The sequence below is a fragment of the Hyperolius riggenbachi genome, chromosome 6, assembly GCF_040937935.1.
Source record: "Hyperolius riggenbachi isolate aHypRig1 chromosome 6, aHypRig1.pri, whole genome shotgun sequence".
NCBI lineage: Eukaryota > Metazoa > Chordata > Amphibia > Anura > Hyperoliidae > Hyperolius > Hyperolius riggenbachi.
In genome coordinates, this window is record NC_090651.1 from 50,532,033 (window position 1) to 50,676,211 (window position 144,179).

General features: G+C 46.8%; 2 protein-coding genes across 16 annotated transcripts in view; one reads left to right on the forward strand and one right to left on the reverse strand.

Annotated features, from left to right (window-relative positions):
- The first annotated feature begins 47,297 nt into the window (after window positions 1-47,297).
- LRRC40 (leucine rich repeat containing 40) lies at window positions 47,298-97,118 on the forward strand. Of its 2 annotated transcripts, XM_068239234.1 has the most exons (15): window positions 47,299-47,549; window positions 51,642-51,823; window positions 52,829-52,902; window positions 55,404-55,533; window positions 57,138-57,261; window positions 65,656-65,798; window positions 67,413-67,585; window positions 71,207-71,297; window positions 72,297-72,348; window positions 75,876-75,984; window positions 76,555-76,662; window positions 82,602-82,712; window positions 85,490-85,567; window positions 86,847-87,032; window positions 95,117-97,118. In XM_068239234.1, exons 1-15 carry the CDS (start codon window positions 47,399-47,401, stop codon window positions 95,220-95,222), a joined length of 1,818 nt encoding a protein of 605 aa, XP_068095335.1. In that variant the 5' UTR covers window positions 47,299-47,398; the 3' UTR covers window positions 95,223-97,118. The 2 variants fall into 2 exon arrangements, with proteins under 2 accessions (XP_068095336.1, XP_068095335.1); XM_068239235.1 differs by lacking the exon at window positions 86,847-87,032 and having other exon boundaries at window positions 47,298-47,549.
- A 33,431-nt stretch (window positions 97,119-130,549) lies between these two features.
- LRRC7 (leucine rich repeat containing 7) overlaps window positions 130,550-144,179 on the reverse strand; it is a 503,433-nt gene continuing 489,803 nt past the window's right edge. For 6 of the 14 annotated variants that reach the window (XM_068239242.1, XM_068239241.1, XM_068239236.1 and 3 more), the window contains one exon: window positions 130,791-132,433. In XM_068239242.1, the coding sequence (XP_068095343.1) occupies window positions 132,326-132,433 (108 nt within the window). In that variant the 3' untranslated portion in view covers window positions 130,791-132,325. The other 8 variants (XM_068239240.1, XM_068239250.1, XM_068239245.1 and 5 more) reach the window with 5 other exon arrangements.

Here is a 144,179-nt window from a genome sequence, read left to right on the forward strand (position 1 = left end):
TATTTTTTTCTAAATGCATTTTTCACAGGAATATTAAGAAAAAGATGGGGAAAAAATCATTATTTCTCAGTTTTCAGCCATTATAGCTTTAAAATAATACATGCTACCATAATTAAAACCAGAGGCGGGACAAGGTCCTCCAGCACCCAAGGCTGAGACACCAAAGTGCGCCCCTCCATCCCTGCCACCCCAGCCGTCACACACTGATTGCTATTAGACTAAGGTGCCACAGGGTCCACAACCTCTCCAACACCTTAATATCTAGTTATCTGGCTTGCAGTCACTGCTATGTATCCCCTTTTCTTATTTCTTTCTGCTTCAAACACAATTAGGAATGACAGCTGAATGAATTGTGCGCCCCCTCCTACACTGCGCCCTGAGGCTAGAGCCTCTCCAGCCTATGCCTCGGCCCGGCCCTGATTAAAACCTATGTATTTTGTTTGCCCATTTGTCCTGGTTTTTACACCATTTAATTTATGTCCCTATCACAATGTATGGTGACAATATTTTATTTGGAAATAAAGGTGCATTTTTTTCAGTTTTGCGTCCATCACTATTTACAAGCTTATAATTTAAAAACAAATTCGTAATATACCCTCTTCACATGCATATTAAAAAAGTTCAGACCTTTAGGTAGCTATTTATGTGTTGTTTTTTTTAATTGTAATTTTTTTTATTTGGGTACTTTTTGGTGTGGGAGGTAAACAGTTAATTTTAAATGTAATAATGTGTGTTTATTTCATAAAAAAAAAAAGTATGTAGATGTAGATTTACTATTTGGCCACAAGATGGCCACGGTCAAAACTGGAAGCATAAGGAGGATGGGAAACTTTTTTTTTATCAGAAAGACGGATACTTCTGATAAGAAGCCGTCGGTCTTTCTACCGGGGACTTAGATCACTGAATAGGAACTATGTTTCCTTTCATTGATCTCCGGGCTAACAGGGGGCAAGACCTGCACGCAGCAGCAGCCACCTGGAAGTGACAATCACGTCCAGGCGGCATAAATGTTTAAAAGGGTTCTTTAATATTTTCTTTAAAAATAAGTTTCAATTAACTGGGGCTTCTACCTGCCCCCTGCAGTTGTCCTGTCCTCAAGGATCCTCCGGTCCCCCGCCGCGGCTCACTTTAATGAGATAAACGCTGTCGCGCACATCGTCGTGTCACAGGGAGCATCCTGCACAGTACGATAAAATGTATTGCGCATGCGCAGGACACTTCCAATGGCAGGAGCGAGAAAGTGCGCTACCAAGTCCATGCAGGCGCAGTGGCATTAGTCTAGTAGTGGCATGTGCCTGCGCAGTACACTCCAGATGACGCCAGCGCTCTCCTGCAGGCGCAGTAGATGCTGGCCAGGGAGGTTGGCATCTGCACCAGAGGGGGTCACCGGCTGGGACCGGACCTGCGGTGAGGGCACAGAACGGCTGCTAGTGGCTGCAGGAAGCCCCGGGTAAGTAGATTGAAAAAAAACACCTTGGGCAGAGATAGATTAAGATGTGGGGCTGTAGGGAAGGTAGATTTGGGGGCCCCTGTGGTTCTTTTGGTAACGTGAAGTGGAGAGAGGTCAGAGAAGGTGGCAGGTGGTCTCTTTGATGCCCACTGGGCTCCAAGTATCTGCCTCGGTTGCCTGGTGGATGATCCCGCTCTGGTAAAGGGCCAAGGAGCCCCGGGCTGGGCCGGCTGCTAAGTCTTTGCTATACACTGGAGCATTTTATTAACTATTTCAGCAGTTCTTTTGATCGCCAGCATTTTGAAAAGTGCTAGTGCAATATAAAGTATATGGCAGTGTTCTCATTGTAGCAATCGCTGGCAATTCACTGAAATCAACAAATGCATTTTTTTCTGATTTTGGAGCCATTGCATTTCAATGTTAGGCCCGTTAACACTCAAAATTGGAAAATGTGATCTTTTGCTACTGAGATGTTTATTTTGCAATTTTCATTCAAGTGAATGAGAATTGTGATGCCATTTCCAGGACAATGCTACATGCAGAACGTTTGCGATCGTCAGAAATCGCAAATGCGCTGCAATTGTTGCAGTGTGAGTAATTCCAAAGGATAGTGCTCTGACTCTGACATTGACCTGGGTTCAAATCCTGGTTCTTCCTATTCAGTAAGCCAGCACCTATTCAGTAAGGAGTTCTTGGGCGAGTCTCCCTAACAGTTCTACTGTGTTAAAGAGGAGCTGTAGTAAAAATAACATTCTGTTGAATGGGAATCACAATTTCCAAAACATTGATGAAATTGCGTGACACACAATTGCACTAACTGGGCAATTGCGTTTTCTGATCCAAGTGTGAACCAGCCTTGAAAAATTGCTTTGCAAAATGCTAGTGATTTTGCTAGTGTTTAGTGATTCCCATGTATTTCAGTAGCAGTGGGGTATTGTACCGTGTTAGCCATCAGTAAAAGCAAGAAGTTTTAAATCAGGATGATACCATTTATTGGCTAACTAAAAAGAATAAGAATAAGCAAGCTTTCGGCCTTGCGGCCTTCGTCGGGCTTAAATTCTGTTTTCTTGCAGACTGATGGTACAGACAGCTTTATACATGCAACATCAAAAGGGAAATCATAGATTTTTTTCAAGCATAAATACATGTCATTAAAGAGAACCCGAGGTGTGTTTAAAGAATGTTATCTGCATACAGAGGCTGGATCTGCCTATACAGCCCAGCCTCTGTTGCTATCCCAAACCCCACTAAGGTCCCCCTGCACTCTGCAATCCCTCATAAATCACAGCCGTGCTGTGAGGCTGTGTTTACATCTGTAGTGTCAGTCTCAGCTGCTCCCCCGCCTCCTGCATAGCTCCGGTCCCTGCCCCTGTCCCTTCCCTCCAATCAGCAGGGAGGGAAAGTATGCAGGCGGGGACTGGAGTTCTGCAGGAGGCGGGGAGAGCAGCAGACTGACACTATAGAGATAAACACAGCCAGCTCTGACAAGCTGTTTGTCAGCAGCGTGGCTGTGATTTATGAGGGATTGCAGAGTGCAGGGGGACCTTAGGGGGGTTTGGGATAGCAACAGAGGCTGGGCTGTATAGGCAGATCCAGCCTCTGTATACAGATAATATTCTTCAAACCCACCTCGGGTTCTCTTTAAGATGCCAAACAGAACATCTAAATGGGGTGGGAGGTTGTTAGTTGAGATAAGAATCCTTGTTTACATGATGCTCACAGACCTGGGAGTTGGACTGATGCTGGGTACACACGGTGCGTTCCCGCACTCGATGCCCCACTCGATTCCCGGCCGCTCGATTATTACCGAGCATTTCCAATCGCGTTTCGATAATTGTTAGGTCAATTCTCATGTAAAGTATGCTAAATCGACCAAACGATCCATCGAAACGCGAATCGGACACGTCGGAAATGATCGAGCGGACGGGAATCAAGCGGGTAATCGAGTGCGGGAACGCACCGTGTGTACCCAGCATTACACAGAGGTATCGTAAATTCTGAGCTCACAAGTTTAGCTATATAGGCTGGGAAAGAGTTTAAATATCATCAGCCTCATACCAATATAAAAAGTTTTTGTTTCCAATATTAATCGATCATTTGACGTTTTGAAGCCACCCTTCAGGGCAATGACACGAAGATCATACATGCTCTGTCCGTTGGAACGAAAGTGTGTAGCAACTGGGAGTTCAGATTTGGTATCGTTAATAGTGTGCCTGTGTCCATTCATACGTTTGTGCAGTTTGTCCAGTTTCTCCCACGTACATAACATTGGGGCATTTAGCACACATGATCAGATATACCAGATTGGTGGAACCACAAAAAAAATGTGCCTTGTACTCTGTACTCCTGTTGTGAACCTGGTATCGTTAACCTGTTAGTGGAGTAAATGTGTCTGCAGGTCCCACACCTTTTTTGTCGGCAGATTGTATGCCTTTGGGCAGGGTCCTCCTCCTTTTGTGTCCTACCTGATCATGCACCTCCATTACTGTGCACCCATGCTAGGCATTTGAGTGAACCTATCTTGCCTAATCTCCATGCTCCCCTCCAGTGACTGACTAAGCATTACCTTGTACTCATACTGTGCTGCATGATCTGGTCTTTCTTGTATTCCTGTATTGTCATATTGCTGTATGTCACCCCTAGATATTGTCTGTAACCTAAACTAATGTCCAGCGCTGCGTAATATGTTGGCGCTTTATAAATACAATTAATAATAATAATGTTCCGTTTCGTTGTGGCCTATTCAAAGCACTCCTGACAATCATCTGTTTTAGATTGTGTGGTTGCCGATATGACAAGAGGGGAGGTTTAGGGAATATCTTTCTCAGTCTGTGATCCTTGTGTAAAATGGGATGAAGTTCCTTAGCAATCCTCCTTAAAGGGGAACTGAAGAGAGAGGTATATGGAGTCTGTCATGTTTATTTCCTTTTAGACAATACCAGTTGCCTGGCAGCCCTGCTGATCCTCTGCCTCTAATACTATTAGCCATAGCCCCTAAACAAGCATGCAGCAAATCAGGTGTTTCAGTGGTTCAGACTTATAAGTCTGATCTGACAAGACTAGCTGCATGCTTGTTTCTGGTTTTAATCAGATACTACTGCAGAGAAATAGACCAACAGGGCTGCCAGGCAACTGGTATTGATTAAAAGGAAATAAACATGACAGACTCTCTCTTCAGTTACCCTTTAAGATTTCCAGGTGTGGGTTGTAGGTGACAACCAAAGGGACACGGTCCTCTTTCTGGTTTTGCTTATATTTCAGGAGTTCAGTCCTGGGGGTGATGTTGGCTTTCCTGATTTGGGCCTCAGCCATAGGAGGACTATAACCTTGTTTAATGAAAGTGTTCTTAACCACTTGCCGACCGCGCACTCATAACGCGCGTCGGCAAAGTGGCAGCTGCAGGACCAGCGACGCAGTATTGCGTCGCCAGCTGCAGGCTGATTAATCAGGAAGCAGCCGCTCGTGCGAGCGGCTGCTTCCTGTCAATTCACGGCGGGGGGCTCCGTGAATAGCCTGCGGGCCGCCGATGGCGGCTCGCAGGCTAAATGTAAACACAAGCGGAAATAATCCGCTTTGTTTACATTTGTACGGCGCTGCTGCGCAGCAGCGCCGTAAGGCAGATCGGCGATCCCCGGCCAATCAGCGGCCGGGAATCGCCGCCATGTGACAGGGGACGTCCCGTCACTGGCTGCACAGGACGGATAGCGTCCTGTGCAGCCCGGAACACCAGGGGGGCCAGGTAGGAGAGGGAGGGGGAGGATTTCGCCGCGGAGGGGGGCTTTGAGGTGCCCCCCCCGCAACACCCGCAGGCAGGAGCGATCAGACCCCCCCAGCACATCATCCCCCTAGTGGGGAAAAAAGGGGGGCGATCTGGTCGCTCTGCCTGCACGCTGATCTGTGCTGGGGGCTGGAGAGCCCACCCAGCACAGATCAGCAACAACAGCGCTGGTCGTTAAGGGGGGGTAAAGGGTGGGTCCTCAAGTGGTTAAAGAGACTCTGAAGCGAGAATAAATCTCGCTTCAGAGCTCATAGTTAGCAGGGGCATGTGTGCCCCTGCTAAACCGCCGCTATCGCGCTGCTAAACGGGGGTCCCTTCACCCCCAAACCCCCCCACTGCAACACTTGGTCGCAGACTTGGTCGCTCCTAGAGGCAGGGCTAACGGCTGCAGCCCTGCCTCCAGTCGCGTCTATCAGCGGCGCATCGCCGCCTCTCCCCCGCCCCTCTCAGTGTAGGAAGACTGAGAGGGGCGGGGGAGAGGCGGAGATACGCGCTGACAGACGCGCGTGGGGCAGGGCTGCGGCGGTTAGCCCTGCCCCAACCAGGAAGCGCTCCCCCGCTGCACCGAGGGGATTTGGGGGTGAAGGGACCCCCGTTTAGCGGCGCGATAGCGGCGGTTTAGCAGGGGCACACATGCCCCTGCTATCTATGAGGTCTGAAGCGAGATTTATTCTCGCTTCAGACTCTCTTTAAGGCGATTCAGGTGCTTGTCTCTGTCCATCCTGTCAGAACAAATCCGGTTGTACCTTATAGCTTGGCTGTAAATTATACAGCTAAACGGGGGTCCCTTCACCCCCAAACCCCCCACTGCAACACTTGGTCGCAGACTTGGTCGCTCCTAGAGGCAGGGCTAACGGCTGCAGCCCTGCCTCCAGTTGCGTCTATCAGCGGCACATCGCCGCCTCTCCCCCGCCCCTCTCAGTGTAGGAAGACTGAGAGGGGCGGGGGAGAGGCGGAGATACGCGCTGACAGACGCGCGTGGGGCAGGTCTGCGGCGGTTAGCCCTGCCCCAACCAGGAAGCGCTCCCCCGCTGCACCGAGGGGATTTGGGGGTGAAGGGACCCCCGTTTAGCGGCGCGATAGCGGCGGTTTAGCAGGGGCACACATGCCCCTGCTATCTATGAGGTCTGAAGCGAGATTTATTCTCGCTTCAGACTCTCTTTAAGGCGATTCAGGTGCTTGTCTCTGTCCATCCTGTCAGAACAAATCCGGTTGTACCTTATAGCTTGGCTGTAAATTATACAGCTAAACGGGGGTCCCTTCACCCCCAAACCCCCCACTGCAACACTTGGTCGCAGACTTGGTCGCTCCTAGAGGCAGGGCTAACGGCTGCAGCCCTGCCTCCAGTTGCGTCTATCAGCGGCGCATCGCCGCCTCTCCCCCGCCCCTCTCAGTGTAGGAAGACTGAGAGGGGCGGGGGAGAGGCGGAGATACGCGCTGACAGACGCGCGTGGGGCAGGTCTGCGGCGGTTAGCCCTGCCCCAACCAGGAAGCGCTCCCCCGCTGCACCGAGGGGATTTGGGGGTGAAGGGACCCCCGTTTAGCGGCGCGATAGCGGCGGTTTAGCAGGGGCACACATGCCCCTGCTATCTATGAGGTCTGAAGCGAGATTTATTCTCGCTTCAGACTCTCTTTAAGGCGATTCAGGTGCTTGTCTCTGTCCATCCTGTCAGAACAAATCCGGTTGTACCTTATAGCTTGGCTGTAAATTATAGAGTTCTTAATGTGCTTAGGAGGAAAACTGTCATATCTTAGGTATGTGGGACGGTCTGTAGGTTTGCGATACACAGAAGTTTGTAGGTTGTTAGCCAATAAATGGTATCATCCTGATTTAAAACTTCTTGCCATGTATTTCAATGAAACCATTAACACTGGAGTGTTGCTTTTTCAGAGCCATCGCAATACAATTCCCATTCTCCGAATGAACGTGCATTTGCCTAATAATCGCACCATAAAAGTGTAATCGTTAGACAATTGTGTTCTACAATTGTAAGTGTTAACCAGTCCTTAGGGCTGATCCATTCCACAATGGCTGCATTCTGCGCTGCATCTTCCTTTTTAAAAACGTGTTCTCATTGACTTGAATGAGAATCACTGCAAAATCCCTGAGATTGTGAAAAATTGCCACAATCAATTTTTTCCACTATTTTTTCAAAATTGCGCCAACTTTACAGCAATTCTCATTCAAGTGAATGAGAATGCATTTTTTTCTTCAAAACACAATTGCAGCACAAAATGCTGCCTGTGTGGCTCAGCCGTTGTTGTTAGCAGATGGTCCTACATGTCCCGACATTCCCCCTGGATACATGCTCTGGGGGATGGGAACAACTTCCCTATAGTACAATCTCTAAATGTACCCAGCCCACTAAAAATTTTGCACCATATCCAGTACTGAGCAATAATTTTGCACCACATACTGCACTGAGCAATAATTTGTGACATTGCACTAAGAAAGAGCTTGTAGTGTCCACAGCAGGGCTGGTTCTAGACTTTTCACTGCCAGATTTCCCGATTTGGAATGATCGCACATCTCCCAGGAATTTACTCATTTCAATATTCATTTAATGTTCTCACATGACATGCTGCAGCTCAACACAATAGCACACTGGCTGGCTGTGAGTCTGTGACAAACTGCTCACCCTCAGTCACTCCATTCCTTCTCACTCACTGTCATGGCCCATACTCACAGGCTACAATTGTCGCCGCAACACGCAGCGCGCGTGTTGCGGCGACAGGTCGCCTGTGAGTATGAGGCGCAACACGGGCGCGCACCCCGAACCGTCGCTCGTCGCTGCTGTCGCCAGGCGATTGGTGCGGTCAATTGCCCGGCAACTTCGCCGCAACTGTCGCTAGTCCGCGTGAGTATGTGGACTAGCGACAGCAACATAATAGAAAATCCACGGCGCTTCCGGCGAGGGGGAGGAACGTCGGCGACAGCTTCCGTTGCGTCAGTAATCCCTCTTCCGCGTGTGTACGCGGAGGGACCTGGCGACGAGCTGTCGCCGATCCTGTCGCGCACACGCTCTCGTGTGCTGGCGACAGGACAAAAAGTAGCCCGTGAGTATGGGCCATAAGGCTCCTCACACAGCACAACAAGCTGCTTTTCCCCAATGATGACCTTCTCACCTCACTCTCCTCTCACTTCTCCTCCTACTCTGACTGCATGCTGTTAGTGTAAACATACAGTACAAACATGCTGCTCCTGTAATTTCTGCGCCTGTCACTACGTATATGCCAGCTGTCCGTCTTTTAAAGGAACCAGAATTAAATCCCAGTTTCTTTATTATTTGCTCCTCTTTCAGGTCTAGGAACTGAATTTAAATGGCCACTGTTGTAAAATATTGTAAAGTTTAAAATACAAGTGAACATATACCGGTACTTATAGGAAGTACATTTCCCCCAGAGTAAAATCCTATATAATAATTTGCCTGTGTCTCTGCGTCCCATGTCCCTGTGTCAGTGCTTTTGTGCTACTTTGCATGTGCCGCACTGACAGCCATTGGTACAGGACGAGGACAGGTGGGTGTTTGCGCTCGGTGGGAATGTGTGCGCTGTGAGGCGGCCGTGCGCGCATGCAAGCTGACATGCGGCGGTGACTAATCTAGAGCCCGTTTTTAATGGGCTTAGGTCGACTAGTACACTATAAATTACTTTTTTCCTATGTTCCTATCGCTTACAGTAGGTCGTAAAAATCTGACAGAACTGATGTTCTGTTTCATCTCTTTATAGGGGGATTTTCAAGGTTTGTTGTTTTTTTTTTTTTTTAAGAGCCGGTACTGAACTACAGTTGCTCAGTCCAGCTACCACAATAGTATGCAAATGAGTAGACAGGTTGGAGGACATCTTTTTACTGATCCTTTTCAGGCTTTTTTTTTAAAGAAAAGAGGATGACTATTTCAAAACCTGCCAGATCTATAAGATTTTTACTGCCTACTGTAAGTGACAGCAACATATAAAAAAGTATGTCTAGTACATTATACTCTGGAAGAAATGTACGTCTTATAACTATGTGTACACATGTATATAATATTTTTATTTTTTTCATGATAGTGAGTGATCCTTTAAGTGGATCCGAGATAAACTTTTACTCATTGCATAATTGTGTTCCTTTCATATAGTTTATTGGGCATTCCTCAAGCCAAATACTTTTTTTGCTTTGTTTTAATACTCTAATTCCCTATAAACTAAACAAGCTTCGCCCACAGCTCCTTTTGTGCCTTGGCACTGTAGCAAGGGCTTATGGGAGCTCAGTCTCGGCAGGAGGAGGTTACTAGCCATTGATTTCAGAGGCAGAGGGGACTGATAGCATCTCCAGCCCTCAGCCTGTGACAATGTGACAAACAGAACATGGCTGCCCTCATTGTATCACAGGAATAAATAATCATAAACTTTTGAAGCTGTTTGCAGCTAGATATGCTGTGTAAACTATCTGAACCTTAGATAAGACATATAGACAAGTTACTTGTTATAGTTAGTTTTTCATCTCGGATCCGCTTTAAAAGACCTCTGACCATACTGCATTTAAGCATTGGCAAATAGAAAATACAACAATACTTTTTAGCTAAATCTCATCCACTGTTGAAACCTTTTGTTAAAGGAATACCGAGCACCTAAAAAAAAAACACAATTTGCACTTACTTGGGGCTTCCACCAGCACACCGTGGGCCGCGAGGTCCCCCGGCGCCCCCTGGCTCCTCTTTAGGTCCCTTTAGGCGTCTCCGTTATTCGGCGACTTCAGCCTTAACCTCCTTGCCGGTTATCCCGAACTCAGTTCGGGGTAACCTGCACAGGAGGATTGCTCAGGCCCCGCTGGGCCGATTTGCATAATTTTTTTTTTGTTACAAGCAGCTAGCACTTTGCTAGCTGCTTGTAACTTCCGATCGCCGCCGCTCGCCGCCGATCCGCCACAATCCGCCGCGCCGAGCCGCTCCCCCCCGCCCCAGACCCCTGCGCTGCCTGGCCAATCAGTGCCAGGCAGCGTTGAGGGGCGGATCGGGATTCCCCATGACGTCCCGACGTCCATGACGTCGGTGACGTCATCCCGCCCCGTCGCCATGGCGACCGGGGAAGCACTGCAGGAAATCCCGTTCTCAACGGGATTTCCTGCATACTCTGATCGCCGAAGGCGATTGGAGTGGGTGGGGGGATGCCGCCGCTCAGCGGCTATCATGTAGCGAGCCCTCGGCTCGCTACATGATTTAAAAAAAAACAAAAAACCTCCTGCGCTGCCTCCTTGCCGGAGGAATTGAACCGGCAAGGAGGTTAAAGGAGTACTGTAGGGGATAGGGAGAAAAAAAGTTGAACTTACCCAGGGCTTCTTATGGTCCCCCACAGACATCCTGTGCCCACGCAGCCACTCACCAAAGCCCCGGGCCCCGCCTTCCGGTTCACTTCTGGAATTTCCAACTTTAAAGTTTGAAAACCACTGCGCCTGCACGGCTGTGTCCTCGCTCCCGCTGACGTCAACAGGAGCGTACTGCGCAGGCGCAGACCAACTAGGTCTGCGCAATACACTCCTGGTGATGTCAGCGAGGGCACGGCCACGCAGGCGCAGTGGTTTTTCGACTTTAAAGTCGGAAATTCCAGAAGTGAACCGGAGGCGGGGACTGGAGCATCGGTGAGGTACTGAGCTGGCACAGGATGTCTGCGGGGGACCATTAGAAGCCCCAGGTAAGTTCAACTCTTCTTCCCCATACCCCCCTACAGTACTCCTTTAAGTTGCCAGTACGAGTCCCCGCAGCGCACACTATGCGGCATCACTCCAGGCGCTACCCGTCATTGTGCCGGCCAGCGTGAGAGTTATGTGCATGCATGATTCAGAGTTAGAGGACTCTTACGCCTGTATCGTGCGCGGCGGGACACGTACTGGCAAATTCAAGTGGAAGTCGCCGATTAACGGAGCCGCCTGCGGAACCAAGAGAGGAACCAGGAGGACGCCGGGGGACCTCGCGGACTATGGTGTGCTTGAGGAAGCCCCAGATAAGTGCAAATTGTGTGTTTTTTTAAGGCGCTCAGTGTCCCTTTAAGTGGACTGCAGCATCAAATTCAGGCTACCACTATTTTGAAAAACGCAAACACATGCAATTTTTTCTGTGATTTTGTTTGTGATTATGTACACATACTTTTTCTTTAATACACATTTAAGCCCCTTCTTTTGGCCGGCCTCCGCCCAAGCAGCCATCGGGGAAACATACTGGGCATGCACAGTTTCTGATGTTTCCAAGCCATGCATGCCCAGGATGCTCTTGGCCGTGGTTACTGTGCACAGGTTTTCAGACGTGCGATACCTGAAGTGGGCAGTGCATTCACCCCACTGTGACTGATACCAGTGTTAGCTATGTTCATGGGGGGCAGTATGTAGCGGAGTCTGGACACAAGTAGGGGCCACAAAGTATCTGAGGACATAAAAAATATGTAAGTATCCATAACTTTTACTTTTTATTTTGCCTCGGGTACACTTTAAGTCATTTGCCTGGCGGATAAATCTGTGTACAAAACCTGCCCTACCTACATCTCCGAGCTTGTCAGGGGCGTAACAATAGACCCTGCAAGGGATGCCTCCGCAGGGGGGCCCAGAAGCCACAGGGGGCCCGTGGGGGAAAAGTTTGAGAGACTGACAGCTAAGGGCATGGAGATAAAAAACGTATTCTGCTCTCGCACCATAGTTATATTGACTGCATGTGACCACCACACAGATAAGGACTCATACACACTTTGGAATTTGTACACTGTCCCTGCTCCCTAGAGTTTGTAAAAAAACATCTGTCTCTCACTGCTGCAAAGCTCCGATGACCACATATAAAAACTTACAAACAAAAGAGTCACATTTTGAAAATAAGTTGTAGACTTTCCCCTTTTCACTCCTAGGGCCTGATTCACAAAGCGGTGCTAACAGTTAGCACGCTGGTGAAAAGCCCTTTATCACGCCTAAACCCAGTTTAGGCATGATAAGTTTAGGTGTGATAAGTTTAGGCATGATAAGTTTAGGTGTGATAAGTTTAGAAGTGATAAGTTTAAGCACCAACTGGGTTAGCACCGCAGTGCACAGCTGATCAAAAGTTTTGTGCTAGCAAAGTCTGGTGCACTTCGCATAGAGTTTAATGGTGCTGCTTTGCGTGCGGGACTTTGTGCGCGATCTAAACTTATCATGCCTAAACTTATCATGCCTAAACTTATCACGCCTAAACTGGCTTTTCATCAGTGTGGTGCAATGGTTATCACGCCTAAAGTCTCTAACTGGGTTAGCACCGCTTTGTGAATCGAGCCCCTAGATTCTAATCACACAAGTTAATGACCTTATGCCCTCAGATTACTTTTACAACACAATGGAGTGGAGATTGATGTCTTTACTGTTGCTGCTTCATTGAGAGCTTGTTAATGAATTTCAAGATCTTGTAATGACAGTATCAATCAGTGACATTCTGAATGTTTTGCCAACGTTATGCTGCGTTTACACCATACAATTTTAGATTCTTCTGTTAGATTTTCTGTTAGAATGCATCATTAGATTATTTTCTGTAGAGAATGGTCATTATCTCTGGTGCATTGTCTTCTGCTTATCTCCTGCTGAGTAGAACAATGCCTTAAGGTGCCCATACACTCGTCAGATTGGCAGCAGATAGATAAGAAATGCATCTGATGATCTATCTGATGCGTTTTTAGAACATTTTTTACCAGGATAGAATTCCAATAGATTTCAGTTTGAAATCTATTGAAATTCGATCTGATGGCATTTTTTTGATCGATCGATCAATCGATTGCAAATCTGTTGGCCAATCGACCGATCGACGGCCGATTTCGATGGATTTCCATCGAACTGGCAGGGTGGAAAATTTTGGTCGATCTGATGAGATTGCTTATCAGTTTGCATTGGCCTTAATGGAAATCTGATGGCAAAAAAATGCCATCAGATCGAATTTCAATAGATTTCAAACTGAAATCTATTGGAATTCTATCCTGGTAAAAAATGTTCTAAAAACGCATCAGATAGATCATCAGATGCATTTCTTATCTATCTGCTGCCAATCTGACGAGTGTATGGGCACCTTTACAGTGAATACTATATCTTATGTTCAGCATGTCATTGTTGTTCCTCCATATAGCATGCGCTCTCATTTGGTAAAATAATACAGCTGTGTGTGTATGTATGTACTGGGAGCAGAGCTGCGACAAGGGACTTGTCAGCTGCAAGGGGCTGGAGGAAGCCCCGGGCAAGTAGATCTGGGGGTAGCATAGATTGCCTGACATTTCCTTTAAGTCTAAATGTTTTTATCTGCATGGGGAAAACACATTGGTCCTCAGTTTTCCTGTGCAGAAGGTGAGGGGGGTGGGGGGCCCCATCCAAAGTTTTGCGGGGGGGGCCATTCAAAGTTTCGCAGGGGGACCCAGTGATGTCTAGTTACGCCCCTGGAGCTTGTTCACAGATTTACACCAGTTCGTCCCCTCCGTTTCTCCAACGACCTTCGCCTAACTGCTCCATGCATTTCCCACTCCCATGTGAACAGTGGCAGCTCCAGGAATTTTTTTTAGGGGGTGCTATGCAGGTGCTGGACCAATTTCCGGGGGAGCTGACGACGCGGCAAAAAATGGGTGTGGCTACAACCTGCGGCGCCGAAAAATGGGCGTGGTCATGACCGGATGAGGGCGGGGCTAACTGTAATTTAAAGGTGAGGGTGAGAGTGATATGGTGGCTGCCATATTTATTTCCTTTTAACCACTTGCCGACCAGGGGATTTTTCAATGATCGGTGCTGCGTGGGCTCTACAGCCCGCAGCACCGATCAGGAGTGCAGCAGGGCGATCAGACTACCCCCCTTTTTCCCCCACTAGGGGGATGTCCTGCTGGGGGGGTCTGATCACCGCCGGCTGCATTTGCTTAGCGGGGGGCTCTTCAAAGCCCCCCTCCACAGCGTTCTCCGCCGTCTCGCCTCCCTCTCCCTCCCCCTGTGAGCTGCGCAGAACGGATTTCCGTCCTGCGCATTGAAGGATAGGCTTCAGCCTATCATATGCCGGCGATCCCCGGCCAATCAGAGGCCGGGGATCGCCGATCTGCCTTACTGCGCAGCAGCGCCGTATGATGTAAACAGCGGGGATTTCTTCCCCGCCTGTTTACATTTTGCCGGTGAGCCGCGATCGGCGGCTCTCCGGCTGTTCACGGAGACACCCTCTGTGAACTGACATGGAAAGGCCGCTCGATCGAGCGGCCGTTTCCATGGTAACCCGCAGAAGACCAGTTTACGCCAATCGGCGTTAGCTGGTCGTCAAGAGGTTAAACAATTCTAGTTGCCTGGGAGCCCTGCTGATCTTTTGGCTGCAGTAGTGAACTGAATTACACCAGAAACCAGCATGCAGCTAATCTTGTCAGTTCTGACAATATTGTCAGAAACCCCTGACCTGCTGCATGCTTGTTCAGGGTCTATGGTTGAAAGAATTAGTGGCAGAGGACCAACACGGCAGCCAGGCAGCTGGTAAGGAGATAAATATGGCAGCCTCAATATTATTCTCACCTCGGGTTCCCTTTAAAAGTGCAACGCAAAGACAGCGGTGGTCGACAGGAGATCGTTCTGATCTTTGTTCTTGGAGTATAGCTGGAGCAGCGGTTGCTACCAGCTATCTCATCTGCCTGTCTAGCTTGGATCGCACTCGCCTTGCGCTAGTGCTGTGGATCCTTCTGATCTGTCTTGCCTGGATCGCACTCGCCTTGCGCTAGTGCTGTGGATCCTTCTGTTCTGTCTTCCTGGATCGCACTAGCCTCTTGCGCTAGTGCTGTGGATCCTATTTCTCACTTATTCCTGTTTTCGTGTATCTGTCTTGTCTGCTACGAACGCTTGCTGGAGGCTCGGTGAGGTAACCGTTAAGCAAGCGCTCGCGTCCTCTGTTTCATGTTTGTCTGTCGGTGGTTAGTTAGGCATGCTTGTCTCTGTTGTGCTTAACACGCGGAGACCACGCATAAACGCGTGCACTGTTGCGAATGAGTGTGGTGTTTGCGTTTAGTTCGCATTTGTTATTTTCCTTATCTCCTCATTGTATTATTTGCTGTGCCTTTGCTACTCTCGTGCTCTCCTTGCTGTAGCCTTGTGTCAGCTCTGGCAATCGCCTCTCTCGCGATTGCGTTCCTACTTCATATCTGCTGTTGTGTATGCACTGTCGCGGGTTGGCGACTAGATTGGTGCACACACATACCCTCTGTCGCTTTGCTCTCTCTCTTTCAGGGCTATCTTGCCCTGCGTTTCTTCCCTTCGTACAATTCCTGTCTGGCGTCTGTGGCAGGGCAGGGGATCTGTTCCTCTGCACTCCACAGCTCCACCTGCCGACAGGAATTTCCCTCTACAGGTGCATTGCACCTTTTGCTGGGTTCCCTCAAATTATACGCTTGTGGAGGATTTCCGCAGTGTCAGCGCATGCCCTGTGCACTGATCACGGAGAGAATTCCGCAATCGTTACAGTATGACCAGCCAAACCGAAATTCCCAGTGTAGAGGGAATTTCCGATTTGTACGATTTGGTCGAATATGGGTCCTGTGTCTTTAAGAGGTTTAAGATACTGGACTCTGAAACCAGAGATTAGTTCATATCAGAATGTTTCAGATTCTTGGCAAATCCTGAATTTCAGGCCCCCAATATTTCCACTTGGAGTGGTCAGATTTCTTACAATCTTTTCCAAGGGGATCTGTTTGTGTGGGCCAGGGGCGTTTCTAGGGTCCCTGGAGATCAGTGGCACCTGTGGGCACCAGGAGGGGAGGTGGGCAAAAAATGGGCGTGGCCATGCGGTGAGTGGGCGTGGCCATGGGTGGGGCCAAATGTACATGAACTTAGCAGCGGTGTAAGCTACGGATAACGGGCCTGCCCATCGAAATATTGGACGGAGCCCCCTGTCCTTTATTTCGATCATTTACAATCAGTATAGGCATAGATCAAAGATGTATACGCACATACAATTTTGATTGGTCAATCACTGACCCCCAATTTCCCACCCCCGTGCAGTAAGTGGGCCAACAGACAATGAATTTTATGAACAGAGCTAAAATTGGCTAATCAAAATTGTATGTGTGTACCAGGCTTTACAGCTAATACTGTACATACTGAAAGTAGCAGGGATCAGCATACAATACAGCTGGTTTACAATCAATAAAGGCACAGAGTAACACCTTACACTGTACACACTGGAGGTAAATCAGCACACAGTGCAAGCACTAGAGAACAGCGTATACTGTACATACTGTAGGCAGCAGAATTCAGCACACTGCAGCTAGCGTGCCAAAAATATGACGATCACGTTGTGTGGCGTGCTTATCGCGCCGCACCAAAAAATGGGTGGGCCATGGACCAGAATATAGGTGTGGTAACGGGTGGAGACAAATTTACATGAACCTAGCAATGGTGGGACATCAGATTAGGACAGTGGTGGCGAACCTTTTGGAGGCCGAGTGCCCAAACTGCAACCCAAAAGTCACTTACCGGTATCTATCGCAAAGTGGCAACAGCAATTTAAACTAAATACTGTACAAACGTTTTAACTCATACATGAACATTATGGAAAATCCAAGTTGAAAATAAACTGTGAAGATAAACAATTTCATCCATCCTACTCCTGAAAAATGTATTCAATTTTTTAGAACCTCCCAGTTTTATTTTCTGTTTTAAAACGCTAAAAAAGTAGGTTTAATGCTATTGTCTCATATGATAAGGATTCAGCTTTTCCCATAGTCTCGCAGTTAGCAATCATGTGACCCCCAACAAGACATATTCAGCAATCATGAGGCCCCCAACAAATCAGGAGGCCCCCAACAAGACAAATTCAGCAATCATGAGGCCTCCAACAAATCAGGAGGCCCCCAACAAGACAAATTCAGCAATCATGAGGCCTCCAACAAATCATGAGGCCCCCAACAAGACAAATTCAGCAATCATGAGGCCCCCAACAAGACAAATTCAGCAATCATGAGGCCCCCAACAAATCATGAGGCCCCCAACAAGACAAATTCAGCAATCATGAGGCCCCCAACAAATCATAAGGCTCCCAACAAGACACATTCAGCAGTCATGAGGCACATAAATAGACAGCATTTCACATAAATAGGCAGAATGCCCCCTTAATATGGTAGCCCCCCCAAGTTAGGTAGTGAGTGACAGGGACCCCCAGGTTAGCTAGTGAGTGACAGGCGCCTCCAGTTAGGTAGTGAGTGACAGGGACCCCGATAGTGAGTGACAGGGAGCACCTTTAGGTAGTGAGTGAGTGCCAGGGAGCCCCTTTAGGCAGTGAGTGAGTGCCAGGAAGCCCCTTTAGGCAGTGAGTGAGTGCCAGGAAGCCCCTTTAGGCAGTGAGTGAGTGCCAGGGAGCCCCTTTAGGCAGTGAGTGAGTGACAGGAAGCCCCTTTAGGCAGTGAGTGAGTGACAGGAAGCCCCTTTAGGCAGTGAGTGAGTGACAGGGAGCCCCTTTAGGCAGTGAGTGAGTGACAGGGAGCCCCTTTAGGCAGTGAGTGAGTGACAGGGAGCCCCTTTAGGCAGTGAGTGAGTGACAGGGAGCCCCTTTAGGGAGTGAGTGAGTGACAGGGAGCCCCTTTAGGGAGTGAGTGAGTGACAGGGAGGCCCTTTAGGGAGTGAGTGAGTGACAGGGAGGCCCTTTAGTGAGTGAGTGCGTGCCAGGGAGCCCCTTTAGTGAGTGAGTGCGTGCCAGGGAGCCCCTTTAGTGAGTGAGTGCGTGCCAGGGAGCCCCTTTAGTGAGTGCGTGCCAGGGAGCCCCTTTAGGGAGTGGGTGCGTGCCAGGGGAGCCCCTTTAGGGAGTGAGTGAGTGCCAGGGGAGCCCCTTTAGGGAGTGAGTGAGTGCCAGGGGAGCCCCTTTAGGGAGTGAGTGAGTGCCAGGGAGCCCCTTTAGGGAGTGAGTGAGTGACAGGGAGCCCCTTTAGGGAGTGAGTGAGTGACAGGGAGCCCCTTTAGGGAGTGAGTGAGTGACAGGGAGCCCCTTTAGGGAGTGAGTGAGTGACAGGTAGCCCCTTTAGGGAGTGAGTGAGTGACAGGTAGCCCCTTTAGGGAGTGAGTGAGTGACAGGGAGCCCCTTTAGGGAGTGAGTGAGTGCCAGGGAGCCCCTTTAGGGAGTGAGTGAGTGCCAGGGAGCCCCTTTAGGGAGTGAGTGAGTGCCAGGGAGCCCCTTTAGGGAGTGAGTGAGTGCCAGGGAGCCCCTTTAGGGAGTGAGTGAGTGCCAGGAAGCCCCTTTAGGGAGTGAGTGAGTGCCAGGGAGCCCCTTTAGGGAGTGAGTGCGTGCCAGGGAGCCCCTTTAGTGAGTGAGTGAGTGAGTGACAGGGAGGCCCCCTCTCTAGCCGCCGCCGCTCCCCCCCCTACCTCTCAGCAGACCTCAGGATCAGCGGCGACCCGACCAGATGTACGAGCGGGCGCTGGACGCACCCGCTCGATATGCGGAAGTGATGTCACTTCCGCATATCAGTGCGGGCGCTGGGTCCTAGCGCCCGCACGATTGGTCGCCGGCTCGCCGCCTGATCCTGAGGTCTGAGACGCGGCGGCGGCGGCTGGAGGGAGCCGCTGACAGAGGGGGCAGCGGCGGCCGGGAGATCCGTGGCACCCCAGGAAAGATTGGGGGCACGTGCCCCCCTAAAACAGGGCTAGCGACGCCCCTGGTGTGGGCTGATGAGTATGCCAGACACAAGAATCTGAGACATAATCCTCGCAGGTTTCTCTCTCATGTGTTTTCTCGTAAGCTTAGAATTCCCCTGCCAGGCTGTTTCTATGAGTTTTTTCCTGCTGTGCAAAATGCTGATCAGATTAGGTTATGCAACATGTCTCTGTCATTACCATATGTTAATGAGTTGCACACATACCAATCAATTTATTCTAATAAAGTTTTTCCTGATGTTGTCGCTATTTCTACTGCAAATGCGTCTTTGTCTCACCCTGTTCACACCTGTAAGGGCCCGTTGCCTGGTGACAGTTGTTCCAGTGTTTCTGTCCTGAACGCCTTACAGTCTGCCCCGCAGATCGCGGAGGTTTGCGCTATGGAAGCGTCAGTTTCACAACCTAAAGCGATTTTTGATTCGCAAGTTTTGCGTTCTGACTCCTCGGATTTGACATTGTTAGCCGAATCTAAGAGTGAGACAGCGCTTCGGTTTTGCGAATCTGATGCTGAAGCTTCTTTGCTTTTCCCAGAGAAGCTTTCTCTGAATCTGCCCTGTACCATGAATGAAAACATGATCTCCACTCGCACTGACATTTGTGAGTCCCTTTCTTGTTCTGAGGAAAATGCTGATTCTGCACCCTGTACTCTGGATGAGTTAATATGGCCTTGTTTAGAGTCTCCTGCAGTGTCCCTAGAGGCTCGTCTAGGTATTGCTACTATACTCACTGTTTTTCTGCAGTTTTGGAGTTGCAAGCTAGTTTGACTGCTACGCAGAATTCTGGGTGCAGTGAGATTAAAGTTAGGGAGTCAGTGTGTGTTCCAGTAAATATTCCTGTACATTCCGCTCATGATGATGAAATTCAGTCTCAGTTTATGGTGGAACCTTCCCTGGGACATCTGCCCTGTCCTCAAAATAAAGTTCCAGTTTTGCCCTGTAACATGGATAGTTCAGAATCCTTCTCAGAAAACTTGGAATATGATGTTCCTGAGGTCTTGTCTGATGTCCTGGAGACCTCCGAGTTCCTCCCAAAGGGTGCAGAACTTGTAGGAGATGTCTCCGGCCCCCCAAGTCCTTCTGAGGTGTTGCCCACTTCAGTAGGCATTGCTGCTGTGCTGACTACCTTTGCAGCTCTGGTGGAGCTTCACTCATATGTAGTCAATGATGATATTATTGTCACAGAGATTTCTAGGTTTGAGTCCAAGCCTTCTTTTGAAAGTCCAGTGCTTGTGACCACTGCTCGTGATGATTCTCTGCCCGGTTCTGGTTTTGGTCTTGTCGTGACGGACTCTGAGGTTGGCAGTTCCTCGACGTGTCCTAAGGTTCCCCTTGGGCTACTGTACCCCGATGTGTTCTGTGACCCAGAAAGCCCAAGTGTGTCTCGGTTGCTAGCCTGCTCAGATGCTTCCTTGGTGGAAACCTGTTCTGATGTTGCCTGCCTGCATGCCCAGAGGTGGTCCCTGAAGGCCCTGATCTTGATGCTTGTCCTGGTAATTCTGAATCCAGAATTGTCATTGGTTCCATAGTAGTGTTGGGCGAACATCTAGATGTTCGGGTTCGGGCCGAACAGGCCGAACATGGCCGCGATGTTCGGGTGTTCGACCCGAACTCCGAACATAATGGAAGTCAATGGGGACCCGAACTTTTGTGGTTTGTAAAGCCTCCTTGCATGCTACATACCCCAAATTTACAGGGTATGTGCACCTTGGGAGTGGGTACAAGAGGAAAAAAAAATTAGCAAAAAGAGCTTATAGTTTTTGAGAAAATCGATTTTAAAGTTTCAAAGGGAAAACTGTCTTTTAAATGCGGGAAATGTCTGTTTTCTTTGCACAGGTAACATGTTTTTTGTCGGCATGCAGTCATAAATGTAATACATATAAGAGGTTCCAGGAAAAGGGACCGGTAACGCTAACCCAGCAGCAGCACACGTGATGGAACAGGAGGAGGGTGGCGCAGGAGGAGAAGAAGGCCACGCTTTGTGAGACACAACAACCCCGGCCTTGCATGAGGGCAAGAAGCGTGCGGATAGCAGGCTTTGTACCGCCATGCAGTCATAAATGTAATAAAGATAAGTGGTTCAATAAACAGGGACCACGCGGCAACGCTAACCCAGCAGCAGCAGACGTGATGGAACAGGAGCAGGCGCAGGAGGAGAAGGCCACGCTTTGTGAGACACAACAACCCAGGCCTTGCATGAGGGCAAGAAGCGTGCGGATAGCATGCTTTGTACCGCCATGCAGTCATAAATGTAATAAAGATAAGTGGTTCAATAAACAGGGACCACGCGGCAACGCTAACCCAGCAGCAGCAGACGTGATGGAACAGGAGGAGGCGCAGGAGGAGAAGGCCACGCTTTGTGAGACACAACAACCCCGGCCTTGCATGAGGGCAAGAAGCGTGCGGATAGCATGCTTTGTACCGCCATGCAGTCATAAATGTAATAAAGATAAGTGGTTCAATAAACAGGGACCACGCGGCAACGCTAACCCAGCAGCAGCAGACGTGATGGAACAGGAGCAGGCGCAGGAGGAGAAGGCCACGCTTTGTGAGACACAACAACCCAGGCCTTGCATGAGGGCAAGAAGCGTGCGGATAGCATGCTTTGTACCGCCATGCAGTCATAAATGTAATAAAGATAAGTGGTTCAATAAACAGGGACCACGCGGCAACGCTAACCCAGCAGCAGCAGACGTGATGGAACAGGAGGAGGCGCAGGAGGAGAAGGCCACGCTTTGTGAGACACAACAACCCAGGCCTTGCATGAGGGCAAGAAGCGTGCGGATAGCATGCTTTGTACCGCCATGCAGTCATAAATGTAATAAAGATAAGTGGTTCAATAAACAGGGACCACGCGGCAACGCTAACCCAGCAGCAGCAGACGTGATGGAACAGGAGCAGGCGCAGGAGGAGAAGGCCACGCTTTGTGAGACACAACAACCCAGGCCTTGCATGAGGGCAAGAAGCGTGCGGATAGCATGCTTTGTACCGCCATGCAGTCATAAATGTAATAAAGATAAGTGGTTCAATAAACAGGGACCACGCGGCAACGCTAACCCAGCAGCAGCAGACGTGATGGAACAGGAGCAGGCGCAGGAGGAGAAGGCCACGCTTTGTGAGACACAACAACCCAGGCCTTGCATGTGGACAAAAAGCGTGCGGATATAGCAGCAATGCTTTTTGCCGCCATGCAGTCATAAATGTAATACAGATGAGAGGTTCAATAAACAGGGCCCGGAAACGCAACACCATCCCAGATGTTCATTGGTCATGTTACTTGGTTGGGGTCCTGGAGTGTTGCGTAGTCATTTCCAATCCAGGATTGATTCATTTTAATTTGAGTCAGACGGTCTGCATTTTCTGTAGAGAGGCGGATACGCCGATCTGTGACGATGCCTCCGGCAGCACTGAAACAGCGTTCCGACATAACGCTGGCTGCCGGGCAAGCCAGCACCTCTATTGCGTACATTGCCAGTTCGTGCCAGGTGTCTAGCTTCGATACCCAATAGTTGAAGGGTGCAGATGGATGGTTCGACACAGCTACGCCATCTGACATGTAGTCCTTGACCATCTTCTCCAGGCGATCGGTGTTGGAGGTGGATCTGCACGCTTGCTGTTCAGTGGGCTGCGGCTGCATGGGTGTCAGAAAATTTTCCCACTCCAAGGACACTGCCGATACCATTCCCTTTTGGGTACTAGCTGCGGCTTGCGTTGTTTGCTGCCCTCCTGGTCGTCCTGGGTTTGCGGAAGTCAGTCTGTCTGCGTACAACTGGCTAGAGGAGGGGGAGGATGTCAATCTCCTCTCTAAAGTCTCCACAAGGGCCTGCTGGTATTCTTCCATTTTGACCTGTCTGACTCTTTCTTCAAGCAGTTTTGGAACATTGTGTTTGTACCGTGGATCCAGAAGGGTATAAACCCAGTAATTGGTGTTGTCCAGAATGCGCACAATGCGTGGGTCACGTTCAATGCAGTCTAGCATGAATTGAGCCATGTGTGCCAGAGTCCTACCAGAATCCTCATCATCCTCTTGTGAGCGTTGTGATAGTTGTTGTGATGCATCATAGTCGTCACCTTCCTCCTGGTCTGCTTCTGCTGACCATTCGCGTTGAATTGTGGAAGTCCAACGTGCACCGCTCTGGCCCTCGTCAGTGGTGGCATGAAATTCCTGCTCCAACTCCAGCTGTTCCTCCTCCTCTTCTTCGTCATAGCTGCTGGGGCCAGCGTTCCCTGAGGCGGATGGCCTGATGTTGGTACCATCACGCTGATCGTTTTCTCCTTCAGATTCCCCCAGTTGCATCATGACAGCTGTTTCCTTGATTTTTAACATCGACCTCTTCAGTAAACACAGCAGTGGTATGGTAATGCTGACTGAAGAGTTGTCACTGCTCACAAGCAACGTGGATTGCTCAAAATTTTGGAGGACTTGGCAGAGGTCCAACATGTTGGCCCAATCGGATCCACAGAAGCTTGGCAGCTGGCCGGATGCGCCTCGGTACTGCGCCGTCATGTACTGGACCACTGCACTCTTCTGCTCGCAAAAGCGGGCTAGCATGTGCAGCGTAGAATTCCAGCGCGTAGGGACATCACACAGCAAGCGATGGTGGGGGAGATTGAAGCGCTCCTGCATCTTGGCGAGTGCCCCCGAAGCAGTACTGGAATTTCTACAATGTTTGGACACTCGACGCACCTTCAACAGCAGATCGGGCACGCCTGGGTATGTCCTCAGGAACCGCTGAACTACTAGGTTCATCACGTGCGCCAGGCAAGGGATGTGTGTCAGCTTAGCCAACCTTAAAGCGCGAATGAGATTACTCCCATTATCACACACAACCATGCCCGGTTTCAGGTCCAGCGGTGCCAGCCACAAATCCGTCTGTTCCTTTATTCCCCTCCAAATTTCCTCCCCTGTGTGCTGCTTATCCCCAAGGCAGATTAGCTTCAGCAACGCTTGCTGACGCATGCCAACAGCTGTGCTGCACTGCTTCCACGATCCTACTGCTGCTGGGTTAGCGTTTCCGGATGAGGTACAGCTTTGAGATGCGTTGGAGGAGAAGGAGTCAGAGAGGTAGGTGCTGCTGTTATCCAGTGGGAGGGACGGCGGTGCAGCTGTTTGTGGCGTGGGCAACACCCGTGCCGTAGCAGGTGAGGAATCGCTGCCAGGCTCCACAAGGTTCACCCAGTGCGCGGTAAGGGAGATGTATCGACCCTGGCCGAACGCACTCGTCCAGGTGTCAGTGGTGAGGTGAACCTTGCAGGCAACGGCATTCTTCAAGCTTCGGGTTATTTTGCTGACCACGTGCTCATGCAACTCAGGCACTGCAGAGCGTGCAAAGTGGTAGCGGCTGGGAACCACGTAACGTGGGATGGCCACTGACATCATGCCCTTGAAGCTGTTTGTCTCCACCAATCGATATGGCAGCATTTCGCAGGCCAGAAGCTTGGCTATGCTGGCTGTTACTGCCACGGCCCGGGGGTCATTTGCTGGCAATTTCCTCTTGCGCTCAAACATCTCCGACACAGACAACTGAACCGTAGCGCTGCACACGGAAGGGCTGTTGGTTGTTGTGTTTGATGAACACTGGGAGACCTCAAGAGCACTACTCCGGAAAGTGACAGTGTCAGCGTCGTCTGATGTTTGTGAATGTTGTGAACCACGCAATGGCTGGGCTACTGCTGCTGCTGAGGCGGGTCTGGTGGTGAGTCTGGTGAACCCAAGGGAGGCAGTGTTGTTTCTGGTACCCTGTCCTGACGCGTTTGCCCAAAGAGTGGGATGTTTGGATAGCATGTGACGGCTCATGCTGGTGGTGGAGAGGTTGTTAATATTTTTCCCCCTGCTCAGGCGGGTCTTGCACACCTTGCAAATCGCCATGGTAACATCCTCAGTGCAGTCTTCAAAGAAAGCCCAGACTTTGGAGCACCTGCCTCCTTGCTGGCGATTTCTGTTTGCTCCTCTTTTGCCTCTCACTTGAACTTCCACGCTTGTGGTGCCTGAAATTGCGCGCCGCCTACCTTGTGGCACAAGGCGAACTCGTGCAGCAGTGTGTTCTTCAACAGACTCATCTGTGCTGCTGCTACGACGGCGATGTTCTCGTTCACAAACAAAATCTGGGTCTCTGTCCACATTGTCCATACCCTCCTCTTCCATCTCCTCAAACTCGTCATATGTCATTGTGGGCCACCGCCGTGGAGTAGAGCTCCCCACAACAACCTCTGCGCAGCACACTCCAACGTCGTCTTCCAGATCTTGTCGGCCGACCTCCTGCAATTGCAACCCCTCCTGCCCAAATTGCTCTGGGATTTGGGTTTCCGAGTCCTCTTCGGACTCGCCTTGTATTTCAGTGCGCGGTGCATTTCCCACAGTTAACGGTTGTGAATCCAGGCACAACATTTCTGGCTGTTCCTCCATTGACCTTTGAAAGGTGGAAGTTTGTTGGGCTGGGAATAGCTCCTGCGAATACCCCATTGTGTCCTGAGGTAATTCATCGGACTGGTTATCTGGCAGTTGTGTGCGTGGTGTCGCTGCCGGTTGTGTCAGCTTTGTGCCCACTGGCTCCTTGTAACTGGCTGAGGACTCGGACCTCGTGCGTGATGTGCTGGTGCTGCTTAACCCACTGCTGGACGCTTGAGAGGTCATCCAAGTAATTATCTGGTCCTGTTCTTTTGGATTTGTGAGGGTTGTTGTCCTGGACAACATGGGCGGTATTGAGTGGGTTTTCTTGGGTGCTCCCCTGTGGCCTGTACGTGAACCGTCAGGGGAAACACCTCTTCCCTTGCCCCTCCCTCTTTCACCGGATTTCTTCCTCATTTCACTTATCCTTACAGTACACGCTGACTGGCAGCAGTACAGTGGCAGTACAGAAATGCTATACAGTACCACTATTCCCAGCAGCGACACAGAGCACAATGCTATACAGTGACGGGTGAGCGGTGTACCACTATTCCCAGCAGCGACACAGAGCACAATGCTATACAGTGACGGGTGAGCGGTGTACCACTATTCCCAGCAGCGACACAGAGCACAATGCTATACAGTGGCGAACGAGCGGTGTACCACTATTCCCAGCAGACACAGAACAGTACACAGAATGCTATATAGTGTGGCTGAACGAGCGGTGTACCACTATTCCCAGCAGACACAGAACAGTACACAGAATGCTATATAGTGTGGCTGAACGAGCGGTGTACTACTGTTCCCAGCAGACACAGAACAGTACACAGAATGCTATATAGTGTGGCTGAACGAGCGGTGTACTACTGTTCCCAGCAGACACAGAACAGTACACAGAATGCTATATAGTGTGGCTGAACGAGCGGTGTACTACTGTTCCCAGCAGACACAGAACAGTACACAGAATGCTATATAGTGTGGCTGAACGAGCGGTGTACCACTGTTCCCAGCAGACACAGAACAGTACACAGAATGCTATATAGTGTGGCTGAACGAGCGGTGTACCACTGTTCCCAGCAGACACAGAACAGTACACAGAATGCTATATAGTGTGGCTGAACGAGCGGTGTACCACTATTCCCAGCAGACACAGAACAGTACACGGAATGCTATATAGTGTGGCTGAACGAGCGGTGTACTACTGTTCCCAGCAGACACAGAACAGTACACAGAATGCTATATAGTGTGGCTGAACGAGCGGTGTACTACTGTTCCCAGCAGACACAGAACAGTACACAGAATGCTATATAGTGTGGCTGAACGAGCGGTGTACCACTATTCCCAGCAGACACAGAACAGTACACAGAATGCTATATAGTGTGGCTGAACGAGCGGTGTACTACTGTTCCCAGCAGACACAGAACAGTACACAGAATGCTATATAGTGTGGCTGAACGAGCGGTGTACTACTGTTCCCAGCAGACACAGAACAGTACACAGAATGCTATATAGTGTGGCTGAACGAGCGGTGTACTACTGTTCCCAGCAGACACAGAACAGTACACAGAATGCTATATAGTGTGGCTGAACGAGCGGTGTACTACTGTTCCCAGCAGACACAGAACAGTACACAGAATGCTATATAGTGTGGCTGAACGAGCGGTGTACCACTATTCCCAGCAGACACAGAACAGTACACAGAATGCTATATAGTGTGGCTGAACGAGCGGTGTACTACTGTTCCCAGCAGACACAGAACAGTACACAGAATGCTATATAGTGTGGCTGAACGAGCGGTGTACTACTGTTCCCAGCAGACACAGAACAGTACACAGAATGCTATATAGTGTGGCTGAACGAGCGGTGTACTACTGTTCCCAGCAGACACAGAACAGTACACAGAATGCTATATAGTGTGGCTGAACGAGCGGTGTACCACTGTTCCCAGCAGACACAGAACAGTACACAGAATGCTATATAGTGTGGCTGAACGAGCGGTGTACCACTGTTCCCAGCAGACACAGAACAGTACACAGAATGCTATATAGTGTGGCTGAACGAGCGGTGTACTACTGTTCCCAGCAGTGACACACAATGACTGGGGGGGACCCTGGCTAGCGTGGCTGGAGCGCGAACTACCCTGCCTGCCTACCCAAAGCTAAACCCACAGACAAATGGCGGAGATATGACGTGGTTCGGGTATTTATTTACCCGAACCACGTGACAGTTCGGCCAATCAGAGCGCGTTCGGGTCCGAACCACGTGACCCGTTCGGCCAATCACAGCGCTAGCCGAACGTTCGGGGAACGTTCGGCCATGCGCTCTTAGTTCGGCCATATGGCCGAACGGTTTGGCCGAGCACCGTCAGGTGTTCGGCCGAACTCGAACATCACCCGAACAGGGTGATGTTCTGCAGAACCCGAACAGTGGCGAACACTGTTCGCCCAACACTATTCCATAGGGGTTCTTGATAGTTCTCCATGTGAGCCTGGTGATCGTTCTGCCCTCCTGGGATCTCTGTGGAGCTTCAAAGTGTTCTGGGAGATCCTGGGAGAAATATTTCCTGGTACCTTGGATGAGATCAGCAATGGGTGCTTTGTGGAAAGGGACACTTCGAATGGGTATTGTGGCAGGTTTGGTATTTTTGGACGGTCCTTGGAAGGTGGTGGGCATGGCTCGGTGGGTGTCGATGGCTTCTTCTCTGGCATTCACAGTCCTGATGGGTGTTACACTGAGACTTGTGGTACTGATGGGCATGTTTCGGTGGCTTCTCCTTCCGATGAGGTCGGTTTCGGGTGGGCTGACTCTGGAATTGGGCCTTGTCGGGCTGTCCTGACCTTCATGAGTCTTCAGTTAGAGTCTTTTGCAAATATCAGGTTAGAGGCTCGTCTGGAATCCGACCCTAGGGGGGGGGGGGGGGGGGGGTTACTGTGAGGATCCGCTCGGCTGCCTGCAGGCAGCTTTTTGACCACTGTTCAGGTCTGCATTCTGCAGGTCTCTGGAAGAGAGACCTTTTGTTAGTTTTGCAGCTTGCTGCTGAGGAATTTGCATACGTTTGTCATGCAGATTGCCTAGCCACATCCTTTGTAGGCTTGCTCTATATATACCATGTGATATCACAGATCTGGGCTGGTCATAAGGGTTAGTCCTGTGAAACACTCCTGGAGTGTCAGCCTTGCTCATTGTTTGAAGATTAGCCTAGAGTAATTCCTGGGACTGCACTAGGCAGGTTCCCTAGTGCAGTTAGGATTGCATATCTGTTTTGTTTGTCTGTTGCGATTGTCCTGTCCCAGCGGTGGTCGACAGGAGATCGTTCTGATCTTTGTTCTTGGAGTATAGCTGGAGCAGCGGTTGCTACCAGCTATCTCATCTGCCTGTCTAGCTTGGATCGCACTCGCCTTGCGCTAGTGCTGTGGATTCTTCTGATCTGTCTTGCCTGGATCGCACTCGCCTTGCACTAGTGCTGTGGATCCTTCTGTTCTGTCTTCCTGGATCACACTAGCCTCTTGCGCTAGTGCTGTGGATCCTATCTCTCACTTATTCCTGTTTTCGTGTATCTGTCTTGTCTGCTACGAACGCTTGCTGGAGGCTCGGTGAGGTAACCGTTAAGCAAGCGCTCGCGTCCTCTTTTTCATGTTTGTCTGTCGGTGGTTAGTTAGGCGTGCTTGTCTCTGTTGTGCTTAACACGCGGAGACCGCGCATAAACGCGTGCACTGTTGCGAATGTGGTGGCTGGATAGTGTACGGGTTAAGGGCTCTGCCTTTGACATGGGAGACCAGGGTTCGAATCCTGGCTAGGTCAAGTACCTATTCAGTAAGGAGTTCAAGGCAAGACTCCCTAACACTGCAGGGTGGCCTCCTGAGCGCGTCCCAGTGGCTGCAGCTCTTGAGCGCTTTGAGTCCGAAAGGAGAAAAGCGCTATACAAATGTTCGGATTATTATTATTATTATTATATTGCGAATGAGTGCGGTGTTCGCGTTTAGTTAGCGTTTGTTATTTTCCTTATCTCCTCATTGTATTACTGTGAGTGCTAGGGCAGGCCTGACCGTGCTTTGCAGACCACGTGGTCAGATGGACCCTTGACCCAACGCTGTATGCCAGAGATGACACCACTTGCCTTTCAACATCACGGTACAGTTTGGGCATCACTTTTTCTGAGAAACAATTGCGGCCTGCTATCTTCCACTGCGGTGTGTGACTTTGTTTTTGTGTGCTGCTTTTCCTCAGGTGGTCATCCCATTGCAGTTTGTGCTTTGTCATCATGTGCCTTCTTAGGAAGTTGTCCCTACGCAGGTCTTGGTCTTTCCACGGCTCCATTTTTGGTGGCAGAGAGTACAGATGGTATTGCTCTCATTTGAGGCAGACACACAAAAATTTTTCCACACCGCTGAGCCCTGGGGTGATGGCACTTTGGTGGTGGCAGCTGACTGAGTGTTAAAGGGAACCAGAGACGTTGGGGGTGAGCTTTTATACATACCTGGGGCTTCCTCCAGCCCCATACGCACGGATCGCTCCCACGCAGCCGTCCTCTGTTGCCTGGATCCGCTGGTACCGGGTCCCATCATTGCCGCGAGTCGGCCAGTCGGCCGGCAGACGCGGCCAATTGTCCGCATCACACGGGGCTCCCTCCTTATACGTACGCATGAGGCTGCCTACTGCACAGCCTCATGCGTACGGGTATGGAGGAAGCCCCTGTGATGCGGACAATTGGCCACGTCCGCCGGAAGTGACGGGACCCGGTACCGCCGATACAGGAAGCGGAGGATGGCGGCATGGGAGCGATCCAGGCTTATGGGGCTGGAAGAAGCCCCAGGTACAGTATGTATAAAAGCTTGTTCTATTTTTTATTAACATTCCTCTCTGGATCCCTTTAAGTGAGGTGCCAGAATCAGAGCAGGAGGAGGAAGATATGTCACGGTTCCGTGCGGAAGCTGAAGAAGATGAGGTGCTCTGTGTTAAATAGTCAACTACATCCTAACAATCTTGGGTGTTGATAGCAAGCGCCTTCTGAACACTGTACTTTGGTCCAGGGCCGCACGAAATCACGACAGCATGGCCTCGAACAGACCTGCCCGATGGCCTGCCTCTGCCTCTGCCTGTTTTTTCCCATATTGGGGGGGATAAAGTGAAAGGTATGCACTGACTTGACTAATACAATATACAGTCACACAGCTGCAGTGAAACGGTATGCAGTGACTGGTATCAATACAATGTGCAGCTGTCACACACAGGTACTGTGAACAGGTGCAGTGACTGGTATATAATATACCACTGCTTGCGGTCACGTAGGTAGGTGCAATGAACAGGTACGCAGTGATTGGTATTACAAATGTGCAGCTGTCACACACACGGGTACCGTGAACAGGTGCAGTGACTGGTATATAATATAACACTGCTTGCGGTCACGTAGGTAGGTGCACTGAACAGGTATGCAGTGATTGGTATTACAAATGTGCAGCTGTCACACACACAGGTACCATGAACAGGTGCAGTGACTGGTATATAACACTGCATGCGGTCACATAGGTAGGTGCACTGAACAGGTATGCAGGGATTGGTATTACAAATGTGCAGCTGTCACACACACAGGTACCGTGAACAGGTAGTCACTGAATGCGCTGGGCCTAGCAGTGGCACAGTAGGAATTACCAAGGGGCCAAGGGCCAGCTGCGACTGACTGACAGGGCTGTTTATGCAACAAGTGTCTGGGGGACACACACACCCCCCCCAAAAAAATAGATCACAAGAACAACATTAGCTCTCAAAAGAGCAGTTAAGGATGAGGAGCGCTTTTCAGCAATAAGTATCAGCAAGAAGCAAGCTAACAAGCCTAACAAGAGCCTAACTAAGCTTTCTCTAATGTCTCTGCAGCAAGCTCTCCCTTCTCTAATTACTGCCTGCCTTTTATAAGGGGGGGGGGGCCTCCAAGAGGGAGTGTAGCCTGATTGACTGCCATGTGTCTGCTGACTGTGATGTAGAGGGTCAAAGTTGACCCTAATGATGTAGTATAGGGGGCGGGTTGAACTCGCATATAGTTCGCGTACGATCGCGAACCACCGAAGTTTGCATGTTTGTTTTCGCATGCGAACCGTTCGGGCCAACTCTACTCCTCTGTAAGTGCTTCAGTGCCAGTGATCAGGGCCGGTTCTCTCATGAAGCAAGGTGAAACATTTGCATCAGGCACAGAGATTACAGAGGCAGCATGTTTGTCCTGTGTGTTTACACTTACAGCACGCAGTCAGAGTAGGAGGAGAAGCGAGAGGAGAGTGAGGTGAAGAGGTCATCATTGGGGAAAAGCAGCTTGTTGTGCTGTGTGAGGAGTCTGACAGTGAGTGAGGAGAGGGGAGGCAGGAGAGCAGCTGTGTTTCATTTGACTTGCACAGCAGAAGGGATGAGGTGGTGCTGCTGTCCTGAGGACTTCCTGAGGAAGAATGGAGTGGCTGAGGTTGAGCAGTGTGTTTGTCACAGACTCACAGCTAGCCAGTGTGCTATTGTGTTGAGTTGCAGCATGTCATGTGAGAACATGAAGCAGAGTAAATTGTCAGGTGCTGTGCGATCATTCCAAATCAGAGGGGGGTTGGGGGGAGGGTTGGCATCCTCACAAGTTTACCTAAGGCAGCAAAAAGTCTAGAAACGTCCCTCCCTATAATACTATACGTTTGCCTGTACTGCACAGTGTGTCCTCTGTGGATAATAAATCTCATTTTATAGATACACGTTTGATTCCTCAGTCAACTTGCTGGTTGATCTCCTGTGTATGATGTCTGGTGTACTTTAAACATGTCACTCTGCACATGCACCTGTGTGACTGTTTTACAAATTTTTTTCCTAGGCAGCAAAGCCTACCACAAGCTCACCAAGAGCTATTGCTGGTGGGCAATTGCTGGTGGGCACAAGAACACTTTGAGCTTGGTATTGGGGGGGGGTCTACTGGTAATTGCTATCTGATTGTCCCAGTGATGGACCAATAAGATAAGCAGTTCCACCTAATAGAATGAATACAGGGCTCTTATTCAATTCACAGTTTGTCCTAGTTTTCTCCTGGGTGAAAACACCTTACGCAGCACTTTTCAGAGTACCTCAACAATAAAACACTTCAAGCCACAAGAAAGCAAAGAAATACTCAGCACAATTTTGACAGTACTTTTCACCTACTTTTTGGAATTTTTCAACTGCAGAGTGCTGAAAAGTTTTTTTAAACAGAAGATGGGAAATCATGTTCTAGGAGAAAACTTAAGAGAAAAAGTGAATTGAATAAGGGCCCATATGCAATTAACATTTTCTCCTGAGTTTTCTCTTAGGTGAAATTTTAAAACGTTTCAATAAAATATCTTTTAAACCACCAGCAAGCAAAAAAAATAAATAAATAAAAATACTCAAAATTATTTTGATAGTACTTTTTCACCTACATTTCCATTGGAAAGTGCTAAAAAGTTATTGCAAATTGAAAATTAAGAATTATCTCTAAGGAGAAAACTTAGGAGAAAAAAGCTAATTGCATATGGCATGTGTGTTGTGTCTGACTCCTTAACAATTTGTCAGTACTGTACTGTAAAATGCATGTTGTAGTATTTATTATTATGATTAATATTTATATAGTGCCGACATCTTCCGCAGCGCTGTACAGAGTATATTGTCTTGTCACTAACTGTCCCTCAGAGAGGCTCACAATCAGAGCAGGGACACGGTCCTCCAGCACCCAAGGCTGAGACACCAAAGTGCGCCCCTCCATCCCTCCCACCCCAGCTGTCACACCCTGATTGCTATTAGACTAAGAGGTGCCACAGGGCCCACAACCTCTCCAACACCTTAATATCTAGTTATCTGGCTTGCAGTCACTGCTATGTATCCCCTTTTCTTATTTCTCTCTGCTTCATACACAATTAGGAATGACAGCTGAATGAATTGTGCGCCCCCTCCTACACTGCGCCCTGAGGCTGGAGCCTCTCCAGCCTATGCCTCGGCCCGGCCCTGCTCACAATCTAATCCCTACCATAGTCCTATGACTATGTATGTATTGTGTAGTGTATGTTTCGTAGTCTAGCGCCAATTTCGGGGGAAGTCAATTAAAATATCTGTATGTTTTTGGGATGTTGGAGGAAACCAGAGTACCCGGAGGAAACCCACGCAAACACGGGGAGAACATACAAACTCCTTGCAGATGTTGACCTGGCTGGGATTGGGACTGGGGACCCAGTGTTCCAAACCACAATGCCACCGTGTTGCCCAATACACCCACTACGCCAGTATTTCTTCTGTAAGTTAAAGAGGGATCGTCAGCCACAAAATAAAATTCCATTTACCCACTGCTCTGTGTCTATTATGCAGCCTGGAACCTCACCCTGCATTGCAAGCACTCCAATCTATTCAGAAATCTTTCTGCTGTAATAAATCTTATTTCAGTCAGCCTCCCCATTGTCGACGAGAAGGAAGATTGTCATCACCCTACCACATTCCTGGTCCTCACTGATTGGCTGAGGGCAGTTCAGTGTGAAGCTGAAATCTGATGTATGCTGGCTGTGCTCACATGTTTACAAAGCAAGCTAGCTATGACAGTGCAGATTGTAGGAGGGGGAAAAAAATAAGGGAGGAAATGACATCAGGATTGGCTTCAGTCAAAGGGAATTAAGATGGCAAATGCCAGGATCAGAATTCTCTTTATTTACTATATAAAATTCACTGAAATCAAAATGTGGACAGTACAATACATGTTATGTAAGTAGAACAAGTAGTTATCTACTTATACATGTGTTTTTTTTCCTGGGATAGTATGGCTGTCCCTGCGGCTTTAATTGAAGACTTTGTGGTTTCTCTCCATGCCTTAATCCTGATCCACCAACACTAGAAGTCTCCTTCCATCCTGCTTACAGGGCAGCTCCCTCCAAGGAAGCTTGTTAGCCTGATTGATCCTCCATGATTGATTTTCTTTGTCTTGATTGAAGACATCTCCTCAATTGCTGGAAGAGACTCGGCGTCTAGCTTATGTACTCTCTGAGCTCTGCAGCCCAACCAATGTCATTCTGCTGGCCGCACCTGCTGTATGTTTAAACACTCATGAGGATAATGAGGTGAGATTATATGCCTCAGGAAAATTAAAATTTGCTCCACCGGATAGATGAGTGTTGCTGGGGGTTATCACACCATCTCACACTTAAGATTCATTTCATGTTTAAAAGCTGAAAGGTAAAGTCCAATAATTAGCTATAATTTATGCACTGATTGCAGCAGCCTACTGATGTTTAGTGTATCATCCCACTAGTCTTCTTTGGTCACACTCAGATATGAAAGGTGAAGCTCAGGAGGATATATGTTTGTTCTCCCCAGGCTCTTTTAGCCAGGTGCTCCACCCGGCTAGATTTGGTGACCACCCAGCTGTCTTTGGCTCACCTCCTCACCTCCTCCTATTCTGTAAGCAGAGTTGCCCCGCATTTTCATCTCAACCCACCCGGCTACTTTTTCATGCCACCCGGCTACTATTTCATGCCACCCTGGCCACTTCGAGTTCTGGCTGGCCAATACGGGAAATGGCCACCTGATGCGGCCAATACACAAAATAATTTTTCGGTCTTTGGTCGGCCATAGCGCAATGTGACTATATGTGGTCAGCCTTACCGCTTTCCACTGACTCCGTTCTGCACAGTGCACAGCTTGATTAGGCAGAGCCAGGGTAGTAGAAGGCATCGGTAAAAGGCAGCAGGGAACATAAGGCAACAGTATGCAGCAGTGGGGAGCATAAGGCAACGGTAAGTAGCAGTGGGGACCAGAAGGCAGCGGTAAGCAGCAGTGGGGACTAGAAGGCAGCGGGAAGTGGCAGTGGGAAGCAGAAGGCATCGGTAAGAGGCAGCAGGGTGCAGAAGGCAACAGTAAGTAGCAGTGGGGAGCAGAAGGCAACGGTAAGCAGCAGTGGGGACCAGAAGGCAGCGGTAAGTGGCAGCGGGGGAGCAGAAGGCATCAGTAAGAGGAAGCGGGGTGCAGAAGGCAACAGTAAGTAGCAGTGGGGAGCAGAAGGCATCAGTAAAAGGCGGGGGAGTAGAAGGCATCAGTAAGAGGCAGCGAGGGAGCAGAGGGCATCGGGGGGCAGAAGACATTGCTAAGAGGCAGCGGGGAGCAGAAGACATTGGTAAGAGGCAGTGGGGAGCAGAAGACATTGGTTAGTGGCAGTGGGGCGCAGAAGGCATTGGTAAGAGGCAGCGGGGGAGCAGAAGGCATTGGTAAGAGGCAGTGGGGGAACAGAAGGCAGCGGTAAGAGGCAGCGGGGCAGTAGAAGACATTGGTTAGTAGCAGGGGGGTGCTGAAGGCAGCGGTAAGAGGCAGCGAGGAAGTAGAAGACATTGGTTAGTAGCAGCGGAGGTGCTGAAGGCAGCGGTAAGAGGCAGCGGGTAGCAGAAGGCATCAGTAAGAGGCAGCTGGACGCAGAAGGCAGCGGTAAGAGGCAGCGGGGTGCAGAAGGCATCGGTAAGAGGCAGCAGGGCGCAGAAGGCATCAGCAAGAGGCAGCGGGGAGAAGAAGGCAGCGGTAAGAGGCAACGGGGTGCAAAAGGCAGCGGTAAGAGGCAGCAGGGCGTAGAAGGCAACGGCAAGAGGCAGTATGGAAACAGAAGGCATTGGTAAAGGGCAGCAGGGTGCAGAAGGCATCAGCAAGAGGCAGCGGGGAGCAGAAGGCAGCGGAAAGAGGCAGCAGGGCGCAGAAGGCATCAGTAAGAGGCAGCAGGGGAGCAAAAGTCATCAGTAAAAGGCGGGGGAAGCAGAAGGCATCAGTAAGAGGCAGCAAGGGAGCGGAAGGTATCGGTAAGAGGCAGCGGGGAGCAGAAGACATTTGTAAGAGGCAGTGGGGAGCAGAAGACATTGGTTAGTGGCAGTGGGGCGCAGAAGGCATTGGTAAGAGGCAGTGGGGGAGCAGAAGGCATCGGTAAGAGGCAGCGGGGTAGTAGAAGACATTGGTTAGTGGCAGTGGGGTGCAGAAGGCAGCGGTAAGAGGCAGCAGAGGAGCAGAAGGCATCGTTGAGAGGCAGCAGGGTGCAGAAGGCATCAGTAAGAGGCAGCGGGGAGCAAAAGGCATTGGTAAGAGGCAGCAGAGGAGCAGAAGTCATCATTAAGAGGCAGCAGGGTGCAGAAGGCATCAGTAAGAGGCAGCAGGGAGCAGAAGACATTGGTTAGTGGCAGTGGGGAGCAGAAGGCATTGGTAAGAGGCAGTGGGGGAGCAGAAGGCATCGGTAAGAGGCAGCGGGGGAGTAGAAGGCATTGGTAAGAGGCAGCAGGGTGCAGAAGGCATCGGTAAGAGGCAGCATGGGAGCATAAGGCAGCGGTAAGAGGCTGTGGGGTGCAGAAGGCATAAGCAAGAGGCAGCGGGGCGCAGAAGGCATTGGTAAGAGGCAGCAGGGCGCAGAAGGCATCAGCAAGATGCAGCGGGGAGCAGAAGGCAGCGGTAAGAGGCAATGGGGTGCAAAAGGCAGCGATAAGAGGCAGCAGGGCATAGAAGGCAACGGCAAGAGGCAGTGGGGAAACAGAAGGCATTGGTAAAGGGCAGCAGGGTGCAGAAGGCATCGGCAAGAGGCAGCGGGGAGCAGAAGGCAGCGGAAAGAGGCAGCAGGGCACAGAAGGCATCAGTAAGAGGCAGCGGGGGAGCAAAAGTCATCAGTAAAAGGCGGGGGGAGCAGAAGGCATCAGTAAGAGGCAGCGAGGGAGCGGAAGGCATTGGTAAGAGGCAGCGGGGAGCAGAAGACATTTGTAAGAGGCAGTGGGGAGCAGAAGACATTGGTTAGTGGTAGTGGGGCGCAGAAGGCATTGGTAAGAGGCAGTGGGGGAGCAGAAGGCATCGGTAAGAGGCAGCGGGGTAGTAGAAGACATTGGTTAGTGGCAGCGGGGTGCAGAAGGCAGCGGTAAGAGGCAGCAGAGGAGCAGAAGGCATCGTTGAGAGGCAGCAGGGTGCAGAAGGCATCAGTAAGAGGCAGCGGGGGAGCAGAAGGCATTGGTAAGAGGCAGCAGAGGAGCAGAAGTCATCATTAAGAGGCAGCAGGGTGCAGAAGGCATCAGTAAGAGGCAGCGGGGAGCAGAAGACATTGGTAAGAGGCAGTGGGGAGCAGAAGACATTGGTTAGTGGCAGTGGGGAGCAGAAGGCATTGGTAAGAGGCAGTGGGGGAGCAGAAGGCATCGGTAAGAGGCAGTGGGGGAGTAGAAGGCATCAGTAAGAGGCAGCAGGGTGCAGAAGGCATCGGTAAGAGGCAGTATGGGAGCATAAGGCAGCGGTAAGAGGCAGTGGGGTGCAGAAGGCATAAGCAAGAGGCAGCGGGGAGCAGAAGGCATTGGTAAGAGGCAGCAGGGCGCAGAAGGCATCGGCAAGAGGCAGCGGGGAGCAGAAGGCAGTGGAAAGAGGCAGCAGGGCGCAGAAGAAGGGTGGTTTCCTTACAAGAAGGGTGGTTTCCCTCTACTCTGAAAGAAGCAATCGTCAGGCCACTACTCAAGAAACCATCCTTAGACCCAGATGCTCTAAACAGCTACAGACCTGTCTCAAACCTCCCCTTTCTGAGAAAAGTTAATGAAAAGGCTTTCTACCTCCAACTTGAAGCCAGGCTCTCCAGAAACAACATCCTTGACCCTCTTCAATCTGGCTTCAGGAAAAATCACAGCTGTGAAACAGCCCTCACCCAGATTTGCAATGATCTGCTCATTGCAAGAGACAAGGGTCAATGTTCCATCCTGATTTTGCTCGACCTCTCAGCGGCTTTTGACACAGTCGATCATGAAATCTTGCTCAACAGTTGGAGAAATCATACAAAAACATGGCCTGACATATTGCTATGCTTATGACACCCAGCTATATTTGTCATTCAAACCTGGCGTCACAGACCCTACTCCACAAATAAACTCATGCTTAGCCGAGCTTCAGGACAGGATGAATAATAATTGGCTAAAACTTAATGCTGACAAAACTGAGGTTCTTGTTATCAAGGGCCAGGGCTCAACAGCAAAGCAGCCCCAGTCTCAACCAACACCGCTAAGGATAGGGAGCTCAGACCTGAACAACTCAGACTGTGTGCGCAGCCTGGGAGTACTGATTGATGGGAAATTAAGCTTCAGGAATCAAATCTCAGCTGTTGTGAAACATTCCTTCTTTCATCTAAGGAATATTGCAAAGATTAAACACCTAAATCCTTCAGAGGATCTTCCAACCCTAGTTCATGCCTTCGTCACATCAAGGTTAGACTACTGCAACGCCCTCTACACAGGCCTGCATAAGAAAGACTTACGCCGCCTGCAATTAGTACAGAATGCCGCCGCAAGGCTGTTAACGGGCCAACCCCACCATTGCCACTTAACACCAAACCTGAGCTCACTCCACTGGCTACCAATAAAATGGAGAATTCTGTTTAAGATTGGCTTACTGACATTCAAATCTTTGCACAATCTGGGCCCTGGATACCTGAAGGACTTGTTGCAACTGCATCACACCCCCCACAATCTTAGATCAAAAGGACGTAACACCTTGGTCACCCCCAGAGTCCACCTCAAAACCTTTGGAGACAGAGCCTTTTGTCATGCTGCCCCTACACTTTGGAACTCCCTGCCACACCCAATCAGCACAGCTCCATCCCTGGAAGCATTTAAGTCTAAACTGAAAACCTACCTCTTCAGTCTGGCATTCATGAACACCTGACTATCTCCTCTGTAACACAACCCAGCCTGCAACCCTGTATTAATCTGAGACACAACTGCGCTTTGAGTCTTATGGGAGAAAAGCGCTTTACAAATGTTATTGTATTGTATTGTATAGAAGGCATCAGTAAGAGGCAGCAGTGGAGCAGAAGTCATCGGTAAGAGGCAGCGGGGGAGCAGAAGGCATTGGTAAGAGGCAGCGGGGGAGCAGAAGGCAGCGGCAAGAAGAAGCGGGGCGCAGAAGGCAGTGGTAAGTGGCAGCAGGGCGCAGAAGGCATCAGCAAGAGGCAGCGGGGAGCAGAAGGCAGCGGTAAGAGGCAGCAGGGCGCAGAAGGCATAAGAGGCAGCGGGGGAGCAGAAGGCATTGGTAAGAGGCAGCGAGGGAGCAGAAGGCATTGGTAAGAGGCAGTGGAGGAGCAGGAGGCAACGGTAAGAGGCAGCGGGGGAGCAAAAGGCAGCGGTAAGAGGCAGCAGGGAGCAGAAGGCAGCAGTAAGAGGCAGCAGGGCGCAGAAGGCATCAGTAAGAGGCAGCAGGGGAGCAGAAGGCATTGGTAAGAGGCAGCAGGGGAGCAGAAGGCATTGGTAAGAGGCAGCAGGGCGCAGAAGGCATTGGTAAGAGGCAGCGGGGGAGCAGAAGACATTGGTAAAAGGCAGCGGGGGAGCAGAAGGCATTGGTAAAAGGCAGCGGGGAACAGAAGGCATTGGTAAGAGGCAGTGGGGAGCAGAAGGCAGCGGTAAGAGGCAGCAGGGCGCAGAAGGCAGTGGTAAGAGGCAGCGGGGGAGCAGAAAGCATTGGTAAGAGGCAGTGGGGGAGCAGAAGGCAGCGGTAAGAGGCAGCGGGGGAGCAGAAGGCAGCGGTAAGAGGCAGCAGGGAGCAGAAGGCAGCGGTAAGAGGCAGCAGGGCGCAGAAGGCATCAGTAAGAGGCAGCAGGGGAGCAGAAGGCAGTGGTAAGAGGCAGCAGGGTGCAGAAGGCATAAGAGGCAGCGGGGGAGCAGAAGGCATTGGTAAGAGGCAGCAGTGGAGCAGAAGTCATCAGTAAGAGGCAGCGGGGGAGCAGAAGGCATTGGTAAGAGGCAGCGGGGGAGCAGAAGGCAGCGGTAAGAAGCAGTGGGGCGCAGAAGGCAGTGGTAAGTGGCAGCAGGGCGCAGAAGGCATCAGCAAGAGGCAGCGGGGAGCAGAAGGCAGCGGTAAGAGGCAGCAGGGCGCAGAAGGCATAAGAGGCAGCGGGGGAGCAGAAGGCAGCGGTAAGAGGCAGCGGGGGAGCAGAAGGCAGTGGTAAGAGGCAGCAGGGAGCAGAAGGCAGCGGTAAGAGGCAGCAGGGCGCAGAAGGCATCAGTAAGAGGCAGCAGGGGAGCAGAAGGCATTGGTAAGAGGCAGCAGGGGAGCAGAAGGCATTGGTAAGAGGCAGCAGGGCGCGGAAGGCATTGGTAAGAGGCAGCGGGGGAGCAGAAGACATTGGTAAAAGGCAGCGGGGGAGCAGACGGCATTGGTAAAAGGCAGCGGGGAACAGAAGGCATTGGTAAGAGGCAGCGGGGAGCAGAAGGCAGCGGTAAGAGGCAGCAGGGCGCAGAAGGCAGTGGTAGGAGGCAGCGGGGGAGCAGAAAGCATTGGTAAGAGGCAGTGGGGGAGCAGAAGGCAGCGGTAAGAGGCAGCGGGGGAGTAGAAGGCAGCGGTAAGAGGCAGCAGGGCACAGAAGGCAGCGGTAAGCGGCAGTGGAGAAGTCACTTCAGGACTAGGCCAACCACATGCAATCATGTTGTGTTGTGGCCAACCAAAGTATGAAAAACTTCCATTATTTCGTGTATTGGCCTCATCAGCCAGCCCCATTGGCTTTTCAGAACCCGAAGTGGCTGGATTTTGGGTTCTGGCCGTAGCATATACAAAGTTCGATCAAAAACACAGTATATACATAAACAGGGATGAGCAGGCACAGTTTCATGGGAAGCAAAGTTGCACCTGCTCATATCGGGGGATGGGGGGGGGGGCGGGGGTAATGGTTGCATAGCAGAGAGGGTTAATTTACCTGTATGACTGCCTCTTGTCACTGCGATCCATCCTCCCAACACTTCCTACTTCACAGCAGGGACTTCTACTATGAAGGAGGAAGTGCCGGGAGGGTGGAGGAAGTCATACAGGTAAATTAACCTCTTCCTGGTGTGCATGACTAGAGGTGTGTGTATCTTATAGGTGCCTCTCTTTCTTATCCCAAAAAGTAGTGAGGTATGCCTGTATACCTACGGGGGCTGCTCCATAGCCCCTCATTTGCATGAGGGCCTTCATCGCAATATCACCATGGCTACACCTCCCAACTTTTTGAGATAAGAGGTACACTTCAAGACACACCCTGCCACACACCGACTAACGATCTCGCCACACCTCTGTCACTCATATCACAGATAATTCATAAACAAAGGACCTAGATTTATAAATCAAACCACACTGGTCATTTCTATTGCCATTAGTTTTCCTTCATAAAAACATTTCAAAGCAAGGAATATATCAATTTAAAAACATGGGAATAAACTTTAGAGTCAATTAAACACATTTGCAAGTAGAAAAATATATATATTTAAATAAATCTGTTCACCCCGAAAGAAGAACAAATGAGGATGAAAGAGGGACAAAGGGATTTGAGTCCTAAGGAGGGACTGTCCCACTGAAAAAGAGACAATTGGGAACTCTGACCATGGTTACTTCATGACTTCGGCACAGGAAACAGCAAGATAGAGACCCTCATATAGTTGTGCTATGAAGCAGCATAGGTAAGTAAATGCAGGCCGCCCCCTCAAAAAGGCCCCCACCATTTACAAACCTCTCTTAGGTTAGGTTTATTTTATATACTAGTTGCTTAACATAGGAGGAGCCAGGTACGGAGCAGTGCTTTTCAGCGCTGCTAGATTTGGGGGCAGCCGGCGCCACCATAGACTATAATAGGAATTACATGTATAGCAGCGCTCAGTGAGTAACGTCGGCGCCGTTAGAAGACGGAGACAAAGTTGTTTTTAAAACACAATAATTCGGCCTGGAAGCCAAATTATATCATTCTCCACTGTCCATGGCGGCCTGGAGGAGGGGGAGTAGCATTTAACACGGCCCGGATTTGTTCAGAAACGGGATCAGCCATATATACCGGCTGTACCCTGTGCCCAAGTCTACTGGCGCCGATTTCAAATGTATGCGCCAGGTGTACAGTTTCTTTTAAAGTCCCTCAGATCTTTCATCTTGGCCACATTTCCTGCTTTCAAGCCCTACATTTTAACCACTTTGTCCTCCTTGACGTATAAAAAAGTCAAGGAGGACAGGCGAGCTCCCGCGTGCTCCCGCGGCCGATCGCGCGCGTGCACGCGCACTCCCGGCCGCGGATTCGGTAGCCACGGAATCAATGTATCGGGCTATGGAGCCCGATCACTGATTCCTCTCCCCCGCTGAAAAAGCAACAGCTTCTCTCGGAAGCTTCGCTTTTTCTGAAGCTATGGCCTCGATTCATAAAGCATTCCCGCATTCGGAAATGCTGAAAACGACTCACTTTACCGACCACACAGCAAAATCTGTATTCATAAAGGCTTTTTCCGCATGAAAAGCCGACATTCGCGAGTAGAGTGATGAATCACCGCCTTGCGCGGTGATTATCATAGCAAAAGTAACAAGTAGTCAATTCATAAAGATTAGAGGTAGCGGTATGCGGACGGGTATTACCGCTACCTCTGAGGTGGCGAGAAGCGTGTGGAATACATTGCAGTGAATGGGACAGACCTCCCAAGCAGCTGCAGAGAGAATACCGCACGGAGGGACTCCGCCTGCCTCTCCTGTTTCCGCATGTCTCCCGACAGCCTTACGCCTGCCTACAGCGGAATATCTCCGCACGCCTGTCACAACTAGCAAAATTTTTATGAATTACCACCCTGAAGGCGGAAATACCGACAGCGGTGTTTCCCCGCTCGACGTTACCTTACCGACAGCACTTTTATGAATCGAGGCCAATGTCCCTCTAAGGCCCGGTTCACATTAGCGGTGGCCGTCCGGAATCGCCGTGCCGGAGCCGGACCGCTTGCAGAACGGACGGAACGGACGCACGGCAATAGCAATGAAAGCCTATGCGTCCGTTCACATGCGTCCGTTCTGCCGGACCGGAGCCGGACCGGATCCGGACCGGATCCGGACTCCGGCGTCCGTTCCAACATGCGCTATTTTTTGGTCCGGCTCCTCCGGCAGCCGTATCCGGGGCGGAGCCGGACTGCACCATCCAGCCAATACAAAGTAATGAGAACCGGAGAGCGCACAACACACTGGCTACAAAAACCGGACGTTCTACCCCACTTCCTATGCATTTTGGATGGGGACCACATGGAGTTCACAGAGTGGGGCAGCAGCGATTTCATGCTGGAGCTCTAGGCAGCAACATGTCTGATATAAGTCTGATAACGAGGAGGCGAACAACAGAGAATTCCCAGGTATACGAAAAATGCCTGGATCCATGGTCCCAACTGCAGTCTCTGTATCCACGGATGGTCTCCACACGTCCACCTGTCTCCAACAATGACCCCAGACCCTTCTGCTGACCTCCCAGACCCCAGGTATTTACAGGTTGTTATCTCCTTAAGAAACCGGATCCGGACTGCAACCGTGTTCACACCGCACGGAAACCGGATGCAAACGGACCGGATCCGGACCGGATCCGGATAGGAACCGTACGGATCAGGTCCGGTCCGGATACGGTGCGGTCCGGACATCCGGTGCGGTTTTGACAAAACCGCAAGTGTGAACGGGGCCTAAGCGTACATTGTACGCTTACAGTGACGTCATGTAAACAAACTCAAGATTGCCATCTTGTGGCCAAAAAGTAAAACTACAAGTAAAAGTAAAAAAACATTACAATACACAAATATTTCCCCAAATAAAACACTTTTATATCCCACCCTCCCCAAAATGCCAACAAAACAAAAAAACATTACTATAAAAAAAAAACAACACATAAATATTTACCTAAGGGTCTAAACTTTTTAAATATCTATATAAAGATGAAATATTTCTTTCTATTTTTTTTTTTAAAAGCTTGTAAATAGTGATGAATGCAAAACGGAAAAAATGCTCTTTTATTTCCAAATAAAATATTGTCGCGATACATTGTGATAGGGACATAATTTAAATGGTGAAATAACCGTGACAAATGGGCAATTACAATACGTGGGTTTTAATTATGGAAGCATGTATTATTTTAAAACTATAATGGCCGAAAACTGACAAATAATGAATTTTTTCATTTTTTTTCTTATTCTTCCTGTTAAAATGCATTTACAGTAAGGTAGCTCTTAGCAAAATGTACCCCCCAAAGAAAGCCTAATTGGTGGCGGAAAAAACAAAATATAGATCAGTTCATTGTGATAAGTAGTGATAAAGTTATAGGCTAATGAATGGGAGGTGAACATTGCTCGGATGCATAAAGTGAAAACGACTGAGAGCTTAAAGTGAACCTTAAGTGTCCCAAAAAAATTGAGTTTTACTCACCTGGGGCTTACCTCAGCCCCCTGCAGCTGATCGGTGCCCACGACGAGTTGCTCTGATGCACCGGGTACCGCTGCCGGCCACTTCCGGTTTCGCCGTCAGGACCCGTCAGGCTGGAGAACGCGGCTGATACTACGCGTTCCCAGCCAAAATAGCACCCCTATGCGGCCATATGTCCGCATACGGGTGCCTATGCGGACATATGGCCGCATAGGGGTGCTATTTTGGCTGGGAACGCGTAGTATCAGCCGCGTTCCCCAGCCTGACGGGTCCTGACGGCGAAACCGGAAGTGGCCGCCAGCGGGACCAGGAGCATCAGAGCGACTCGTCGTGGGCACCGATCAGCTGCAGGGGGTTGAGGTAAGCCCCAGGTGAGTAAAACTCAATTTTTTTGGGACACTTAAGGTTCACTTTAACCAGTTCGGCCTATCTGGACGAGTTTCCTCGTCCAGATAGGCACTGGTGCTGCCGCCGGCTCGTGCGCGCGATCGGGCGCGCCCCGCGCGCGCTCCCGCTACCCGCCGCTAGCCCCCCGATCAGTGAATGGGAATATAATTCCCATTCACCGATCTAACTTCCCCGCAGAAATACCGACGCTTTCTCTCCAGAGAGCGCGGTATTTCTGCCCCCAGGAAACAACTCCTCAGCATTTTAGTTCCTAGATGCGAGCTGGTTCGCATCTAGGACTTTTTTCACTGTGGCCATCTTGTGGCCAAATAGTAAACTGCACCCACATACATTTTTGATAAAAAAAAACAACATTATTTTACATTTAAAATTAGCAGTTTCCCTCCCACACCAAAAATTACCCACATACACTTTTTTTATTAAAAAAAAAAAAAAAAACAATTAAAAAAAAACAAAAAAACAACATAAATAGTTACCCAAGGGTCTGAACTTTTTAAATATGCATGTCAAGAGAATATGTTATTATATTATTTAAAGTTATAAGCTTATAAATAGTGATGGACGCAAATTGAAAAAATGCACCTTTATTTCTAAATGAAATATCGGCACCATAAATTGTGATAGGGACATCATTTAAATGGTGTAATAACCGGGACAGATGGGCAAATAAAATACATGCGTTTTAATTACGGTAGCGTATATTAATTTCAAACTATAATGGCCAAAAACTGAGAAATAATGAATTTTTTCCGTTTTTTTCTTATTCTTCCTGTTAAAATGCATTTACAGTAAAGTGGCTCTTAGCAAAATGTATCACCCACAGAAAGCCTAATTGGTGGCGGAAAAAACAAGCTATAGATCAATTCATTGTGATAAGTAGCAATAAAGTTATAGGCGAATGAATGGGAGGTGAACGTTGCTCGGATGCATGAGATTTTCGGCACTGCGGTGCTGAACCGGTTAAAGGGATACTGTAAGGGGGGGGGGGGGTCGGGGGAAAATGAGCTGAACTTACCCGGGGCTTCTAATGGTCCCCCGCAGACATCCTGTGTTGGCGCAGCCACTCACCGATGCTCTGGCCCCGCCTCCAGTTCACTTCTGGAATTTCTGACTTTAAAGTCAGAAAACCACTGCGCCTGCACGCCCGTGCCCTCGCTCCCGCTGATGTCACCAGGAGTGTACTGCGCAGACACAGACCATACTGGGCCTGCGCTGTGTGCTCTTGATGACATCAGCGGGATCGAGGACACGGCAACGCAGGCGCAGTGGTTTTCAGACTTTAAAGTCTTAAATTCCAGAAGTGAACCGGAGGCGGGGCCGGAGCATCGGTGAGTGGCTGCGCCAACACAGGATGTCTGCGGGGGACCGTTAGAAGCCCCGGGTAAGTTCAACTCATTTTCCCCTGACCCCCCTACAGTATCCCTTTAAGTGGTTAAAGGACAACTGAAGCCAGAGTGATACGAAGGCTGCTATATTTATTTCCTTTTAAGCAATACTAGTTGCCCGGCTGTTCTGCTGATCCTCTGTCTCTTAGCCATATGCTAGGTGCACACCATACAATTTTCTGTTCAGTTGATTTTCTGATCAATTTCCTTATCTTTTCGTATCGATTTCCATTCACTTCTATGATAAATCGACCAGAAAATCGATCAGAAATAAGAGCGAACATGACGGAAATGATCGATCGAACCATCTATCTAACAGAAAATTGTATGGTGTGTACCTAGCAACAGACTCTGAACAAGCATGCAGCAGATCAGATGTTTCTGACATTATTGTCAGATCTTATTAGATTAGCTACATGCAGAGCCGAGACAAGGTCCTCCAGCACCCAAGGCTGAGACACCAAAGTGCGCCCCTCCATCCCTCCCATCCCAGCCATCACACACTAATTGCTATTAGACTAAAAAGCGCCCCATGGCCCCCAATCCTCCCAACACCTTAATCTCTAGTTATCTGGCTTGCAGTCACTGTCATGTATCCCCTTTTCTTATTTCTTTCTGCTTCAAACACAATTAGGAATGACAGCTGAATGAATTCAGAGCCCCCTCCTACACTGCGCCCTGAGGCTGGAGCCTCTCCAGCCTATGCCTCGGCCCGGCCCTGGCTACATGCTTGTTTTTGGTGTGTGATTGAGATTCTTCTGCAGCCACAGAGATCAGCAGGGTGCCAGGCAACAAAGGGAAATAAATATGGCAGCCACCATATATCCCTCTGGCTTCAGTTGTTATGGGCCTGTAGAATGAGATAATCAACGTCATTTAAACTTGCCAGATCGCTGTATGAATTTCTACACACTTCGTAGTCACTGCTGTTATAGAACGCTCCTTGCTCTCTGGCGGCATCTAGCGACGACTAGCAGGCAGTGGCCTACCTGTGTTTTCTGGCGGCATCTAGTGGCAGCAGCATGATATAACAGGCTAAAGCTCTTGGGTGACATCTAAAGGCAGCGACTGGCTGGAGATGCAATGCTTGGATTCTCTGGCGGCATCTAGTGGCAGCGGAGGGCAGTGACAGGTCTGGGCGGTTCTGCTGCACTCATTTTGAATTGAGCGCCGCCGGGCTGCACGTCGCTGCCTCTCTATCCCTCTACTCAGATATGTCTCGCTTCGCACGGGGTGGCAGAGCCCAGGATCCCCGGGCTGGCTTCCGAGAGCAGACAGACAAGGAGCCATCCGTCCCCCAGGGACTGATCAAGGCGGCCCGGAAAAGCGGTCAGCTGAACCTGTCAGCAAGAGGCCTGACCGAGGGTGAGAGCAGAAGGGGGTCCAGTCAGTGCTGGGGTGTCTGTGAGGGGAGGGGGGCCAATCAGTGCTGGGGTGTCTGTGAGGGGAGGGGGGCCAATCAGTGCTGGGGTGTGAGGGGAGGAAGCCAGTCAGTGCTGGGGTGTCTGAGGGGAAGGGGTCCAGTCAGTGCTGGAGCATTTGTGAGGGGAAGGGGGCCAGTCAGTGCTGGAGCTTCTGTGAGGGGAAGGGGACCAGTCAGTGCTGGAGCGTCTGTGAGGGGAAGGGGGCCGGTCAGTGCTGGAGCTTCTGTGAGGGGAAGGGGGCCAGTCAGTGCTGGAGCGTCTGTGAGGGGAAGGGGGCCGGTCAGTGCTGGAGCTTCTGTGAGGGGAAGGGGGCCAGTCAGTGCTGGAGCGTCTGTGAGGGGAGGGGGCCAGTCAGTGCTGGAGCGTCTATGAGGGGAAGGGGGTCCAGTCAGTGCTGGAGCGTCTGTGAGGGGAAGGGGGTCCAGTCAGTGCTGGAGCGTCTGTGAGGGGAAGGGGTCCAGTCAGTGCTGGAGCGTCTGTGAGGGGAAGGGGGCCAGTCAGTGCTGGAGCGTCTGTGAGGGGAAGGGGGCCAGTCAGTGCTGGAGCGTCTGTGAGGGGAAGGGGGCCAGTCAGTGCTGGAGCGTCTGTGAGGGGAAGGGGGCCAGTCAGTGCTGGAGCGTCTGTGAGGGGAAGGGGGCCAGTCAGTGCTGGAGCATCTGCCATTCAGTGCTGGAGCGTCTGTGAGGGGAAGGGGACCAGTCAGTGCTGGAGCGTCTGTGAGGGGAAGGGGGCCGGTCAGTGCTGGAGCGTCTGTGAGGGGAAGGGGGCCAGTCAGTGCTGGAGCGTCTGTGAGGGGAAGGGGGCCAGTCAGTGCTGGAGCTTCTGTGAGGGGAAGGGGGCCAGTCAGTGCTGGAGCATCTGCCATTCAGTGCTGGAGCGTCTGTGAGGGGAAGGGGACCAGTCAGTGCTGGAGCGTCTGTGAGGGGAAGGGGGCCGGTCAGTGCTGGAGCGTCTGTGAGGGGAAGGGGGCCAGTCAGTGCTGGAGCGTCTGTGAGGGGAAGGGGACCAGTCAGTGCTGGAGCTTCTGTGAGGGGAAGGGGGCCGGTCAGTGCTGGAGCGTCTGTGAGGGGAAGGGGACCAGTCAGTGCTGGAGCGTCTGTGAGGGGAAGGGGGCCAGTCAGTGCTGGAGCGTCTGTGAGGGGAAGGGGGCCAGTCAGTGCTGGAGCATCTGCCATTCAGTGCTGGAGCGTCTGTGAGGGGAAGGGGACCAGTCAGTGCTGGAGCGTCTGTGAGGGGAAGGGGGCCGGTCAGTGCTGGAGCTTCTGTGAGGGGAAGGGGGCCAGTCAGTGCTGGAGCGTCTATGAGGGGAAGGGGGTCCAGTCAGTGCTGGAGCGTCTATGAGGGGAAGGGGGTCCAGTCAGTGCTGGAGCGTCTGTGAGGGGAAGGGGTCCAGTCAGTGCTGGAGCGTCTGTGAGGGGAAGGGGGCCAGTCAGTGCTGGAGCGTCTGTGAGGGGAAGGGGGTCCAGTCAGTGCTGGAGCGTCTATGAGGGGAAGGGGGTCCAGTCAGTGCTGGAGCGTCTGTGAGGGGAAGGGGTCCAGTCAGTGCTGGAGCGTCTGTGAGGGGAAGGGGTCCAGTCAGTGCTGGAGCGTCTGTGAGGGGAAGGGGGCCAGTCAGTGCTGGAGCGTCTGTGAGGGGAAGGGGGCCAGTCAGTGCTGGAGCATCTGCCATTCAGTGCTGGAGCGTCTGTGAGGGGAAGGGGGCCAGTCAGTGCTGGAGTGTCTGTGAGGGGAAGGGAGTCCAGTCAGTGCTGGAGCGTCTATGAGGGGAAGGGAGCCAGTCAGTGCTGGAGCGTCTGTGAGGGGAAGGGAGTCCAGTCAGTGCTGGAGCGTCTATGAGGGGAAGGGAGCCAGTCAGTGCTGGAGCGTCTGTGAGGGGAAGGGGGCCAGTCAGTGCTGGAGCGTCTGTGAGGGGAAGGGGGCCAGTCAGTGCTGGAGCATCTGCCATTCAGTGCTGAAGCGTCTGTGAGGGGAAGGGGGCCAGTCAGTGCTGGAGCGTCTGTGAGGGGAAGGGAGCCAGTCAGTGCTGGAGAGTCTGTGAGGGGAAGGGAGCCAGTCAGTGCTGGAGCGTCTGTGAGGGGAAGGGGGTCCAGTCAGTGCTGGATAGCGCACTGGGGGCCCTCAGCCACTGCATTAGCTTCTCACTGGGATTATAGTGATAAAAACTTAGTGTACCTGTAGCAAAAAAAACAACCCCCCCCCTACAGAAGTTAGATTACTTTAAAGGAAGCCTCTGGATAATCCAGAGGCTTCCCCATCAAGTTCACCATTCCAGCGTTGGGACTCTCTGAACCTATTTTACAAGCAGGTCACATGGCTGCGCTAATGTCCGTGTAAAAATGTGTCCACACTGCGCAGGCTCAATGAAGCCTTTTTCCATATTTTTTCTCTGTGCACAAGCGTCTCTGTGCAACTGTGCAGTTGTGGGCCATCACTGTGCGGTGCAACTGCACTCATAGACGGATGGGACCGCGGCCACGAAGAAGAGGGTCCTGGCTTGCAGCTGTTTCCTCCGTAATTAAAATGCACGCTTTAGGAGAATGGATGCTTGTGCTGGACTCCTAGGCAACCGTACAATCAAATCGTAAAGAGGGATTTTCACACAGACTTGCTGGAACACAAGTTGCTTTTATTGTCCCATCACACACACAAAGTACATCTGACCGTTCTACCGACGATCATTTCGGGGCCATGAAGGTCCCCTTTGTCAAGGCAAATGCAGACAAATACCCCATGCTTTGACAAAGGGGACCTTCACGGCCCGAAACGATCGTCAGCAGAACGGTCAGATGTACTTACTGTGTGATGGGACAATAAATGCAACTTGTGTTCCAGGAAGTCTGTGTGCGGATCCCTCTTTACTATTGGGTCCCCTCGGTAAGATCACCGACCCCAGCTGGGTCGTGGGTGTGCCATGTGCCTCTGCTTCTGTGGCTGGGAGCATTCTGTGCTTGCGCAGTTCAAGTCTTTGTGAATGCGCACAACGCTCCCAGCCTTGGCAGTGTGATCGGGAGAGGCGCGCATGTGGAGAAGCCCGCGACTGAGCTGGAACCAGCGATCTTATGAAAGGGACAGCTGCACCCTGGAGGGCATCAGATAGACTTATAGTGGCTGGAAGAAGCCCCCGGTAAAACTTTTTTTTTTTTTATAGCTCCATCATTTAGGCCTCATTTACACTTGCCTTGCAGTGCGTTGCATTACCCTGTTTTACCAACAATGCAAGGCAATGGGGCCTAACACACTTGACGCGTTGCATTGCGCCGGAAGTGCCTGATCAGTCAACAGCGCATTACTGTCGGACTTCCACAGCGGTGGAAGTAATGTAAGTCAATGGGCAACTCAGGGATTTTAAATATGTTGGTCCTTTGCGCATGCGCAGAATAAAGGAAATACGACAGGGAAACCCAGGGATCCCAGTAAAGTATTTCTTGCCCAACAGGGAGTACAACATGGGGGGGGGGGGGCATATGACCCTGTCGCCGCACTCTGCTGCAGGGTCATATAAATGACTGTTTTTTGCGTTGAAATGGGGGTGGAGCATTGCACCGCATAAGCAATGGTCAAGTGTAAAACCAGCCTGAAAATAGGAGATTCTGTTCTATGTTATGTTCTATTTATCCTTACTACTACTACTCATAAAATTATATATTTCAGTTTAGGTTTGCTGTATGTTTGCCTGTATGAATAGGTGCACAGTTAGAAGTCAAGCAGAATGTGAACATTTCAGTTCTAAGAAGGTTATACTTTTACCATTCTGTACGTTGGAGGGTATATCAGATTTTAATAATTCTGAATGAATACCATGACAATACTAATATTTGCCACTTTGAAATTGACCAATCAGGGACACCAGGTGCTGCGTTCAATTGTTCCATTTCCAAGTGGCCAAAAAAATTGCATAACATTGGCATCAAATCCGAATAATTAGCATCACTAACTACAACCTATAAGTTGTTTTAGCTGGGCTGTAAAATTGCACATACCCCACATTTCATGTGACTTGGACACACTACTGACTCTCACTCCTTTCATTCAGTCCCAGCCAGTGTCTGGAGGATTAATGTGGACACGCCAGAGGAGGCGCATGGCAATGTCCAGTTTGATGGAACAGACCGATGGTGGGAACAGACGGACCTGACCAAGCTGATTCTGGCCTCCAATAAGCTGACGGCGCTGTCCGAGGACATTAGACTCCTGCCTGCCCTGGTGGTGCTGGATGTAAGTGCGCAGTGCAGATACTGTTTACAAGGGGACGCTGTATACTCACCACATTTGTTCTGTCTGTGTACAATAGAGTTCCTTGTATTTTGCACACTGTGGAACAGTACACAGTCCTTCCGAAAGCCTTGCTGTGTAATTACTACAGCTGTTCTGCATGCAAGTCTGATTTTCAGGGACACACAGGAATGAATTGTATGTTCAGCAGTAATGCATGATGGGAGATCTTTCTAAGGCATGATACTCCCTGCCTGGAATCTGTTGCATAACATGTCCAATTGTAATTTTGATTGTTACCCTCCCCCCATGGCTGGGCATATGTACAGGATGTTGTAAGGTCAAAGTGCCAGGTAGATAAAGGGCATAAAGAATAAATTTAACTTCCCACGGGGGCAAAGTTGAACAAAATCCACTCGTGTCAGCCTAGATAAAACTCATAGCTGAGATTTTCGGCATCAGCGTATTCTATCCAACAATTCCACATCCTCTGGAATTGGTCCATGCGATCATTAGAGATAGCCAGCATCCTTTCATAGATCATTAGCCTATGGACTCTGTGAATAACGAGATCCAAGGACAATGCAGGTTGCCGCCACTGAGAAGCTAGATAGGACTTGGCAGCCATGGCAATAAGCTGGGTAAATCGATGGGCTGGAAACTTAATCCCTGCTTTTTTTATGCCCTAGAAGCAAAATGGCTTTCTGAAGGGAGGCTGCAATACCTGATTAATACATTTGCTGACCTTATTCCAGAAGGACATGGCCCGTGGTCATTCCCACCTAATATGATATAAGGTGCCCTCCTGCTGATATTCCATGAAACAATACTTAGAGTTGGAGGAGGACACTTTGTGTAACCTAGAGGGAGTCATAGAAGTATCATACAGCAGTCCAATTATTTAATTATTTTGATACAGTATAAATGATGGGTTTTTTTGGCAGCAAGCTTTCTGCCAATGCTTGAATGAAATCTACACTTTTTCATACGGATTTATATTTATTGCAGGTCCACGACAATCTGCTGTCAGAAGTTCCCAGGGCGATTGGAGAGCTGGTAAACCTTCAGAAGCTGAATGTCAGGTACCTCCTGCCCCATAAACTTACTTCTACACTCAGAGCTAGTTCACACCTGCAGCAGATCCCAATAACCCGAGGTGGGCATTTTTTGTAAAAACAAAAACATGCTACCTGATCCGGAGGGCTTGCTGGATCAGGTAGCCTCAATTAGCGCTGCTCCTGAGGCCAGAAATCCTTTGGTTTTGCTTTCAGTAACCCCTGGGGTCACGATGCTGCAAGCTCTGCTCTATTTCTTTCATCACAGAACAAAGTGCAGGGAGTTGGAGGAGAGACAGAGCTGCCCAATGAGAGCTGTGGAAGGGTCTTTGCTGTAAAGGAGACACAGAGGAATGTCATGGACCAGGGAACATGCCTCTGTGTCCCATCTGTGCCGTCTCGAGTACATTTTAACCTCCTTGGCAGTAATCCCCAGCTAGGGTCGGGGCGTAAAGAAAACCGCAGCTCAGAGCGGTAATCTCAACCTCTGCTCGGGGTAGTTGCCGGAGGCTGTATGCAGAGCAATGCGCGCAGCGGGCATTTCAACTCACCTCCCAGGGATCCCATTCTTCTTCCGCTCCTCCGAGGCTCTGCTTCCCCCTGGTGGGATCGCTGGCTGTCGTCATGACGACAGCCAGCAATCTCACTTTAGGGTTGCAGCGCCACCTGGAGGATGGAGGGAACACTGCAGCGCTGGAGCCAGGGAGGTGAGTGATTGCTGGAACTGCTGCAGATCTCCCTGGCAGCATGATTTATTTTTCCAGGGTTTAGGGTCTGAAAGGTTAGACCCTAAAATCCGGAAAGAATCATAACACCAAGGGGGTTAAATGGATCAGTTTTTTTTTTTTTTTTTTGAAAACTGATTCCTTCACCACTATTCTGTGCTATTTGTAACACACATTTCCAGTCTGTTTATACAAAAAATGTATACTTTTAAATGGGTGTCTTTATTATGATATTGTGTTTTTGTTCTGTTTTTTGTCCAATGGGGAAGGGAAGTTGGAGTGGTTGTGCTGTACCAAGCAATATTATTACTTCTTGCAGCCTTTTGCAATGGTGCTGGTCACTGTACCCAGGATTGCGCTGGTCATAGAGCTCTGGGTGCTCCTGTACAGTCAATAACAGATCCTCCACATTGAAAAACCACTTGGTAGCCATGTTTGTAGCCCTGCTCCATAAACAGGAAGTCAGCAAAGATGGCGCTGAGGGGAGGAGCAGGAAGTTTAGGCAATACCCTTTAGCATACAATTTGAGCGCAAAGTTCTGCGTGGGAATTGAAGATAAGTTTTTGCATTGGCTTTTATTGCCTCCGTGGAATCCGCTCTCCGGGAAAAAAATGCCAAGTTCATACTTCACGCTCCGTTTTCAGGAACGTAACCAACAAATCCGTTTTTATTTGCAAGTCAAGGTGGCCAATATTTTTAACATTACGATCTGTGCATACGTTTTTGTCCGCGTTGTTGTAGCGCATCGAACGGGTATGATTTTATTGTAAGCGTGAACTGGCCCTTAGTGTACTGTATATTCACCTGTAGAGGAAACCCCCCCACTTAGTGCTGCTATAACTATGATAAACCAGAATTCTCCTTGTTTTCCTGCTTCTATTAAAAGCAAAATGCGGTATGAAATCCCACCAAGAGACAGATCTCTCTCTGATCGAATCTGATAGAGATCTGTTGCCGCAGGCCAGCGGCGGACGTGGACAGGTAGTGTTTAATGCACTGGGCACTGTGGGGTACATTGATTATTAGGAAGACAGCGTTGGGGGTTACCGCCACGCACCCAACCGACTACGACGACCCAACATCTTGCGGCATGTCTGATCGGCATGCTTGGCCCGAAATTGGTTCCTTCGTCGATTAGTCAGCACTGATTTTCATTCAATTCGATAATTCTCAAATCGGATGGTTGATCAGCCGACAAGTCGCTAGATGTATGGTCACTTCTAGAGCTGCGTATGCTAAAGACTTAAAGGAATACTGTAGGGGGGTCAGGGGAAAATGAGTTAAACTTACTCGGGGCTTCTAATGGCCCCCCGCAGACATCCTGTGCCCACGCAGCCACTCACCGATGCCCCGCCTCCGGTTCACTTCTGGAATTTCAGACTTTAAAGTATGAAAACCACTGCGCCTGCGTTGCCGTGTTGTCGCTAATGTCACGAGGAGCGTACTGCGCAGGCCCAGTATGGTCTGTGCATGCGCAGTACGCTCCTAGTGACATCAGTGGGAGCGAGGACACGGCAACGCAGGCGCAGTGGTTTTCAGACTTTAAAGTCTGAAATTCCAGAAGTGAACCGGAGGCGGGGCTGGAGCATCGGTGAGTGGCTGCGCGGGCACAGGATGCCTGTGGGGGGCCATTAGAAACCCCGGGTAAGTTCAACTAATTTTCCCCCCCACCCCCCCTACATTATTCCTTTAAAGCTTCTTAACCAGTTTCTACTAAAACCTGTTGTCTTTAACGTTTTAATTTATATTTCTTGTGGGTCTTTTGTAATATTGATGGTTTGTGTCTCCTGCTCTGATAACAAGTCACAATAAACTGAAGGCTCTTCCTGAAGAACTGGCACAGCTACAGAACCTCAAGACCCTGTTTCTTCAACAAAACCAACTAGAGGAGGTGCCAGACATGATTGGACAGCTGGGTGCCCTTGATGAGTTGGTGAGTTCTGTGTAATAAGTTGATCACTTGTCCCATGCATCAGTAGGGCATATATCAGCAAGATGCTCACCTAGAAAAGTAATGAAAGAAGCATGTGAGCTATCTGATCATGTGACAGATTTTTAAAGTGTACCTGAGACGGGATTAAAGGGAATATTTATACTTACCTGTGTCCTTATTTCCTCTGGGGCCACCTTGATGCCTTCTCTCTGCTGTAGGAGTGGTTCAGCCATGTTCTGGTTTTCATTCTTAAAGGACTTACGATGTGAATTGCATAAAAAAAGGTATTTACCTCATTACAAAAGCCCCAGGGTCGCCTTATCAGAATCGCTGCTTTAAAAATCTACCTCCTGCGCAGCTCGAATAGCCGGAGCTGTGCAGGATTGCAGCCCTGCCCGTGGCCGCCCTCACTCCGTGCGCTCTGTTATACGTCATGTGGGCGGCCCCACATAACAGCCCACATGACTAACTACGCTGCCAGCCAGTCGCGCCCCCCTCAGCAGAGAATACAAGCGCTGAGCGAGCGAGGATGTCACCTGGTTACAGGGTTTGTTTACAGCAATTTGGCAGAGTAGGTAAATTTAATCAAAATCACTATTATTTGCTGTAACCAGGTGACGTCCTCGCTCGCTCAGTGCTTGTATTCTCTGCTGAGGGGGCGCGGCTGGCTAGCAGTGTAGTTAGTCATGCGTAAAGGACTTACATCGTAAGTCCTTTAACTCCTTAATACAAACTGGATGTATATATGTATCCAGTTTGAACCTCTGTTCTTCACCCACGCGCTTGCTGCTTGTTCACAGCAGGACTTCTGTGGCAGGGATTGGGGGATGGGAATATGTGTTCCCAAAGCCAATCAAAATGCCTGTGAATGAATAAACATGGCTCCAATCAGGAGCCCTGTTCGTCTATTAAAACGAAAGTTAAAAGTATAGTAACAGAAACACAAACTACACACTTAAACCTGTAAACACAGGATTAAAGGGAATCGAAACTGAGGATATGAATTTTTCCTTTTAAAATAATACCTGACTCTCCTGCTGATCCTGTTTCTCTAATACTTTTAGCCACAGCCCCTGAACAAGCATGCAGATCAAGTGCTCTGACTGAAGTCAGACTTGATTAGCTGCATGCTTGTTTCAGGTCTGTGATTCAGCCACTACTGCAGCCAAATAAATCACCAGAACTGCAAGGCAACTGATATTGTTTAAAAGGAAAACATCCATATCCCTCTCAGTTTAGGTTCCCTTTAAGTGTGTAGCACCAAATAGTGGGAGAAAAAAAGAAAAACTACATTGAAATACATTACAGCATAGACCCCCCCTCCCCCATATTAACCCCTTCTGCCCCTTGTTCCTCCCACATAAATACCAAAATAATAAAGGAAAGTGACAGCATTTAAGAAAAAAATACATAAATAGTTACTTTGCTTTTTAATATGTATGTCATGAGGGTATATAGTTTGTGAGTGCAAGGGGGTTAATATTGATATTAGCCTCATTTGTAGCTCGGGAAATCTTGGTTTATATTAAGGTGTATAAAGCAATATAAAGTATAAATAGCAAAATACAATTGCAGAGTAATAACACCCTCCCACTTTTTTTCAGGACCTCTCTAATAACTGCCTGCGGAGCGTGTCTGGTGGCCTTGCCACCCTCTCTCACCTCTCCCGGCTCAACTTATCCAACAACAAACTGAAAGTCCTCCCGCCAGAGATCAGCCGCATGAAGTGTGAGATTTTCTATTTCCTGTCTGTTTTTTTTCTACTAGATAGAAAAGACTATGGACCGTCTGCTAGCAAATATCACAGACGTTTATTGAATCAAAATGCAGTCGTATAAAACTCCCTTATCCCCCCACTAAAATACACGGCTGTGTATAGCTAGATGTCAGCTGACCATACACACTGAACCACACATAACAGCAAAGCAATCATACTCAACTTATCTTGACAGACTTAGTGGGTACTCCACAATACAAATCTGACTTGAGTTAATAAATGCTTCAAATCCACAGCCCAGATGCTGCAACATACATCCTCTGTGATTCTTAATCTGCCACACTGTAAAGCTGACTCAATATACTGACACTGTCCACTTGAAGACTGTTTATAGTCTATGAAAGATGTAAGGTGCGATTACACCGCTCACCAGGCATCCCCCTCAATTCAATTACAAGCTATTGCTTTTCAGTTAGGGCAGCTTTAGTAGTACACAGTTCAAGGTGTAGGCACAGTTCCAATGACAGATTATGCACCCCTCAGCCATACAAGGCTAACAATGAATGCACTTGCCCAGGCAGGCTCTCACCACCGCTGGGTTCAGCTGACTGCTTGGATGTCCTCCACCATCAGTGTAGATAGCCTCCGGGGCGCCCCATAGATTCAACAAGCTGTGCAACATACATGGAGTTTCTCCCTTCGGGAGACAAGCTGTAACAAATCAACTCCTTGTGCAGCGTGGCAGCAAGCCAGTGTATGAACTTCAGTGACCTGCAGGCCGGGTGTCACATGACTAGTTTCGCCCGGCCCTCCTCCAGGCTTTCTCAAACGTTTTATGTGACTGCATTTTGATTCAATAAACGTTTGTGATATTTGCTAGCAGACGCTCTCCATAGTCTTTTCTGTCTTTATGTCTTTTCATATGGAAAGCGGCTCCCCTGATAAGGGTGTCAGATACCTCTATATCTTCTTGCGCTCCCCAATTAATGTTTGACTTTGTTTTTTTCTACTACCAAGACTGGCCATACATACATTGATTCTTCTCATTCAACGCTCGGCAGATTTGATCACTCTTATAGAATCTGCTGGGAATCGATGCCACCAAAACGTTAGATTGATCTGTTTCTGATCAATATTGACCTAAGGCCCTTTTCACACTGTGGCGTTGCGTTGGCCGGTTTTTACCGCAGGCCAACGCTATGCCAATGAAGTTTTACGGGGCCTTTCATACCTAGGTGATGCAACAGAAGTGGCGTTAGCGCATACCTACATTACCGGTCAAGTAATATATGCGCAGTAGCCATGCAGCGCACATGCATGGAAACGTATTTTTTCAATACACTTCCACGCAATTCGTCTTTTCGGCCACAGGAAGTGAGCGCTAGAGACTCACTTCCTGCTTGGCCTACTGCAAGACAGGGATAAACGCGGAAATCTCAGAAGGCTGTTTTTGGCGGTGCGATGCGACCCTCGCTTCACACACCAACACTAACGCTGGTTAGCAGTTTGAAACCGGCCTTAGACACAGAAGCGAAAAAAATATTATGATATGATTTTGTATGTGTAGTACAGCTAAGAAACAAAACATTAGGAGCAGAGACATAAGTTTTTAATATTGTTTCCAGTACAGGAAGAGTTAAGAAACTCCAGTTGTTATCTATGCAAAAAAGCCGTTGAGCTCCATGACTTTCAAAGTCGCAGAGAGCTCTGTCTTCTGAAGCTTGTTATCTCAACTGTCAGTCACTGTATTTTCTTTTTCTCTGCCAGAGGACAGGTCGATAGTTCACTGGCCTGTTCTGTAAAATTATTTAGAATGCTGAGTAGTGTGTAAACTGCAAATATTAGAGAATGACGCAATGTTATAAAAAACACTATATAACTGAAAATAAAAAATGAGAATATTTTCTTTGCTACTAATGTTCTAGTAAATATCCGTACTACACAACCAATTCATTATATCATTTTTTTTTTCCGCTTCAGTGTCTCTTTAAAACCGGCTGTATTGCTGGGACTTGATAGCAAATTTAGGTCAATGTGGGCGGGGCAGGAGTGGAGGTCGATTGGCGGCACATAGCGTTTCACTACTTTAAGCAGTGAAGCGCTGCGGTTGGATCAGTTTTTCAATAGATTCCTTGCTGGACTTTATTGAAAACCAAGTACACAGGTATATAAGCGCTTTACAATTGAAAGATTATAAGACAGGTATGACCAAACAGTACACCAAAAAATAATATTAAGGTGGAGCGCAATCCGTAGAAAAAGTTAAATCAAGCAAAAGGCAGATAAGCGCTCAAATAGTCCAGTCCTACAATGTACAGTGGAGACACCCCTTATAGTCTCTGCTGATTGTACAGATGTGTTTTAAATGACATCCAGGGTTAATAGACACACAGGCATCTCCCCCCAAAGTGTAACGACTCACCAGATGATGCGGCCTACAGGGCCCGTCTGTGCAGCAGGGGTATTGGCCACCCCTCAGCCTCCCCGGCAAGTCTCCACAGCTGAGTCCTTGGGTAGATGAACCTCCTGATGATCAGGGCGCACAGCAAAGACGTAACATCCTCCCCTGATGCCATTTATTGAAAACCGTTCTGCAGTCTGTGGTAGGAATTGATTCCTCTCTGAATCGATTTTGATCAGAGACGAATTGATTGTTTGGGAATATTGGGCAGGAATCTATATGTGTAGGGCCCTAATCATGTTTCCCGGAGAGGTTCTGTGTATCACTTTTATTAGTGTATACTGCAGTTTATAATATTACTTGCACCTCTGCCCTCTATATCTAGATTAATTGAAATGTTTGTCCTGAATTAGTGATCACAGTCCCATCACCAATTTTTTTTTTTTTCACAGAGTGGATGTAGAGTTATATCTCCTGTCAGGTTGTTTATGTGTCTCCACCGGGGATATTTCCCTCTGTTCCTGTCTCTGGGACCTTCACCCCTTGTAAGCTGTTTATTGTTTTATACAAGAGAACAAACAAACAAAAGGAGAAAAATCTCCAACAACCTGACAGTGCATATTATCAACAATTCCGCTTACAATAACAGCAGTACAGTTAAAGCATACCTGTCTATCTTCCGGCATGCATCGCGGCTGCCAGGAGCATAGGACATCACTGGGGTAACCTGTGGGTTTGCAGCACAGGGACATAGAAAATGGAGGCCTCCATACAAATGGGGGGCTCCTGAGCAGCAGGGCTGAGGAGCTGGTACAAAAATCATCTGACGCCTAAGCTTATGAAACCTCTGTGTCCAGGTACCCCATATTGCTCTGCTTCTTCGCCTCTGACTCCTTAGTTCACTGGTTCCCAACCCGTGTGCCGCAACACATTCATGTGTCGCGGCAGCATCGGGTATGTGTCGCCGCTCGCTGTCCCGCTCTGTCTCTCCCTGCATTTCCTAGCCTCTGCTCCGTTTGTAATTAGACTAGCACTACAAGAAAATGGCCGCCGATGACATTGGCGGCCATTTTCTTGTAGCTATCTAACTACGGACAGAGAGGAGGCGGGGATAAGCAGGGAGGGAAGAGCCTGTTACAGAGAAGAGGGGGCTGCCGGATACCTGCATAGAGGAAGCGGCCGCCAGCTCAGAGGGAAAAACAATCGGCGGCCGCAGGAACGGAGGGAGAAGCAGGCTTGCCACCTAACTGCCTTAACTATACTGGGGCAGCTATACTACCCATACTGGGGCAGCTATACTACCCATACTGGGGCAGCTGTACTACCATTACTGCGGCATCTAAACTGCCTATACTGGGGCAGCTGTACTACCATTACTGCGGCAGCTATACTACCCATACTGGGGCAGCTATACTACCCATACTGGGGCAGCTGTACTACCATTACTGCGGCATCTAAACTACCTATACTGGGGCAGCTATACTACCCACACTGGGGCAGCTATACTACCCATACTGGGGCAGCTATACTACCCATACTGGGGCAGCTGTACTAGCCATACTGGGGCGGCTGTACTACCCGTACTGGGGCGGCTGTACTACCCGTACTGGGGCAGCTGTACTACCCGTACTGGGGCAGCTGTACTACCCGTACTGGGGCAGCTATACTACCCGTACTGGGGCAGCTATACTACCCGTACTGGGGCAGCTATACTACCCGTACTGGGGCAGCTATACTACCCGTACTGGGGCAGCTATACTACCCGTACTGGGGCAGCTATACTACCCGTACTGGGGCAGCTATACTACCCGTACTGGGGCAGCTATACTACCCGTACTGGGGCAGCTATACTACCCGTACTGGGGCAGCTATACTACCCTTACTGGGGCAGCTATACTACCCACACTGGGGCAGCTATACTACCCACACTGGGGCAGCTATACTACCTATACTGGGGCAGGTGTACTACCCATACTGGGGCAGCTATACTACCCGTACTGGGGCAGCTATACTACCCGTACTGGGGCAGCTATACTACCCGTACTGGGGCAGCTATACTACCCGTACTGGGGCAGCTATACTACCCGTACTGGGGCAGCTATACTACCCGTACTGGGGCAGCTATACTACCCGTACTGGGGCAGCTATACTACCCGTACTGGGGCAGCTATACTACCCGTACTGGGGCAGCTATACTACCCGTACTGGGGCAGCTATACTACCCGTACTGGGGCAGCTATACTACCCTTACTGGGGCAGCTATACTACCCATACTGGGGCAGCTATACTACCCATACTGGGGCAGCTATACTACCCATACTGGGGCAGCTATACTACCCATTCTGGGGCAGCTATACTACCCATACTGGGGCATCTATACTACCCATACTGGGGCAGCTATACTACCCATACTGGGGCAGCTGTACTAGCCATACTGGGGCAGCTGTACTACCCATACTGGGGCAGCTATATTACCCATTCTGGGGCAGCTATACTACCTATACTGGGGCAGCAATACTACCTATACTGGGGAACTATACTACCCATACTGGGGCAGTTATGCTACCTATACTGGGGCATCTATACTACCCATACTGGGGCATCTATACTACCCATACTGGGGCATCTATACTACCCATACTGGGGCAACTATACTACCCATACTGGGGCAACTATACTACCCATACTGGGGCAACTATACTACCCATACTGGGGCAACTATACTACCTATACTGGGGCAACTATACTACCTATACTGGGGCAACTATACTACCTATACTGGGGCAACTATACTACCTATACTGGGGCAACTATACTACCTATACTGGGGCAGCTATACTACCATTACTGGGGCAGCTATACTACCATTACTGGGGCAGCTATACTACCATTACTGGGGCAGCTATACTACCATTACTGGGGCAGCTATACTACCCATACTGGGGCAGCTATACTACCCATACTGGGGCAGCTATACTACCCATACTGGGGCAGCTATACTACCCATACTGGGGCAGCTATACAACCCATACTGGGGCAGCTATACTACCCATACTGGGGCAGCTATACTGCCATTACTGGGGCAGCTATACTACCATTACTGGGGCAGCTATACTACCATTACTGGGGCAGCTATACCACCATTACTGGGGCAGCTATACCACCATTACTGGGGCAGCTATACTACCCATACTGGGGCAGCTATACTACCCATACTGGGGCAGCTATACTACCCATACTGGGGCAGCTATACTACCCATACTGGGGCAGCTATACTACCCGTACTGGGGCAGCTATACTACCCGTACTGGGGCAGCTATACTACCCGTACTGGGGCAGCTATACTACCCGTACTGGGGCAGCTATACTACCCGTACTGGGGCAGCTATACTACCCTTACTGGGGCAGCTATACTACCCATACTGGGGCAGCTATACTACCCATACTGGGGCAGCTATACTACCCATACTGGGGCAGCTATACTACCCATACTGGGGCAGCTATACTACCCATACTGGGGCAGCTATACTACCCATACTGGGGCAGCTATACTACCCATACTGGGGCAGCTATACTACCCATACTGGGGCAGCTATACTACCCATACTGGGGCAGCTATACTACCCATACTGGGGCAGCTATACTACCCATACTGGGGCAGCTATACTACCCATACTGGGGCAGCTATACTACCCATACTGGGGCAGCTATACTACCCATACTGGGGCAGCTATACTACCCATACTGGGGCAGCTATACTACCCATACTGGGGCAGCTATACTACCCATACTGGGGCAGCTATACTACCCATACTGGGGCAGCTATACTACCCATACTGGGGCAGCTATACTACCCATACTGGGGCAGCTATACTACCCATACTGGGGCAGCTATACTACCCATACTGGGGCAGCTATACTACCCATACTGGGGCAGCTATACTACCCATACTGGGGCAGCTATACTACCCATACTGGGGCAGCTATACTACCCATACTGGGGCAGCTATACTACCCATACTGGGGCAGCTATATTACCCATTCTGGGGCAGCTATACTACCTATACTGGGGCAGCAATACTACCTATACTGGGGAACTATACTACCCATACTGGGGCAGTTATGCTACCTATACTGGGGCATCTATACTACCCATACTGGGGCATCTATACTACCCATACTGGGGCATCTATACTACCCATACTGGGGCAACTATACTACCCATACTGGGGCAACTATACTACCCATACTGGGGCAACTATACTACCTATACTGGGGCAACTATACTACCTATACTGGGGCAACTATACTACCTATACTGGGGCAACTATACTACCTATACTGGGGCAACTATACTACCTATACTGGGGCAACTATACTACCTATACTGGGGAACTATACTACCCATACTGGGGCAGTTATGCTACCTATACTGGGGCATCTATACTACCCATACTGGGGCATCTATACTACCCATACTGGGGCATCTATACTACCCATACTGGGGCAACTATACTACCCATACTGGGGCAACTATACTACCCATACTGGGGCAACTATACTACCTATACTGGGGCAACTATACTACCTATACTGGGGCAACTATACTACCTATACTGGGGCAACTATACTACCTATACTGGGGCAACTATACTACCTATACTGGGGCAACTATACTACCTATACTGGGGCAACTATACTACCTATACTGGGGCAACTATACTACCTATACTGGGGCAACTATACTACCTATACTGGGGCAACTATACTACCTATACTGGGGCTACTATACTACCTATACTGGGGCTACTATACTACCTATACTGGGACAGCTATTCTACCTATACTGGGGCAGCTATTCTACCTATACTGGGGCAGCTATACTACCCATACTGGGGCAGCTATACTACCCATACTGGGGCAGCTATACTACCCATACTGGGGCAGCTATACTACCTATACTGGGGCAGCTATACTACCTATACATATGTGATGTGTCACGGAGATCTGAGCGTTCGGTGTGATGTGTCACAACTTTAAAAAGGTTGTGAACCACTGCCTTAGTTTAATACTTACCAGGGCTGTGGAGTTGGAACAAAAATCATGCGACTCCTCAGTTCATGAAACCTCCGACTCCAGGTACCCAAAAATTTCTCAGACTCCACAGCCCAGCTGAACAGCCCCCCCCCCCCTCCTTCCTGTCAGGGATAGGAAAGTAAGCTGATGTTTGCTGGTACTGCATGAAAGGAAATGAGGCCTAGCAGCAAAAAAATTAGAGGGAAATCTACTCTTCCCTACTCTGGGTATAACATGGGGGTAATTTTTGCAGATGGGAAGACGGAGGGCAGTAAATGACTGGTAGTGGTCCTAACGCCGTTCACTGTGCTCAGAAGTGAAGTACTGTATATACTCACAAATAAGCTGACCCTTGTATAAGCCGAGGTTCCCACTTATTCCTCAGAAACATGGAAAAAGTGACTCGTTTACAAACCCCCCTCCCCAGCATAGCCCCCTCCAAAGTAGCCAGATGTGCCCCCAGTACAAGTCAGCCCCCCTCCCCATAGCCAGATGTGCCCCAAGGATGATACAGCTGTGTCTTAAGATACCACTAGATGGCGTCATAGATATGAGACAGCGAATTGACGCACAAGAAGAATCCACGATCATTGCACCGCTGACCTATTGCTTGCACGCTCCGCTCCACAAGCCAGGGGACACCAGCGCACTCTGCACACCATCTTGCAGAGGATGGGGGGCACAGACACAGCAGGTAGCTAGCTGGCAAGAGCAGGATCATAAGTGCACAATACTTACGCTCCTTTGCCAGTAACAAAACCTGCTCCACTGACTCGCTTATAAGCAGAGGGGGTAACTTTTAAGCACATTTTTTGTGCTGAAAAATTAGGCTTATACGCGAGTATATGAGGTACAATGCTTAGTGCTGTTTCACTGTTATTGACTATATTGGAGATTAATGTTTTGTATAACTGTGGAAAACTTTCAGGTCTCCGCCAGCTGGACTGCACTTCAAATCTGCTGGAAGATGTCCCCCCCTCTCTGGCCGGCATGGAGTCTTTAGAGCAACTCTACCTGAGACAGAACAAGCTGACCTTCTTGCCAGAGCTACCCAACTGCAAGTTACTCAAAGTGAGGCCCTGACGTAATATTGCACTGCACTACTACAGTATGTCAGAAATGTCAAATTGTCACACTCAAGCACATGAAGTATCCTAATTCAGTCACTAATTGGGAATAATTTTTTCTTGAGGCTGGTAATGTGTTTGCGGTTTGCATATACAAAACGCATATGCGTTTTGCATGCATTTTTTTGTTTGCATTTTATGCAAATCACTAGGAAGTCAATAGGAAGCGGAAATACATCAAACTTGTTGTTGTTTTTAAAAGCATGTAACAACGCATGCAAAACGCCTCTGCATCACCATCGTTTCTAGAAACGCACATTGCAAAACGCAAGTATATCCGTTTTTAGATGCAGCCCATTGACTTGCATTGTGTGCGTTTTCGCAGCGTTTTCTGCAACGCTAGCGTTTCTGCCTAGTGTGTTCCCTGCCGGAATCCTTCGGCAAGCGAGCACTGACAGTGTCTAAGCTAGATCAGACTGCAGAGTGCTCACTATACAAGGATTTGCATGCAATGATCACACAGCAGTTTGCACAGGAAGCATAGGTCTCACCAGTTATCTGATTGCATCTGATCAGAGAAGCCACTATTGCCTGCTCATACATTCAACACAGATTTCCAATAGATTTCATCATGAAAACTATTGGAAATTGTCCTAATGCCGCCGCCACCTGCCTGGTGCAATTCCTTGTGTTTGGCATATTGCTATATGCAGCGTTGGCACGTGGTGCAGGTGTTCGCGGTGGCAATGCAAAATGCGGACACAGGAGGCAAGGTTTCCCGCCGGCGTAATGGGTCAGCATTCAACTCTCGCTATGGGTCCAGCGGTACACATACACTTGGGGTGCGAGATTAGCCGGGGCTCCTGTGGTCTTCAGGAAATGGAATGCCATTACCGCTGCACGCCTGATTGTGCCCTTGCGACTGAGATTTTCCAGCATGCCTGATCTCGGCCAGTAACCATCAAAACGATTCATCAGGTGGCCATTTTGCAGTATCGATATCTGCCAGTTTCGATGGTCAAAACAGCCAGCTATTGATGCTGAAAATTGAGTAAAGTGTGGGCATTTTCAGTGCCTCATCCTGGATGGAATAATTTGAATGAAGACCAGGAGCACTGGGAACATGTGACCAGATCGAGAATGTGTCAGTATTGGTTTAATATCCAGTGGCTATATAGTATACTACATGGTGGCTCTGCCTCTGACATAGGAGACCAGGGTTCAAATATCTGTTTAGTCAGCACCTACTCAGTAAGGAGTTCTTGGGCAAGACTCCCTAACACTGCTACTGAGTGCGCTTTAAATAGCTGCCTCGCAAGTGCTTTGAGTCCGACAGGAGAAAAGTGCTATATAAGTATTGGCAATATTGTTTTAATATAATTGTTACTGGTTGCATCGTTTCGCCTGATTTGATATTTCAAAAATTAGCATGACATCCAGACAGCACGTCTTAGAATGGGATTACGGTAGCAGGGGAACTCTCTCTATCAACACACAACACCTTTTTTTCAGTTGTTTCAAGTGGCTAACTGTAGTAATGCTTGCAGAGTGTGTTCTTATTTTCTCAGTTGGTTTAGGTGGAAAGGTTGATAACTGACACTGGTGTCTGATTCTCCAGGAGTTGCATGTGGGGAACAATCAGATCAGCACGCTTGGCCCCCAGCACCTGTCACACCTCGGCTCTCTCTGTATCTTGGAGCTGCGGGACAACAAGCTGAAGAGCTTACCGGATGAAATCGCTGTGCTGAAGGGACTGGAGAGGCTGGATCTCAGCAACAATGACCTGAGCGGGTGAGCGTCCTGCCTGGCAGCACAGCAGCATTATTATACAGCTTCCTTATTAGTCCTTACATGTCTGACACCAAATAGTATTTGTTAAAGGACAGCTGAAGTGAGCGGGATATGGGGGCTGCCATATTTATTTCCTTTTAAGCAATACCAGTTGCCTGGCTCTCCTGCAAATCCTCTTCCTCTAATACATAGCCATAGACCCTGAATAAGCATGCAGCAGATCAGGTGTTTCCGACATTGTTGTCAGATCTGACAGATTAGCTGCATGCTTGTTTCTGGTGTGTTTCAGACACTACTGCAGTCTAATAGACCACTAGGGCTGCCAGGCAACTGGTATTTTTTAAAAGGAAATAAACATGGCAGCCTTATTCTTCTCACTTCAGTTGTCCTTTAAAATGCTCCTGAGATTGAGGGATTTAAAAAAACAAAATTGTACATACCTGCGGCTTTCTCCAGCCCTCTCTAGGCTGATCACTGCCTTCCCGACCTCCTGCAACGCCTGGATCCTCTGCAGTTTGGCCCAGAAAGTCCTTCATTCGAGTCTGCACAGTCCAGCCATGCGGGATCCCCTGTCGCGCTCCTGTGGACAGAAGCCTTCTACACTTGTGCAGTAGTGCTGGGCAGGCACAGAACGCTCCTGGTGATGGGGGTGCACGGCCAGGTCACGTATGCTCCAGACCAAAGACTTTCCGGGCCGAATTGCAGAGGATTCAGGATGGCGAGAGAGTGATCAGCCTGGAGGGGGGCTGGAGAAAGCCCCAAGTATGTATAATTTATTTAAATCCCCCTGTCTCAGGTTCCCTTTAAGACTGTGTTCACATCGCTATACAAAGCGCTTTGTGTTTTCCCTATACCTTCCGCTGAGAAAAAACACTCAGAAAATGGTACAGGATTGCAGTCGAACCGCTCATATGTGAACGGTCTCATAGGGAATCATTGCACAAACGCTTTTAGGGTGATTTTAAAAATCACCAGCACTCAAAAACCCGAAAACACTCAGTGTGAACAATTCCTAAGTGCTAATCACATCAGCTGGGCATTGCACCCTCCATTATTTCACTTACTGGTACCTGCCCCCATCGGACCATTGCTACATTGAGGAGTGCCTGTTGTCATCACAGTTGCTGCTGCTCTGCCTATTTCATTACTGTATTGCTGTTGCCCCCTGTTGTACTGCCTCCTGCACTTTAAAGGGCATCAGAAGTGACAGGGATATGGAGGCTGTCATATTTGTTCCCTCTTAAATAGTACCTCTTGCCTGGCATCCTGCTGATCTTTTAAGCATCAGTAGTGTTTGATTCACACACCTGAAACAAGCATCCGGTAAATTCAGTCAAACATCTAATCTGCATGTTTGGTCAGGGTCTATGGCTAAGGGCCCGCTTCCACTATTGCGAGTCCGCATGCGGATTCGCATAGCCAATACAAGTGGATGGCCCTGTTTCCATTTGTCAGTAATCCTGAGCGTTTTTCTGTGTGGGAGAAATCTGCACGGAAGACCCCTCAGAATTCGCATGCCGCTATGCGAATCGCCCTAATGTATTTAATAGGGAAATTATTTTACCGCGATTTCGCATAGGAACTAATGTTAAATCACACAGGCAGTGACATGGTTAAAATCACATCAATACTAACCTACGCGAAATAGCATGCAAAATCGCGGTAAAATACGCATGCGGAATTGCACCCGCATGCGATTTCATCAGCGGCGATTCCGCACCGCACAAGTGGAAACGGGCCCTAAATGTATTAGAGGCAGAGAATCAGCAGGGCAGCCAGGTAACTGGTATTGCTTAAAAGGAAATAATTATAGCTGTCTCCACATCCTTAATCAGCAGACATGAAGGGAATAGTGAAAAAAATACATATATCCAGGCACATCGCCTCTAGTTATGACATTAAATAAGTTATTAAGGAAAGGGGGGTGCTGAAGGGGGTGTGGCTAGAAAACAGCAAAAATCTATTAACCCTTCGCACTCTCGCATGCAAATGTTCAAACAAATGCATTTACAGATTCATTCATCCAGGCACAACTGTTATCCCTACAGCTAAGTTAAAAGCCGGGGTCTTAGTTCACAGAAGAATGCATTCTTATGCTTAGTCACCTATACTGCGCAGAAGTACCCAGGTAAACATAGGTGTCCTAACTCTGGCCCTGTAACATGCATAGTGCAGACATGCAAACACATTCATTGCATCAAACCTATCAATGGATTAGGAGCACACATCCTGACGTCCTCTCCTGGGACAGACAGGAGAGGACGTTACTGACCCCTGTGGCTAGGGTCTAATTCAGTGCACTCCCTCCTCCCCTGTATGTGTTTGTCAGCATGCACACAGCTTATGCTGGTGTATGTGCATGGTGCACATGGATACATTACGTTAGCTCCCTTGTGCGATTGGTAAGATGCACTATCTGTCCCAGGAGAGGACGTCAGGATGTGTGCTCCTAATCCATTGATAGGTTTGATGCAGTGAACGTGTTTGCATGTCTACACTATGCATGTTACAGGGCCAGAGTTAGGACACCTATGTTTACCTGGGTACTTCTGCGCAGTATAGGTGACTAAGTATAAGAATGCATTCTTCTGTGAACTAAAACCCCGGCTTTTAACTTAGCTATAGGGATAACAGTTGTGCCTGGATGAATGAATCTGTAAATGCATTTGTTTGAACATTTGCATGCGAGAGTGCGAAGGGTTAATAGAGTTTTAGTTTTTTATGAAGTGAATAGTGAGGCCGTCTCTATCTGCAGTGCCAGAGGGAACAGTGACAGAGTATGGAAATAAACACTGTGCTGTCTATTGGCAGTGCAGGACCCCTGTTACCAGTGGGTAGTAAAAGATGAGAGCAGGTAATGGTGGTGCTTTTGATTTGGTGCGCTAATGCTTTAAAAGTACACTTACCCTTTAAAGGATACCCAAGGTGACATGTGACATGAGATAGACATGTGTATGTACAGTGCTTAGTACACAAAGAACTATGCTGTGTTATTTTTTTTCCTTCTCTGCCTGAAACATCAGGTATGTAAGTGGCAGTTCCTGTCTGAGTCAGGACTGGGTCAGACTACAGTGTGACCCTCACTGATAAGAAATTACAGCTATAAAACTCTTTCCTAGCAGAAAATGGCTTCTGAGAGCAGGAAGGAGATAAAAAGGGGCAATAATTCATAGATTTTAGCTCTGGCATACTTCAATGAATGTGTCATTGAGCAAAAACAATAAAACAGTAAAAACTTGAAAAGTAGTTTTAAATATAAAATAAAACTGTGGAATACCTTAAAAATCATTTTTAGGAGAAGAAAGATAGATACAATTGTGTCTTTCATTAGTTTATTTTCTCCTCGGGCGTTTTTTAAAGTGAACCTGAGTCGAAGCTTGGGTCAAAAAGGAAGTACTTGCCTAAGAAGATCCGGCCCACGCTCCCCTTCACGCACCAGCAGCTTTGTGTTACTTTGTGGGCACAGCTGTACTCTGGTGCAGTATGGAACTAGTTTATAAGTAGAGGACTGTCTGTAGACTTTTTCCTGTATTTCCTGAGGGTGGCGCTCTAGTTTGCCTTTGTTTGAGTCTGTAAGCTACTTCATTGCCTTTTTAAAGCCTTGTGTTTTCTTATTTTCAGCTTGCCTGCTGCACTGGGAAATCTTCCCAACCTAAAATCCTTACAACTAGAGGGAAATCCTTTGAGAGGCATCCGTAGGGATCTTCTGACTGTGAGTTCCTGATGTGATTTATTGGCTGCTGGGTCTGTGTCAGGCAGGGACAGGACAGAGCTGATTATCTGGGTGTCAAGCAGGGGTGGGGCGGAGCTGTTTGTCTATGCATCAGGCAGGGGTGGAACAGAGATGATAATCTGTGTGCCAGATTGGAGCATGCGGAGCTGACTATCTGTGCGTTTGGCAGGGGTGGAGCTGATCTATTTATGTGTCATGCAGGAGTAGGATGGAGCTGCTTATCTGTGTGTCAGGCAGGGGTGGAACAAAGCAGGGGTGGGGCAGAGCAGATTATCTATGTGTTTGGAAGGGGTGAGATGGAGTGCATTGTCTGTGTGTCGGACAGGAGTGGGACAGAGCTGATTATATTTGTGTCGGGCAGAGGTGAAATGGAGCAGATTATCTGTGTGTTAGGTGGGGGTGTTACAGAGCTGATTATCTGTGTGTTAGGCAGGGGCTAGACAGAGCTTATTATCTGTGTGTTAGGCAGGGGCTGGACAGAGATGATTATCTGTGTGTTAGGCAGCGGCTGGACAGAGATGATTATCTTTGTGTCAGGCAGGGGCTGGACAGAGCTGATTATCTGTGTGTTAGGCAGGGGCTAGACGGAGCTTATTATCTGTGTGTTAGGCAGGGGCTGGACAGAGCTGAATATCTGTGTGTTAAGCAGGGGCTGGACAGAGCTGAATATCTGTGTGTTAAGCAGGGGCTGGACAGAGCTGAATATCTGTGTGTTAAGCAGGGGCTGGACAGAGCTGATTATTTGTGTTGGGCAGGGGTGGAATGGAGCAGATTTATTTGTTTGTTAAGCAGGGGCTGGACAGAGCTTGTGTTAAGCAGGGGCTGGACAGAGCTGATTATCTGTGTGTCAGGAAGGGGTGGAACAGAACTGATTATCTGGTATTCCTGCTCTTAAAACGTTAGAGAGGAAATAATAATCTGCATATCAGGAACATTTTAAAGCATATTTTTATTTATCTTTGTTTTTTGTCTCTTCAGAAAGGCACTCAGGAGCTACTGAAGTATTTACGGGATAGAGTACAAGTTCCAGGTGTGTAATTTCATGTTCCTTTATTTATTCTGTAAATCCGATTCCCAAGGCTTGGCATCAGTTGTCCTATAAATATATGTGCAGTTAAAGAGACACAGAAGTCTCTCTTTTTTTTAATCCTATTTTCTTATCCAGTCCTCTTCAGCATTAAATTCTAAGCGGATTCGCCACATTCCCGCCATTTATCGCCCAGAAATAGCCCTGCAAAGTTCCACGATTTTTGCATAGTATCTATGCCTCCTATCCAATCAATCTCCGCCTCTCCCTGCACTCTCAGTGAAAGAAGACTGAGAGGGGTGGAGATTGACTGGAGAGGAGGCAGAGCTACTGCGCAAATCTCTGCCACTACCAGGAAGAAAAATCTGCAAACCCTGGAACTTTGCAGGACTATTTATGGGCCATAAATCCCTCGCTCTGCCGCGGGGATGTGGTGAATCCGCTTAGAATTTAATGCTGAAGAGGACTTTAATGCTAAAGAGGATCAGAATATAAGGTAAAAAAAAAAACTTCAGTGTCTCTTTAAATCCTATAAACAATGTTGTATGCAATTTTAAAAAAATAAAAATAGATTAACTTATGAGGCAATGTCCAATGTCCTCTACTAATAGTTAACCACTTCGCATCCAGACCTTGTTTTCCCCTTATTGACCAGAGCAGTTTTGACGCTTTAGCGGTGTCCCTATTCAATCAGCAATAACTTTATCCCTACTCACTACACCTAAATGATCTATATATCGTTTTTTTCAAGACAAACCAGGCTTTCAATGGGGGGTATTTAGTCCCAAGAACAATTTTGTTTTCTAGGCATTTTAATTGAAAAAAGGGAACAAAAATTAAAAAAATGCATTATTTCTCAGTTTTTAACAATTCCAGTTTAAAAATAAAAAGTACCACAGTTTATAAAACCATTCCACCAGTTAATGTCCCCCCTAATATAGTCAGATGTGCCCCGAGTATCAGCCCAACCTTCCCAGTTTAGCCAGATGTGACCCCAATATCGGCACCCCGGTATAGTCAGATGTGTCCCATGTATCTACCACCCCCCAGTACAGAGAGACAGTAACGCCGCCAGGATTGGCACCCCTCATTATAGGCAGTTGTGTCCCCCGGATAAAATTTCCCCCTTTATAGCCATATGTACCCCCAGAATTGCCCCCCCCACCACTTATAGCCAGATGTGCCCCCAGTATTAGGTTACCCCCTCCCCCAGATAATCAAATGATCCCCCATTGTCAGATGTCATCCCCCCCAGTTACCCAGATGCCTGGCAGTTTTTTTGCACCCCCAAACCCCCCCTCCCCCCCCCCCCCCCAGTGTGGGTAGCCAGATGTATGACACCCCCCCCCCCCCATTAGGCAGCCCCTCCGTGCACAGATGCTAAAAAAATGTAAATAAAGCCACCTCTCTCACCTTACCTCGTTCCAGCGATGAGCCTGCAGCCCGAGCATCCGATCCCAGCTCTGATCTCAGCCGCGTATTGCCGGTGACCCGGGTCCCGGCTTGATGACGTCATCAAGCCGGGACCCGGGTCACCGGCAATACGCGGCTGAGTTCAGAGCTGGGATCGGATGCTCAGGCTGCAGGCTCATCGCTGGAACGAGGTAAGGTGAGAGAGGCGGCTTTATTTACATTTTTTTTAGCCATCTGTGCACGGAGGAGGGGGAGATGAAGGATCACGCTGTTTGTTACAGCGGTGATCGTTCATCCGCGGGGGGGTCACTAATTGGCTACAAGGGAACATGTTCCCTTTTGCCAATTAGTAAGGCAACCGACAGTGCCGGGGGGTGCGCTCTGAAGCGCACCTGTCCCTGCACAAAAGGGCTTAAGGCAGGTCAGTATATCTACGTGGCTGTGGCTTGGAGAGTGCCACAGCTGACGTAGATATACTGTAGTGGTGGGGAAAGTGGTTAATGTAAATCTCCCCGCTTGAGATATTGTTATTTAGAACCAGATCTGCAATGGTTAGATATAAAGCCACATATTAAAGGGTTCTTGGCTGGGGCCTCCTCTGCCGAAAATCTAGTGTGCTTGTCTTAAAGAAAACCTGTAATAAAGAAAAGTGCCTCTGGGGGGTACTTACCTTGGGGCTTCCTCCAGCCTCATGAGGACCTTCGTCCCCTCCATTTTCTTGTAATAGCTCCTCGGTAATCTGGCCAGCCAAAGACCAATCACATGATTCTGCGCCTTCGTGACCCAGCCATGCTCCTGTGAGCGGGAACGTTCTGTGCTTGCGCAGTATTACTGTGCAGGTGCAGAATGCATGATGGAGGGTGTGTCTGCGCATCCAGGCTGCACATATGCATAAGAGAGTGGCTGGCTGGATTACTGGGAGCTATTACAAGAGAACGGAGGCGACGAAGAAGGTGGAGACGGGCACCCCCACACCTTATGAGGCTGGAGGAAACCCCAGGTAAGTATAAATTCCCCGTATGCTGCCATCTCAGGTTCACTTTAAATATATGTTTTATCTATATGAAATGTGTGTAAATTAAGTGTGCCATTATCTTTATTAGCAGCTGCGAATAGACCGCAGGAGCTTTGCAGGGTCTGTCTCCCCATACAGTAAACACTGAGGCTTAACCATTTAGTGCTTCCTGGAAAGTGAAACCAAGTTAAAACTTTTTTTTTTTCTTTTTTTAGTTTTACCCAAATCATAATGATTTTTTCCCCCATAAAAGTTATAACGCTGTGGATAATCTTTTAGAAAAAGAATTTTTAGTTTTAGTTTTTGACTGCCTCGGGTGAGTGACACCACACTGATTTTTCATTCAGCTTCCATACAGAAAAATCTTAAACTATGGAGCTTTTTATTTGTTCCCTGTACTCCGAAGTATTTTTCTGAGTAACACAGGAGGTTTTGTTGTTGTTTTTTTTTTTTTTTCTTTTTTTTTTCTTTTTACCTCAAATTTAGTTATCAGTAAGAGTTAAAGGACAATTGAAGTGAGAAGTAGATGGAAGCTGCCATATTGCCTGTCTATCCTGTTGTTCTTTTTGGCTGCAGTTGTGTCTGAATCACCAGAAACAAGCGTGCAGCTAATCTTATTAGATTTGACAATAATGTCAAACACCTGATCTGCTGCATGCTTGTTCAGGGTCTATGGCTAAAACTTTTTGAGGCAGAGGATCAGCAGGATAGCCAGGCAACTGGTATTGTTTAAACGGAAATACATATGGCAGCCTCCATACTGTACCTTTAGTTGTCCTTTAGGCTGTTCGGACTACAGAAAAACATATAGGGCTCTTGATTCTTAACCCTTACAGTGAGAAAAAGGCACATAAGAAAGTTATATGTAGGAATGGTACTATGCACCCTTTTATCTCATTATGGGGTGTATTCTCTTTACTGAGGTAAGCAGAATAACATGTGTAAGGTCTTGCAGCAGGATGAGTAGAGCGTAATGCAGTACATTACATGCAGTAATGCGTTACATTCTCTTCCAACATGCACATGTCACTTCAGGTTTCCTTTAACAGTTTTTGTCTATGATTATTTGATTACATTATAATTCGTCATCTTTATTTGACAGATTCAAAGAGCGGAGAACCGGCTGCGCCGGTGGCCACAGCTATGACCCTGCCTAGTGACTCCCTGGTGAATACACATGCCATCGCTACACTGAAGACTTTAGAGTATAGGTATGGCCTTCTCATTGTACCTTGCGCAGAACGACATCGGAGTTACTGTACTCTGTCATCATCCTGTTACAGTGCAAAGTCCTCAGAACACTCATACTTCACACAGATCAGGATATTAGTCTTCTAGCTTCTTTTCACTCTATCTCAGCCTGCTACAGATCATCAGTAAGATGCAGATAACTCAGTAGTTATACAGGTTTAAGGCTCCCTGCACACTGCAAATCCGTTTTCCGATTCCGATTCCGTTTCTGATTTTCCTTGAATACATTTAACAGAAAAACGGATCAAAAAACGCAGCATGCAGTTAAGATTAAAAATCTGAATCGGATGTAAAAACAGATTAAAAAGCGGAATCGGAATCTGAAATGCATGCAGTGTGCAAGAGGCCTTATGCTGTAGGTCCTATATGCATATTGAGGGAGGGGAGGGGGGGGGGGGCTCAAAAGGTGGCTTTATTGAAACCTTTTATTCTTTTGAAGTTAAAACGATGCAGAGGTACAATTGTTTGTGGGCCAACTGTACACTCCACATAATACAAATGATGAATGTTGCCTGTTTCTTTTCTTTTAGTGACAAACAAGCTGCCACCATTCCTGATGAAGTGTTTAATGCTGTAGGGAGCTGCCCTGTAACAGTGATAAATTTCAGCAAAAATCAGCTGACTGAGGCTCCCCCAAGGTAAACTCTGCTTCCTGCACTTCATTACACACTCAGGGCCTATTTATAAATGTGAGATTCAGATCAGCGCTTCTCTATTCTCCATTTTAAAATCTTGATGGACACTTTTTATATAAAAAAAAAAATAGAAGAAAGGATTTGTTCCTTGGCCATCAGCATTTTGAAAACAAGACCAGAAAAATCTGCACTACAAATCTCTCTTGTATATGTCCCTCCCACTTATCGCGGCCGTCATCACCACACCCCTAATCAAAAACATACTCACCAGATCCTGTGACCATATCAAGCCAAGTCGCAGAACATTTAAATCGTGCTTTTCTCCTGACAGACTCAAAGCGCCAGAGCTGCAGCCACTAGGGCACACTCAGTAGGCAGTAGCAGTTTTAAGGAGTCTTGCCCAAGGTCTCCTTACTGAATAGGTACTTACGATTATGACTAAGAGCAGATTGTAATCCTAAGACACACATTAGTTGTTCCTCTGCAAGCATTATTTGGTGTCTGACTGATAAAATACTGGCTTCTTCTTCAAGTGTTGGTTGCACCGGACTTGTTTATTCCCACATGACAAAGGTCAGGGATTCTTTTATAAGCTTAAAAAGAAACCGTAACCAAGAATTGAACTTCACCCTAATCAGTAGCTGATGCCCCCTTTTACATGAGAAATCTATTCCTTTTCACAAACGGATCATCAGGGGGCTCTGTATGGCTGATATTGTGGTGAAACCCCTCCCACAGTGTGATGTCAGCGCCTCACAGCACTGAGGTACTGACATCACACTGTGGGAGCCTTGTCGCATTGGGGAAATAACAGCTGTTTCCAACTGTTAAAAATGCATGCAGCATCTCCTTCCAGTGACATCACCTGCCAGCAGTAAAAATGTCACCATGTGATAAATGTCAGAATGTAAATCAGGGAGATGAAAGATTTTACAATGAGCAAACACTGACTAAATCATTTATACATAATTATTGTAAAAATTAAGAACCTTTTTCTTATTACATTATTTTCACTGGAGTTCCTCTTTAAATCTAAACTCCATCACTGGCTTTTCTGTTTACAAAGTTTTCTTGTAACATGTAATACACACAATACATTCATTGTACCGTTTATCCAAACAGTTTACTTTTTCAATTCATCAAAACCCATCCTTGTATCGTAATCTTAACTGCGCTCACCTCTCTAGCAAACCCCATCCATTTTGAAAGTATTAAATTCCTGTAGAGTAGGGGTGTCAAACTCAAATACAAAGTGGCCCCGAAATTGTACTCTGGGACCTAGTCGCGGGGCCAACCTTAATGTCTACTTGCCACCTTTTACTCCCTTATAAAGTTCCCTGGTGTCTAATGGCCCCTCCCCCCCCAACCCCTATTCACTTCCCTGGTGTCTGGTGGTCCTCACTACATGGTCCTCACTCATACAGTTCCCTAGTGTTTAGTGCTTTCCTTCCATTTCCCCATATGGCTTCCCTAGTGATCTAGGGCTTCACCTCCAATATAGCTTCCCAGGTGGTCTAGAATGTGAGCCAAACATAATACAAAGTGGGAAGAAAACCACTTGAGGGCCAAATTGAATGGCTCTGAGGACAAGATTTGTCTTGTGGGCCAGAGTTTGACATGTATGCTGTAGAGCAGGAGTCTCAAACTCAATTTACCTGAGGGCCGCAGGACGCAAAGTCAGGATGAGACTGGGCCGCATAAGGAATTTCACAATCGCGGCGCATCGCCGCCTCTGCCCGCCCCTCTCACGCTTCCTTCACAGAGAGGGGCGGGGAGAGGCGGCGATCCATGTGGCGATTGACGTCTGGAGGGGCAGAGCTGAAGCTGAAAGCTCTGCCCCTTCCAGGAAATGTCGGCGGATTGCCCCCCGGGAGATTTGGGGGCTCTGCAGCCCTCGTTTAGCGGCGGGGATGCGGCGGATTACTTGGGAGCACTGAAGCGAACTATAAGGAAGCTTTTGCAAGCGAGGGCCACAAAATATTGTATCGAGGGCCGCAAATAGCCCGCGGGCCGCGAGTTTGAGACCCCTGCTGTAGAGTAATCACCCTAAAGTGGTGATCAGAAGATCCACTAGAGTTACTGTTCCTTACCCTGAGCCATTAGTTCTTTCTGCCACCATTATTTTACAAGTAATGTATTATTAGTTCATGCCCTATTGTCTTTTATTTTGGATGCATGCAGTAAGCATGGTGATTTGTGTCAAAAGTGGCCAGCAGAATTTTTGATACAAGTAATGCTGTTCCACGCTATTTCCTTGGCGTTTGCTACAATGAAAGTGGCTTACATCGGCGTCCTTTTATAATGTGGTGACCGTTGTGTGACAAAGTTACATACTCGCCTAAGTAGAGAGAAGACTTTGGATCCCTCAGAGGCTTCTCGGTCTCTTCGTTCCCCTGCCGCGCCCCTGTTCAAATCTCCCACTGGCTTCAGGTCACCTCAGAAGTACACTGGTCTCTAATTACTACCCAAGACAGGCGGCTCTGTACTGCGCATGCACAAGACCCTGCTTGTGCGTGTGCAGAATGGAGCAGCACGTCTTCGAAAGTAGTCTGAGCTCCAAAAACTTATTTGTGTTTCAAAAATGTTATTAAGTTTTCTTTTTTATTACAAGAAAGGGTAACAAAACATGGTATATAGGCAGAAGCATAATTCAGAAACAGGTAACATTGTATAAGAGCCTGACTATTAGCAATTAAGAAAGAGCTGAGCTGAACGAGCAACGTGGTGGCAAATTTTCATCAACCTGGACTAGTATCAGATATAGAAGTCCAGGATTTATGCATAAGTTACTGTTCACAACTGTAAAACCATGGAACAGAAACAAGGGGAAGTGAACAAAACAGAGGGTAGGGGAGGGAAGGGAGGTAGGTAGCTAACTGAGAGCTTGAATGTGCTCCAGAGGATTGTAACCAGCTATCTGGAGCATGGACTGTATTGATTGGGAAAGGGAAGGGAAGCCAGCCTGGGACAAGGCGTGTCGTCCGGAGAAAGGAGAAAATGCCATGGAGGTTTGCACTATATAAGAGATAAATCAAGGTGGTAGCGAGAGGAGATGAGAAGAGAGATGGGAGAGAAAAGGCCTAGGAGAACGAGAGAGCAAGTAAGGGATCAAGAAGTAGAGAGAGAGAGAGAGAGAGGTTCCCAAGAACTTCTTTGATTTTAAAGTTGATACTGGAACAGGGAGCCCAGTGGTGGAATGAGGGGAGGCAGTGAGGACCATAAAGACTCCAGGGATCCAGAGCCTTGCCTTGTCTTAGGTGAGTTTATAACGTTATCTATTTTTCCCCTGTTGCTACAGGTATCCTTTAAAGAGACACTGAAACGGAAAAAAAAATATGATTCGTATGTGTAGTACAGCTAAGAAATAAAACATTAGGAGCAGACACAGAAGTCTTAATATTGTTTCCAGTACAGGAAGAGTTAAGAAACTTCAGTTGTTATCTATGCAAAAGAGCCATTGAGCTCCACAACTTTCAAAGTCGCAGAGAGCTCTGTCTTCTGAAGCTTGTTATTTCAATTGTCAGTCACTATATTTTCTTTTTCTCTCCAGAGGACAGGTCAATAGTTCACTGGCCTGCTCTGTAAAATCATTTAGAATGCTGAGTAGTGTGTAAACTGCAAATATTAGAGAATGATGTAATGTTATAAAAAGCACTATATAACTGAAAATAAAAATATGAAAATATTTTCTTTGCTACTAATGTTCTAATAATTATCCGTACTACACAACCAATTCATTATATCATAATTTTATTTTTGCTTCAGTGTCTCTTTAAAGGGACTCCGAGCAGTGCACAAACTATGGAAAGATGCATATCATTTTAAAGCTCTCTTTCCAATGATATATAAACCGCCACCCTACGCCTTTTAGTTTTCGCTATTTTTGCGATTGAAATTGCCGCGGCCGCTATTTCAATCGCGAAAATAGAGAAAACTAAAAGGTGTAGGTCGACGATTTAGGTGTCGCCAGAAAGAGGAGAAAGACAGCTTTAAAATGATATCCATCTTTCCATAGTTACATTGCATTACACAGGACGACACTTTCCTAAAGTCAGCAGCTCCATTCTGCTGAATGGAGCTGCTGACACTGGGGAAAGTGTTGTCCTGTGTAATACAAGTAACTATGGAAAGATGGATATCATTTTAAAGCTCTCTTTCTGGTGACACCTAAATCGTCGCCCTACACCTTTTAGTTTTCTCTATTTTCGCGATTGAAATCGCGGCCACTGCAATTTCAATCGCGAAAATAGCAAAAACTAAAAGGCGTAGGGCGACGGTTTATATATCATTGGAAAGAGGAGAAAGAGGGCTTTAAAATGATATGCATCTTTCCATAGTTTCTGCACTTCTCGGAGTCCCTTTAACTGTGGCTGTCACACTGCTGACAGTATCATGTGGTTAGGAAAGACTTATGGAATGACAGAGGTGTTGGTTACCAGGGCTTCTTCCTGTGCACTGTTGTGCATTATTCCCACTCCAGAACAGAACGGTAACTTACTGGTAAAACACAAATTAGCAGCTAATGATAGTCTGAGATCTGTAGAGGCATCGGGGGACACAGGTGCAATTTCCGAGCACTTAAACATCAAGCATTTCAATTTTCAAGAGCTCTCAGCTGGGATTTTAAAATTTTCCAACCTACTTCAATTTACTGTCAAACCTTTCTAGACGCAATCTCCTAAGTGTGCGCCTTTGTGTTCTCCCGCCATGTGACAGTATTGACGTCATCGGTGAGGGTGCGGAGGTTCATTTCTTAAAGTGTACCAGAGCTGGTTTAAACAAAATGTTTTATACATACCTGGAGCTTCCTCCAGCCCCATCAGCAAGGATCGTTCCCAGGCCGCTGTCTTCAGTCTTCCCGCAGCTCCGGTACCGGGTCCCCCGCACTTCCGTCAGTCAGAGCCAGTCTGACATAAGTGAAGTGCGCTGTTTGCGTATCTCTGCAGCAGCCACTGGAGAGATACATAGAGAGCGCACTTCTCCTGCGTAGACTGGCCTGGCTGACGGAATTGCGGGGACACGGTACCGGAGCTGCGGGAAGACTGAGGACGGCGGCGTAGGAGCGATACGTGCGTATGGGGCTGGAGGACGCCCCAGGTATGTATAAACCCGTTATTGTTGAATTAACGTTATTGAATTGTGGGAAATAACCGCGGTTTCCACCTGCCAAGCAACCAGTATCTTCCTGTGTGCATATGTATATCTATTAAAAAAACACATTTTTAGCCTATTGCATTGTTAGTGGGCGTGGTTACAGATAATGGCAGTTGGTACCGTCTGTTTCTCCCCCCCCCCCATGTCTGCCAGTAGTAAAGATGATTACTTGCAGGTTGATTATGGATCTGACAATATGAACAAATTACATGGCGACTATCACTCATCTCTTGATCTCTCTTCTATTTTTTTAACTTCTCACTTGGCAACGTATTGATTTAATAAAGTCAGAAAAAAAAAATGACATTTACTCACCCGGGGCATCCCTCAGCTCCCCGAAGCTGGATGGTGCCCTCGCAGCCCCGCTCCGATCGTCCTGTCCCCGCCGGCGGCTACTTCCGGGTTCGGCGACAGCCGCCGACAGGCTGGGAACGCGGCTGATTTTCCGCGTTCCCAGCCGCTATATCACCCCTCTATGCTGCTATAGCGTATATATATGCTATAGCAGCATAGAGGGTGATATAGCAGCTGGGAACGCGGAAAATCAGCCGCGTTCCCAGCCTGTCGGCGGCTGTCGCCGAACCCGGAAGTAGCCGCCGGCGGGGACAGGATGATCGGAGTGGGGCTGCGAGGGCACCGTCCAGCTTCGGGGGGCTGAGGGATGCCCCGGGTGAGTAAATGTCATTTTTTTTTTTCTGACTTAAGTTTTCCTTTAATATCACCCCCGCCCCCCCAGTTTTTTGCTGAAGGTCCTCTTTGAAAGTTTAGGTGTTTGCATTGTATTTTAGGGTGGTAGAACTGAAAGACTCTGTGTGCGACATGAACCTGGGTTTCAACAAGATTGCAGTCCTCTCCTTGAACTTGTGCATGCTGCAGAAAATAACTTATCTGGATATGAGGTCAGTCATTTGCCTGTTCAGTAACTGTTTCTCCGATTTCCAGTGACCACTTGAAGCAGAACTAATTGTCTAACCTCGAGAAGAATGCCAGCGCATACCACTAAGGCTGCATCTGAAATGACCACCAGCTCAGTGTGCAGCACCTAAATAGATTTTATGCACACTTTGCATTCAATTCAGATGCAAATCATATGCAAATCTGCTACTACTTATGCAAACAGGAAACTCAGGAGGAGGGGCTGGGAGCAGCTAACCTGACAGTTGCATAGCTACAAAGTTAAGAAAAGTTAGGGGAAAGGCTGCGCATCCCTAAACACATGTTGCAATTGAATGGTTAATCGCACAGGCATACACCGCCTCTGTCAGACTGAAAAATGCATGCCCTGCGTCCAAGACAAATGCTAACATTTATTAAACTAGGAGGAACTTTAGCTTCCAATATGGTTTGCATGCAAAATATATTATACTAGACACTTGGTGAGGCAAACCTCCGGGCAAGTGACCTAACCTAAATTTAAAACCTTGAGAGCAGCTAAGCAAAAAAAATGTGTAACATACATTTTGTTGAACAGCGAGAAGAACGCCAGCGCATACCACTAAGGCTGCATCTGAAATGACCACCAGCTCAGTGTGCAGCATGAATTGAATGCAAAGTGTACATAAAATCTATTTAGGTGCTGCACACTGAGCTGATTCAATTGCAACATGTGTTTAGGGATGCGCAGCCTTTCCCCACCTTTTCTTAACTTTGTAGCTATGTAACTGTCAGGTTAGCTGCTCCCAGCCCCTCCTCCTGAGTTTCCTGTTTGCATAATAAGTAGTAGCAGATTTGCATATCATTTGCATCTGAATTGAATGCAAAGTGTGCATAAAATCTATTTTGGTGCTGCACACTGAGCTGGTGGTCATTTTAGATGCAGCCTTAGCGGTATGCGCTGGCGTTCTTCTCGCTGTTCAACAAAATGTAAGTTACACATTTTTTTGCTTAGCTGCTCCCAAGGTTTTAAATTTAGGTTAGGTCACTTGCCCGGAGGTTTGCCTCACCGTGGCGCAAGTGTCTAGTATAATATACTTTTGCATGCAAACCATATTGGAAGCTAAAGTTCCTCCTAGTTTAATAAATGTTAGCACTTGTCTTGGATGCAGGGCATGCATTTTTCAGTCTGGCAGAGGCGGTGTATGCTTGTGCGATTAACCATTCAATTGCAACATGTGTTTAGGGATGCGCAGCCTTTCCTCCACCTGTTCTTAATTGTCTAACCCAGGCATGGGCAAACTCGGCCCTCCAGCTGTTACGGAACTACAAGTCCCACAATGCATTTGCCTTTATGAATCATGACTGTGGCTGTCAGACTCCTGCAATGCATTGTGGGACTTGTAGTTCCTTAACCACCCTGGCGTTCTGATAAGATCGCCAGGGCGGCTGCGGGAGGGTTTTTTTTAAATTAAAAAAAAACTATTCCATGCAGCCAACTGAAAGTTGGCTGCATGAAAGCCCACTAGAGGGCGCTCCGGATGCGTTCTTCTGATCGCCTCCGGCGGCCAGAAGTAACACGGAAGGCCGCAATGAGCGGCCTTCCGTGTTTCGCTTACCTCGTCGCCATGGCGACGAGCGGAGTGACGTCATGGAACTGTTTGTTCCGGCTACGCTGGGCTCGGGCGGCTGGGGGGACCCTCTTTCGCCGCTGCACGCGGCGGATCACCGCACTGCAGCGGCGATCAGGCAGCACACGCGGCTGGCAAAGTGCCGGCTGCGTGTGCTGCTTTTTATTTCATTAAAATCGGCCCAGCAGGGCCTGAGCGGCAGCCTCCGGCGGTGTTGGACGAGCTGAGCTCGTCCAGACCGCTCAGGTGGTTAACAGCTGGAGGGCCAAGTTTGCCCATGCCTGGTCTAACCTGTCTTGAGTACCTTTCCATGTACGGTATCCTTATGAAGAATCAGAGAATTAGAAACGGTTAAAGTGGTATTGTCATCAAATTTCATCTATAGTCTAAAGCATTTAAAACAGCATGAAATTAACAGCTAAAACCATCTGACTGGCTTTCAAGGGTAGCATCTCATGCTTTACACTTCATTTAGCTGCTAATTGATACAAATTCCCCCCAATCCTTATACCCCCACATCCCTACAGATGGTCCAGCCCCCCCTTCCTTTTTCTTATCTTTCAGCCTTGTCCCATCTTTCAACCCCCATATATTTACACCCCTGTACTCTTATCACCTTAAAGGGAACCTTAAGTCTTAAAAAAAAAAAAAAAAAAAAAAGCGTTTTACTTACCTGGGGCATCTACCAGCCCCTTGCAGTCACTCATGGCTCCTCTGGTCCCCCGCTGCCAGCTAGTTTTGTTTTTGCCGACTGGGAGTCGGCCGGCCGCCATGCGTACATTTTTACGCATTCCGGTTGGTGCATGAAGCTGTTGCAGACATCGAGTACATTATTACGCGTTACGGGTGTAATGCGTAAAAAAATTTTTACGCATTACACCCGTAACGCGTAAAAATGTACTTGTTGTTGCATGTGCTTGAAGCTCACTTTCAGTTGCATATCCCCCTCCCTTCTGCCTACTAAACACCACTAGGTGGAGCTCCAGTAAAAGAGAAACATTCAATTTAGTGTGCAAGACGAATTTAGTGCAGTAGTACATTTCTACTGTTCACCCTCATCTGTATACTTACACTGAAAGGTGAAAAAACAGTTCTGACAGGCAATGTTTCAAAATTTCACGATTTTATAAATTGCTCTCGTAATTGCATTTTATGTTTTTTGCTTGATGCAGAAATAATCTCCTGTCATCTCTCCCTGATGAGCTGGAAGCGCTGATCCGACTTCAGTCCATCACCCTCTCTTTCAACAGGTCTGTGAGTGACTAATTGTTTCTGTGTCTGTTATTTTATTTTTTTGCTATTTTAGTTTTGCATAGTGTGGAGGGTTTGGGTCTCTGTCCGTTACTTTTTCTATTAGTTCTGGTTGGGCAGGTTATCATTCAATTGTCCGAGTGACTTAAAATCCAGCATAATCTTTCCAGGGCTGACACTCACAGTGGTCTAAGCACTTCTTAAAGCACATCCAAGCTGAAAAGGAAAAGTTAAACTTTAGGTACCTGGGTCTTCTTCCAGCCCCTAGAAGTCTGTGTTCCCTCGCTGCAGTTCCGCTGCCCTCCAGTGTACTGCTAGCCCCGCCAAAAGATCCCCGACCACATACATGGTCGTGTCCGCAGACCTCTCTCATTCACGCTCCTATAACTGTGACCATTCTGGTGCTTGCGCAGTTTAAGTCTTCGTGAACTGCACAAGCGCATTAAGAGGGATGTGCCTGTGCATGCGCAGAATCCCGTGACCAGTATGTGGTAAAGTGAACCTTAAGTGAAAAGAAATGCCCATTTACCTACCTGGGACTTCCAGCTCCTTGAAGTCCTCCTGCTCCCTCCCTCATGATTCAGTGTTCAGCCCTCCGATGTCCCCGTCTGTAACCAGGCAGACTCACGAGTCGTGCAGCCACTGTGCATGCGCCGGCACTGATTGCAAAAGTCCTCTATCGCACTCCCACCGCTGGGAGCAGTGTGTGTGTGTGTGTGTGTGTGTGTGTGTGTGTGTGTGGGCACGGGGCTGTGCGTCCAGCGTTGGGCGACTTCCCGTATAAAATGGAGAGCCTGTGAAGTAAGGCCACCCATAGGGGTTAATCACCCACCCACTCAGCCATAATTATTTAATGTCAGAACCTCCCCCCCCCCCCCCCCCCGTAAGACAGCTGCGCCCATGTTTCCCGAAGTCCTCCAAAGCTCTATGGCCCCCCCACCTACTTTCCGTAGCTTGGGGAGCCTGCAGCAAGCAGGTGAGGGTGGCCACAGAGCTTCAGAAGACATTGAGAAACAAGCAATGCAAATAATTTTGAGAAACTGTATGCAGCTTGAAAACGAACCAATCAAATCCTGCTAAGGTAAAATTCGATTGGTCCATTTTCAAGCTGCATAAAGTTGCATACAAAATGTGCATAATCCTGTATCCTTTTGATCATTTTGAAATTATTTGCATCGCATTGACCATCCCTAAAAATGAATCTTGCCGCTCTGTGCGATCTCCTTATGCTGCTGTGTGATGGACACGGTCACATTTTTCTCCCATTTCTTTTATCAGGTTTAGAAATTTCCCAGATGTTCTGTACCGGATCCCCACGCTGGAGACCATCCTCCTCAGCACCAATCAGATTGGATCTATAGATCCCCTCCAGCTCATGAAGCTGACCAAACTGTCCACACTGGATCTCCAGAATAATGACCTGCTGCAGATCCCACCAGCCCTGGGGAACTGTGAGAGCATCAGGTGAGGAGCGGGCCACCACATTTACCAGCATGCTAAATCTAAAGCTGCCCGTAGAGGGCAGAGCGCAGGTGATCCCATCACACAGGCGGGACCCACTGTACCCAAAACTACATAAGAAAAAAAATTGGCTGGAGTTGCTTGAAAGCAAGCCTGAAATGTGGTTTGGCTGACTGCCAGCAGGTAATATGCTGGCGTGTCCCGTCATGTGACATCCTGTTGCCATGGAGATGCGACGCAGGAAGCAGTGATTGAAGGTGAGTTTCAAATCCCCCGCTGCCCGCTTGCAACTCTGCAGGGAGGGAGGGGAGAAAGAGGAACCCGGCCACCTTCCGGCGGGCCGTACTTTGCCCAGAGCTGGCTTAGCCTGATCTCATACTGTAAAGCTACCAGGGTGGTGCATAGTATGGCCTGGGGGAACTCCTCCTCCCCACCTAGGTAGGTTGTTTTGGAGGACCAGATTGTTTCCACTCTCCACGTTCGGGACCTTCTTTGGCTCCCTCCCCACACTAAGATTTTAGATAAAATATCTATCTCCCCCTTTATTAGTGTAGCAGTACAATCCTGGCATGCCTGGAATAAAAAAACAAGATTTGTTTCCCCCATGCTATCCTGGAACCTCTATTTTATAACCCTTTGTTTCCTTTTGAGACTTGTGGTGTCAGATGGGACGCTTGGAAGCATTTTGGGAATAGCTAGCTTTAGCCAGCTGATTGAGGACTATAAGGTATTATCCTGGGACAAAATTAAATCGAACTGTAATCTTCCCATTACCTCTTTCTTTTGTTATCTACAGGTGCAGAGTTATTGCTAACTCAATTCCCAAAGATATACCCAAATTGGAAACCTCTCCTATTGAATATGAGTTTAAGTTGGGCTCCGTCGGACTGGGTCTGATCTCCAGACTCTGAGATTTTATGGTATGACTCTTTGCCGCGTTACTATGCCCATGGAGAAATGGGAAACATTTATTCCTGTCGATCCTGATAGAGAGATTGATTGGGATGACATTTTTACTAATATGGCCAAGGTCTCGTCAAATATTGAAACGAAGGCCTATAAAATCTTTATTCGGTGGTACCTTACTCCCAAGATGTAGTGTTGGGCGAACACCTGGATGTTCGGGTTCGCGAACGTTCGCCGAACATGGCCGCGATGTTCGGGTGTTCGCGCCGAACTCCGAACATAATGGAAGTCAATGGGGACCCGAACTTTCGTGCTTTGTAAAGCTTCCTTACATGCTACATACCCCAAATTTGCAGGGTATGTGCACCTTGGGAGTGGGTACAAGAGGAAAAAAAATATTTGAAAAAGAGCTTATGGTTTTTGAGAAAATTGATTGTAAAGTTTCAAAGGAAAAAATATCTTTTGAATGCGGAAAATGTCATGTTTCTTTGCACAGGTAACATGCTTTTTGTCGCCATGCAGTCATAAATGTAATACAGATAAGAGGTTCCAGGAAAAGGGACCGGTAACGCTAGCCCAGCAGCAGCACACGTGATGGAACAGGAGGAGGGCGGCGCAGGAGGAGAAGGCCACGCTTTGAGACACAACAACCCAGGCCTTGCATGAGGACAAGAAGCGTGCGGATAGCAATGCATTTTGTCGCCATGCAGTCATAAATGTAATACAGATGAGAGGTTCAATAAACAGGGACCGGAAACGCTAACCCATCACAGATGTTCATTGTTCATGTTACTTGGTTGGGGTCCGGGAGTGTTGCGTAGTCGTTTCCAATCCAGGATTGATTCATTTTAATTTGAGTCAGACGGTCTGCATTTTCTGTGGAGAGGCGGATACGCCGATCTGTGACGATGCCTCCGGCAGCACTGAAACAGCGTTCCGACATAACGCTGGCTGCCGGGCAAGCCAGCACCTCTATTGCGTACATTGCCAGTTCGTGCCAGGTGTCTAGCTTCGATACCCAATAGTTGAAGGGTGCAGATGGATTGTTCAACACAGCTACGCCATCTGACATGTAGTCCTTGACCATCTTCTCCAGGCGATCGGTGTTGGAGGTGGATCTGCACGCTTGCTGTTCTGTGGGCTGCTGCATGGGTGTCAGAAAATGTTCCCACTCCAAGGACACTGCCGATACCATTCCCTTTTGGGCACTAGCTGCGGCTTGTGTTGTTTGCTGCCCTCCTGGTCGTCCTGGGTTTGCGGAAGTCAGTCTGTCGGCGTACAACTGGCTAGAGGAGGGGGAGGATGTCAATCTCCTCTCTAAAGTCTCCACAAGGGCCTGCTGGTATTCTTCCATTTTGACCTGTCTGACTCTTTCTTCAAGCAGTTTTGGAACATTGTGTTTGTACCGTGGATCCAGAAGGGTATAAACCAAGTAATTGGTGTTATCCAGAATGCGCACAATGCATGGGTCGCGTTCAGTGCAGTCTAGCATGAATTGAGCCATGTGTGCCAGAGTCCTGCCAGAATCCTCATCATCCTCTTGTGAGCGTTGTGATAGTTGTGATGCATCATACTCGTCACCTTCTTCCTGGTCTGCTTCTGCTGACCATTCGCGCTGAATTGTGGAAGTCCAACTTGCACCGCTCTGGCCCTCGTCAGTGGTGGCATGAAATTCCTGCTCCAACTCCAGCTGTTCCTCCTCCTCTTCTTCGTCATAGCTGCTGGGGCCAGCGTTTCCTGAGGCAGATGGCCTGATGTTGGTATCATCACGCTGATCGTGTTCTCCTTCAGATTCCCCCAGTTGCATCATGACAGCTGTTTCCTTGATTTTCAACATTGACTTCTTCAGTAAACACAGCAGTGGTATGGCAATGCTGACTGAAGAGTTGTCACTGCTCACAAGCAACGTGGATTGCTCAAAATTTTGGAGGACTTGGCAGAGGTCCAACATGTTGGCCCAATCGGATCCACAGAAGCTTGGCAGCTGTCCGGATGCGCCTCGGTACTGCGCCGTCATGTACTGGACCACTGCACTCTTCTGCTCACAAAAGCGGGCTAGCATGTGCAGCGTAGAATTCCAGCGCGTAGGGACATCACACAGCAAGCGATGGTGGGGGAGATTGAAGCGCTCCTGCATCTTGGCGAGTGCCCCCGAAGCAGTACTGGAATTTCTACAATGTTTGGCCACTCGTCGCACCTTCAACAGAAGATCGGCCACGCCTGGGTATGTCCTCAGGAACCGCTGAACTACTAGGTTCATCACGTGCGCCAGGCAAGGGATGTGTGTCAGCTTAGCCAACCTTAAAGCGCGAATGAGATTACTCCTATTATCACACACAACCATGCCCGGTTTCAGGTCCAGCGGTGCCAGCCACAAATCCGTCTGTTCCTTTATTCCCCTCCAAATTTCCTCCCCTGTGTGCTGCTTATCCCCAAGGCAGATCAGCTTCAGCAACGCTTGCTGACGCATGCCAACAGCTGTGCTGCACTGCTTCCACGATCCTACTGCTGCTGGGTTAGCGTTTCCGGATAAGGTACAGCTTTGAGATGCGTTGGAGGAGAAGGAGTCAGAGAGGTAGGTGCTGCTGTTGTTATCCAGTGGGAGGGACGGCGGTGCAGCTGTTTGCGGCGTGGGCAACAACCGCGCCGTAGCAGGTGAGGAATCGCTGCCAGGCTCCACAAGGTTCACCCAGTGCGCGGTAAGGGAGATGTATCGACCCTGGCCGAACGCACTCGTCCAGGTGTCGGTGAGGTGAACCTTGCAGGCAACGGCATTCTTCAAGCTTCGGGTTATTTTGCTGACCACGTGCTCATGCATCTCAGGCACTGCAGAGCGCACAAAGTGGTAGCGGCTGGGAACCACGTAAAGTGGGATGGCCACTGACATCATGCCCTTGAAGCTGTTTGTCTCCACCACTCGATATGGCAGCATTTCGCAGGCCAGAAGCTTGGCTATGCTGGCTGTTACTGCCACGGACCAGGGGGTCATTTGCTGGCAATTTCCTCTTGCGCTCAAGCATCTCCCAGACAGACAACTGAACCGTAGGGCTGCACACTGAAGGGCTGTTGGTTGTGTTTGATGAAGACTGGGAGACCTCAAGAGCACTATTCCGGAAAGTGACAGTGTCAGCGTCGTCTGATGTATGTGAATGTTGTTGTGAACCACGCAATGGCTGGGCTACTGCTGCTGCTGAGGAGGGTCTGGTGGTGAGTCTGGTGACCCCAAGGGAGGCAGTGTTGCTGGTACCCTGTCCTGCCGCGTTTGCCCACAGAGTGGGATGTTTGGATACCATGTGGCGGGTCATGCTGGTGGTGGAGAGGTTGTTAATATTTTTCCCCCTGCTCAGGCGGGTCTTGCACACCTTGCAAATCACCATGGTACCATCCTCACTGCAGTCTTCAAAGAAAGGACAGACTTTGGAGCACCTGCCTTGCTGGCGATTTCTGTTTGCGCCTCTTTTGCGTCTCACTTGAACTTCCACGCTTGTGGTGCCTGAAATTTCGCGCCGCCTACCTTGTGGCACAAGGCGAACTCGTGCAGCAGTGGGTTCTTCAACAGACTCATCTGTGCTGCTACGACGGCGATGTTCTCCTTCACATACAAAATCTGGGTCTGTGTCCACATTGTCCAAACCCTCCTCTTCCATCTCCTCAAACTCGTCATATGTGATTGTGGGCCGCCGCCGTGGAGTAGAGCTCCCCAGAACAACCTCTGCGCAGCTCACTCCAACGTTGTCTTCCAGATCTTCTCGGCCGACCTCCTGCAATTGAAACCCCTCCTGCCCAACTTGCTCTGGGATGTGGGTTTCAAATTCCTCGGACTCGCCTTGCATTTCAGTGCGCGGTGCATTTCCCACAGTAAATGGTTGTGAATCCGGGCACAACGTTTCTGGCTGTTCCATTGACCTTTGAAAGGTGGAAGTTTGTTGGGCTGGGAATAGCTCCTGCGAAAACCCCATTGTGTCCTGAGGAAATTCTTCGGACTGGTTATTTGGCAGTTGTGTGCGTGGTGTCGCTGCCGGTTGTGTCAGCTTTGTGCCCACTGGCTCCTTGTAACTGGCTGAGGACTCAGACCTCGTGCGTGATGTGCTGGTGCTGCTTAACCCACTGCTGGACGCTTGAGAGGTCATCCAATTAATTATCTGGTCCTGTTCTTTTGGATTTGTGAGGGTTGATTTCCTGGACAACATGGGCGGTATTGAGTGGGTTTTCTTCGGTGCTCCACTGTGGCCTGTACGTGAACCGTCAGGGGAAACACCTCTTCCCTTGCCCCTCCCTCTTTCACAGGATTTCTTCTTCATTTCACTTATCCTTAAAGTACACGCTGACTGGCAGCAGTACAGTGGCAGTACAGAAATGCTATACAGTGGTGGGTGAGCGGTGTACTACTATTCCCAGCAGCGACACAGAGCACAATGCTATACAGTGGTGGGTGAGCGGTGTACTACTATTCCCAGCAGCGACACAGAGCACAATGCTATACAGTGGTGGGTGAGCGGTGTACTACTATTCCCAGCAGCGACACAGAGCACAATGCTATACAGTGGTGGGTGAGCGGTGTACTACTGTTCCCAGCAGCAACACAGAGCACAATGCTATACAGTGGTGGGTGAGCGGTGTACTACTATTCCCAGCAGCGACACAGAGCACAATGCTATACAGTGGTGGGTGAGCGGTGTACTACTATTCCCAGCAGCGACACAGAGCACAATGCTATACAGTGGTGGGTGAGCGGTGTACTACTATTCCCAGCAGCGACACAGAGCACAATGCTATACAGTGGTGGGTGAGCGGTGTACTACTGTTCCCAGCAGCGACACAGAGCACAGTGCTATACAGTGGTGGGTGAGCGGTGTACTACTATTCCCAGCAGCGACACAGAGCACAATGCTATACAGTGGTGGGTGAGCGGTGTACTACTATTCCCAGCAGCGACACAGAGCACAATGCTATACAGTGGTGGGTGAGCGGTGTACTACTGTTCCCAGCAGCGACACAGAGCACAATGCTATACAGTGGTGGGTGAGCGGTGTACTACTGTTCCCAGCAGCGACACAGAGCACAATGCTATACAGTGGTGGGTGAGCGGTGTACTACTATTCCCAGCAGCGACACAGAGCACAATGCTATACAGTGGCGGGTGAGCGGTGTACTACTGTTCCCAGCAGAGACACAGAGTGGCAGTAAACACAATGCTATATAGTGTGGGTGAGCAGTGTACTACTGTTCCCAGCAGCGACACAATGACTGGGGGGACCCTGGCTAGCCTGGCTGGAGAGAGAACTACCCTGCCTGCCTACCCAAAGCTAAACCCACAGACAAATGGCGTAGAAATGACGTGGATCGGGTATTTATTTACCCGAACCACGTGACCCGTTCGGCCAATCAGAGCGCGTTCGGGTCCGAACCACGTGACCCGTTCGGCCAATCACAGCGCTAGCCGAACGTTCGGGGAACGTTCGGCCATGCGCTTTTAGTTCGGCCATATGGCCGAACGGTTTGGCCGAACACCATCAGGTGTTCGGTCGAACTCGAACATCACCCGAACAGGGTGATGTTCTGCAGAACCCGAACAGTGGCGAACACTGTTCGCCCAACACTACCAAGATGCTGGCTAGATTTAACGCCATCTCCTCTCCTTCACTGCACTTGTCCTAATGCTGACATGTTTCGTCGTTGGTGGAGTTGCCCCTCCATTTAAAATATGTGGGATGACTGTTTTGTACACATTTCTCTTACATTAGAGGTAAATGTCATTAAAGATCTGTTTGTAGCTTTGTTCTGTGCAAATTCCACAGGTCTCTCTAAGTTTTAAAATAAGCTGGTAACCTTATTCTGGGCAGCTACTAAGCTTAATTGCCAAGTTTTGGAAGAGTCCCTTGTGTACTTCAAAAAATGTTGTGGATTGATCATATGGAACAAATTTGCCATACGTTAATGGACGCTTGATTCAGTGTAGCCCGATTTGGATAGACAGTTCATTTTATTTTCTCTTGTTTGTTGCTCTTTTTATTAATCTATTAGTAGACCTAAGCCTATTTAAAAAACGGGCTCTAGGGCTGCCTTCTCACTGCCTCCACCCCCGCATGTCAGTGCGTGCTCACCTGTCCGCCCGTGCAAATGCCCGCCTGGCTAACTGGCCCCAACCTAAGGACACAGACACAGGAGTAGCAGGGATAGTTAGGTTTTATTAGGTAGGATACTTGCCATATATGCCCATGGATGCCATTGCCATTGTTCTACAGAGAATACGTGTTCTATTTTCTGTTGTGCATATGATTGTATATTGTTGCATTGTTTACTGTATCATCTGTGAACAGTTTGTTACAGTATCAATCATTTTTCAATAAATATAGTCAAAAAAATAAAAAAAGGACAAAAACACAACACTTAAAGGATACCTTAGTGCTTGTGCATGCGCAGTATGTCTGCTTAGGCACCTTGTGTCCCCATGTGCTGTACGCGCGCACTCCTGCGGTAAGATGGCCAAGTGGACAAAATGGGGGGTACCATCATAAAGAGGGCACTGTAGGGAGCACCAAACTTAGTGGAGCAATACAATGGGAAGAATACTGTTATTCGGAGCAGCGGACACAAAGCTGTTGGGCAACTGATGGGAGGAGTTACTGGGATGGTAAGCTTTGGGGAACACAGAAGAACTGGGACATATTGGGCAGACTAAACAAAACTAACACCAGTTGTCATCTGTTGTCACATTTTTTTTACCACATTCAGGGAAGGTTGGAAAATATTATACACAGAGTTCCATGACCTGAAAAAGTCTGAGAACCACGAGGCCAATCTATTATAAACGTCTAATTGTGTATAGTACCGAGTTTAGGCGGTGGTGCACGGCATTGTTGGTTTAGTGTGGAGGTTTCTGGAATGCAACACCAGGGGTTGTGGGAGGGGACGAAATTGGAGCAGTGCAATCGGCGGTGAGTATAGCCTGGCTATCCAGTCAGAGGGTAGGGATATGTGAGCACCAAAGCCGAGGACTTCCGCCGATTGTCATAGAGGGGGTTTTGGTGGATGGAGCATATACTAAGGGAAGAAGGGAATTTTAAAAAACAAAAATTTTGAAAGAGGACTTGAAGTTTTAGATGGGCTTTTAAAGCATTTGTATGTTTGTTCTAATCTTGTAACTCTTTTATTGCCACATTTGTGTAATTTGTTGACAGGGCTCTCCACCTCGAAGGAAACCCTTTCCGGAACCCACGGGCGGCTATTTTAGCGAAAGGGACATCCGCTGTTATGGAGTATCTCCGGAGCCGTATTCCTACCTGATCTGTATTCGATGAAGAGGAACACCTGAGGTGTCCGGATCACACGTGATGCTGAGATAAATAGTTCTACTCTTGCTGACTTCCCTGATAAAATGCTGCTCTCCTCTGTTATGCTGATCCTTGGCTTTGAATATTTTTGGCTCAGAATATAAGATCAGAATATTTTTTATGACTGTCTTGGAGCAAGGACACACTTCTGGTGTTCTGGCTGCATTGGCTGCACGCTTGTTCTGGATGTGACTCCGACACTACTGAAGCCAAAAGATCAGCATGACAGCCTTATAGCCTATAGTGTTAAAAGAACGTAAAAAATGGCAGCCTGCATGCTCCACTTTTTTCAGATTACCTTGAGGCCCTCTTCATATATGGCGCCTTGCTTGCCTTAAAGTATAATTGGGCTTTGCAGAGAGCTTTTATAGGTAGCCCTTGACCAGTAATGCAAATTTTTGTATTACTAATTTTGCCTATATAAGGACGTGTGTGAAAACAGTCCTATTGTTTACATGCAACTGCAGCATAAAGTCTTATTCATACTCCTTTATCATCACTTCCTTCTAGCGCTATTCGAATAACACTGAACTAACACTAGTACACTACTACTTTTCAACAATGTAAAATGTGCAGCACGCAGCCGAAGCCCTATAGGCATGGCTTAGCAATTCAGGCTGCAGAACGGGAGCTGTGGCCGAATCGGAAATGGGCGTGGCTCCCACTGTAAAGAGGCGTTCACAAAACTGGCGGGAAGACACGAGGACTGGAGCGAGCACTAGTAGCTATAGTTTCCAGTATGCTTCCGATGTGCATATGGGGGTTCCGCACACGGGCCTAATACACATACCTTTAGGGCCCGTTTCCACTAGCGTAAGCGATGCAAGGCGATTGCTTCGCATCCTCCCGCAGGTACTTCCGGTTGCCATCCGTACAACCGGATGCGGCTTCCCGTCAGCGACTATGGGGACTTGGATGCGTGCTGCGGAAAACTGCAGCATGCTATCGATAATTTCCCCCTGCGTCGCATGAAGCTGGATCGCGGAAGTAAATTTGCGTCAATGGAAACTACTCCATTGACGTGAATTGGTTGCAGTTTCCTTGCGATGCGGAGCGGTTTACGCATAGCAACGCGTCTAGCGGAATCGGGCCCTTAGGGCTATTTTACACTTAGTTGCTTTCAGTTACAACTAATCAGAAAACTGATTTTCAAAGTAATGCCCATGTTATCCTATGGCACAGTTCCCACTATACGGGTTTTAACTGAAAGCTTTTTCATAATGCACTGCTATGTAAAAAACGCACACTAACGCACACCAAGGCATTAAGTGCAAAAGGACCCGAAGCCCAACCATTTGTCATAAAAAGGTTGGCTTATATACAGTGTGTAGTGATATACATTATTTATGTATTGATTTATGCAGCTCTAAGCCCTAAGTTTATATATTTTAAAGTGCACAAACGTTGTGAAATGCAGCTATGACCAAACGCTGTGGAACCTGCTTGTTTACTTATTGTATATGAACTGATTCTCCACATTAGACCTTATCCCAAGAAGGATTTTACACATTTTAGGGATTTAGGCATATTGTGTTCAAATTTTGTAACAGTTTCACACATACCGTAAGTATAATTTTTTGCCAAAGGCGGTTTTTTTATACACAAACTTAAATGGCAACTAGAACTTTTTAGATTTTGGGTAGAGTGATTAAAGTTTTTTTTCAAGCCTTTTTGTGTCCATTTGGAAGATTTCCCATCATCCTTGTGGCAACAGGAAGTGAGGAAGTCTCTCTGGCTGGATTTCTCTCTGAGCCATGACATCAGTTTAAAGTTTATGGAGTTGTGTACAATGCAGTCCTGAGGACTGAAACAGTGAACCGCATGTTGTTAATAAAATGTTATTACAATTAATTCTTGTTTGTCTTCTTTAAATACTTGTTTTAAGGTTTTTTCAAAGGGAAGGGTCAGCTGTGTGTTCATACTGTGTATACTTGGTATATTTAAAGGACACATCCGAGCACCATAAAAAAAAAATTCACTTACCTGGGGCTTCCTCCAGTCCCTGCTAGCCGTCCTGTGCCCACGCCGCAGCTCCTCCCCAGGGGCCCCTCCAGCGCAAGATGCCCACTGCGCTTGCGCAAGCAGCTCTCAGTCGCGCTGATGTCATCCGGGCTGTACTACGCATGCACAGTAGTTATACGCCTCTGCAGTACAGTACGGGTGACATCAGTGCGACTCAGTGAGCCGCATGGAAACAGCGCATGAAGATGCCGACCTAGCGAGGTCGGCATCTGCACCGGAGAGGACCAGAGCCACCGGAGCTAAGGTGAGGCCACAGGACGCCTGCAAGGGGCTGGAGGAAGCACGAGGTGGGTGGATTTTTCTTTTTTATTGTGCTCGGACCTTCCCTTTAAAGGGAACCTAAACTGAGAACGATATGGATTTTTCCTTTTAAAATAATACCAGTTGCCTGACTCTCCCGCTGATCCTGTGCCTCTAATACTTTTAGCCACAGCCCCTGAACAAGCATGCAGATCAGGTGGTCTGACTGAAGTCAGACTGGATTAGCTGCATGCTTGTTTCAGGTCTGTGATTCAGCCACTACTGCAGCCAAAGAGATCAGCAGGACTGCCAAGCAACTAGTATTGTTTAACAGGAAACATCCATATCCCTCTTAGTTAAGGTTCCCTTTAAAGTACACTCACAGCTGACCCTGTTCTCCTCTCAGCCCCGCATTCTACCTAAATGCTCCTCCAGCAGCCTCTTCCGGAGGGGTATCCTACGTCATGCACAGTGCACTCCCGACCACGGGCGCACACAGCCTGGCCAGCACCTGTGCAGTAGTGCCCTCCTCTGGCGACCTTGAAGGGGCATTTAGGTATAATGCGGGAGCAGAGAGGAGAATGGGGTGAGCGGTGGGCATCAGGACAGGTGACAGTATATGCCCACTCCCCCTGTTTCTCTAGGTAGTAAATAAATATGGCAGCTTCCATATCCCTCTTGCTTCAGTTGTCCTTTATATTGAATGTGACAAATTTTTTTTAGTCATTTATGGCCTGATCATAAATATTAGTTTTTTTTACTCTCCTATTACCTTCTAAGGTAATGAAGCATTTTCCCCCATCATTTTTGCAGTTGCGATTTTTAAAGTGGTGGTAGCCTGAATTTTATACAGAAACCCACTTATCAGAAATGTTCACTAGTGGGTAAGGTTTAGCTAGGTCAGTGATGGCTAACCTTGGCACTCCAGCTGTGACAAAACTACAAATCCCATCATGCCTCTGCCTCCCCGAGTTATGCTTAGAGCTGTCAGAGTATTGCAATCCCTCATGGAACTTGTAGTTCCACCACAGCTGGAGTGCCAAGGTTAGCCATCACTGAGCTAGGTGGTACTGTTGTACTTTCTATTTATATTGCTTTGGGTGGAATATAGTCAATGTTAGTTTGTTTTTTAAATAGACTTCTTTATCTTGTTACTGTGCTAGAATTTGGTCCTCTCTGTATATTCTACGCGGTTGAAATCTACGTCCCGCTTGTGGCTGGGCGGATCTGATAGGACGTAGATTTCAACAATGGTTGCCGTGCATTCCCAACAGATCAATGACATTGATCTCACAGGAGAAAACTTAAGAGAAAAAGCATTGGGCCTGGAATGATTTCATTTGCATTGGCTGGGTTGCCAAATAGGTCAGAAAAGGCCCTGGGGATAGTATTTGGAGACTGTTGAGGAAAAACTTTGACGTGAATCCATTGGTTAATTGTCAGCCAATGGAGAGCTTTGCAAAGAGGAGCAGCAGCTGAAGAGAGAGGTGGATGAGTTGAGCAGCTGAGTATAGACTGGAGAAATGCAAGTGAAAGTAGCTCAGACTGACTAACAAACCTATCTGCTATTTCACCAACAAGATCAACATCCCAGAAGTTTCCTTGACTAGATGCCATCCTCTGTAAAATGTATTTCAAACTGCACTTTTTAATTACCCAGTAGGTGTCGCTGTTGAATTACAAAAGCTTACTGGCTTGGCGAGTACAGATCCAGTGCAGTCAATGCAAATATTCAGAACATGATACCTAACCCTACAGAATCAGTAGTTGCTTAGCTTGGGTGGCTCAGTTTCATGTGCTATGTGCAGGTAGATTTAAAGAGGATCTGTAGTGAAAATACCAATGAATAGAATTATTTTTTCATAATATTATTTTTTTATAATATTCATTTATAGATTATGTAGTGTTTACCCATTGTAAAATCTTTCCTCTCCCTAATTTACATTCTGAAATGTATCACTGGTGGTGACCTCTTTAGTTCGGCTAGGTGATCTGTACGGAATGTTTGTTATTGAAAGTTTTGTGCACAGAGAGAGATATTGCTTGCTTAAGGCCTCTTTCACAGTGGGACGTTGCGTTTGATGCGACGTTAAAGTCGCACAACGTGCCCCTAACGCAGTGCATGTAGGTTATAAAATTGGACGTTATTTTGCACTGCGTTATGTGTCTCTTGGTGTGCTGTATTCGTAGCATATTGATGGAACAAAAACGGCACATGCGTTACATTTAAAAAAAAACATTACTGAGCATGTGCAACACACATAACACAGCAAATTTATTGCTAAACGCACAGCATGCAGCACTTTCTAAATATTGCTACACGTTACACACAACGCAACGTGTGCACTGTGAATGTCGCACAGACTTTGTATTGCTGTGCGTTAGTCTGCGTTATACATTTTTATAACATGCGACTTCAACGTCTCACTGTGAAAGAGGCCTTAGAGTTGGAAAGAGCTGTTATTTCCCACGATGCAACACGGTTCACAGACAGCAAACTAGGACAAATAACAAATAACATTTATATTGTGTTTTTTCTCCTGGCGGACTCAGCGCCAGAGCTGCAGCCACTAGGGTGCGCTCCATAGGCAGTAGCAGTGTTAGGACCATGGTCATGACATCACACTATGGGAGGGCTTTCACCACAATACCAGCCACACAGACACAGATGATCTGTTTGAAAAAATCTAAAGATTTCTTATGGAAAGGGGGTATCAGCTACTGATTGGAATTTAGTTCTATCCTTGGTTAAAGTTCCTCTTTAAAATATTTACATTTCACTGATTACTTTTGATAAATCCCATTACCTCTGGCAGGCGATCTGTACCTCGCTGCAGCACTGGTGTCCCGGGATCTCATCCGTTACAGATGCTGCGCCTGGCGAGGTCGGCATCTGCAAAGGAGGGGATCTGGGGCCCTGAAGCTGCGACTAGGGACAGATCAGCTGCCAGAGGCTGGAGGAAGCCCCAGGTAAGTAGATCTCATTTTTTTATTTTTACTCGGAGAAATACTTGGGAATAGTGGTTGATAACACATCCAAGTCTGATGTTCCCAGCTGTATGCCATTTATGTTATATGGTGCTCTATCATTGTCACATTCAAGGTGCGTGACCTTACATTTATCTACATGAAAGCTACAATACATTATCTACATTAAATTCGCCATTTGTCTGCCCATATGGCCATGCTGTCGAGATCCTGCTGTAACTGTCACCATCTTAATGTTGAGAATTCTGCATAATTTGGTATCATCTGCAAAGATGGCAACATTACTCTGTATCCCATTTACTAGATCATTCATCAATTAATTGAAAATGATTGGACCTACTACTGATCTTTGTGGGGCCCCACTGTTAAAGAGGAACTCCAGTGAAAATAATGTAATAAAAAAGTGCTTCATTTTTACAATAATTATGTATAAATGATTTAGTCAGTGATTGCTCATTGTAAAATCTTTCCTCTCCCAGATTCACATTCTGACATGTATTATATGGTGACATTGTTACTGTGGGCAGGTTATGTAGCTGTTTTTAGCTGTTCTGGCTGTTACAGACAGCTGTAAACAGCCATTTCCTGTCTGTGAACATTGTTACATTGTGGCAGTTTGCCCAGAGTACCGCGGTACTCAGAGCTTCTTGTGGGAGGGGTTTCACCACAATATCAGTCATACAGCGCCCCCTGATGGTCTGTTTGTGAAATGCAATAGATTTGTCATGTAAAAGGGGGTATCAGCTACTGATTGGGATAAAGTTAAATTCTTGGTCGGAGTTTCTCTTTAAGTATCCCATTTTGAATGTGCTCTGTTTAACTTGCCTTGCCTTCTGTCCCTTAAACAGACCTAAACTCTTGCACAGCATATACCGTAATAAAAACACATATAGTTGATAAGGAATTCACTGTGTGTGTTTAGAGTGAGCAGCCTTTCTAATTAGCTGTTATCAGCAAATTTAAATCACAGCTGTGTCTCAGTGTGCTGGGGTTCTGTGATATGTGATAACACTGCAGGTTAACCCTTTCAGTGCTCCCAGGAATGTCCAGGAAGTTAACACTTCACATTTACACTTAGGTGTTATAAAGATATTTTTTTCTTTAAAGGTTATTATGCTGTGGCTTATCATAGAGCAGAGAGGAAGTTCTGATTGTAGGTCCGCTTTAACCAGTTCCTCTGTTCCCTGCAATAGCCCGATGCAGAAGCTGTGTCAAAAGCCTTTGCAAACTCCAGGTACACTACATCTCTTGCTTTTCCATTTGCATTCACCTGAGCATGTTGGTGAGACAAGACCTGTCTGTAGTAAACCCATTTTGATGAGGTGAAATGAGATTATTCTGTGCTATTAAGTCTTGTATAACATCCTTCAGAATACCTTCAGTTTACAAACAACTGACACACACAAGTTTGTTTCCAGGTTCCATTTTACCCCCTTTTTTAAATAAGGGGGAAACATCAGTTGTATGCCAGTAGTTGGGAACTGTCCTACTTAATGGACTTCCCATGCAACTAAAATTAAACAGATTTTACTCACCTGGGTCCTCTTCCAGCTCATAGCAGCGGTCTCGTATCCTCGCAGCAGCCCCGGTCCTCTGCGTTGTCCCGCTGGCCTCTGGTAAAGATCACAACCCTGCCAGTGGGTCGGGTCTTCTGGGGCCTGCATTCCTTCCCCTCGCGTCCACGTCATCTAGTGCTTACTGCGCCTGCGCACAACTACTGCACAGGTGCAGTATGCGCCAGATGACGTGGGCACGAGGGGAAAAAATGCCCATGCAGGCGCAGAAGACCCAACCCGCCGTAGAGGCCGCAATCTTCACGGGTGGCCAGCGGGACAACGTGGAGGACCGGGGCTGCGGCGAGGGCACGAGATAGCTGCTATGGGCTGGAAGAAGCTCCATGTGAGTAAAAACATGCCAGGAGCGGTAACCCTGAGCTGAACTCATGGTAGCCGCTGGGAGGTCTATGCAGAGAAATGCACGCTGTGGGCGTTTTAACTAAACTCCCGGGGGTTCCCGACGTCAGCTGCCATTCTTCTTCCTCTCCTCCGAGGCTCTGCTTCCCTTAGGTGAGATTGCCGTCTGTCCTCATGAAGACAGCTGGCAATATCACAAAAAAAGTTACAGCGCCACCTGTAGGACAAAGGGAAAACTGCAGCGCTGGATCCCAGGGAGGTGAGCGAGCGCTGGGCTGCTACAGAACTCCCTAGCAGCATGATTTTTCCCAGGTTTTAGGATCTAAAAGCATGCAAAAATTGCACTGCTTTTAGACCCTAAAATCTGGAAAGAATCAGAACGCCAAGAAGGTTAAAGGGAACTGAGCACCTCTTGTGTTAAAATTTAAAACGAACCTCCCCCTCAGGGAGGTTAGTAAATAATGTGTGCTTTGTGGGGGTAGAGTTAATTTGCTTACCTACAGGGTGCTGCTCCATAGGCCTCGTCTATGTGAGGGTGTCCATATTGCTGCTGTCATGTGACAGAACTGCAGATTTGAGAGGCTGAGATGTCTAGCATATCCCCAGCCATGCATGCTTGGGAGATGTAGTCATTAATGTGTTTACATCTCCGACTGGGAGTCCTATATTCTTAGCTTTCTTTATTTTTAAATCTATGTATTTGTAAAACTTTTTGGGATTTAACTTTCTCACTGACCAAGTTTTTCAACTTCAAGTTTTGCAAGTCTGATAACTTTTTTTTACAATTTTTGTTGCAATCCTTAATCTTTTTTTTTAATGCAGATGCAGGCCCCTCCCGCCTAAAGAGAAACCGTAACAAAGAATTGAACTTCATCCCAATCAGTAGCTGATAACCCCCTTTCTCATGAGAAATCTTTTCCTTTTCATAAACTGATCATCAGGGCACTCTGTATGGCTGATATTGTGGTGAAACCCCTCCCACAGTGTGATGTCAGGACCATGGTTCTGGCAGCACACTGTAGGAACCTTGTTGCATTGTGGGAAATAACAGCTGTTTACAACTGCCAAAAAGCAAGCAGCATCTTCTTCCACTGACGTCACTTGCCAGTAGTAAAAATGTCACCATGTGATAAATGTCAGATTGAAATCAGGGAGAGGAAAGATTTACAATGGGCAAACACTGACTAAATAATTTATACATAATTATTGTAAAATGAAGCATTTTTTATTACCATTATTTTCACTAGAGTTCCTCTTTAAGGACACTAAACACTTTACCCTATTACTACACTTTTTTAATCATGTCCAAAACTATTATATATCCATACTGGCCTTTTTTAGATCTATAATTTGCATAAGATTAGTTTGTGTACTTGGCCTGTATTTTACTATTCCAGGTTTCCAGACTTCATGAGTCCTTGAGCTTCTTAAAGTTGGCCCTTTTTAAAATTCATGCTTTTAGTCGTCCCTTTGCTCACAACTCTGCCACAGGTGAAATGTTAACATACTATGGTCACTGTTTCCCAAGTGTTCTTAGACTTGCACATTGGATATAATATCTGGTCTATTTGAAATGACCAAATCAAGTATCCTCCATAGTCAGTCAGATACCATTTGGGTCAAGTAAGGGTCTTGTAATGTTGGTAAAAATCTGTCACTTTTACTAGCGTGAATAGCTTCAATATCCCAGTAAATGTCTGAATAATTGAATTCAACCATAGCTGTGGCCCCCATATTTGCTTGCTGCTTGTTCAATCTGCTGCAGTTATTGTATTTTTTTTCTATGTCGTGTGTGTGTGTGAAGGCTTAAAGCATAGATAAATAATTCTTGCTTCCAGCATGAATACTTACCCAGATTTCACAGCATTACAGTCCTCATCCATGACTTCCTTCACAACTGGAGACAATAAGGATTTAACAAACATACAGACCCCTCAGGGGCGTAGCAATAGACCCTGCTAGGGATGCAGCTGCAGGGGGGTCCAGAAGCCACAGAGGGCGCCATCCTGGGAGACTAACAACTAAGGGCAAGGAGAGAAAAATGTTCTGCTCTCTGCACAATTGTTCTAATGACTGTATCTGCTCAGCTACTGATAATGAATCATACAAAGTTTTGTAGACAAAGATTTGTAAGCCGTCCCTATTCAGTGTGCAGAGGGTACCATCCAAAGTTTTGCAGGGGGCCCAGTGATTTCTAATTATGCCCCCTGAGACCCCTCATCCTTTTTTATTTAGTCTATCTTTTCTACAACACCTTAACCCTCCACATTTACCATCCAATCATGGCTAGTATCCATCCACGTCTCTGTTACTTCTACAGTATTATAGTCTTTTTATCTCTCATCAGCAACTCAAGTTCATCAACTTTATTTAAAAGGCTTTTAGCATTGATTACCATTCATTTTATGCTATTACCACCACACTTGACTTCTTTTTTGTAGATCTTACTGGGGCAAAGCTTGGGAAGGTCATCGGAGATTATTTCTCAATTTTGCTAGCAACCAGTGGAGAGATTTCAGAACTGGGAAAAGTTGTGAGCAACAGGACATGCTTGCTAGACTCCAGCTGTGGCATTTACTCTAACTGTAGGGGACACTGGACTTTTTTTTTTCTGATGTGAACAGGACCTTGCAGTAATCCAGATGGGAGTGTAGAAATGAATGATGCTGAAGCATACAGCATTAGCCTTGCCCTCAGAGGGCAACTTTACCCCAGGATGGAACTTCATCTCAGTCAGTAGCCGATACACCCTTTCCAAGGGGAATCCTTTACCTTTTCTCAAATAGATCATTGGGGGAGGGGTCTGTGTGGTTGGTATTGTGGTGAAACCCCTGCCCCAGTGTGATATCAGGGCCTACTGTCTGTGAACCTCGTTGCATTGTGGGAAATAAGATCTCTTTCAAACTGCCAAGCAAGCAGTATCTCCCTCTGTCTATATGCATATAAAAAAAAAAACCTCTTCACCTATCACATTGTTAGTGGGAGTATTTATAGATAATAGCAGTTGGTGCTGCTGGTTTTTTTTTTTTCATGTATGCCAGCATTAAAGATGATAACCCACAAACTCACAGTGCATCAAACAATCTGAATGCATTACATGGCTTCATTTCTTGATCTATCCTCTATTTTTTAACATCTCACTTTGCAATTTACTCATTTATATTTTCCCCCCTTCTACTATGATTTGGTAAAATTCCTCTTTAGCTCCTCCTGCTAGTCTCTTCAGGTCATGTAACCATTACAGTTTGAACAGGATTTTTAGCTAAACATTGGTTAGTGAAGAAGGCGTTTGAAGCAATTTGTCCCCATGGAATCCCAAATCATGACACCGTTTTGATCAATATCACTCGAAAAAACCACAAGTCACAAATTCTTTTTACAATAAGCTGACATTTTATTTTTTTTTGTACAATAGACTTTTTATATATATATATATATATATATTTATATTTATATATATTATTTAAAACACTTGAATACTGAAAAAATGTGAAACTTCAAAGCCTTAAAAATTGTCGGCTGTACATTGCACAGCATTGCTCTTTTCCCTGTATATGAATCTATTTACAGAAACCGTCTAATAAAGTCACCCTAAACACAGCGTCCCCTTATCAGTACGAATTGCGCCTCGCAAGAAAGTATGCTGGAAGTATACAATTAGCTGTCTGCAAAAAATAAAAGCATAAATAAGGGTCACCTGTCATGAAACAACACAGAGGTGCTGAACTCCTCTTAAAAATGCCTTTTAGGACCTTGTCACACCAGAGAATTTTTTTCAGGTTTTAAAAAAATTCTTCCATTGACTTGCATTACAAATTGCGGTAAAACGCAGCAAAATTTTAATGCAAGTCAAAGGAATTTAAAAAAAATGAAAATGGCCCGAAAAATGCCCTCCAGCATGTCTCCAGCCTAAAACTGTTGGTTTCCTGGCTGTAATGTTGTTCCTCTGTTAGCTAGGCTTGCAGAACAGATATTGTAATTTTCCGGATATGCATGCTTACTCCAGCCTGAAGGGCAGACATGATAGCCTTGCAACTAGCATTTTTAGAAGGAAGTCAGCAACGACAGTCTCCTCGATTCTCTCATGTCAGGTTTGCCATTAAAAAATAAATTAAGAACAAATCTTTGATTGTGCACACTTAAAGAACAACTTCAGGTAAATATATAGGAACTCAGTTAAGTTTTATTAAGAATCCCTTCAACGGAAATCACATATTTTTCAATACTTGCATAATGAAAGTTGAAATTTGTCTTACAATTGGTTTGTTTACTCTGTAACGAGTCAGGCAGGAAGGGGAGGGTTTTAGGTAGACTTGCAGGGAGGGGACTGCTCAAGGTGGGTGTGAAGAGGGTGGAGCTTTCCACTAGAGGTCAAAAAGAGACGAGACAGGGCAGTGCTGCAAAGTCATGCACAGCTGCTGATTTGGACATTTTGTCACCTGTCTTATACAATCATGTGGCAATAATGGGTCCATTACATGCCCAGCTTAGGCACTGTTTTTTATGCATTTAAAGAGACTCTGAAGTCTCTAAAAAAAAAAGAAGTATTTTTATGTCATAAATATGTTTAATACTTTATCCCTAACTAAACCGCCGCATTCCCGCCGCTCTAAACTATCTAAATCCCCCCTAACTCCCCCCTACCTCTCCTCCGCAAAATCCACAACTTTCTTGTTCGTGGATTTTGCTGCCCTAAGCGCTTCCGTGTGAGGCAGGGCTATGAGCTGCAGCCCTGCCTCACACGCGTCTGTCAGCGGCAGATCTCCGCCTCTCCCCGCCCCTCTCCGCGAAGGAAGACTGAGGGGGTGGGGGAGAGGCGGCGATCCACCGCTGACAGACGCGTGTGAGGCAGGGCTGCAGCTCATAGCTCTGCCTCACACAGAAGCGCTCCCCGTAGTGTGCCCCAGGGAGTTTGGGGAATTTATTAAACATATTTTTTAAATAAAAATACGTTTTTTTTTAGAGACTTCAGAGTCTCTTTAATGTAACATCATTTAAATAACATACGATTATTTTTAAAAAGGAAAAAGGTTTCTAAAAAATAAAGTATAATACCTGCTTTACCAATTCAGAGATTCTTCTGTCCTCCTGATTTCCAGTAGCTGCTCCAACCCCTTTCAATCTTGTAAACTCCCCCTTTAGTCACATCAACAATGTAGGGGAAGAGTCAGGTATTTTTCCTATTCATTTTATTGATTTTTTTTTAAACTTATCTGTGCATAATTAATTTTAAATAATTCTTAATAAAATGCATGTAAAAATATACAGAAACTGGGAATTTAAATATGTGCATCACCTACGGTATATCTTTTTGTAACGAGTTCCTATATATATTTTAAACGCTGACATAAAGTGGTTTCGCTGAGATTTTTCTTTAAGCGTAAAATGATCTAACATCTGCACATCATTTTCAAGCAGCTTTCAGATTTATTATTTTATTTTTTGAACTTTAAAAAAGTGCAATACATTCACAAGTTATTTGAAATCATCAGATATAGCTATTGTAGTCCAGCATTATATACATCCAACTTAGGAATAAAATGAAAAAGTACATTTGCTTTATATATATAGGACATTTTAACCACTTACAAAATAACAAATCTTCATATAGAATTTAAGCTCAAAACACAAGTTTTTAATTTTTTTTTTCTATTTTTTTTTTCATATATATTTTTTATAAAAATGATTTGAACCTGCATGAGTTTAAACATTCTTTACACAAGTCTTCTGTAAGAATCTATCTATATAGCATTCAGTAGGGTTATAAAAAAAAATTGGCTAATTTCTAACAAAGCTCACTGTGATCCAAAGTGGCTTCTAAGTATAAAAACAGATTTATTTATTTTTTTCATTTTTTTTTTAAGATGTTCTTAAAAACGTCACCAGTTGCCACTCATAGAATAAAACAATTCCAACATTAATACTTTGTAAAAGCATGAAGGTTAAAAGAAAAGAAAATTGAACAGATTCGTGCAGATTAAAATCTATGATGGTGTCAAAGGGAATGTGTGGTACATTTTATCTATGTTTTATTTATTTATTAGGTTTTGTACTAAAAATAGAATTTTAAAAAACGTATTTTTCTTTTTTAATTAGTAAATAAAATACAATTTTACTTATTTAGATATTTTAGCTTTACTTGCTGTTTTGATTGGCAAGTGCTGTAAGTTCAAGAAGGGTCTTATGTCATTATAGGAAAATAAGCCTCCAGAGAGTACAATAGGCCTAGTGATCATTCACCAAGTCCGGAGACTTTGCACTTGTAATGTTAGAAATGTTTACTACTACAGCAAAACAGCACACTTATCTGCTTACCAAACTACATCTGTGAAGCCAGCAGATGGCGCTCCAAAAAGAAATAAACATTTAATGTTTATTTGCAATATTTCATAAGCTCCTGTTTAAAGGAAAATCATGCAAAACACAGTCCATAAAACAAGTGTGCTAAAAAAAATATATTTTTCCTTTAAGTCCCCTGCCCAATTATGATTGTAACTTATTCGGTGAAGCAGTGCACCAAGCTGATTTTTTTTTTTCCTCCAAAAAAAGCTTGGTTTTCTCTCAAAACTGGAGTAATTTGCTTGTTGCTGACTGTCGCCTGCATTGTGATTGTCTGGTTTAGCTGAGGAGCAAGTGAGTCAGTCATGAATCTGTGAGTAAGATGTGAGATTTGGCTGCAGAAACGCTCAGAGATCTGTCAAGGGATGCTTTGCACTGGGTTTTTAAGACTGCCATGGACTGCTATGGACAGGACAGATAATTTTGGCGCAGCGCATTGACAATTATTTAAATGCCAATTCAAATTATGGCTACAACGGCACCCAGGGACTAATTTGGGCACTGGCAATAGCCGGAGCTCAAATTAACAAAATGATTAGGTGATTTGGTGACGGCGCGCCTGGTCACGCCGATGACGCGGCCGCGTCCTCATGCATACATTTAGTGTTTAAACTGTGCCAACATCTAAATACAATATCCCTGATGTAGCTTCGACACAACTAGTAGGATCGGTTGACCGTCCGGGCCCTGTCACTATACGCTACCGGTAAGCTCCGCACCGTTCTCAGTTACCCGCTTAGCTCTTTCCTTATTTGTCTTTCATGCAATTTCTGATATTGACTTCATCTCTGCTGGCTGGGGACTTATCTTTTGGTTATCTCAACCATCACAATGCACTCTTTGCTCTTCACGCTTATTTATCTACATCTTTGACTTGGTGGTGATCTGTCCTTTCGCTAGGTTATCAATCTTGTATGTTTCACACTATTGGATATTTGCACTATTTTTGAATTGTCAAATTGTATATGCACTTTATGGTCTATTTTACAGGACCTCATATTCAGTATTGCTGCTAAGCACTAGCACTTTAATCATGATCTTTTGCACAGTTTCTCATGCCAGCTAGACTTATATGAATAGAGCTACCTCATGTATTTTTCTGATGTTATATTTCTGATCGGCAGTGCTTTGGCCCAGTGCCCCACCATATTATTATATTGATTATCTACTCCTGGTGGGACATATATTAGTGGGCCACTGCACTGTCGATTGATGAGAATGGTGCATGGTGCTTTTTGCTATATGTTTATGATAAATGGGATCTATGGGCCTGGGGGCCCGGAGCCATTTTGTGATTTTCAGGGTTTTTAATCATTTGTTGTTGGCTAAATAAAGAATTGTCTATGGTAATGTTGTAGTGATAGTTCTTTGATTTGTTGAACAAGAGGGAACTACCTTTTTCTTGCTCCTTGTTGATATGTATTATTTGGGTCTGTGACCCTAGTTCCCTACTTTATTCATATTTCCTATTGTTGGATAGTACCCAGCTGATGTGAATGGGTATGTTTTCAGGCTCATGTTTGAGTTTAACAAGATTAGGTGATTAGGCAGCTGGCAATAGCCAGAGCCCGAATTACTCGTCCCCAGAAATCTAAAACTCTGTGAAGGAATAGTATTTAGTTCAGGTAGGAGCTTGTCTACAGCAGGGTGAGCCGTCCCTCGGCTTCACCGTACGCCCAAATTTGCCTGTGCCATTTTTTAATGTATGCACTATGATGGCTATGGACTTTTTCTATTTTTACTTTCTGGGTGTTGGGAAAGGATAGAAAATTCTACAGGTACTGTATTTGCTAAGGGTTGTGTTGCAGCTAGAGAAATTCCCAGCACTTCCTGCCCATGGTGACACCAAACAATGTAAACAGATCACTCAAAAGTGGCCACAGACAACAAGAAGTAAAATCCAAAGTTCTATTCTCTCCGTAGTCTAATAAAATGGAATTATCACTGACCATGTCCTTGATCCTTGGGTTCCAAGCTCACTACCTCCTCGTGGGGTGGGACCTGGGTAATGTCAAGCAAGGGATTTCCTGCTGGGGTGAAGTATGGTGAGGACTTCCCCGAACCACTACAGTAGCCATGAAGGCCTAACAGGAACCTCAAACACGATGGATAAAGCGAAGCAAAGATTGTGTGGACTTGTTGGTCTCCCATCAGAAGCCTCCTTGGTTGGTGGATCAAAGAACACTAGCTAGATATAGCAAGTACTGGGATAACCCAGGGTCAACCAAAAACTAGTAACGTTGTCTTGTTTTGGAAGTTGAATTGTTGAAGTATGGTGGAGAGGAACCCCCAACAGAAAATCAGTGTGCCTGGGAGTTTTTGTGAGCGAACAGGAAGGTTTTTTTTTTTTGTTATTTGGCTGCTCTTGTGGTTGGAGAGGAGAAGGGGTCCCCAAAGCCTCCGGGCCCCCCTGCAATGGCAGGGGACACAGGGTGATTGCTACGCCCATGTCTCAATGCATAGCATTGTCTAGTCCAGGGGTCTCAAACTCAATTTACCTGGGGGCCGCAGGAGGCAAAGTCAGGATGAGGCTGGGCCGCATAAGGAATTTCACAATCGCGGCGCATCGCCGCCTCTGCCCGCCCCTCTCACTCTTCCTTCACAGAGAGGGGTGGGGAGAGGCGGCGATCCGTACGCGATTGACGTCAGGAGGGGCAGAGCTGAAGCTGAAAGCTCTGCCCCTTCCAGGAAATGCTGGCGGATTGCCCCCCGGGCGATTTGGGGTCTCTGCAGCCCTCATTTAGCGGCGGGAATGCGGCGGATTACTTGGGAGCACTGAAGTGAACTATAAGGAAGCTTTTGCCGGCGAGGGCCACAAAATATTGTATCGAGGGCCGCAAATGGCCCGCGGGCCGCGAGTTTGAGACCCCTGGTCTAGTCCATCATGATCAGTTTACATCTATAGGCTGATTTACCCTTTTTTCAATGGCTGGAACTACAGAAAACAGATGACACTCCCTTTTTATGTGGTCTTACCCCATACCATAGCTTGTGATAGAAATCTGCAAGGGCCTTGGTCTAATCTAATACTTAAAGGGGCACTACAGCAAAAATTGTAAAATTTAAAATATGTGCAAACATAGACAAATAAGAAGTACGTTTTTTCCAGAGTAAAATGAGCCATACATTACTTCTCTCCTATGTTGCTGTCACTTACAGTAGGTAGTAGAAATCTGACAGAACCGACAGGTTTTGGACTAGTCCATCTCTTCACAAGGAATTCTCACCAAGGCTTTTATTCTTAATAAATATATTCCCTAAAAAACATTTAATGCCCATTGCCCATAAACAATATGTAAGGGGCAGAAAAAGTTTGTCTCAGATCTACTTTAAAGGACACCCGAAGCGAAAATAAAAAAAACTGAAAAATTGCACCTTTATTTTTAAATAAAATATTTGCGCCATACATTGTACTAGGGAAATATTTTAAACATTGCAATAACTGGGACAAATGGGCAAATAAAATGTGTGGATTTTAGCCACAGTAGAACGTTTTATTTTAAAACTATAATGGCTTATAATGATTTTTTTCCATTTTTTCTTATTATTCCTGTTAAAATGCATTTAGAATAAAATAATTCTTAGCAAAATGTACCACCCAAAGAAAGCCTAATTGGTGGTAAAAAAGAAAAAACAATGATAGATCATTTACGTGTCATGAGTAGTGATATGAAAGCACAGGGTGTTAACCTCCTTAGAGGTAACCCCGTGCTGGACACGGGGTAAGCCGCCGAGGAGGATTCCTCAGGCCCTGTTGGGCCGATTTGCATAATTTTTTTTTCAAACACGCAGCTAGCACTTTGCTAGCTGCGTGTTTGTTGCAATCGCCGCCGCCCGGCGCCGCTACCCGCCGCGATACAGCCCCCCCCGCATACCTCTTGAGCAGCCTGGCCAATCGCCGCCAGGATCGGGGGGTTGGCCCTAGAGCTGCGCAGCCGCACTTGCGGCAGGTGCGGACTGCGCAGCCGCGGCCAGCTCGTGACAGGCCGGGGGGTCTATTGAGCGGCGGGGACCCGGCGGAATGACACGGAGGGCGCAGATGGCGTCCTCCGTGTCTTTTAAAGAGATGCAGGTACTTCACTTTGTAACTTTTTTTTACAAATAATAAGGCCTCGTAAGTCCTTTAAAGGGACCCCGAGCAGTAATTAAAATCAAAACTTTCACTTACGGCGGCAATGGAGCCGCCAGCGGGACCCGCAGTAGAGCCAGGAGGATGGCGGGGTCCTCTATGCCCCTTTGTGTCCCCGTGTCCTCCTCTATGCCCCTTTATGTCCCCCTTGTGTCCTCCTCTGCATGGACACAATACAGAGAGTCCCCGACATTGCGGCGGGTTGGAGGTTCGTACTGGCAGGTGTACACAAGTCAGGAACTCCCAGCATTTTGACTATAAGACGCAGTGACTTTTTACCCACTTTTGGGGGAGAAAAAGTGAGTCTTATAGTCCAAAAATACAGTATATATTTGTAACCTAAACAATCAACTTGTAATGACTAGTCTAAATATCTCTCAGAAATGCCAATTTCGATTCCCTGGAAGTATCGAATCCCGCCAATTCCTTTTACCGATTCAGTGGATTTCCATTTCCCGATGAGTCTTGTGGGGGGGGGGGGGTTTGTCATTTTTTGCGTTCTCTGATTGGGCTAAAACTAATGAGTTGCAGTATTGCGGTATTTCTGCAGAAGTCCGATTGCTGTTTTCCTACTGGAAATGCGGAAATTTCAACTCTGCGAAATCCGAATGACAATTCCTACTCTCATTGTCCTCCATTATTTATTTTTTCATGTAATGTATTTTTGCAAAGTTCACACTATGTACATTTTTGTAATGTCCGCGCTACAACACGGGCAAAGCGCAAAAATGCACTTTGCACTTTATTTTGCATAGTGTGATGACTTGCCATGTAACAAGAGTGCCATTGCACACACCTGTACCAAAAAATCCCTCTTACTAAAATGCTAGACAAAAATGCTGTTTTAAGAAGGCAAATTTCTCTTTTGCATATCATTTTGGTAATAGAGCGTTTTTTGGTCCTTTGTAGCCCCTTACACACTCCTGGGAGTTCTGGTTCACCATGAGCTTGCTGGGCAATCTGTTACTCTAATTTTGGGACACAGAGTTACAATACAGATGAAAGTATTTGTGAAGGTTTGGTTCACACATAAATCTGCACATTTCCAGTCCAATCTAGTCCTGTCCTGTTAGTTTTGCATCCGTTTTCAATCAGTTTTACCTGACTGGATTGGAACTGTACGCATTTTATGTGTGAACACAGCCAGAGAAAACTGATGGAAAAACTGACAGGACCAGACTGGACCGGAAATGTACAGATTTATGTGTGAGACAAGCCAGAGAAAACTCTTGGGGTTTGTTCACACTAAGGGCATTTTCAACTTTTTTTTTTTAAGCGCCAGCGATTTTTAAAATCGCTCTAAAAGCGCCTGTGCAATTATTCCCTATGAGAGTGTTCACATATGAGCGGTTCGATTCCGATCCGCTCACCAAAGTGCTGCCTGTACCATTTTTGTGTTGATTTGCCTCAATGGAAGGTATAGGAAAAAAGCAAAACGCATGAAAAAAACGCTTTGTATAGCGATTGCCCCAGCACTTTCATGAATTCATTGAATAAATACATTGTATTTATTAATTTCCGGGTGAAAGAATTCTCTTCCTGATATCAGGAATGGAAAAAACAGAATTGCTCTGCAAAAGTACATAGAAAAGCACTTTATAAGAAAAAAAAAATTGCGCAAAAAATCGCAAACCGCTGGCGTCAGCGATTTTGGTGTTAGATGTGAGCAAGGCCTTACAAAACTGATGCCAACTGTCAAAAACTGACCGGACTGGACACCTTTTATGTGGGAACACAGGCTAACTGGTACTGGCTGTAACCATATCTAGCAGTAAAACGAATGGATGTTTTTCATGGAAGCCACGCTTTAAAGAGAAACTCCGACCAAAAATTGAACTTTATCCCAATCAGTAGCTGATGCCCCCTTTTACATAAGAAATCTATTCCTTTTCAAAAACAGACCATCAGAGGGCGCTGTATGGCTGATATTGTGGTGAAAACCCTCCCACAAAGAAATTCTGAGTACGTACTCTTGGCAGTTTCCTGTCTGTGAACCCTGTTGCATTGTGGGAAATAGCTGTTTACAGCTGTTTCCAACTGCCAAAACAGCAAGCAGTAGCTACATCACTTGCCAGCAGTAAAAATGTCACCATGTGATAAATGTCAGAATGTAAATTAGGGATTTAAAATATTTTACAATGGGCAAACACTGACTAAATCATTTATAGATCATTATTGTAAAAATGAAGCACTTTTTTATTACATTATTTTCACTGGAGTTCCTCTGTAAATTTACTGCCAGCTCACCTACTTTCATCAACTCCAATGCAGAGTACCCGGGATTTGCTAGTCTTCTGTAAATAGGTCCCTGTGCGTCTGTTTGCACGCCACCCCTATGTGTTTCTGTGGACTGCTGTGACACAGCTATGGAGTTTCATTATCTTGGTGTGATTGGATTCCAGAGTCATTTGCAGTAATTGAGGCAAGCCTGTCTGTGTTGCTGATGTTGCGTGTGCAGCCTCCCCCAGGAATTATTGTTCATCTGTATCGTATGACCCCCCCCCCCCTCCTATTGCCTGCTGTTCTAATTAGTGTTGCCGGGGGTATCCTGTGCTGCGTGCGGTTACCTCATGTGACCTTGTGTCGAGCGCACATCACCATGCTTTGTCTTTTGCGTGGGACGAAAATTGTTATTGCAGCGGCCAAGATTTAACATCTCTCCCAGATGTGTCCTATGCCAAGCTTATTAAATGAGCGTATGAATAATGCTGCATGGGTAGACGAAGACGTTCTTGCTTGATCTCTCTGACAAGGTCATTCATTATTTTACATACTGACAAACAAAATAACTTCATGGCATTTTAGTGGATTGGGCAATAAATAATATGCTATTTAATTTCAGTCCTGTCCTCAAAAGTCCTCAGTATCCTTATGCTGTCTGTCTAGATAGCTTTCTCTTTCTGTTGAATTTAAAGAAGACACGAGGTGACATGTGACATGATGAGACAGACATGTGTATGTACAGTGCCTAGCACACAAATAACTAGGCTGTGTTCCTTTTTTTCTTTCTCTGCCTCAAAGAGTTAAAAATCAGGTATGTAAGTGACAGCTTCTGTCTAGGTCGGAGCCAGGCTGGACAATGGTGTATCCCTCACTGATAAGGAATTACAGCCATAAAACGCTTTCCTGGCAGAAAAAGGGTCAATAGTTCATAGATTTTAGTTATGGCATGCTTCAGTAAATGAGTCATTGATTTGAAAATCCCCGCACTCCCAGCTCTCAGGGTCACTTAGATGCAAATTTTGTTGAACCCCAGGTAAAAACATTGTGGTTGTTGCACTATGGTAGACTTTATGTGCATAGGCAGCTCAAAGCTAGCTGATACAGGAAGGCAATTAAAATACGCAGAGTTACAGAGCAGCTTGTATAGCAGTTCTATATATCACATCTATCATGCAATGAAAGTAGAGTACTGCCTTAAAGACCGGCTCCACGCAGCTCTGTGCATCATGGCTACGCAGTTCGTATTCAGGAGCAGCCTTGGCTCTAATGACAATTTATACCTTAGAATAGCTTGGTAGCGAGAGGGGAGAAGTATCTAATTGTGGAGTCATCTTATGAGATGGTTGCCATGGTAACCGCTGGAGAGATAAATGGGCGAAGCGGACACTGCAGTGAATGCATTTCAATGCTAATCTCGCTTCTTCGGAGACGGTAATGTGTCCTTCCATAAATGACCCATCCTGAATATCAAGGTGGCTGAATGTGAAATCGTGACTCGGTGTGCAGACAGTGGCCTGGGCCGGGAGGGGGACTGGGGAGCCGCAGCATTCACCGTGACCCATTCAAAGTCTGTACCTACAGATCTAGCACTGAGCTTCAGGCCGGACGCAGTGCAGAATCAGTACAGACCGACTTCCAAAGCTACAGACTCTAGGAAAACATTTCCTGGTTAGTTATGGACGATACAAGACAACATTTATATTGTGTTTTTTTCCTGTCGGACTCAAAGTGCCAGAACTGCTGCCACTAGGGGCGCTCTCAATAGGCAGTAGCAGTGTTAGGGATAGACTCGGAGCAGTCATTTTCAGCGCAGGAAGATTTGGGCACAGCCGGCGCCACCATAAACTATAATAGGACTTATATCTATAGCGACGCTCAGTGAGTAACCTGGGTGCTGTAAAAAGATAGAGCTGAAGTTGCTTTTAAAACACAATAATTCAGCCTCCAGCAATAGCTGGAAGCCAAATTATATCATTCCCCCACTATCCATGGTGGCCTGGAGGGGGAATAGTAATTAACGCCGCCGGGACTTGTGTAGCAGCAGAATCAGCCGGCTGTATCCTGCGCCCAAGTCTCCAGCGCTGATTTCAAATGTATGCGGACAGGGCCGCCATCAGAAAATTTGGGGCCCCTCACACATCATCAGACTTGGGGGGCCCCCCTTCCTGGGCCCACCTACTGGTTGTTGTGCCTGCCCACTAGCCACCCCACCCCCGTGTCCGTCCCTGTGCCTCTTTTGTCCGCCTCTGTTTCCCTGTGACACCTCTTATCCCCTTCTGTCTCAGCTCATCCCCCTGCCCTAGCCAGGTGTAGGTGCCCCCAGTATAGTTATCCAGGCATAGGTGCCCCCAGTATAGGTAGCCAGGTATAGATTCCCCCAGTATAAGTAGCCAGCTATAGGTGGTGCCCCAGTATAGGTAGCCTGGTATAGCTGGTGCCCCAGTATAGACCAGCAAGATACAGGTGCCCCCAGTATAGGTATTCAACTATAGGTGGTGCCCTGGTATAGGTAGCCTGGTATAGTTGCCCCCAGTATAGGTAGCCTGGTATGGGTGGTGCACCAGTATAGGTTAGCCAGGTACAGGTGCCCCCAGTATAGGTAGCAAGCTATAGGCTCCCCAGTATAGGTAGCCAGGTACAGGTGGTGCCCTCAGTATAGGTAGCCAGGTAGTGGTGGTGCCCCAGTATAGGTAGCTAGGTATAGGTGGTTCCAGCCCCAGTATAGGTAGCCAGATCTAGGTGGTGCCCCAGTATAGAAAGTCCACTGTAGCGGGCTCACTCATCTGCTCCCCACGTTCAACTGCTGTCCCTCTTCTCTCAGTGCTGGAACACGGTGTGCTGGTGAGTAAGCCACAGGCCCGCAGCCAGCACATGCGGCCCTTCCAGTGCTTTGGTGGGGCCCAGGGCCCCCAGAAGCCCTGGGCCCCTCACTGCAGTGTTAGTTGCCCCCCCCTGATGGCTGCCCTGTATGCGGATAGACTCCCTAACACTGTTACTGCCTATTGAGTGTCCCTAGTGGCTGCAGCTCTGGCCCAAGGACTCTTTGCTGAATAGATGCTGGCTTACTGAACTGGAAGAGCCGAGAATTGAACCCTCATCTCCTGTGTCAGAGGCAGAGCCCTTAACCAGTACACCATCCTTCACTAAATGGGCAGCACGGCGGCACAGTGGTTAGCTTTCTTGCCTTGCAGCGCTGGGTCTCCGATTCGATTCCCAGCCAGAGCGCTATCTGTAAGTAGTTTGTGTGTTCTACACGTGTCTGTGTGGGTTTCCTCTGGGCACTCCAGTTTCCTCCCACATTCCAAAAACATACAGATAAGTTAATTGGTTTTCCCCTAAATTGGTCCTAGACTACAATACACTATACATGATACAGACACTACATGATACAGACATAGACATAAGACTTATGGTAGAAATTAGATTGTGAACTCCTCTGAGGGACAGTTAAGTGACAAGACAACATACTCTGTACAGCGCTGCGGAAGATGTCAGTGCTATATAAATTACAAAATAATAATATCCAGCCACATATTATAAGGTGACCACCACTGGTGCCTCCCTTGTGACCAGTTATGGAGTCATTCCCACAACTTTATAATAATAATGTGTCAAGGACCTAGGCAGGGGCGCAACAATAGACCCTGCAAGGGTTGCAGCCGCAGGGGGGCCCAGAGAGACTGACAACTAAGGGCAATGAGAGAAAAAAAACGTTCTCTTCTCTGCACAATTGTTCAAATGACAGCATCTGCCTCAGCCACTGATAAAGAATCCTACAAAGTTTTGCAGACAAAGATATGTAGACAGTCCCTATATTCAGTGTTCAGCAGGGTCTTGTGTATAGCGCTGTTCTGCTGGCAGGAGGGGGCCCCATCCAAAGTTTTGCAGGGGGGCCCAGTGATTTCTAGTTACGCCCCTGGTCAAATCCCAGGACCCCTCCAATGTTTACATTTTTTTTCCTGTCCCGTGATGACGCTCGCCCCCTGGGGGTCTATTTGCTGAACGCCATATAACAAGTGTGGCCAACATGATCCTCTCATGAGTCCCTCCACCTATAACTAGTAACTACAACAATGCATGAAGTAGATAGATACTCTATAAAGGGGTATAGCTGAGACCCTCAGATCCCAGGGCCCTGCTGCAGCTGCAAGTGCTCCTCCTGCTCCTCCAGTAGTTACGCCTCTAGTGATGGTGGCACCTTCACATAGCTCCCTCACTTTCCTACACTGGAATGATTGGCCAAGCCAGTCATTTCTGTTTATAGCAGTGATAGATGTTCAGGTGCCCTGAGTCTAGCTGGGAGTTGTTAGATAACTATAATTCAAATAGTATAAATCATCCTATATACTAACTGAATGTTTTAAAGAGAAACTCCAGTGAAAATAATGTAATAAAAAAGTGCTTCATTTTTACAATAATTATGTATAAATGATTTAGTCAGTGTTTGCCCATTGCAAAATCTTTTAAATCCCTGATTTACATTCTGACATTTATCACATGGCGACATTTTTACTGCTGGAAGGTGATGTAGCTGCTGCTTGCTTTTTTGGCAGTTGGATACAGCTGTAAATAGCTATTTCCCACAATGCAACAAGGTTTACAGACCGTAAACTGCCAGGAGTACCATGGTCCTCAGAGTTTCTTGTGGGAGGGGTTTCACCACAATATCAGCCATACAGAGCCCCCTGATCATCCGTTTGTGAAAAGGAATAGATTTCTCATGTAAAAGGGGGTATCGGCTACTGATTGGGATGAAGTTCAAGTCTTGGTCACGGTTTCTGTTTAAGTATGCATGGGGCCTGTGGGCGGCGGCTTAGTGCAGCGGCTCCGTATGAATGGCACAGTAGTGGGCGGTAGCTTAATGTGTGTGGAGGCTTAGTGTGGCAATTGTGGTGTATACAAGCAGCTGCTGGTGCATCCATGCATATTCACAGGCGTACCTGTGGGCGGCGCTGTTGTGGTTGTCGGCTTTGTGTTGGCAGCACCAGTGTAGTGTGGGCAGCACACTTGTGGGTGGCAGCTTAGTGTGGCAGCAGTGTAGTGTGGGCAATGCACTTGTGGGTGGCAGCTTAGTGTGGCAGCAGTGTAGTGTGGGCAACGCACTTGTGGGTTGCCGTTTAGTGACGGCAGAGGCTTTGTGCGACAGCAGTGCAGTGTGGGCAGCGCACTTGTGGGTGGAAGCTTAGTAACGGCGGAGGCTTAGTGCGGCAGCAGTGTAGTGTGGGCAGCGCACTTGTGGGTGGCAGCTTAGTGTGGCAGCAGTGCAGTGTGGGCAGTGCACTTGTAGGTGGCAGCTTAGTGAGGGCGGACGCTTAGTGCGGCAGTAGTGTAGTGTGGGCAGTGCACTTGTGGGTGGCAGCTTAGTGCGGCAGCAGTGTAGCGTGGGCAGCGCACTTGTGAGTGGCAGCTTAGTGAGGGCGGATGCATAGTGCGGCAGTAGTGTAGTGTGGGCAGCGCACTTGTGGGTGCAAGCTTAGTGAGGGCGGAGGCTTAGTGTGGCAGTAGTGTAGTGTGGGCAGTGCACTTGTGGGTGGAAGCTTAGTGCGGCAGCAGTGTAGTGTGGGCGGCAGCTTAGTGGGGCAGCAGTGTAGTGTGGGCAGCGCACTTGTGGGTGGCAGCTTAGTGCGGCAGCAGTGTAGTGTGGGCAGCGCACTTGTGGGCGGCAGCTTAGTGGGGCAGCAGTGTAGTGTGGGCAGCGCACTTGTGGGCGGCAGCTTAGTGGGGCAGCAGTGTAGTGTGGGCAGCGCACTTGTGGGTGGCAGCTTAGTGCGGCAGCAGTGTAGTGTGGGCAGCGCACTTGTGGGTGGCAGCTTAGTGCGGCAGCAGTGTAGTGTGGGCAGCGCAGCTGTGGGCGGCAGCTTAGTGGGGCAGCAGTGTAGTGTGGGCAGTGCACTTGTGGGTGGCAGCTTAGTGCGGCAGCAGTGTAGTGTGGGCAGCGCAGCTGTGGGCGGCAGCTTAGTGGGGCAGCAGTGTAGCGTGGGCAGGGCACATGTGGGTGGAAGCTTAGTAAGGGCAGCAGCTTAGTGCGGCAGCAGTGTAGTGTGGGCACCATAGTTGTGGGAGGCAGCAGTGTAGTGTGGGCGGCAGCTTAGTGCAGCAGCAGTGTAGCACTTGTGGGTGGAAGTTTAGTGAGGGTGGGGGCTTAGTGCGGCAGCAGTGTAGTGTGGGCAGCGCACTTGTGGGTGGCAGCTTAGTGTGGCAGCAGTGTAGTGTGTGCAGCGCAGCTGTGGGCGGCAGCTTAGTGCGGCAGCAGTGTAGCTTGGGCAGGGCACTTGTGGGTGGAAGCTTAGTGAGGGCAGCAGCTTAGTGCGGCAGCAGTGTAGTGTGGGCACCGTAGTTGTGGGAGGCAGCAGTGTAGTGTGGGCAGCAGCTTAGTGCAGCAGCAGTGTAGCACTTGTTGGTGGAAGCTTAGTGAGGGCGGGGGCTTAGTGCGACCTGCAATTCTCTTGAGAATTTTGGGTTTCCTGGTGATAAAGAATAAGAGAAGTATATACTGGATGGAGAACACATAATAGCATACTATAGAGCTGACTGGAACTAAACAGTGGTTTGTACTTTCTCTAACTTATGGCTCATATAGCAAACAGCTAGTTTGGAACATGGTAAGAATTTAAGGGATGCAAGTTGGACACCAGGACCCTGAGAACTTTTCACATTATCCAGCACTAAAATATATACTTTTCCTCTGGTGGTTTAATCTTTACAGGAGTTTCTTTAAAAGGAATCCCAGTGAATCCCTGCATCTCAAGTCCCAGGAAATCTCTGTATGGCTGTAGATATCAGTGAATTTCTGCTTCATGTAAGATTTCAATGAATCTCTGCCTCATATTAGATCTCAGTGAATATTTGCATTATGCCAAATCTCAAGTGAATCCCCACATTGTCTCAAATCTCAGGAAACCTCTGCTTTGTGTCAGATCTCCCTGAATCTGTATTATTCCAGATCTCAAGTGAATCCCCACATCGTCTCAAATCTCAAGGAATCTCTGCATTGTGTCAGATCTCAGTGAATCAGCCAGATCTCAAGTAAATCCCCACATTGTCTCAAACCTTAGTGAATCTCTGCATCATGCCATATTTCAATAGTTTTCCACAGTGTCTCAAATCTCAAGAAATATCTGCATCATGTCATATCTCAGTGAATCTCTGCATCATTTAAGATCTCAATGAATCCTTGCCCAATATCAAAACTTGGAATCTCTTTACTATGTCATATCTCAATATCGCTGCATCATCTAAAATCTCAGTGAATCTCTGCACTGTATCAGATCTCAGTGAATCTCTGCATCACGTCAGGACCCAGTAGTTCCCCCACATTGTCTCAGGGAATCTCTTCATCATGTAATATCTCAGTGAATCTCTGCATCATGCCAGATCTCAGAGAGTCTCCGCATCATTTAAGATCTCAGTGAATCCCTGCACAATCTCAAAACTCAGAATCTCTGTGTTGTGTTCAGATCTTAGAAACTCTCTGCATTGTCTGTTTTGGGTCAGATCTCAGTGAATCTCTGCGCCAAGTTTTAGTTAATCTCTGCATTGCGTGAGATCTCAGTGAACCTCATATCTCAGGGAATCTCTGCACTGAGTCAGATCTCAGTGATCTCTACATTCTGACAGATCTCAGTGAATCTCTGCATTGTGTGAGATTTCAGTCAATATTGTCATTGTGTCAGATCTCAGTGAATCTCTGCACTGTGTCAGATCTCGGTGAACCTCATATCTCAGGGAATCTCTGCACGGAGTCAGATTTCAGCGATCTCTACATTCTGACAGATCTTAGTAGATCTTTGAAAACTACCAAATTTTAGTGAACATTTCTAAATAAATGATTGTGTATGAGAGCACATTGCTTCTCCCCACACTCCAGCATTTCCAATCCTCTTACATAACTTGTGGTACTTTAAACTTCCTTGATAAACAAAATGGCTGATCTGGTACGTGGGATTACTTTAAAATGATGCAATTAAACTCCCGTGACACAGGGAACCCGGTACAAACAGTTTTGGCCACTTTGAAGGCGGTGTGTGCTCTGCAGACATCGGACAACAAAAGGCTCCGGCCAGATTTAGCAAAGCAGCGCCAGGCTGGAGACCACATATCATCCTGCAATCCTGGTCTGTATTTAGTTTAACCACCTGCTATTATGGTAATAAGTTTTGTGACATTCACCTGGGTCACATCATGCCATAAAACAAGGCATGCTAAAAAGGTTAGTGAACTTTTTTTTTTTAATACATCCAGGTTGACTTTAAGGGCCAGTGCACATCAAAGAGCGCTAGTGTAATCGCAAACGCTCCGCGCTTTTTTGAAGTGATTTTTCAGAGCTATTCTAGGCATGTGCCTAGCGATTTTCTAATCATGCCTAGCAATTTTTGGAGCGTTTTGGTGTAGTGTTATTTTTTGTTACAGTAGAGCTGTAACTGAACAGCTTCTGTAACGAAAACGCCTGGAAAACAGCCCTGATCTAGCACTTTTCAGAGTGATTTTCCACTTTCCTATACTTAACATTGAGGCTGAATCGCCTCAGAAATCAGTGGAAATTCTGCAGGACCCGTGTTTGTGTTTGGGGAAAAAACCTCATTGCTCTGGTTTGATCCATCCCATTCAAATACATTAGCCAAGCACTTTTCAAAGCGCTAGCGTTTTTAAAGTGCTCAAGAGCGCTCTTGGCGTGCACCAGCCCTTACTTAGGCAAGGATTACATACTCTTGGCTCCTAAAGGTGGCCATACATCTGGCAATTTTGCCACCAATCGACCATCTGATAATTACCAAAGTGAATGAAATGCGGTGCTGCATCATCAAGCATGCCGATCGACCATTTGACCGATTTCTGGTCAAAATTGGTCAAATGTATCAATCAGACAGGCTAGGAAATCGGGGCAATGTGGTCAATCAGGTGCAGGTTGGTAATGGCATGTAATATCAGAACAAGTGACAAAGTGACAAACGCAATGGAGCTGTGCCCCCCCCCCCCCACTAAATGTTACATGTGCCCCCTGGTGCTAATTCATTAAAATATGTTTTGGTAATGTTTGGGTAAAATAAATCACATGCCTTCAAAACAGCTAACAGTCCTCAACAATCACTCCCACACAATAGAAACTGAATTTCAGCCCCAAACTATTGACATTCATGTGAAAAAAGTCCACACAGTGGTGACAATGGGGGCAGAAGATCAAATTAATCTGTGGAAAAATCGGGGGTGACTGGATGACGAGGATTGAGGTTGGCCATACAGGTTAAGATACAATCATTCAATAGTTTATTAGATTTGACAAAAATGATTGCATCTATAAGACATCAAAGCATCATTTAAGAAACAATCCATTTTAACTTGTCAAATGAAATGAAATTATTGAGCAGTAAAACCTGAAAATGTTTACATAATTAAACTAAATCTGAAGAAGGCCGACCCTTTCATTTTCATTACATTGTGAATTTAGAGTTGGTGTTCAAATTCGGGATCATGAATTCGGGAACCCGAATACTGCACTTTCAGCACCCGAGCTGGCGGACAGGGTCACAGGGAGGTCACGTACAGTTCACACCATGCTTAACGTTACTCCGATGCCTCCTCTTTCAGGCTTGGAAGGAGGAAGCATCTCCGGCTTGGAAGGAGGAAGCATCGGAGTCATGTTGCGTGACCATGTGACGGAGGCACCACGCTCATTTGATTGGATTAGCAGATGCACCACTATTTTTGCCTGAGGAAGCAGGTATGCCTGCGAAACGCGTTGCAGTGGAGTTATTGTTGTACCTTTTTTTCTTACTGAATAAAGATCTACTTTGAAAACTGACATTGAGTGTCTGACTGCCAGGAGATAAGTCCACTGCTGCCTCCATTTTAAACAGTTTTTAACACATTTTATTCTGATTGGTGCCTCTGTTATATTCGTTATTATCTATTACTGTCCACTAGCTCGGGTGCTGAAGTGCAGTGTTGTCTCTTTTAAACTAATAGCATAAAATGATTGCATTGAAATGTATCCATGTACGGCTATAGCATAAGTGCAGATGCAGAATAAACTGAATAAATACAATTCATGTCTTCTCTAATGCCTAATACACACGGTACGATTTTCCGTGTGATAGATGGATCCGATTGATAAAATCTGTCATGTCCGATATTGCTCCCGATCGTTTCCGCACTCGATTTCTCATAGTGGTGAATGGAATAAAGATAAGAATTGAGCGCAGAATCGAGTGCTGAATCGTGCGGGAAAAACGATCGGGTCGCAAAATCGCACGTAAAATCTTACCGTGTGTACCCAGCATCAAGCATACTCATATGTTCATCTGTCAGCTGCGGATCTATCCTCTCCGCTCAGCTAAGTTGTCTCTTGACAGTAATTGACTGCTATGATTGACTGGGATCATCTTACTTAAAAAAATGGAATCACAAATGAACTACGGGACAACAGAAATAGCTGTCAAGGATAACTCAGGTGAAATCTGCAGCTGGGTGGAGTGCCCCTTTATTAAATGGTATCTATAATTTATAATATGGAATCTTATACAGACCTGCAGGGAGAAAACGTTTTTCAACTAATCTTATGGCTTCATTATATGGAGACCGGAATAGCTGACTGCAGTGATAGGTTATAAGAACAGGGTTCATGTGCTCCTCTGGGCATACCATGACCCTCTGACCCTCACAACCTTCAGGGTAGCGGTAGTCTAGGAATGCCTTCCTGCTTACATCACACAGCTAATGGTCCTGTTTTGTGCAGCGCTGGACAGGCTGAGGTTGTGTTCTTGTGTTGAGTGACGATGCACTCAGGAACATTTAAACCCCAAGTCCAGGCAAAAAAATATATTTTCTCCGTCCTTTGTAGGCACTTGGTAGTAGAGCTTGTTTTTATCTCCATGTTACCATCATGATGTAAAATAAATCACCTTTAAATACTTTAGCCCTAAATCTTTTCACCGGACATTCTCTGCAACACAGACAGTTTTCCTGCAGTCTAGTCTGGCAGTTGCTGACAAGAACTAATTAAACAGGTTTATCTGCCTAAACAGAGACAATGCAGAGAAGTGTATTTCTTTAGCAACCAACATGTGGAATATAAAGTGTTCATTGTGTGCTGTGCAAGAGTTTGTGTCCACTTGAAGCTACTAGATGGACTATTTAGTGATGTGCCTGGAGTGGTGCTTTAAAAAAGTGGTCTGTTTATAACTGTGAGGTCCTGAGCAGGGACGGATCTAGACCAAGTTGCGCCTGGGGCAAGGTCAGGTTTTGGCGCCTAAAGGTCAGGTTTTGGCGCCTAAACTGCCATTCCCCATCCAAATTTTGCCGCCTTTTTAAGAACAACAAACTGCGCCTGGGGCAAGAGACCCCCTAGATCCGTCCCTGGTCCTGAGGGCACTTGGGCACATGTCTGTATAAATCACTGCAGTGTAATATTGAGGGCAGGATATAAGGGAGCCATGAGACTAGTAACTTTATTATTCCTGCAGAATCACTTTAATGAAGATCTGTAAGTTAAATAATGAATTGTGGGGGTGGAGAACTGCAGATTCATCCTGTACCCCAAGCATGGCGAATGAAACCTAAGCCTCACCAAACCATTTGATTATTTAACTTGGACTCCACCTCTATCATGAACTTGAAGATTAAGATAGATATTGACACTAAACCGTAAAATCAGGCAATAAATGGTGCCTCTGCATACATGTTTTCTTTAAAAAAAAAAAAAATGGCGGTTCAATGTATCTGAAGTGCTTAAATATGTTCCCCAACCAAATCTAGACTACGTTCCAGTAAAGAACTGTGACATTCCCACCAGAATCCCACTGGGTCGGTTCCTTGGTGACCAGTAAACAATTGTAGAGTATGTTCCTAGTCTTGGGGACATCTTGAGCACACAGAAACTGTCCTGTCCTGAAACATCTTAAAGCGGAATATAACCCTGCATTTCAACTTTGCTCTAAAACATTTTTTACAGCATATTATATGCAACCAGCATTTTTTTTTACTAGACCAGCATTGGAAGGGTTAAACACAGAGGTTTAAAGTTCCGTGGAGAGATATGCAGGAGTTCAGATAGATACATTTTACTAAATAGAATGTAACAAGTGATAAATGTTACACACTCTTTGGCTGTCCTCCAGCTCCTTCTCAGTCAGAGAGAGTGAGTCACATGCCACACTTGGATACATTTATGTAAACAAAATGTATCTATGTCAGCTTCGGATGCGTCTGCATATATCTCCAGGAACTTTAAAGCTCTGTGTAACCCTTCCAATGCTGGTCTAGTAAAAAAAAAATGCTGGTTGCATATAATATACTGTAAAAAATGTTTTAGAGCAAAGTTGAAATGCAGGGTTATATTCCGCTTTAAACAGTACCTGAGGCAAACCTTGGGTAACAAGTTAAATACTTAACAAAGGAGAGGAAAATCTCTGGATCCTCTAGAAGCTTCCCACATCATTCTCCAGTCCTCCGTTTTCAAGTGTGGACCCCCAAAAGGTAGCCAACAAGCTCCTGTTGGATTCCACACTCATGACCAAGCTCATTTTCATGGGACTGCCCAGTAAACCAGAGCTGCTCATGCATGAAGAGGTTGCAATGTGCAGGAAGGTCTTGGGCAGCGGCGGAGGGCCAGAGGACAGTGTGGGAAGCCTCTGCAAAGGATCCAGAGGCTTCACTCTTTTTAGGTAAGTATTTAACTTTCAACCCGAGTTCCACCTCGGGTTCTCTTTAAGGTATGACAACGCTCCATTCTTATTTCTGCTTTTAGAGGCCTATGTAGAGTGCTTACAATAATGTCAGGTTTGCTTTAAATGATGATTCACCTAAATTTGGGTTGGTAGGCCACCTTGAAACAGAGCTGTTAGAGCATACGCACATAGGAAGAATGAGCAGTCTTGCGTGTGCGCTCTCTAAGGTAGATACTCCAGCAGATCTATGTTGTACCCACATAATGTTCAGATAGAGCGCTGCCCCCTACAGTCTGAATGACTGTGACAAACAAAATGGAAGACCTCTACAGCAAACAGAATGCTGAAATGCTCGTCTATAGCAACAAGATCTCTTGCATTCAGTGGAGTACACTGATAACACCTAGGCAGAATAATGAAAAAATGGGGCACTAGTTTTAATTTACCAATCTGCGCTGTAAAGCTCTGTAGGCAAGTTAGATGCCACAATAAAGACAGACCATCACTGCTGTGTACTATTTCCTTCTTGAACCTCAGCTCTTTCCCTGTATGGAAGAATTTCCCTACAATGGACACTTAGGCATAGAAACATCATTAGATAAAAATCTCTCCCCCACCCCCCTGCAGCAGAAACCCTGTAATGTTTTTATTGCTGTCCTTATTTTCTTGTCCTTAGGACTGCCAAGATTTGCAGTGCAGTTATGGAGGCACCAGGGACAGGAGGTGAGTACAAATCTCTCCAGTGGGGATACAGACACTATCTAAAGCTATTTTTTTTTTCTACAGAACTGGGTTTTAAAAAGGAAAGGTATTTTCAAGCCATCACTTCTAGCACTTGTTCTATAGAGCATAATTTTGGGACTGCGGATGGGACTGTACTAAGTGTGGTTATTGATTTATTACACCCTAATCCGGTTTCAGCTACCTCTTTAGGACTCCAGAGGCAGAAAATGTCTAGAGTTTATATTTATGCATTTAAAGGGAATCTAATGTGAGAGGGATATGGAGGCTTCCATATTTATTTCCTTTTAAACAATACCAGTTTCATGGCAGTCCTGATCTCTTTGACTGCAGTACTGTTTGCATCACATGCCTTAAACACGCATGTAGCTAATCTCATTTTTGTCCGAAAAATCGGATCTGCATGCTTGTTCAACGTCTATGGGTAAAAGTATTAGAGGTAGAGGATCAGCAGGACTGCCAGGCAACTGGTATGGTTTAAAAGGAATCTGAAGTGAAAATAAACTTATGAGATAATGAATTGTATGTGTAGTACGGCTAAGTAATAGAATAATAGTAGCACAGATATGTGTCTCATATTGTTTCCAGTACAGGAAGAGTTAAGAAACTTCAATTGTTATCCATGCAATGTTATAGAAAAACAGCTATATAACTGAAAAATTAAAATATGAGACTCTTTTTCCATGCTACTAATATTCTATTCATTATCCATACTATACATACATTTCATTAAATCATAAGGTTTTTTTTCGCTTCAGTGTCACTTTAAAAGGAAATAGATATGGCAGCCTCCGTATTCCCCTCATTTCTGGCTCCCTTTAAGACTAAAGCAAATTTTTGCATGAGTTTTTTTATCTGATTTATATGGTTTCTACCAGAAGCAAAATGAATTAAAGTATTTGTTTGCTTATATAGGTTTATTTAAGAAAAATGCAAAAAAAAAACGAGTAAAGAATCTTTTTTTAAGTTACCAACTAAAAAATAGAATACAAAATGTACAAGGTTCTGATATTTATTCAGTAACTTATGTTCTTTTTAAAATATATAATATGTGTACCCCATATGATTTTGTAGCCCGCAAATACGCATTAAGCTAAAACAGGTACATTATTACGCTTTAAAACAGTTTTATGTATGCACAAAAATAATGAATTAACTAAATAAATAATGCACGGACCATCCCTAACTTGGCAATTAACATTGTCTCTGATTGCCGAGAAAATAACATAACTTAATTTTGTAAACTAATTTTTTTTAGGACAACAGAAAGGAATTTTGGCAGTTTGGCGTATGTGAAATAAAGGCTCAGGGATATATCTGAATATATATGAAAGTAGAATATCGGTAACATTTACCAATATTCGACTATTTTAAAGTGTTCATTTTCATTAGTAAAATATCGGTAAATATTACCGATATTTTTCTACAGGTAACCCTAAACCTTCTCTCACACAGAACCCTCCCCCCTCCAAGGCTTAACCCCAATCTCCCCCATGCCTTACCTTAAAAGCCCCCTCTCTGACTCCTAACTAATCTTAACTCCCCCCCAACTCAAACCATGTTCCTGATGCCTAACCTTAACCAACCAAGCCCCCTTCCAAAATTCTACTTGGGCACCCGGCTGCTAATTAACTTTAGTGCTAATGGCAGCCCCCGAACTGTCCATTTACTGCATGCGCCCAAATTTCCTGTTTCTGTTTGATGAACATCATCCATAAGGTAAGGGATTATATACTGTGTATTTATACTTATACAGCGGAGGCAGGACTTAATAAAGAGTTAATACAGAATGAAATACTCAGCTTTATGGCATTTAAGGTGCTATGTTAGGCGTGGTAGTGATTACGGTCACATGGTAGGCATCAGTACATTCGTATGGACTTAGGATGAAAATGCAGCCAACCCTAGGCTCTGAGTATATGCTCTCTATTTGGCCACAAAAACCAGGACTTTTGTAAAGTGTACATGGTCTTGAAATGATTAACATAGGCCTGGCTTGTAAAATAAATTCTAAAGTCCTTATGCATTTATGCTTCGAAAAACCATCCAAATAAACATCTGTTAAATCACTTCCAATTTATTTTCAAAAAAAGTCATTGCAAATGCCCAACGTGACCTTTTGTTGCGTTTTTGTTTTCTGAAACCTCCATTGCTGAAGATGGTTTTCATTCGTCACAACCAGCCACGCTGTAAGAATGGCCTAACGCTGAATCTGAACCGTTTGTAATAGGAGCTCCACTGATGGTCAATGAAATGCTAATAAATTCCAAGTTAATGCAAATGTGATGTTAATATAATACAAAAATGATTTAGCTTGTAATTTGACCAAATCAAAATGATGAGCTACTGCATTTAATAATAATAATAATAAGAAGAAGAACAACAATCAATTCAAAATTATTATTGAACATCTCTAATCAGAACTCAAACTGTTCAGCTCTTGTTAAAGGACAAATGTAACCTAAAAAGTTAAAGTTATATACTCACCTAAGAGGACGGAATGCTCTGGATGCCATGGAGCCTTCCTGTTTCTCTCTTTGTCTCCTTATTCCTTCGCTGTGCCTCCTGTTCCAGCCTCTGACTTTACCGTTGAAGAGGCCTTCGGGTCTCCTTGAAAAGCCACATAAGTACTCAGGTCTCTGAGTACTACCTGAGTACTTCTGAAGAGGACCTGCTCAGTACTGCAGTCTTTAGAAGTACAGTATTCGGAGTTCCGAAGACACAGCTGGCGGGAGATTTGAACTGGGGCCCAGCAGAGGAATGAAGAGACACAGATAGTAAGGCTCTAGCCCACAGGTGTCGAACTCCAGGCCTGGAGGGCCAGATTCATGCCAGTGTTTAGGATGGACTGAGAAAGAGGAATGTGTTCTACCTGATAGGCCACACCTTTCCTGATTCAGACCCATCAATTAATTTGAGCTGTGCCAAAAATGTGTGAGGACCTCGGCCCTCAAAGTACCGGTTTGACATCTCTAAGGGATCCAGAGTTTTCCCTCCTCTTCAGTAACTATCTAACTTTTTTATTTTTTTAGGTTATAGTTGTCCTTTAAGAGCTCCACCCAGAAGCAACCTGTATCTCTACCGCCATCTGCTGTTGCTGCACCACTATAAAATTATTAAACATATATTCAGGAGATGTCCAGTCTGATCAGGTTTAGCTTTTCCTTTTTTAAATAAAGTCGACGGCATTGATTCTATACATTTAAAGTGTTTTCCATAAGGCATAAGTATCTATTTCATATATATATACATATATATATATAAAAAGGGACTATTAATTCAGCGTACATCTTTAATAAATACTTTCTTATCAATTTTCCTCTGTTCATTAAGAAAATATTATTCTGTTTTGTAATTATTATTATTTTTTCGTATAGAAGTCAAAATATGACTTTGCAATTCCTTCTAAGTTTTTTTTCTTTTATGTTCTATATAAAAGGCATATACAATGTTGAGGCAGTGCTTGGTGGCGATTTCGGTAACCAGAAGAGCTTCTTGTGTGCTTTCGCGCTGTCAAAATTAGGAGATCCACTTTGGGAAGAAACTTAATTTTTGTTTTCTTTATAAAATTGCACCACTGCTCAGCCCAGCCTCAGGCTAAGAATTAGAACTAATACATTGTTATCCAAGGAAAAGTTTTTGTACATAGATCGTGTCCATCAATAATAACATAGCATCTACATTTGGCACTGCATTTTGCCATTGATCCAGCAATTGGCAAAAACGATGAAGAGAGAGAGAAAGAGAGAAAAAAAAGAGAACCTGTCTAACGGATATAGTCACTGTTTATAAAAAATATTTAGACAGCAAGCTCACGTTGAATTACAAGGTCTACAGTGGTCTGAAAACTCTTCAAGAGCGCGACGGCCTTCTCGTGCTCCATATTTACAAAACTGTGTCCATTGGCCTGAAATGCAAAGAGAACAAAAAATGGAAATTTAATTTTTTTAAAAATTGTATTAGAGTTTTACAAACAACATGTATAAATACCTACAATGTAAAATGATTATAGTCAAGGCCAGATTTATACTTTTTGTGCCCCTAGGTCAAGTATGTTGTGGCTCCTCTTCCATGTGCAGCAGTGCCCCTCCTGTTCCACGTGCAACCCCCTTTCCTATGAAGCAACTTATCTTTTATGTTCAGGTACCCCCTTGGGTTGCTGCCACCCAAGGCCAGGGCCTTTGTTGCCCTTCCATATATCTGGCCCTGATTATAGTAGAGAGAGTTCTCTGTGTGAGAATAGGGTTAGGCATCAGGTGGGGGTCGGTTAGGGTTAGGCATAAGTGGGGTGGGAGTCATTAGACATGGGTAGAAGGACGGCCATGTGTGAGAATAGAGTTAGGCGTCTGTAGTGGGTTGGTTAGGGTTAGGCATCAGGTGGGGGTCGGTTAGGGTTAGGCATAAGTGGGGTGGGAGTCATTAGACATGGGTAGAAGGACGGCCATGTGTGAGAATAGAGTTAGGCGTCTGTAGTGGGTTGGTTAGGCATCAGGTGGGGGTCGGTTAGGGTTAGGCATAAGTGGGGTGGGAGTCATTAGACATGGGTAGAAGGACGGCCATGTGTGAGAATAGAGTTAGGCGTCAGTAGTGGGTTGGTTGGGCATCGGTAGAAGAAAATCTCTGTGTGAGAATAGGGTTAGGTTTAGCTTTAGTAAAACATAAGTAGCATCTGTAAAACTATCAATATTCAACTATTGTGCAGTTCTAATTTCGATATTCTACTTGCTGCTATTTCCGACGCCCACATTTCCCCAGCGCCCGTGTTGCATGTACGCCTGTAAGTAAAATATTTAAAAAAAAAAAAACTTTTTTCAACAGTTATTTATTTATTATAAAAAGAAAACAGTTTTTGAAAGCTAAAGTAATAAATGCTGATGCTTCAACAGAGGTAAAGGATAGTTTCCAAAAATCCTGTAATGATCAAGTACAGCAGTTATTAAAATATTATACTAAAGGCTGCAGCACTGTGTAACAGAGGTGTAACTATAGATGCAACAGCCCCTGAAATTGAGAGGAGAGGGGCAACTACTCATGCACCTCCCTGCCTCCGGTACAGGGATCCACCCTGCAGATCAGGCGTTGTTCTGGTCACACCTTCAAGGGTGGGGGGACCATAATGGCCACACTTGTTATTATGCCATGGCCGAGGAAGGGAAAGGGTTATGAGTATTGAATGGGGGGGGGGGGGGAGTTGGGCATCAAAGTTTTGCTGGAGACTCCCAGGATTTCTAGTCACACCCTTGATATGTACACACATATCCTCCATGTATACATGGTTGTCAAACAGTATTGTCGGCAGTCATAACAGCTTTTTCCTGGAGTATATCAGGATATACCAGTAACTGGTGGCTATGGAATGTGTGAAAGCATGCCCATGTCAAGGCAGGAGTGTAACTACAGGGGAGAAGCTACTGGGATTGCAGGGGGGGGGGGGGGGGGGGGCTACAGCTGTAAGGGGACCCAAAATACTACTTCTCTCCCTCTGATAAAGGGATCCATCCTTCAGATCAGGTGTTTTTGTGGCTACACTTGTTTTAGGACCCTTGCAAGATGCCCCCAATGTTGTGAGGATCACCAGGGGTAGGCAAGGGAAATGGTGTGAACACTGGGGCCTCAAGTTTTGCTGGGGGGGGTCCAGGACTTGTGTCACACCACTGTTTTAAGGCATACTCATAGGGCCTTTTTTCAGTAAATAGAGCAGACAATTTATTTCTGCATTGCAGTAGATTGTCCAGGATCACCACTCATCGCGGCTTTCGTGTCTCTCGTGTTCCATGTCCAATAATCCGGCTGTAACTTTTACTGAGTAGGAAGGAATAATGTCCAATAAATCAGCACAGTGAGAATAGTACAATTCTCCTGCCACCTCCATTTACAAATCATGGCTGAACCTCTTGTCATATCCGGATATCTTTTACATTTTCAGTATATCGGTGATCTAGCCTGTTGTCAGGAGAGACAAAAGAATACCTTCCGAAACTGGCAAAAATAGCTACGCTAAGGCCGCTTCTCCACTAGCAGCTGAAGGCGGTGAATTCACCAACTGTCAGCCGATGCAGGTAAAATGGGCGCAGCATAAAGCAAAGGGCAGTTTCTAGGCTAAATTGCACCCAGGGCGAGGGTGTAAAAATTACGCCCCCTAACCAACCACTCCGTGGATCCGTGAACCCTTACTCTTTAGGGACAGTCACACAGCCACAGGTCACAAGTAGATCTGCCTACTAACTAGTGACCAGCCACTCATCCAGGAGGAAGCAGGGACCAGAAAAGAACACAGGTAAAGAGAGCCCAGAAAGCCGACTCTTCCATGGGCGCCACGCACTGACAGCCTGCAGTACCGCTACAGGACATGGGGTGTCATCACGTGGTGGTGAGGATGACTTAACGTCGGACGCAGGCAGCCCAGGAGTCAAGGAAGGTGATCGCGCTGGTAATCTTGTTTCTTCTTCCATTTGGCTGCACCGCACGTCACCAGCTCCCTAGCGGTTATGTCCTTCTGCCTGCGCCCCCCTTCTTCTACTTGCTGATCTGCACCCATGGTGGTCACCCTGCCCACACTGCCCAAGAAACAGCCCTGAGCACAATGTTATGAGCAGCTTTTGCGGCGCCCAGAGTATAATAAGGGTGCACAGTACTTTACTAGGGTGCACTTATAAGTCACTAGATTTCCATGTGCAGCCCCCTCTTCCATGTGTAATGTACAGCTCCTCTTTTTCATGTACAGCTCTCTTATGCATCAGCTCCTCTCTTTCATGCATTGCTCCCCATCTGCAGCCTCCTAATCCTCATACAGCAACCTCTCCCATGTCCAGCTGCCGCTTGGTCAGCATGCGCCTATAACCAAGGCCTGTGAAGCCTTTCCAGAAATCCAGTTCTAAATTGGAATACTCTTTATCTGGCTTAGCTGGAATTTTTTAATGTTGGGTACTCCGGCAGACCATTTATATGCACTAATAAGTTTTATTTGAACTTCCTACTATGCTTATGTAGCTTTACACCAGTCTTTCTCAATCAGCGTTCCCTGGAACCCCAGAGTTCTTTAAAGAGAAACTCAACCAAGAATTGAACTTTATCCCAATCAGTAGCTGATACCCTCTTTTACATGAGAAGTATATTGCTTTTCACAAACAGACCATCAGGGGGCGCTGTATGACTGATTTTTGTGCTGAAACCCCTCCCACAAGAAGCTCTGGGACCGCGGTACTTTTGGCAGTTTGTTACAATGTAACAATGTTCACAGACAGGAATTAGCTGCTTACAGCTGTCTCCAACAGCCAAAACAGCTAGCAGCAGCTACATAACCTGCCCACAGTAAAAATGTCACCATGTAATAAATGTCAGAATGTAAATCGGGGAGAGGAAAGTTTTTACAATGAGCAAACACTGACTAAATCATTTATACATAATTATGGTAAAAAATGAAGCACTTTTTTTATTACATTATTTTCACTGGAGTTCCTCTTTAAGTACTTTGCAGGGATTCCCTGGCATTTCTCCTCTTCGAGGTGAGCTGCCTCAGCTGTCAGGTTGAGAAACTTTCAAAATGATGTCCCTGGTTTCTCCGTGTCCTCTTTACTAATTTTCTCCCCATCCTGAATTCTAGCTTCCCTACTTGTTCATCACTGGTGCAATCGCCACAAGACTGCTATCACACATTACACTGGTGATGACGAATAAAATGTGGGATGCCAGAACTAAAGACGTGTGTACATCAGATGGAGAGGAAGCAGAAAACCCTAACACTGGGCAACTTTAATGGGGTATGCAATGATGGAGGGTATGAAATGTCTGCCCTGTAAAGGAGAAACAGGGAACAGGGACTATTACAAAAATAGTGTTTAATCTCACTCACTTTTAATGACCAATTCTATAAAATAAATGCCCTCTGTCTAGTTTAGGGGACCCCTAAATAGGGAACCTCATAGGGAAAATGCCACTGACCTGACTGATTGGACGCCACCCTCTTGAACGGCTAGGTTTCAGATAGGTTGTAGTAAACTACACCCACACTATTCAGCCAATCACAAGGCTTTGTGCTGTAGAGGGTGCTGTGATTGGAGAAACGTTCCCTATGAAGTTTCCTGCCGAGTCCCCTAAACTAGACTAGCGGCATTAGTTGGCTTTGCAGACAACAATGGCAAATTGATAGGTTAGATACAAAAATATTGTTTCTCAAAACAATTCTATAAAGGATATACACATTATTACCAGGCCAGATACATCTCACTGGTTCAAACTTACTCAACCCAAATAACAAATCCTTTCTAAAAATGTTAGGAGAGGTGTAGACACTTAATAAAAAAATAAACTGTTTGTGTGAAGCCTGGGTCTTTACAGGCTGTAGTATTGTTGTGAAAATTCAGAAGAGTTGCAGCAATCAGTACAGACTAAATAAAAACAATAAGGTCCTGTACACACTGCTGCGCTTTTGAAATCGCAAAGCCTTTATGAAAACAGAAAAATCGCATCGCACCAGTGTGTATAGGTCTTCACAATTTTCATGATTTTTCAGAACACCTTGCAATTAAAAAAATGAATGCGATTTTAAAAGCGCAGCAGTGTGTACAGGCCCTTAGTCAGGGTTCAGTTTTTTATATTATAATTTGCAATTGTATGCAAATTTTCAAATGGTCTGAAAGCCTGCATGCAAAAATTAAAGGACAACTGAAGTGAATATGGAGGCTGCCATTTTTATTTCCTTTTAAATAATACCAGTTGCCTGGCAGCACTTCTGATCTATTCAGCTGCAGTAGTGTCTGAATAACACCAAGACCTGATGTTATTGACCGTACAATATTTACATCCTCAAATTATTGAACAACAAAAGGAGATAGAACGCTTAACATCTGAATTGTTGGCTAAAGACACTATAGCTGCTTATAATACCTTTAAGGAGCAGCTTGATGTAACCATTGAAGAGTTGAGGAACAGCATCCTGAAGGGAAAATTGGATAAATTCAAAAGAGACACCGCGGACTACGAAAAGAATCGGGTGTATAGCTGGGGTTTGATCCGAAGATTAGCTAGACAACTGAGAAAGAACCCCCCACCAGCAGAGGGAGCATCTGACTCTGACGTGAGTGAGCCGGATTACGGCACCCCTTTTTCCTATGACCGGCCCCCAGATACGATGGGGGGACGTGGTGGTCGTGCGAGGGGAGGAAGGGGCGGAGCCAGAGGCGGAGGCGGACGCGGAAGAGGCGCAGGGGGACCACAGAGACCGCAAGGAGTTGTTCCCTCAGCCGAATCGGCCAGTGACCCGCAGTCAACAGTAATAATGTGCCGCCCGGAAGCATTTACAACACGGCGAGATGAGGTAACAGCCGCCGGAGGTAAGCAGCCACAGAAAGTCATGCTTGGTGTGGGGGGGGTGAAGAGACTAATGAGCAGAGTGGGCTGCAGGACATTGTGATTGATGGACATAGCCAGCAAAGCCCTATTAATACCAACAGTACAACGCTTACTGATAGAGATCAGAGGGTGATTAACATCTCAGATCGGGTATTGTCTCCAGCTGAACTTTCATTGCTTGATAAGGGATTAGGATTTGTCCCCACGAGCAGTATCAACATGTTCAATGTAAAGACAGATCTGTATAAATACACCAGGAATGTGAAGTGGCATGTGTGGCATAGTTTGCAAACACCTAAAAAGGGACCTTTGATCCGTCCAGCGGATATTGTAGAGATACCCAGTAGACTTAGAACCCGGTGTAAGACTGATCCACCATTCTCCAGTGGGACATTGGATTTATTTGAGAAATTGGTGTTGAAGGAGACGGAGAAAGCTGTCAAGGGGAAAAGGTTACTAAAGGGGCATAATCTGACGAGAGCAGAGAATGCTGCTTTGAGAGACTTAAAGGGTGATCCGACGATAATTATTAAAAAAGCGGATAAGGGGGGTGCAATTGTTATACAGAATCGCAAGGACTATATTGGTGAAATTCAATGACAGCTGGGGGATGTGAATATGTATAAAATATTACCCAGAGACCCTACTTTACAATTCAAGCAGGAGATAGATATTTTATTAGATGATGCAGTTGAGACAGGGTTAATATCTAGGGATCTATCGATAGCTTTGAAAAAAGATACACCAAGAACCCCGGTGTTTTATACATTACCGAAAGTGCATAAAGATTTATACCATCCCCCCGGAAGACCTATAGTGTCGGCAGTAGATTCCCTCTTGGAACCCCTTGGCATCTTCGTCGATACATGGCTTCAGCCCATAGTTAAAGCTGATGAACGCTGTCTGAGGGATACTACACAATTTCTGAATGTATTGAACCGCATGGATGCTGGCGAGATACCTTATCTGGTCAGCATGGATGTGGTTAATTTATATAATAATATAATCCATGAGGAGGCGTTACTTCCTGTTAAAGGAAGACTTATGAATGAAGAAAGGATCTCTAATGAGATGCTCGTGTTCATTATGTCATGTCTGGAATTTTGTATCTCCCATTCCTATTTCAGGTTAGGTGATGAATGCTATCTGCAGTGCCTCGGGGTGCCGATGGGGGCCCCTTATGCCCCTACTGTGGCTAATATTGTTATGTCTGATTTTGAAAAGGTCAAATTTTTGGGTGCGGAGGCTCCTGTCGGCACCTGGGGGTACTGCAGATTTATTGATGACCTGTTCTTTGGTTGGACGGGATCGGAGGAGGAGCTGCGCTTGTTTTTCAATGAATTGAATGAAAAACATACCACATTGAAATTTAAGATGGAATTTGATAGGCAGATCTTGCATTTTTTAGATGTGGAAATAATTAAAAACTCGAATGGATTCGATACTGATTTATACCGTAAAGACACGGATAAAAATGGCTTCTTGCTGGCTAGCAGCTGCCATCCTAGGCCTTTATTGAATGGCCTTCCAAAAAGTCAATATATACGGTTGAGACGGATCACGTCAAGTGATACATTATATTGGAAGCAGGCGCAGTTTCTAACTCAGGATTTTGTGAGAAGAGGTTACAATCAAAAATTATGTGAGGATTATGCAATAGAGGTGGGAGAGATAGCGAGAGAAACATTGAGGACGTATAGGGAGCATGAGCAAGAAGTTGATAGTGAGGTGAATTTTGTGACCACGTATTGCAGGGAATCCTGTGTTTTACGTGATACAGTCTTGAAGTTCTGGCCTTTGGTTGAGGCGGATGCCCAGTTGGCCCATACATGCAGGTTGCCCCCAAGGTTTGTGTATAGGAAGGCGAAATCTGTTAGGGATACCCTGGTGCGGGCAGATATTGGTAGATCCAGACCAGCTAGACAGTTATTCCTGGGGGAACCCAAAAAAGGTACATTCCCTTGTTTAAGTTGCCAACACTGTAATGCTATCATCAAGGGCCCTATTGTAAATCACCCCATGACTGGTGAATCTATTCACTTGAGGGACTTTGCCACGTGTGATACCAGGGGGGTCATATACTGTATGTCATTTAGTGCCCATGCGGTCTGGCCTATGTTGGCCAGACTTCCAGAGATATAAAAACACGGTTAAATGAACATAGGTGCCATATACGCAATCCTGAGTCCCTGAGAGAAAGGATGGAAAAGGAGGAAAAGGAAAAGGGTAAAAAGAGAGGGTATCCCCTAGCAAGACATTTTATTGATATGAGGCATAGTGTCAGTCAACTTAGGTGGCAGGTTCTTGAAGTTGTGCAAACACAAGAAGGAAGAGATTTTAGAACTCGATTACTGAGAAGGGAGGCATGGTGGATGGACCGATTGGGCACGCAACTTCCTCATGGCCTTAACGAAGACTTTAGTCTGAAATGTTTCTTATGAGTGTTTTATAGCTGTTCTCTATGGATAGGGTTAATCTGTGAATAGAAGTATGTGCCCGCCCACTGATGTGTCAGTCGGGTGTGTCTATGTCACAGCAGGTTATATATTGTAGAGATGTGAACCAGGTGATTGAGCACTTGAGAAAGGGCCTCACGCCCGAAACGTTGTGCTGTATTTTTATGCTGTATAACCGCTGCAAATAAATATGTATTCTTGAAGAATCCACATGTGAAGATTGGTTGAGTCCGGATTGGGTCTTTCATCGACTTGAATTGTGTATGGAGGTGTGATGGAGCCTCTTTCCAGTCTGTGACTCCCAACAATATCAAGCTTCAAGCTGAGGCCCGCAGGTTACATGTTGTGTTGTTCTGAATAACACCAGAAACAAGCATGCAGCTAATCTTGTCAGATCTGACAATAATGTCAGAAACACCTGATCTGCACGCATGCGATTTTAAAAGCACTGCGCAAGCGCAGCAGTGTGTACAGGCCCTTACAGCTCATTTAGCTCATGAACAGTCTCCACCATTCAGGCAAACTTGTTATGTTAATCACTGATGCCCATTTAAGTTGGCCATACATCACTCGATTGAGTGGTTGATCGACCATCTGATTTAATAATCATTACCGAATTGGATGAAAAACTGTACCGCCAAAAGCACTCCTGATTGGCAATGCAACTAATTTTGTCCCAAAATTAAACATGCTTAATCGGGTGCACGGTGGTACGGGCATGCGATCATTGAACAATGAATGTGACGGTGCATGCATGAAAAAAGGGCACAGTGAACAAAAAGGGCCCGACTGGATAACGAAATGGAGCCGGTGGATAACGAAATCTGATAACAATAAACATCGTTGTCAAACTTGGTTAACGATAAATACCGTTGTAAAAACAGACCGGAAATAATAACAAAAAGATATTAATGTTAAAAATCGTTCAAAAAAAATACAGCTTAACCCAGCCCTACTCTCACACAGAGCCCTCCCCTTGTGGTGCCTAAAACTAACCACTCCCCTGGCGGTGCCTAACCCTAACCACCCTCCCTCCCAGTGGTGTCTAACCCTAACCGCTCCCCCTGGTGGTGCCTAACCCTAACCACCCCCTGCTGTTGCCCAACCCTAACCATTCCCATGGTGGTGCCCTAACCCTAACCACTCCCTCTGCAGAAACACCCTTTTACACATAAAAACAATAATATCTTTGATAATGTAAAATCTGTACATAAACATGAAATAATATGACAAAAACTATAATGTAGCAAGCTTCTAAAACCATAACATACTTCAAAAACGATATTTATTGTGGCGTCCTATTTTCTGCTTTTTTTCGCATATTAACGATAACTGCATTAGAGTCTACGGCGGCGCCCTTTTCGCCCACCCTCAGCCGGCGCCCTTTTTTCCCTGCTACCGTGACGGTAAACCCTGGTCATTGTCCCCCTCTAGTATAAATGAACCGGGGGGGGGAGACATCCAGGGGCAGCGTCACAATTGTCTACCCAAATTGTCTACTTCGGGGTATCTAAGTTTTTTCAGGTTGCTTTAAAGTGAACCTGTAGCAGGGCAGGAAAAAAAATGTTAGATACCTATGGAGAGGGCAGGCTCTGGATCTCATAGTAACTTCCCCACTGAAGTTACTTGACCTGCAGGTCGAATACCATTTCAGCACTGCTTGTGCAGGTTTCGTAAAGTACTCACCTCCCCGATAGAGATGGCCAAAACAGTTCGCCAGCAGACAGTTCCCAGTGAACTTGGGCTGTTTGCCATTTGCGTTTAACGCAATTTAATAAAGAAAATTAAATTTGCATTTACATTTTACATTGAAGTCAATGGCCGCCGACTTTAGCCGTTACTAGCAAAGCCCCCTTACATGCTAGAAACACCAAATTTGTATGTATGAGAAGGAAGGCAGTGGGAACAAGAAAAAAGACCTTTTTGAGAAAATCGATTTTAAAGTTCTTGTTCTAAGTGTGGTAAATATTTTTCAATGGCCACGGACTAAGCGGTTAATAGCAAAGCCCCCGAACGTGCTAGAAACCCCAAATTTGCAGGGTATGTTAAGGAGGGCAGCAGAAAAAGAGGAAAACATTTTTTTCTCAAAAAGACCTTATCGTTTTTTAGAAAATGAGACAGGCAGCAGCAGATTTGTAATCCCATCCCAATCACTGCACCTGTTCACTGGTGTTCAGTGCACCTACCTACATACCTATGTGAGCGCACGCATTGTTAATACCACCAGTCATTGCACCTGTTCACGGCGGTACCTGTGTGTGTGTGTGTGTGTGTGTGACAGGTGCACATTTGTAATACCCATCACTGCATATACCTACCTGTTGTGTTCAGTGTACCCACCCACCTACGTGGGCGTAACAGTATGATATTTAATACCACCAGTCACTGTACCTGTTCACGGTACATACAGTGGTGTGAAAAACTATTTGCCCCCTTCCTGATTTCTTATTCTTTTGCATGTTTGTCACACTTAAATGTTTCGGCTCATCAAAAACCGTTAACTATTAGTCAAAGATAACATAATTGAACACAAAATGCAGTTTTAAATGATGTTTTTTATTATTTAGTGAGAAAAAAAAATCAAAACCTACATAGAGCTGTGTGAAAAAGAAATTGCTTCCTGAACCTAATAACTGGTTGGGCCACCCTTAGCAGCAATAACTGCAATCAAGCGTTTGCGATAACTTGCAACGAGTCTATTACAGTGCTCTGGAGGAATTTTGGCCCACTCATCTTTGCAGAATTGTTGTAATTCAGCTTTATTTGAGGGTTTTCTAGCATGAACCACCTTTTTAAGGTCATGCCCCAACATCTCAATAGGATTCAGGTCAGGACTTTGACTAGGCCACTCCAAAGTCTTCATTTTGTTTTTCTTCAGCCATTCAGAGGTGGATTTGCTGGTGTGTTTTGGGTCATTGTCCTGCTGCAGCACCCAAGATCGCTTCAGCTTGAGTGGACGAACAGATAGCTGGACATTCTCCTTCAGGATTTTTTGGTAGACAGTAGAATTCATGGTTCCATCTATCACAGCAAGCCTTCCAGGTCCTGAAGCAGAAAAACAACCCCAGACCATCACACTACCACCACCATATTTTACTGTTGGTATGATGTTCTTTTGCTGAAATGCTGTGTTACTTTTACGCCAGATGTAACGGGACACGCACCTTCCAAAAAGTTCAACTTTTGTCTAGTCGGTCCACAAGGTATTTTCCCAAAAGTCTTGGCAATCATGGAGATGTTTTTTAGCAAAATTGAGACGAGCCTTAATGTTCTTTTTGCTTAAAAGTGGTTTGCGCCTTGGATATCTGCCATGCAGGCCTTTTTTGTCCAGTCTCTTTCTTATGGTGGAGCCGTGAACACTGACCTTAATTGAGGCAAGTGAGGCCTGCAGTTCTTTAGATGTTGTCCTGGGGTCTTTTGTGGCCTCTCGGATGAGTTTTCTCTGCACTCTTGGGGTAATTTTGGTCGGCCGGCCACTCCTGGGAAGGTTCATCACTGTTCCATGTTTTTGCTATTTGTGGATAATGGCTCTCACTGTGGTTCGCTGGAGTCCCAAAGCTTTAGAAATGGCTTTATAACCTTTACCAGACTGATAGATCTCAGTTACAGTACTTTTGTTCTCATTTGTTCCTGAATTTCTTTGGCTCCTGGCATGATGTCTAGCTTTTGAGGTGCTTTTGGTCTAATTCTCTGTGTCAGATAGCTCCTATTTAAGTGATTTCTTGATTGAAACAGGTGTGGCAGTAATCAGGCCTGGGGGTGACTACAGAAATTGAACTCAGGTGTGATAAACCACAGTTAAGTTATTTTTTTAACAAGGGGGGCAATCACTTTTTCACACAGGGC

Bases quoted from the DNA above. Each gene is read 5' to 3' on its own strand.
- LRRC40 (XM_068239234.1), top strand. From the start codon at position 47,399: ATGTCTCGCTTCGCACGGGGTGGCAGAGCCCAGGATCCCCGGGCTGGC. The intron at 55,534-57,137 runs GTGAGTTCTGTG...ACTTTTTTTCAG, and splicing joins TGGGTGCCCTTGATGAGTTG to GACCTCTCTAATAACTGCCT. The intron at 76,663-82,601 runs GTAAACTCTGCT...ATTGTATTTTAG, and splicing joins CTGACTGAGGCTCCCCCAAG to GGTGGTAGAACTGAAAGACT.